General features: G+C 36.7%; 9 protein-coding genes, 1 long non-coding RNA gene and 1 pseudogene across 23 annotated transcripts; 4 read left to right on the top strand and 7 right to left on the bottom strand.

Annotated features, from left to right (window-relative positions):
* Positions 1-453: 453 nt before the first annotated feature.
* On the bottom strand, positions 454-4,198 carry LOC137726292 (G-type lectin S-receptor-like serine/threonine-protein kinase At4g27290; annotated as a pseudogene). The gene is made up of 7 exons (XR_015962522.1): positions 2,796-4,198; positions 2,545-2,673; positions 2,274-2,428; positions 1,986-2,196; positions 1,667-1,904; positions 1,423-1,573; positions 454-881 (listed from the first exon to the last, which is right to left on the bottom strand). The product of XR_015962522.1 is annotated as a G-type lectin S-receptor-like serine/threonine-protein kinase At4g27290 (transcript).
* Positions 4,199-8,121: 3,923 nt separating this feature from the next.
* LOC148696715 (uncharacterized) lies at positions 8,122-8,618 on the top strand. Its single transcript, XR_015962523.1, has 2 exons — positions 8,122-8,202; positions 8,417-8,618. It is a non-coding gene; the product is annotated as an uncharacterized LOC148696715 (long non-coding RNA).
* A 1,094-nt stretch (positions 8,619-9,712) lies between these two features.
* Positions 9,713-13,431, bottom strand: LOC137726291 (G-type lectin S-receptor-like serine/threonine-protein kinase At4g27290). Of its 2 annotated transcripts, none has more exons than XM_068465199.2 (7): positions 11,882-13,431; positions 11,625-11,759; positions 11,354-11,508; positions 11,066-11,276; positions 10,748-10,985; positions 10,504-10,654; positions 9,713-10,339 (listed from the first exon to the last, which is right to left on the bottom strand). In XM_068465199.2, the coding sequence occupies exons 1-7, from the start codon at positions 13,224-13,226 to the stop codon at positions 10,043-10,045; spliced, it is 2,532 nt and encodes an 843-aa protein (XP_068321300.2). In that variant the 5' UTR covers positions 13,227-13,431; the 3' UTR covers positions 9,713-10,042. The 2 variants fall into 2 exon arrangements, with proteins under 2 accessions (XP_068321300.2, XP_068321301.2); XM_068465200.2 differs by having other exon boundaries at positions 9,713-10,260; positions 11,882-13,318.
* Positions 13,432-14,691: 1,260 nt separating this feature from the next.
* On the bottom strand, positions 14,692-23,093 carry LOC137726531 (Chaperone DnaJ-domain superfamily protein). Of its 3 annotated transcripts, none has more exons than XM_068465464.2 (10): positions 22,748-22,981; positions 21,927-22,583; positions 20,115-20,244; positions 18,751-19,238; positions 18,452-18,532; positions 18,225-18,329; positions 16,509-16,622; positions 16,298-16,381; positions 15,745-15,816; positions 14,692-15,367 (listed from the first exon to the last, which is right to left on the bottom strand). In XM_068465464.2, the coding sequence occupies exons 2-10, from the start codon at positions 22,245-22,247 to the stop codon at positions 15,101-15,103; spliced, it is 1,662 nt and encodes a 553-aa protein (XP_068321565.2). In that variant the 5' UTR covers positions 22,248-22,583; positions 22,748-22,981; the 3' UTR covers positions 14,692-15,100. The 3 variants fall into 3 exon arrangements, with proteins under 3 accessions (XP_068321565.2, XP_088550317.1, XP_068321564.2); XM_088694191.1 differs by lacking the exon at positions 22,748-22,981 and adding an exon at positions 20,993-21,112 and having other exon boundaries at positions 21,927-22,467; XM_068465463.2 differs by having other exon boundaries at positions 21,927-23,093.
* Positions 23,094-27,467: 4,374 nt separating this feature from the next.
* On the bottom strand, positions 27,468-31,546 carry LOC137725884 (cold-responsive protein kinase 1). 2 transcript variants are annotated; one of them, XM_068464717.2, is made up of 7 exons: positions 31,173-31,546; positions 30,421-30,563; positions 30,164-30,279; positions 29,825-30,035; positions 29,375-29,609; positions 28,669-28,819; positions 27,468-28,154 (listed from the first exon to the last, which is right to left on the bottom strand). In XM_068464717.2, the coding sequence occupies exons 2-7, from the start codon at positions 30,491-30,493 to the stop codon at positions 27,711-27,713; spliced, it is 1,230 nt and encodes a 409-aa protein (XP_068320818.2). In that variant the 5' UTR covers positions 30,494-30,563; positions 31,173-31,546; the 3' UTR covers positions 27,468-27,710. The 2 variants fall into 2 exon arrangements, with proteins under 2 accessions (XP_068320818.2, XP_068320819.2); XM_068464718.2 differs by having other exon boundaries at positions 30,164-30,276; positions 31,173-31,313.
* A 7,466-nt stretch (positions 31,547-39,012) lies between these two features.
* Positions 39,013-42,888, top strand: LOC137726313 (FAD/NAD(P)-binding oxidoreductase family protein). 2 transcript variants are annotated; one of them, XR_015962520.1, is made up of 10 exons: positions 39,013-39,171; positions 39,291-39,390; positions 39,917-40,097; positions 40,445-40,520; positions 40,624-40,803; positions 41,255-41,352; positions 41,568-41,656; positions 41,756-41,929; positions 42,019-42,101; positions 42,515-42,655. XR_015962520.1 is itself a non-coding variant. In XM_068465225.2 (9 exons), exons 1-9 carry the CDS (start codon positions 39,024-39,026, stop codon positions 42,684-42,686), a joined length of 1,218 nt encoding a protein of 405 aa, XP_068321326.2. In that variant the 5' UTR covers positions 39,013-39,023; the 3' UTR covers positions 42,687-42,888. The 2 variants fall into 2 exon arrangements, 1 of the variants encoding a protein (XP_068321326.2); XM_068465225.2 differs by lacking the exon at positions 42,019-42,101 and having other exon boundaries at positions 42,515-42,888.
* Positions 42,889-44,181: 1,293 nt separating this feature from the next.
* On the top strand, positions 44,182-47,230 carry LOC137723511 (photosystem II 10 kDa polypeptide, chloroplastic). 3 transcript variants are annotated; one of them, XM_068462714.2, is made up of 5 exons: positions 44,182-44,519; positions 44,692-44,750; positions 45,190-45,245; positions 45,811-45,863; positions 46,018-46,308. In XM_068462714.2, the coding sequence occupies exons 1-5, from the start codon at positions 44,360-44,362 to the stop codon at positions 46,107-46,109; spliced, it is 420 nt and encodes a 139-aa protein (XP_068318815.1). In that variant the 5' UTR covers positions 44,182-44,359; the 3' UTR covers positions 46,110-46,308. The 3 variants fall into 3 exon arrangements, with proteins under 3 accessions (XP_068318815.1, XP_088550315.1, XP_088550316.1); XM_088694189.1 differs by lacking the exon at positions 46,018-46,308 and adding an exon at positions 46,912-47,230 and having other exon boundaries at positions 44,289-44,519; XM_088694190.1 differs by lacking the exon at positions 46,018-46,308 and adding an exon at positions 46,924-47,193 and having other exon boundaries at positions 44,290-44,519.
* A 4,629-nt stretch (positions 47,231-51,859) lies between these two features.
* LOC137722237 (NAC domain-containing protein 21/22) lies at positions 51,860-57,362 on the bottom strand. Its single transcript, XM_068461195.2, has 3 exons — positions 56,927-57,362; positions 53,526-53,800; positions 51,860-52,526 (listed from the first exon to the last, which is right to left on the bottom strand). The coding sequence occupies exons 1-3, from the start codon at positions 57,090-57,092 to the stop codon at positions 52,011-52,013; spliced, it is 957 nt and encodes a 318-aa protein (XP_068317296.2). The 5' UTR covers positions 57,093-57,362; the 3' UTR covers positions 51,860-52,010.
* Positions 57,363-76,528: 19,166 nt separating this feature from the next.
* On the bottom strand, positions 76,529-79,492 carry LOC137724713 (uncharacterized). Its single transcript, XM_068463431.2, has one exon. The coding sequence runs from the start codon at positions 79,105-79,107 to the stop codon at positions 76,870-76,872; it is 2,238 nt and encodes a 745-aa protein (XP_068319532.2). The 5' UTR covers positions 79,108-79,492; the 3' UTR covers positions 76,529-76,869.
* Positions 79,493-79,923: 431 nt separating this feature from the next.
* Positions 79,924-86,638, bottom strand: LOC137725795 (S-adenosyl-L-methionine-dependent methyltransferases superfamily protein). Of its 6 annotated transcripts, none has more exons than XM_088694187.1 (13): positions 86,410-86,638; positions 86,187-86,282; positions 86,006-86,089; positions 85,647-85,721; positions 85,357-85,437; positions 84,944-85,083; positions 84,300-84,500; positions 83,309-83,483; positions 82,850-82,933; positions 82,454-82,655; positions 82,125-82,330; positions 81,084-81,295; positions 79,924-80,390 (listed from the first exon to the last, which is right to left on the bottom strand). In XM_088694187.1, the coding sequence occupies exons 1-12, from the start codon at positions 86,536-86,538 to the stop codon at positions 81,101-81,103; spliced, it is 1,668 nt and encodes a 555-aa protein (XP_088550313.1). In that variant the 5' UTR covers positions 86,539-86,638; the 3' UTR covers positions 79,924-80,390; positions 81,084-81,100. The 6 variants fall into 6 exon arrangements, with proteins under 6 accessions (XP_088550313.1, XP_088550310.1, XP_088550311.1 ...); XM_088694184.1 differs by lacking the exon at positions 79,924-80,390 and adding an exon at positions 80,463-80,939; XM_088694185.1 differs by lacking the exon at positions 79,924-80,390 and adding an exon at positions 80,463-80,743.
* Positions 86,639-88,041: 1,403 nt separating this feature from the next.
* LOC137725760 (uncharacterized) lies at positions 88,042-89,922 on the top strand. The gene has a single exon (XM_068464541.2). The coding sequence runs from the start codon at positions 88,359-88,361 to the stop codon at positions 89,637-89,639; it is 1,281 nt and encodes a 426-aa protein (XP_068320642.2). The 5' UTR covers positions 88,042-88,358; the 3' UTR covers positions 89,640-89,922.
* Positions 89,923-112,317: the final 22,395 nt, after the last annotated feature.

The raw sequence follows: 112,317 nt of genomic DNA, 5'->3' as shown, positions 1-112,317 counted from the left end.
AGTATGGATAAATGTGTAGAAGTTTGAATTATACATATGAAAGTTTCATCTATTACACTCCTTCACTAATTTTTGTTACACAATCAATCATTCATAGGTAATGCTATTCATAGAGTGGTTCAAAGAAATCCAAGAGCTCATTCACCCAATTTATGCGCTTCATGTAAAAATTCTTTCAAAAAACTCAAACATCTTTCAGTGTAGATAACATTAATATTCTGTAACAATATATTATAGCTTTGGAACATATTTTTTCATACAATTTCTAATCTCACAGCAACGCGCGGGCCATATTTTTTGTTAGTACTGTATGATATTAGCCAAATATGGCAATTCTTTAAAATTAATAAATAATAAACACAACTTTAGCTATAACTTCAATTTCCTTCAACAACCTAACAACCCCAAATCAATTCTTTGTTATGATTTAGGAACTACTAAACTTGTAATCATAAATATTTTTCATGCATAGTTATAATTGCATGTCTAATTGTTTGCCAGCAAAGACTATAAGCTTCATGTCAACCTTCTGAACACGTTTTGTGACGGTAGATTGAAGGACTAACAAGCACTTCAATGATGATCTACCGAGCTTCTATCATCGTAGTGCTGAAAGTATTCTCTGAACATGGAAGCGTCCTTGTTGGTGATTCATGGATGCTTCGTTCAGTGTAAAAACCAGGCTGCTTTGGAGGCGGCAAGACATCACCACTGCTTAACATCAGAACCACAGATGACATGCTTGGTCTATCCTCAGGTACTCTTTGCACACATAATAGCCCCACGTGAAGACACCTTACCGCTTCAGACATGTTGCACGAATCACAAAACGTTTTATCGATCAGTTCTAGTGGTTTATCTTGAATCCATAGTATCCATGCCTTCAAACAAATTGAAACATGTATGATATGTTAGTGGGGGGGGGGGGGGGGGGGGCGCTTTGCTGCAGACCTTCGATACGGTTAAATGCATGTCATTAGAAGACCGTGCTTCGAAGAGCACCGTCTAAGGGCTGGTTTGGTATTGTTGTGCTTTGAAAAAAAGCTGATTCTGCTGTGCTGTGAAAATAAGCAGCTGTGGAATAAAGCAGCAGAGTGTTTGGTAAACTTTTTTGTAAAAGTTCTTTTGGAAAAAAAAAAAAAAAAAAAAAAAAACAGAATTATAGTGTTTGGTAAACTTTTATGTAAAACAGATGTGAAAAAAAACCAGTTTTTCAAAGCTGGGTTTTGCAGCTTCTTGTTTTTGGCTTTTTTTCCACCCAAAACTGTGAAAAAAAGATGAAGCTGAATGTTTACCAAACACAAAAACAACTCCCAGCTTTTTTTTATACCAGTTTTTTTCAGAATCACCTCAGTACCAAACCAGGCCTAATTCACTCTTCTTTTTAAAGTAAAATACCATCACCTCGTTTGTTATACTTACATGTCCAAGAAGGTTGTGGTCATGATCTGGATGACGAAATCCCCTGTTCTTCTTCCTACTCAACATCTCGAGCAATATGACTCCAAAGCTAAACACATCAGATTTCATCGAGAAGATTCCATCTGCTACATATTCTGGAGACATATAACCACTGCCAGATAAATATGCAGTGACCAATCAGAAAGAATTTCAAAAACAAAACAATGAAAATTATAAACCACAAAACAAATCTAAGCATTCTTACTAGGTTCCAACCACTCTGTTTGTGTTGGCTTGACTTTGATCACCACCAAATGTTTTAGCCAGGCCAAAGTCTGAAATCTTCGGGTTCATATTATCATCTAGCAGAATATTGCTAGGTTTCAGATCTCGATGTATAATCCTTAATCTAGAGTCTTGGTGAAGATAAAGAAGCCCTCGGGCAACTCCACCGATAATGTGGAAGCACTTAGGCCAATCGAGCAATTTTTGTCCCTCCTGATCTGAAAAAAAAAACTTTAAGCCTGTTATTTCAATGGCACATTGAATCCTAGGTAAATAAGGTTGAAAATGAAGGATCATACCAAAAATCTAAAAGTCCAAGCTTTTGCTGGGCATGAATTCATATATTAGAATTTTTTCGTCCTTTTGAATGCAACAACCGAGAAGCTTAACAAGATTGCGATGCTGAAGCCTGGCTATGAGTATAACTTCAGTTCTGAACTCTCTCATTCCTTGTCCGGAATTCTTTGAAAGCCTCTTTACTGCAATTTCTTTTCCTCCTAGTAGTGTACCCTATGGACCATCATTTCGAAAAGACATAAATTTTGTACAGCAATTTAGCTAATTTTGATTGCATGAATTTATGTTACCTTGTACACAGGTCCAAAGCCACCTTCTCCCAGCTTGTTGCAGCTTGAAAAGTTTTCAGTGGCTTTAGCTATGGTGGTCAAGTCAAACAGTGGTAACTCCATCTCTTCCCCGTCTTCTCCGAGGTACTCATCTCTGCAATCCTTTCTTCTGTATCCTGAAATAGTAGGAGATCTCTTCAGCATGGATAAAAAGATGCGAACAGTTAGCTACACTATCGAAATTAAATACCACCTTATCTGATGCATTTTTAATGAGTCTGAAAATGGTTACCTTCATTTTTGAGTTTCTTCTTCTGTATGTACAATATTACTCCAACTGTTAGCAGTCCCATGAGAAAAACTGCAGAGCTGATTCCAGGTAGCTGTCTCTTGTTGAAATTGCTCTTTTTCTTAACATGATCTGAAATATCCGTATAAAACAAACTTTTCATGTGATTTCGTAGTGTTGCAGTAACCGTGGTTCTAACACTAACTTATATAAACCCTACTTTGCATAATTGCAGATAAAGGTCTAAGACGTACCTAGTTCCGAAGCTGCCACCCGTATATAGAGGTCTTGACCACCGCCGAGAGTGAATTCTCTTATGTCGGTGAGGTTATCAAACCAAAGCACGCAGCCACTTCCTCCATCCCTGATGTCTAGATTTGCACACGCAGTACATGAGCAGTTTCCCAAACATAATCCCTTGCATTCCTTAAGACTCATGCTTTTATCAAACCACGAGGTTGATGTGTCTGGCAGTTTAATCCCACTGTACGGTATGAAGTCATCTCCATCGCTGCAGGCCAACGGAGTCCTTCGAACACATCCATCAGACCAATATCCCGAATTCCAATCTTTCGAAGATTTTGGTACAAATCCCTTCAAGCATGCACATTTTGGAGAGTTACCATTGCTACTGCAACTAGAAAATGGACCACACAAGGCATAACTTTCACACCGATCAGCTAGGAATGTAGAGGCAAGTTCCCAACTCCGTGTTTGATACACCCATGGGAACCGCTCTCCGACCCCTAATGGGTTCAATACAAATCTCGAGAACACTGACATGTTTCGGAGGCTGTACTCAAAATAGACCTCTTCCTTGTTCAACACAAATTCAGTCCCAGATATTGGATTTGGTTCTCTGACACCATATCCTAGTCCTGTCAAATAAAGGCCATTCCATGACCCTGCTCTAGCCTGTATCTTAGCTCCTTTCATAAGAAGAAGTTGTGGTAAGCCACGATAATCCATTCGTATTGAAAACTCTCCTGGAGCAGGATCTTCTGTGCTCTTCCAAGACGAGAGATACCTATCTAAACCAGTAACCAAGTCCCAACCAATCTTCATTTTCGGTAGAAATGTGTGACAAGGATAATCAAAACTCTGCCACAAGAAGTTATCCGGGTTAGTTTCGTTTCCGTCTAGCACCACAAGATTTCCAGAATCCAAGAGTTGCGACATTGGATTCCCCGCGATTCTTGAAGAATTCGATGACCACACAATGCTGTTTGAGCTATTGAGAAGGAGGACCAGAACTCCTTGCTCGGTGAGCTTCAAAAGTCCCGAAGAATCACCAAGTGGTGTTTCTCTGTTGGCTACCCACACAACTGCATCAGTAGAATCAGTGTACCATATTCCCACGTACCGGCTTTTCGATTTACCTGGGCTGAAGAATCCCAGTTCATAGCTTCCACCTACAGAAACCAGAGTTTCGCCATCTCTTATACATTGACTCGGAGTGATTGTGCTCAGTGCAGTTGCAGCTGAGATTCTTAGAAGGGAGAATAAGAAGAGCAAGCACGTAAAAAAGCTTCTCAAGGCTTGCATCGTTATTCTGAGATTGCATACTTTATCCAAAGAAATTTATACAAAAATTATGCAGAGAAGATGGACCATTGGCCCAATGAAAAATCAAAGTAAATTAAAAGACTTCGAAAAAAAAATTAAAATACTTAGGTTTCTTAGTTGACCCGATAACTTTGGTTTGGAAAGAAAGATGGACCGTTGACAATTCAGGGACAGCTGATATAATAAGATCACATCTTCAATGGTGGATTGCCAAAGAAATTCATATGACAATTGCCTCTCTCCCAGCTGTCATGAAACAATAATTCACTTATTATACATCTGCGGAAATCATAAAATGGACATGCTAATAAATTCTCATGATTGTTGTTACAATGTATTTGTACACACGTCAAATTTTTTCATGTCAAAATGAAATGACATCCATGGTGAATTGTTGAATTTCAAACCATAGGGTTATGCAAACGATCATTTGATAGCATCTTGTTTTCAGTCTATTTGGGGAGGTTACGTGTTCAAATCTTTAAAAATGAATGCTAGCAATCTTCTTATTTGAGTTTTTATTCTACATTACTGACTCTCTTTTTTATCATGCAACGTTGCACCATGATTCAAAGAGTAAATTTTTTAAGTCACTTTTTAATTCTCATGCCAACATTATATAACATTGTGCCAAAAATATGAGATGTTAGAGAGTCAATAGAGAGTTCCAATTTTGAGAGTCTCCTTCACATTTATCATATGCAAGAACTCAACAAACTCTAAGATCGTTTAGTCATTTAACAATTATCCAATAAATAAACAAACTATAATATTTATTAAATACTAAAATTTTAACAACGTAATAGAAAATTCAAACTATTTTTTATTTGGCAATTACAAAGTCTTACAAAAAGGAAAAAGAATAAACAAAACAAAATAAAATGCAATCTAGTGGAATGTTGTTCCATGCTTAAAAAAAATGGAGTTTTAACGAAAAACCCACAGTACTATTCATTTTAACGAAAAACCATATTTTTACACTAAAAAGTCAATTCTGGTACTATTCACTTTACCCTTTATTTTGTCCTTATCATTAAAACTAAAATTTTCAAACATTTTTCATTAGTTTTTTTTAAAATAAAGCTAATTAACGCACGGAGCGTGTCGTTTCCCCTAGTTACAGTCATTGTCGTTTATTACCTGTCTTGGCGCGAAGAAACGGCACTTCTCAACTGCTTTTCAAAAGCACTTGAAAAATGAAGCTTCTCCCCGCACATTACAAGATGCAAAAGCCATTAAAACAATAATATTACATGCTTTCAAAGCTACCCACCCACGTCCCGCCTCACCTGAGCCTTAGGTTCTTGAAAATCTACCGTAATTCCGGCGATTAACAACGTGCACGCCGCCTGTTCAATCAAATTCCCAAACCTGCGTGCGTGGACCGTGCACATATCAGGCTACACGCGACATGGGTTCCTCAACGAATCCATAAATCTTTATGCTTGGCTCAGAGCTCGGCGAATTGTGCCTGATAATCTTCTGCTTCTGTCAGTTGCTAAGGCGTGTGCTGCTCTTGGTGATGTTAGAAATGCTAAGGAGCTTCACGATGATGCATTTCAATTTGGGTTTCATTCGGATGTCTCTTTGGGCAATGCAATGGTCGATATGTTTGGAAAATGTAAATACGTTGATGGGGCAAGACGGGTTTTCGATGCCATGGGGGTGAAAGATGTGGTGTCTTGGACCACTTTGTGTTCCTGTCATGTTAACTGCGGGGTGCCTAGACAAGGTTTGGACACGTTTCGCGAGATGGGGTTGAATGTAGTAAAAGTTTCTTCAAACACTTGAAAGCTGGATCTCATCCCTGAAAGTCACGAGAGCACTTCTGAACTTCTAACTCTCAAATTCCTACCTTTATTTATATGGTCATTTCTGCAGTTCTGACATGCAACTCACACTTCAGTGAAAAATTTATTTGTTGTTTTACACATTGATAAATGCATGTGAGGACAGCAGAACTATTTGCATACCTTATGTGGCCTATTAAAGACTAGAGTTCCTTTGTACTCAACCCATCCATCTCCATCCTTTGCTTGGTGATATTGACAGCAATCCTAATTGCACAACGGATCCGATACATCAGATGCATACAGCAATGATGAGAAAAAAAAGGAGAAAAGTAACATATTTGACACTGAAATTAGTTAAAAAGAACAGTAAAAAATAGAGAATAATGTCAGACCTCACACCATCTAGCCTTGGCCTTGCTTCTGTTTGTGCATACCCATATATACGTCTCGACTCTTCAGAAAAATAATCTCGCCCATCCTGCTTATCCACAATTAAATAGGGGTTAAACAAAAAAGCAGTAAATTGACTCAGAAAAATAACCCTGTGAAATACAGATTTATCATCGGGAAATAAGAAGCGGAAGTACAATGCAGACTGCTATTAAAAAAAGATAGCTTCTTCTACATTGCATAATAATTGATATAAATTGGAAATTATGCACCATACAAAATTTAATTAATATATCTGGAATACCGGTATTTCTTGTTGCATTTTTGTCCAAGACCTTTATGCGCGCATATAGTGAAGTTTATTGTAACTAATCTAATAAGCGGCCTATCCTGTTTCGGGTCAGAATTAAATAGGTTGGGTGGTTGTTACTAATTAGGCATGGATTTTTTCTTCTTGTTTATTTGCGTACTTGTATGTTATGTGCCTCTTATGAGGGAGAAACTTTTCGGTGTGCTGGGAACTTGGTCCAGTGCATCAAGTGTCATGATACAAAACTATATAAAAATTGAGCTTAATGCTAATGGCATGTTGAATCAAAGTAAAATGTTGAATCCTGGTTACGAATTGTTCATGGCTTACTAATCATAGAGGAATTAAAACCCAAAATTTGTTGTAAAAATTGTGGAAATGTATGCTCATATGTTTTAGTTAATAGTGAGGAAGACTTGAGAATAGTTGTGTTGTTGTTGATATATATGTGAGGTTTTTCAAAAGACAATCACTTCATTTTGTAAACCTTCACGGATGCGGCTCTATATAAAGAGCATTCCGTGTGTAATCACAATACACATAAAAGAAAAAAGGTGAAAGTAATAATATCAGTATCCCTCCCTTCCTCTCTTTACCTGCAATTCTTTTGTGTTGTAGTTACGAAACTAAATAGTGTGATATTTTGCACCAGCTTCACTCCTGTCTCTATCAAAGGTTATCTCTCTAACTTTTACCTATTGATTTTGGAGGAATTTTACTTTTGAAGTGAGGTGGTATTTTGATTTATGGAGAAGCTTGCCATCGGGAATTCATTATTTTACTAGCACTCTTTAAAACAGAAAATTAGATTCCTCCACATCTCTTTCACAGGTTTTAGACTTCACTCGTTTTAAAGATTTGACCAAAGTGTTTTGCCCACTAGACATGGCAGTATTTTTTAATTTATATAAATTACATGTTATTTTTGTCTTTTTCTGAAATAAAAATAGTATAAATCTAAAATTATCTTTTCAGTTGCCGGGTAATTGTATGTATCCTTGCGTGGTGGTTTTTTTTATTAATTATTCGCAATAATTGAATTCAAATAATCACCAAAATATATATGTTTAAACAAGTCAGTCAAAACTAAAATTCTTTTATTTTTAATAATGATGGATGTTACAAACCGTCTATAATTTATTATATTTTATTTTTGAAGCATATGAAATGATCAAATTGCCCCTAGAGGGTGTGTGTCGACTTTTATTGACTTAGTAGTTAGGATACATGTGACATATTAATTAGTATATTCTTATAGTACTCGTCATTATGAACGACTAAGCACATGCATAGCGAAAATTGAAACCAGAAAAATTTTACAAAACATGTATAAATTATTTTATTCAAAGTAGAGGGAAAATATAATATTACTAGATATAAAATATTAATGATAGAATACAATAATAATAAAATAAGAAAGAGTGGAAGGGTGGAGAACCACCGGGGGTGGGGGTGCGGGTGGGGGGTTGGGGGTGGGGGGGGGTGGCGGGGTGGGGGGGTAAGGGGAGGAATGGAGAAGGGGGAAGGCGGTGGAGAAGGAAAAAAAAAGAAAGAAGGGGGATCTCTGGGATCTCAGCGTCTCTTTCTCTTCAAACTCAGGAGGTAGGCAATTCTTCCATTCCCCTTTACTTTTCTCTTAAATTAATTGATAAATTTTATTATTTCGTTTAGATTTTTAGCATGACGATAATTTGTTTGCATAATTCACTTGATACTGATAATTTCAACTATCTGGGTTGGTGATCATTCTATTTTTCCTTTCGTTGTTTTCTTTCTTGGATGCGAGTATCTGGAAATTAATTGTTTGATTTTGCAGTTGTTCGTTCCATTTATGCTCAGTAAGTTGGAGAGTCTTTTACCATTTACATGAAGGAGATATATATCATATTTGATCATCCTGTGTAAGCCCAATACTTGATCGATTTCTCTGACAAAATAATGTAATGTCAAGAAAAATATGGTGAAGTGCATTCAGTTTTTGCATGCTTCATTAATAATTAATATGCATGATACCTCCATGACTAGCAAAAATTTATTAGAGTTAGAATTTAATGATATTGCAGCTTGGCGGCATGACTTTTGATAACTCGAAGAAAACCACCAAAAGAAAAGGAAAAGATTAGTAACCTGACAAAAAATCATAATCAAGGAAAAGATTAGTAGTTTGATTAAAAGTAGTGTGTTTAGCACTTTGAAAATGTCTTTTGCACTCCAACCTAGCGTATAAAATAAAAATATGTGCGGCAGTGAATGTGGGTTTCGGACATCGAATTTGGAAATTCAAGTCCCGTTTTGAGTAATTTTAGTAGAAATCGATTAGGTTGCTAATTAAAGGTAATGGAATTTTGGCTGTGTTTGAATAGATTTGGTTGGTGGATATTGGTAATTGTGGTTTCTTCTTGGAAAGACAAAATTAAATTAAAAAGTGAATTACGAATGGTTTGATCCCGTCTTTGGGTACGTAGGTAGTTTAACACAAAAGTTAGATGCAGCCATGAAATAAAAGAAAAAGTTATTGCGTTGTTGAACCTTTCATTTGTGTTTTCGGTCATGTCTCAGAGGCAAGGCATGATAGATGTACAAGTACCAGTCACGTCACGATCCTAGATGTATCTTGGGATCGGGGCGTGACAATGGACGTCTTTATATTTTTTTTATCAAACTATTTTTTTTCATTTTTAATCTATATCTTGGTCTGGTAATATGTATGATTTAGTAAATAACTTTTTTTTCTAAAGATTTCGTAAATAACATGGATTGTTGCATTTCTGTTGGGTTGTGGTACATTTGATTTTATACATATTCATTAAAGCAATTTTATATGTATTGTTGATTGGTACATATATATTATGTCAATCATATTTTTATTGTGTATTGATAAAAAAATATCGATTACCAAATGAAGCATACCATTGCCAAATGAAAGCTATCGAAGACAAACTAAATCATATCAACGCTAAATTAAAACATATTGATGCTAAATGAAGAAGTACCAATGCGAAATGAAACAGCCCAAGTGTAACCCGAATTGTGAGTTTAGGCTACCTCGAAGTGCTCCGTTTGGTTCACAAGAAAACGTGGGAAAATATTCACTCTTTGATTGTCCCAAGAGTGAAAAATCCAATGCACAACTAGATTTCTCTTGATTCAACGCACCATAAGAATCCATTGCTAACATTGTTCTAAGGAACAATTTTAAAATTAATAAATAATAAACACAACATTAGCTATAACTTCAATTTTCTTCAACAACCAAACAACCCCAAATCAATTCTTTGTTATGATTTAGGAATCGCTAAACTTGTAATCATAAATATTTTTCTTGCAGAGTTATAATTGTATGTCTCATTGTTTGCCAGCAAAGACTTTAAGCTTCATGTCAACCTTCCGAACACGTTTTGTGATGGTAGATTGAAGGACTAACAAGCACTTCAATGATGATCTACCGAGCTTCTATCATCATAGTGCTGAAAGTAGTCTCTGAACATGGAAGCGTCCTTGTTGGTGATTCATGCTTGCTTCGTTCAGTGTAAAAACCAGGCTGCTTTGGAGGCGGCAAGACATCACAACTGCTTAACATCAGAACCACAGATGACATGCTTGGTCTATCCTCAGGTACACTTTGCACACATAATAGCCCGACGTGAAGACACCTTACCACTTCAGACATGTTGCACGAATCACAAAACGTTTTATCGATCAGTTCTAGTGGTTTATCTTGAATCCATAGTATCCATGCCTTCAAACAAATTGAAACATGTATGATATGTTAGTGGCGGGGCTTTGCTGCAGACCTTCTATACTGTTAAATGCATGTCATTAGAAGACCGTACTTCGAAGAGCACCGTCTAATTCACTCTTCTTTTTAAAGTAAAATACCATCACCTCGTTTGTTATACTTACATGTCCAAGAAGGTTGTGGTCATGATTTGGATGACGAAATCCCCTGTTCTTCTTCCTACTCAACATCTCGAGCAGTATGACTCCAAAGCTAAACACATCAGATTTCATCGAGAAGATTCCATCTACTACATATTCTGGAGACATATAACCACTGCCAAATAAATATGCAGTGATCAGTCAGAAAGAATTTCAAAAACAGAACAATGAAAATTATAAATCACAAAACAAATCTAAGCATGCTTACTAGGTTCCAACCACTATGTTTGTGTTGGCTTGACTTTGATCACCACCAAATGTTTTAGCCAGGCCGAAGTCTGAAATCTTCGGGTTCATATTATCATCTAGCAGAATATTGCTAGGTTTCAGATCTCGATGTATAATCCTTAATCTAGAGTCTTGGTGAAGATAAAGAAGCCCTCGGGCAACTCCACCGATAATGTGGAAGCACTTAGGCCAGACGAGCAATTTTTGTCCCTCTTGATCTGAAAAAAAAACTTTAAGCTTGTTATTTCAATGGCACATTGAATCCTAGGTAAATAAGGTTGAAAATGAAGGATCATACCAAAAATATAAAAGTCCAAGCTTTTGCTGGGCATGAATTCATATATTAGAATTTTTTCGTCCCTTTGAATGCAACAACCGAGAAGCTTAACAAGATTGCGATGCTGAAGTCTGGCTATGAGTATAACTTCAGTTTTGAACTCTGTCATTCCTTGTCCGGAATTCTTTGAAAGCCTCTTTACTGCAATTTCTTTTCCTCCTAGCAGTGTACCCTATGGACCATCATTTCGAAAAGACATAAAATTTGTACAGTAATTTAGCTAATTTTGATTGCATGAATTTATGTTACCTTGTACACAGGTCCAAAGCCACCTTCTCCCAGCTTGTTGCAGCTTGAAAAGTTGTCAGTGGCTTTAGCTATGGTGGTCAAGTCAAACAGTGGTAACTCCATCTCTTCCCCGTCTTCTCTGAGGTACTCGTCTCTGCAATCCTGTCTTCTGTGTCCTGAAATAGTAGGAGATCTCTTCAGCGTGGACAAAAAGATGCGAACAGTTAGCTACACTATCGAAATTAAATACTACCTTGTCTAATGCATTTTTAATGTGTCTGAAAATGGTTACCTTCACATCTGAGTTTCTTCTTCCGTATGTACAATATTATTCCAACTATTAGCAGTCCCATGAGAAAAACTGCAGAGCTGAGGAGAATTGCAAGTAGCTGTCTCTTGTTGAAATTGCTCTTTTTCTTAACATGATCTGAAATATCCGTATAAAACAAACTTTTCATGTGATCTCGTAGTGTTGTAGTAACTGTGGTTCTAACACTAACTTATTTAAACCCTACTTTGCATAATTGCAGATAAAGGTTGAAGACGTACCTAGTTCTGAAGCTGCCATCCGTATATAGAGGTCTTGACCACCGCCAAGAGTGAATTCTCTTATGTCGGTGAGGTTACCAAACCAAAGCACGCAGCCACTTCCTCCATCCCTGATGTCTAGATTTGCACACGCAGTACATGAGCAGTTTCGCCAACATAATCCCCTGCATTCCGCCAGGCTCATGCTTTTATCAAACCATGAGGAAGATGTGTCTGGCAATTTAATCCCACTATACTTTACGAAGCCATCTCCATCGCCGCAGGCCAACGGAGTCCTTCGAACACATCCATCAGACCAATATCCCGAATTCCAATCTTTCAAAGATTTTGGTACAAATCCCTTCAAGCATGCACATATTGCAGAGTTACTGTTGATAGTGCAACTAGAAAATGGACCGCACAAGGCATAACTTTCACACCGATCTGTTAGGAATGTAAAGGCAAGTTCCCAACTGTGTGTTTGGTACAACCATGTGAACCGCTCTATCACCCCTGATGTGTTCAATACATATCTCGAGAACGTTGACATGTTCTTGAGCCTGTACTCATAATAGACCTCATCCTTGTTCATCACAAATTCAGACCCAGATATTAGATTTGGTTCTCTGACACCATATCCGTATCCTGTCAAATATTCAGACCCAGAGATTGGATTTGGTTCTCTGACACCGTATCCGTATCCCGTAAAATAAAGGCCATTCCATGACCCTCCTCTGGCTTGTATCTTAGCTCCTTTCATAACAAAAAATTGTGGTAAGCCACGCTGATCCATTCGTGCCAAAAACTCTCCCGGAGCAGGATCTTCTGTGCTATTCCAAGACGAAAAAGACCTCTCAAAACCGGTAACCAAGTCCCAACCAAGCTTCATTTCCGGTAGGAATGTGTCGCAAGGATAGTCAAAACTCTGCCACAAGAAGTTATCGGGGTTAGTTTCTTTCCCATCTTGTACCACAAGATTTCCAGAATCCAATAGTTGCGATATAGGATTCCCCGCAATTCTTGATGAATTCGATGACCACACAATGCTGTTTGAGCTATTCAGGAGGACTAGAACTCCTTGCTCAGTGAGCTTCAAAAGTCCTGAAGAATCACCAAGTGGTGTTCCTCTGTTGGCTACCCACACAACTGCATCAGTAGAAAAAGTGTACCATATTCCCAAGTACCGACTTTTCGATTTACCAGGGCTAAAGAATCCCAGTTCATAGCTTCCACCTACTGAAACCAGAGTTTCGCCATCTGTTATATATCCACTCGGAGTGATCCTGACAAGTGCAGTTGCAGCTGAGATTCTTAGGAGGGAGAATAAGAAGAACAAGCACATAAAAAAACTTGTCAAGGCTTGCATCGTTGTTCTGAGATTGCATGCTTTATCCAAAGAAATTAATACAAAAAATTATGCAGAGAAGATGGAAATATCAAAGTAAATTGAAAGATCTGGGTTTCGTGATTGACCCAACCCCTTTGGTTAGGAAAGTAAGTAATGGACTATTGACAATTTACACTCAATTGAGTTGACAGCTGATAATAACACTGATCACATCTCCAATGGTGGATAATCAAAGAAATTCATATGACAAATACCTCTCTCTCGTCTAACATGAAACTATTATTCGGTTATTATCAATTAACGGAAATTATATAATGGACCGGCTCATAAAATCTCATGACCTTTAAATCTTTAATCGTCGAATCTAAAAAGGACAAACGTAACCGTATCATTGGGGTAAAGGGAACCAACTTTTTTGTACCAAGTTTAGTCATTAAATATGTTTGTATTTGAGAAAATAAATAATGTATTTGTATACATGTCAAAGTTCTACATGTTAAAAATAAATGACATCCATGGTGAATTGTTGAAATTCAAACCATAGGGTTATGCAAACCATCATTTGATAGCATCTTGTCTTTAGTTTATTTGAAGAGGTTACGAGTTCAAATTTCAAAAGAGAAACGTGTTCAAATTTTAAACAGGAATGTCAACAATCTTCTTATTTGAAATTTTTTTATTCTACATTACTGACTCTCTTTTTCATCGTGCAATGTTACACAATGGTTCATCCTGTAGATTTTTTAAGTCATTCTTCAAAGGTCAAATCTACTAAAAATCAACCAATTTTAAGATCATTTAGTCATTTAACAATTATCAAATAAATAAACAAATTGTGATTCTATTAAACATTAAAATTTTGAGAACGTAAATCGAAAGATCGAACTATCTTTTATTTGACTATTACAAAGTCTTACAAAAAGGAAAAAGAACAAACAAAGCATAAAATGCAATCGGGTGGAATGTCGTTCCATGCCTAAAATAAAGCTAACAAACCTACGGGGCATGTCGTTTCTTGCCTAGAAAGTCATCGTCCGCTTATTAATGTGTATTTTATGCTCATAGATATAAACAAGAAATAATCAAATTTGTTTATGAGTAAGATTGAGATTAGGCGGAAGTGTTATGTCTATACGCTAGTTTTCTAGTACTACAGATCATTAATTTTTTAAGTTCTAAGTTTCCTACATTGCTAGCACAATCTCCTATTTGTTTGACAATGATATAGATTGTTTTTCTTCTTTGGTGGAGAATAGCAAATAAAATGATAACATGTTGACGTATTTAGAATAGGAAAAGTCATGTTTACTTAATTGGACGGAAAAAATCGCGTATTGAACAAGTTGGGGATAGGAAAGTCAAAAATCGGAAAAACTCCATCATGCATGGTAACGTAGAGCCCACATACTTTCATTTCCGAATGTGTTATCAAACACAATGAAAGTAAAGAATAACTCCATTACGCATTCCATGAAAGTAACACTAAACTAAACGGAGTAAAATTTTTATTGACAAGAAATATGTACAAAAAGGGGAACAGTTGGTGGTGGTGGCTTTTCATCCGTAGAACACTTTAAGATTAACATATGTCAGATGTGATTGGAAGTATGGGGTTAAACTAAACGTGCAACAAGAGCAACAAAAACCTGAGCTCTTATGCCGGAAATCGGGCACTAACCCTTTGGGTCGAGATACAAAGCGTGTCAATCTTTGGTCTTAATTTTCAAGACACTAAACCATTCCCCTTCTTTGTTGAGCACCAACCTTCGTTTGGTGACACTAGCAACAAACCTATTAATCAGTATCTTGACAAATCCTCACTACATCCTGAAAAATCATTTGCTCTTTCTTGAGATGGGAACATCTTCCGGCATAGCCCTCTTAAGCTGGGCTCAGCATGACGTTCTTCGCGATTGCCTCTTCACTCTCTGGGGCAACTTGAATGGACTCCAGCTCTTTCGGCGTTTAGAGGACTCACAAAAGAGGCCAGAGGCCAGAGCTTGCTGAAGCCACTCCTCAAATTCTTGTTCATCTTCATCCATCTTTTCAGCATCCAAATCCCATGGGAATCTACTTGAGTTGGATCTTTGAGTTTTCTCCAAACCAACCATGTTAACGTGGAAGCTAGGCCTATGAGTGTTGGGCCTGCACGCCATTCCCTGCATGGAACAAGTTGAAGCGATAAGATATCAATCTCGTTTCTCCCTGGCACAAAGTAGAGATGCACACCAAAAACATAATAATGGATCAAGGGTACTTGTTCTCTTAGTCCAAGGAACAATTAAAAGTTCTTCCAATATAGTGTCTTCTGTGCTACAAGGTTCAGCAGGATGTCTGCCAGGTAACTGGATCCGCTCGCTCACTGTTCTACTCAAATTTGAATACTTTCAAGATCAAGTTTTAAAAAAGAATGATGCTTTTCAGGCAATTTGCCTGATTCATGTAATTTTGCAGTTCCACCGCTGTATAGGGTACAAAACATGCAGACAGTAGAACAAGGACAAGCTTGCAGAACTTAGATATTATATACCATTACCTGACAAATAGCCCATTCAGACACATCAAAGATTTTGCTCTCAGCACAGACAAAGGCCCGCGGTATTTCCACCTAAATGAAAAGAGAAAAAATAAATGAAAAATTAAAAAACAACAAAGACAACAAAAATCACAAGGGATGCTTAAATGTACATGTCTGCAACGAGGGAAATGATTCAGCTTAACAAATCATGCAAATCAGTGTTATGAAGATATTAACATGCATTATAGAAACAGGGAAACCACGTGAAAGTCACAAGAGCCCTTGAAAGATGGATCTCATCCCTGAAAGTCACGAGAGCACCATTTAAGCATTTGAATTCTGAACTTCTAACTCTCAAATTCCTACCTTTATTTATATAGTCATTTCTGCAGTTCTGACATGCAACTCACACTTCAGTGAAAAATTGTTTTGTTGTTTAACACATTGATAAATGCATGTGAGGACAGCAGAACCATTTGCATAGGGTGAGAAAAAGGTGTTCAGGTAAAAACTCTCAAGGTATACACAATTAAGCTTGGAAAAATAACACGAAAAGTACTGTGTAAAATACCTTATGTGGCCTATTAAATACTAGAGTTCCCTTGTACTCAACCCATCCATCTCCATCCTTTGCTTGGTGATATTGACAGCAATCCTAATTGCACAATGGATCCAATACATCAGATGCATACAGCAATGATGTGAAAAAAATGAGAAAAGTAACATATTTGACACTGAAATTAGTTAAAAAGAACAGCAACAAATAGAGAATAATGTCAGACCTGACACCATCTAGCCTTGGCTTTGCTTCTGTTTGTGCATACCCATATATGCGAATTTCCACACTTAGTGCACTGTATACGTCTCGACTCTTCAGAAAAATAATCTGGACCATCCTGCTTATAAACAATTAAATAGGGGTTATATACCAAAAGCAGTAAATTGACTCAGAAAAATGACCCAGTGAAATACAGATTTATCATCGGGCAATAAGATGCGGCAGTACAATTCAGACTGCTACAAAAAAAGATAGCTTCTTCTACATTGCATAATTGATATAAATTGGAAATTATGCACCATAGAAAATTTAATTAATATATTTTCAATTCGCAATTACTAAGACAATATAGAAATATGGGTTAATCTCAATTTACTACCCTTGGTTTTCAACATTTGGTACATCAAAATTTTTTTTTTTTTAAATTCCAGAGTGATACCTGAAGTCATAAATTTGGGAAACTTTCATACATCCGTTAAGGTTGCTGATAAATCAGTCAGTGATGTGGCACCCATATGGACACTGATTGGACGCCACATGTCAATATGGACCCATGTAAATATTTTTTAAAAAAGGGTTAAAATATCTGGGCAGCCCAACCCTCCCTCCATTCCCTCCTGCACCCACCCAACCCTCCCTTCTCTCCTCTGCGCCCACCCAACCCTCTTTGATCCCCCGAACATCCAACCTTCCCCCTCCCTCTTTGACTCCACTCTTCTCTCCCCTGATCCTTCCATACTCAAACCACCTCTCCCTCACCACCATACCCCAGCCCCACCCATTTGACGGCCAGTGGTCAACAAAACCCAGATTTACGGCCGGAGAGTCACACCTACCAGATTTGACGGCGGTGAAGAACAAAACCCAGCAGCCGGAGAAGACGGTGGTGGGGAGCACAAACCCATCAGCCAAACCGATTTTTTAATCTTTTCAAATTTTCTTTCGATTTTTGTGTTTAACATGGCCTCCATTCTGCCATCTGTTATGCAAGATTTGATCTGATTTGGATTTTTTTTTTTTTTTCTGCATTTGTTGTGGATTTGGATCCCAGGTGCCAAATAGGGACAAATAAAGTGAAAGGGGTTGGGTGGATATAAAAGGGGAGTTCAGCGCTGCCCAGATTTTTTTTTTTTAAAAAAAATTATTTATTTTTTTTAATTTTTTAATTTTTAATAGCTACATGCGCCCAAATTGACACATGGTATCCAGTCATTGTCCACATGGGCGCCACATCACCAAATGTATGAAAGTGTCCCAAAATTATGACTTTAGGTACCGCTCTGGGATGAAAAAAAACTTGATGTCCTAAATGTTGAAAACCATGAAACTTCAGGGGTAGTAAACAGAGATTAACCCTAGAAATATTATAACTGCTCTCGTATCTATAGTTATTAATGACCTCCATCAAAATGACAATCAGATAAATCTCAGGAAAGTGCATGACACTAAACAACTAAGGGCTCGTTTGGATGTGCTTTTAAAATAACTAAAAGCGTTTTTCGAGAAAATATTTTTGGGTTCCAAAAGCAATTAAAATTGCTTTCTGTAAGAAGCATTAGTTATGTGCTTCTTCCAAGAAGCACTTTAAGTAATTTTTGGAGATTTACTTGCATCTTTACCAAAGATTAGTTCTAAAAATAATTTTACCAAATGCACTTTCAGTCATTTTAAAAGCACATCCAAACAAGCTCTAAATCTACAATCAAATAACATAGCTCACCTGATGTGAAGTACTATAGGACTTCTGGCACACACTCTTAGTCTTGGATTCTTCCTTCCGCAACTGCTCATCATAGTCTCTTTTCTTTGTGGAATCAGAGAGAACCTAAAAATGCGTCATTGTGACAGGCACATACAGAATCACAAGGAAGACATTATTTAGTTCTTATAAATCTCATTTCAGACATGCAATGATTACTATACAACTCGAATAACAAGTATAATTACCTCATATGCACATTGAACTCTCTTAAACGCTTCACTTGCTAATGCACTTCCCATATTTTTATCAGGATGCACAAGCATGGCCTATACAAGAGATAATCACACACAATATAACTCAATTGCACATCAGATTCTTCAAAATTGTATTCAGACACTAATGCTACCACTTCTTAATCAAATAGTAAAAATAAAGTACTTCCTCTACTTCACATAAACAATTTCACAATTCATACTTAGAATAAGAGGGAAAAAGAGAGCTCCCATTGATGAAACAGAAGAAAGAAAGGAAAGGTAATATCCACCTTCTTCCGGTATTCTTTTTTCAATATTGCTGCATCAATTTTTTTGTGGCGAGGAAATCCTAGTGCTTCATAATGATCAATACTGTCCAAAATCTTTTTCATTTCATCAGCTGAACTTTTTTCCTCTTTGACCACCTTAATAGGGAAAGATTCTATTCGGTCATTTATAATAGTTGAAGTAGCTGGTGTGCTAGATGAGTTACATGAGTGCAGCTTTTCAGGTTCATCAGTAGGAACAGAGTATTCACATTCCCCAGAAAAATCATCCTCCATAATTGTTTCTGATTGCTTTTGCTCATCAAAGTGTGTGCTTTCGCTCACTTTATCACACCATTGGAGCATATAATTTAATGCATCATTAGAGAAAAATGCAAGGTTTATTGAGAGAACTACACCATGCCATCCAACTTGAACTTTGACACAATAAATAGCATAAACAGTTGCCATCAAGACCAGCAACCGTGCATGATTTAGGGAGAACAAATAACCTGCATTTGTAATAGAGTTTTTAGTATTTTCAAAATCAATAGAAAAGCCACTATATATCAGAATGCTGATCCACTTATATGACCTCTAAATGCTTAAGTCTTGGAACTATTACCCAAGATTGTTTAGTACAAAACTGCCCACACATGAGGACACTTATTAAATGAAGGAAATAGCAAAAGCACGAGACACATGTTCTAAAACAAGAACACAAGAGCTTTAAAGTTTTGACTTCTTTGTTCAGGCCTGGTGCCTCCCCTCTGCTATATTACCTTCCCCACTATGACAATCACAAGTATCTATTTCTATATCATTAGCCACCTACTCAGCAACATGAGAACATCAAGGGACAAATCTTATCAGCATTATGAATCTCTCACTATGTTAAAAGAGAGTTAATTCTCAAAATTCTATACAATTCACATATCCTCTATTTCAAATTGAAATATTAATAAGAGTTCGTCGACAGTTTTTCTAATAAAATAAATAATTGAACTTAAAAACTTTTTCTATTATAATCTGTTTTGGTAGGATGATTTCTAAGATAAATTACAATCTTCTAGGTTGATGCGGTCAGAAGGCTAAGGATATCTCCTCAGTTCTTGCGTTATTCCTAGATACATATTGAATGGGAAATCATCCAACAGATTGCAGCATGGCTGCTAAACTCAACTATGGATGCCAGAACTGTTTTTGTTCATGTTTTTCTTTTAGGTACATATTCATTTATGTGTGGTACATATGCACCCTGGCATATTTCATAGAGCACAAATAACGGCAACATGGGTACAGTGAGAACAATGATAGCCACATAGAAGTCAAAAGAATATTGTATTGCATCATGTTATAATTCAGATTTCACAAAAAAATTAGCATACCTCCAACTATAAATAAGATTCCGGTTATCCAAAAGTTAGCGTACATCCATAAAATCAGAATAGCGAAGATCCCTACAATAAAAAGTCCTGGAGTGTAACCCAAGTACTGGATGGCAGCTCCAGCAACTCCCTGAAATATTGGACCCAACTGTAAGTCACAGTTTGTTCTGTAGCAATGTAAATAATTTAAGTAAATATACCTTTTTTTTTGTCAAATAAGTAAATATACCATAATTATGTATGTTTGAGTTACAAAAAAAACCATTACTGTCATCTCATAGCTATCCATTATTCCAAATTATGTCACCCTGCATTAAGTAATTCTAAGAAAAGAACACTATGATGGTTCCACAAACTTAACGAAAAAATTCACTACTGTCATCTCATGGCTATCCATTATTCTAAGTTATGTCACTCTGCATTCAGTAGTTCTAGGAAAAAACACTATGCATGTTCCACAAAGTTACAAACCTAATCCAATGCACAAGTACTATATATTGGTATCTAAAGTATGAAAATTTTCTGGATTATTCGTTAGATTTTTGATAAGGGTAGCGCTATTCACACGCCCATTTTTACTTCTCACACACCCTTGTTAATTTTCATCAATTGATCTTCTTCAATTCATTTGATCTGACGGCCGGCAATTGAGATGGTTGTGTGAGAGGTAAAAATGGGCGTGTGGATAGCACCACCCTTTGATAAATACTTTATTTTGTCTATTTTTTTTTTTTTTTTTTTTCATTTAAGAACCTATTCTGGCAACCTTAAGTATTTTCCGCTAAGTCTTCGATAAGACAGCGTCAAACTTGAAATATTCAGTTCACAATACACCTGGAACCTGAATTCTTAAACCAAGCTTCTGTAATTCTACATACCCTACAACCTTGATATTTACGTGTCCTGGTTGACCTCATGAGCAAACATCCACCAGTGTTGCAGCCTATCCTTTCATCATTTTTTGCACTCCTAAAATCTTCTCCAGAAACACCTAAGCACTAAAGTCGCACATCATAAACTGTCCATGAAAAACATTACTTCTACACTGCACATCATAAACACCTAAGCATTAAAGTATGAAAATTTTCTAGATTATTCGTTAGATTTTTGATAAGGGTAGCGCTATTCACACGCCCATTTTTACTTCTCACACACCCTTGTTAATTTTCATCAATTGATCTTCTTCAATTCATTTGATCTGACGGCCGGCAATTGAGATGGGTGTGTGAGAGGTAAAAATGGGCGTGTGGATAGCACCACCCTTTGATAAATACTTTCTTTTGTGTATTTTTTTTTTTTTTTTTTCCATTTAAGACCCTATTCTGGCAACCTTAAGTATTTTCTGCTAAGTCTTCGATAAGACAGCGTCAAACTTGAAATATTCAGTTCACAATACACCTGGAACCTGAATTCTTAAACCTAGCTTCTGTAATTCTACATACCCTACAACCTTGATATTTACGTGTCCTTGGTTGACCTCATGAGCAAACATCCACCAGTGTTGCAGCCTATCCTTTCATCATTTTTGCACTCCTAAAATCTTCTCCAGAAACACCTAAGCACTAAAGTTGCACATCATAAACTGTCCATGAAAAACATTACTTCTACACTACCCTTATAAGAAAACATCTGTCAGACTTTATAACCAGTTATAACTTTAAAGGATCCATAATTCTTTTATGGGTCTGATATTGCTGCATATCTTTCCCATCTAATAATCAAATTAAACGGCTGTAATAGAAGACTAAGCATTGAATAAAAAACAACAATTAAATGCTCAAGAGTAAAAAAGGAAATACCAAGGAAACATACCATACTAAGAAGTACATAGACCAGGCAAGAAATTGAAGTCAAACTGAGAAAGCAACTCCACATAATAAGGAGCAAAGTTGCAGAACCCAACCCAATAAAGGATTGAAAACCTCTTATGATGCAGTCCCACCAATAAATCAACAACAGGATCAACAACCTCCCTGTCCTGGCGCACCCACTGCACACCAACGGCCAATGCCGCTCTACAAACATCCCGATTTTATCTCCACACCCACCGATCGCAGTTCCGGATCGTGAATAAATGTGTTTCTGTGACTGCAGCCATTTCCAAGCTTGTCTAAACAACCCTATATCCTCCATCACTACAAATTATGAACTTATGGGTTCACCAGAGAGGCAGATTATCGTTGAATACAGACCCTGATATCTATAACCATAGATTCGAAACTGGAAACCGAAATTGGTAACAACTCAAACTCTGAGATCCTAAATCATCAATGAAGTCCATAGAACCCAGAGCAACCCAAATCCTGATCCGCTAAAATATCAAGCTGGAAAGCGGTAAAATCAGCTGAAATTCACGGGTTTGGAGCAAGATCTAGAATCCCCAACCTCCCGAACCAAAACCAACAAGTAAATTCAATCTCGTTCTTCTTTCAGTGAGTGAGTCAGCTCCCGCATTGCTTCACATGCAAGCTTCCAATAAATAAAGCAACCAAAAACCAGACATTCAAAAGCTAAAAAGCACGGATAGAAAATTCGCAAATATTCCGCTTTATTGAAATAATGTCTCACTAGCTTTTCAGACGCGAATATCTGTGTCTATGAAAACCCACAGCAAGTAGTCCCAATTCACATACCAAAAATAGAAGCTTTTGCTGCTGCTGCTGCTGCATCAGTCGCTTCCGGAACAAATTGAAATGGGGGAGATGGAGATTGAGCTGCAGAGCTGGCTATGGCGGAAACCCAGAGAGAGGGAGTTGATTGAACCACCGACAGGGGAGAAAAGGGGGTTGGAGCCTTAAAGGCGGATGCTTTAGGGGATTCGGTGAGAGAGGGGTGGAGGGAGAGGGAGAGAGGGAGAGATAAACCCTATCTTTTTGCAGGCATTGCTCGTGAAAAGGAAATAGTTTGAAGGGCTGTGACACACTTTTTTTACTTTTTCACGTCTTTTTAATTTTTAATCTGAAAAAAATCAACAAATAAAAATTAATAAAAAAATATATAAAAGGTAAAAAGGGTATGAAAAGGTAAAGAGGGGTGAAGGAGGGTGCACAGGAAGAAGGGGAAGACACTCTCCTACTTGAACTTGTCTTGTGTCACTTTTGTCACTTTGTGACCTCTTTTTTTATCATAATTATTATGACCCACTGGAATTTCGAACCCACTTGACGCCACTGTTTTTTATTCCTCAAAGGAAAAAAAATGTTTTGTAGAAGATATCAAATCTTTTGATGGAATGGAACGCAGTAGAAAAAAGTTTTAACTGATATATAGGGATGGTAATGGTTCGATTTAGGGAAGAAAATACTATATTCATCCACATAATCATGAAAATTAACCATATTCACAACCGCAAATTAACCATCGGTGATTATCCATAACCATATACATCGGGTAATGGATTTTCAATCGGTTATCGGTTATATCCATCTTCGTCAAAAATTAAAAAAAAATAAAAAAATTATATTTATCCAATTGACACGTTATAAATTTTAGTAGATACTAATTCCGTCATTAAATAGCAACATCTAATTACAAAAAACTAACAATATATTTAAAGTTGTTCATGATAAACTTGTAATATTTAATAATTGATATATAACATGATTCAATAAATTAATTTGATTGAGTATAACTATAAGTGTATTGAATTGATGAGGTTGTTGGTATGCCACATGCATGATGTTTGGTGCATAATAAAGATAGTATAGGGTTTGATGCATATATAATGAATTAGTATAGGAGGGTTCGGTAAATTGAATAAAATTATATTATATATCAAATATATATATATATATATATATATATATATTCAGAGACGGATACGGATTGGGGGCCCCTATAATCATATCCAATACCCTAACTGAATAACGTTCACGGTTTTTCCCCATATCCATACCATACCTGAATTTTCATGTCCAAATTCAATCCATTCGGGTGGTTATCTACGGTTATCGGGTTTAACGGTTAGAATTGTCAGCCCTACTGATATGCGAAGGTTCAATTTCTTTTCATCACTATGATAAAAAATCACTTGCAACAAATGAATTTTTTGATGTTTATTTTTTTTTAACAAACGATATTATCGACACTAAGGGGTAAGAGAGTGAGCTAAGCTTCATAATGAGCTAGCAATAATGTGGTTTAAATTCATCTTTGGCCAGAGTTGAACCTAAAATCTCTCACTTACAAATGAAGATGAATACCATTAGACCGTAGTACTAAGTGAGGGTGTCGACTTTAACATATGAGATTGAGTAATGTGCTGTTAAATAAATTTTTTAATTATTTTATAGTATGTGTCTCATTGATGTATCAATTATAAATTTTAAACTATAGAAAATTTAGAATGTAAAATGAGAATTTTAGAGTGCCAATAACAATTCCTTTTATTTTAATTAATTATTTTTTAAAATGAATGCTACAAATATTATTTATAATAAATAACATATAAGTTGGAATAAGATAAAATTTGATATTATCACGTCAGCCATCAAATTAACAATTCCATTGAAGATATTCTAATTTTTATTTTGAGTATTTTTATTGTTATGTAGTGTATGTTTTAGATATTACTTTAATTAGTTTAAAAATTGAAAATTTTTATTTCTTATCGTTTTATCCAATTTTTTCCTCAAAATATTGGTTCTATAGTTGCTTTCAACAAGAGAAGAAAAAAGAAACCCTTAAATTTTCTTAGTTAAAAAATTTAGTATATTTACCATGAAATCAATATTTAGGTCTTTAAATGTCACATCCCCGTCTGGGGCGGATCACTTTCCTGGTCCGCTCCACCACCGTAGCATGATATTGTCCGCTTTGGGCTTACCATTCCCTCACGGTTTTGTTTTTGGGAACTCACGAGCAACTTCCCAGTGGGTCACCCATCATGGGATTGCTCTAGCCCTCTTCTCGCTTAACTTCGGAGTTCCTACGGAACCCGAAGCCAGTGAGCTCCCAAAAGGCCTCGTGCTAGGTAGGGATTGGAATATACATTTAAGGATCGCTCCCCTGGACGATGTGGGATGTCACAATCCACCCCCCTTAGGGGCCCGACGTCCTCGTCGGCACACCACAGCCAGGGTTAGGCTCTGATACCAAATTTGTCACATCCCGGCCCAGGCGGGACGACTTCCCGGGCCCGCTCCACCACCGTAGCACGATATTGTCCGCTTTGGGCTTACCATTCCCTCACGGTTTTGTTTTGGGAACTCACGAGCAACTTCCCAGTGGGTCACCCATCATGGGATTGCTCTAGCCCTCTTCTCGCTTAACTTCGGAGTTCCTACGGAACCCGAAGCCAGTGAGCTCCCAAAAGGTCTCGTGCTAGGTAGGGATTGGAATATACATTTAAGGATCGCTCCCCTGGACGATGTGGGATGTCACATTAAAATTTGGTGGCAACTGAAAATAATCAAAACACACACTTGTTTTTGGCTAAACAATTGAATTACAAGGTAAAACTAAATCTTGTTGGACTGCAGTTCTGACTGTAGTCACTTTATTTAATATTTATTTTCTTATGAAAAATAATAAAGTGCAACATAGGCCTCTATATTCAGTAGGAAGTTAGGAACCAACCGAAAATTGTACCGTATTCAATTGCTAACAAACAGCTGGTGATGGATTGTATTGGGGTGGTATTGATACGATTACCGTACCAAAACTCATATACCAATTATCATACCAAATTGTTAGTATGACAAAATTTATTATCATTACCATATCAAACTTTTGGTATACCAAATTTCGGCATGCCAAATAGTTCGATTGGAATGGTATGATAATGGTAATTACCACTTTGTTTTGGACCATTCTTTTAGGCCAAAATTTTTTTTTTTTTTTTTTTTTCAACCCAATTCAAAGGCCCAAACTTGTTTCGGGCACTCACTTTGGGTTTCTAAAAATTTTTAATTTAATTATGAGAATTTTATAAAAATTCATTTAAGAAACAAGAAGTAAATAGATGGAAGAATTGCTGAAAGGACCCAACATCCTTAAAAAAAATAGTACAAAGATTCCTAAATTTCATCTCTACATTCTTGAAAATTGTACAAAAATTAACTTGATAGACAAAGCCAGGGAGAAAAACATCCCAATTTGATAAAGGAGAAGATGATATGGATTGCGAAGAGAGAGAGAGTTGCCAGAACGGGAGCAACATAATGAAACCGATGGCTAGATGAGTGAAAAGATGAAAAGTCGCAGCACAAAAAAGCTTAGGTTTGTTTATTGGAAAAGTAGAGGTTAGAGATTGAGATGATTAGATAAATGACTAAAAAATATATATAAAGTGCATATATAATGATAATAATACTTAATTATATATATAAATGAATAAATAAATGGTATAATATTACTAATAGTGGTACGGTATAGTATACCACTGGTAATGGTTTTGAATACTATTATCGTACCGAAAATGTATGGTACGGTACAAATAACGTACCATGACCAATGGTACAAATTTTTTGGCACAACTTTAGTATGGTACGGTTGGTATGGTAATTTGGCAAAAAATTACACCTCTTATATTGATGGTTAGGGTATTTATCTTCAACTCACTGTGTATAAGGTTCAAACCACCTCCCTTCTCTTTAGTATAAAATAGATTAACAATATCTCTTGTACTGAAAAAATGGCTAACAAGCAAATATTGAACGCGTATTCAGTAGCTAACAACAAAAAATCATTGACATTTTGTATTGTTTTATGTCAAACACAAGTTCACAGCTAACACTACCAATGTTGTAAGTCGTCGCCATCTCCAGCGTCATTGTTGTTCGCCATGGGAGATTTGAGTGTTGAAATCTATTTTACAATGGTGGGTTGATACTTACAAAGGATGTTTAGGTAAGTTAGGCATGTGATTTTAGTTCATGCATATATTTATAAGTACATGAGGGTGCTTTGAGTGAAAGAAATTTCGATAAAATTGTCTTAGTAGGCATGCCTTACAAGTACGACTAACATGAAATTAGGTAAGATTAATATACTGGGAGTTTCGTATCTCATGGTCGGAATGTTTTTACACAAGCTGTTTCGCTTTCAGTAACCACCTATTATTTTTGGTGAACCTCGTCTAGTATTCAATCTTCTTCCATTTGTTTGGTTGGGTTTTCATTCTTCCAACCACTTCATGTTTCTTTACAATCTGCATTCAATAATTTTATTGTCTTACCTACCGTCTCCTTATTAATTTAATTTTTTTGTCAGCTTTAGAACAACGTCATGTGAAGGGTATTTTGAGAATTATTGGGCTAGAGAGCAATATTAGCTCGTGTGATACTATTAGACTGTGAATTAAAACCGCACATTTGGACGTGATTCGATAAATGTAACGTTAAGACAATCTAATAAAGAGAGAGCACTTGCGTATACTCTATTACCGAGTCAAAATACGACACACGAAACTAAAATAATCAACATTTCAAGAACAAATTACAAAACTTTTTGGCTTACCAAGCCATGATCACATTTACAAAGGAGTATCTCCAGCTCGAAGGGTCTAGCTGAAAAAGAAGAGAGAAACACAATACAGCCGGCTGTAAAAAACTGCATAGGATAAAAATCCATGAAATCAAATTTTGTGTGGATGTGTCATATGGTGCGGAAGCTGAAGTTCTTGGTATTAGCGGCTGAGGTTTCCGATGACAAGTTCAAAATGAAGGTGGTAGTGGTGGTAGCAGCAGCTGAGGATGCTAATGAGAAGGTTGAATTGTACTGGTTGTCTGAGCCTGAGCCAGCGGACGCATTATAGGAAGATGTTGTCGTCTCTGCGCTAGGCTTGGTGTCATGAGGGCCTCGTACTCTGAGATCCATGAAATCGGATATTAAGCCTGGCTTTGTTATCTTGTCGTCCACAACCTTCTCGCCTTTTAGCATCTTGACCACATTTGACATGGATGGCCTGAGCTTCGGAGTGTCTTGGGTGCAGAGGAGACCGATCTTTAGAAACCTACAAGCCTCCTCAGCGTCAAAATCACCGTCGAGTGATGTGTCTACTAGCCCAACAAGCTCCCTCTGTTCGTAGAGTTTCCATGTCTGCAACACAAGAAGGCACTTGTCATTAATAGTGTGTAAGGTAATAGACTGGTTATCTGCACTGCATAACTCAATACAAACAAGAATTCCAGCATATTTTTAGGCAGAAATCGATATGATATAATTGAATCAACGAGTGAAACAAGTAAAACAATGAGTTATTACAAAGCATTTTATTAAAAAAATCAGCTTTTTCCCTCATCACAAACCATTGCAGTACCCTTGGTAATACAAAGCCAACATGGCTATGATTGTATGAAATGAAGATGTTATAACACGCAACTCAAAGACACACAGAACTTGTAGAACAACTTCATTTCATACAATCATACAACATTGTCCACCAACACTGTCAACAAACAACTTGCTTCAGAAGCCTTCTTGGACAAACAAAAATGTCCAGAAACATTACCAAAAATCACATATGACACATGCAGTTTTCATTAAATGCGTTTTACTTAAACAAGATTGAAAGCAAAAGCTTGTAAGGACTGAATATATCTGAAATTTATACCCTTTCAAGCAGATACTGTTCGCCAATTGGTAGTCGTGTATTTGTATTACATCTGCCACTGACTATTTCCATTAGGAGCACTCCGAAGCTATAAATATCTGCTTTCCTTGTCAATTGCCCACGTATTGCATATTCTGGTGCCAAATAACCTCTGAAACCAGAAACATAGATTTGATTACAAGACAGAAAATCTTTTTTATTATAATAGATCAACAAAGAGATAGGTAGACATCCAAAGGAAGATTTAAACACCTAATCCAATAGTACGAGTAGTTTGTAGGGACATTGAAGCGAATGACTAAACCTACTCAGGTATAGATAAATTGAAGCCTATTTTTACTTATTATGGTATCGTCTGCTTCTTGTACCAACAAAAGGAAGGTCATACAAGTAGAATCTGCTACAAAACTAGCAAGGAAATGATATAGCATGACTATTATTCAAAAGTTATTTTCTTTCCAGAACGGTAAAAATCCAAAAAGTAGAATAAACAAGTTGTTGTAAACTTGTAAACAAGATGATATTCTGTTTATCACATTTCGTGGAGGACAAAAGATCTATTGATTTCCTAACTGGCCACTGTTTTATGCGATTCACAATTGCAAACACAAAGGAAGGCAAAATTTGTAGTTATGCTTATAGAACAGATGTTAGGTTTGAATTTCAATTGCTCAATTCTAAAAGGAAGAGAGACATCACAGCTTACATTGTTCCTGCAACACGTGTGCTAACATGGGTCATGTTGGGAGGGATAAGTTTTGCAAGACCAAAATCTGAAATTTTAGGCATTAGGTCTTTATTGAGGAGAATATTGCTTGCTTTGATATCTCTATGAATAATATGTGGACGTACTTCCTCATGAAGGAAGGCAAGCCCACATGCAATCCCAATGCATATTTCACGCCTAGTTCGCCAACTAAACTGGAGATTACTGCTTCCACCTGGAATGAAAAGTTTAACAACCTAAGTTTCAAGAATAAATTGATCTCAGGAAAGGACTGATTCAATACTGATGGAAATACACCTCTGGATGTAAGATACAGAAATTGCAGAACTGATCCTTTATCGTACCCAAGCACATTAACTACACATTCACGCATTCACATGCACAAATGTAAATGCCAATTTCAGCTCAAGAACAAAGCTAATAACTTACCAATAAGATTTTGTGCAAGGCTATTATTCTCAAGGTAGTTGTAGACCAGAATTCTTTGGTTTCCTTCAACACAACAGCCATAGAGCTCAACTAGATTTTCATGCTTTATTTTTGAGATCACGTCAATCTCAGTCAAAAACTCCTTCACCCCTTGTCTTGATTCAGCTGAAAGAACTTTTATAGCAGCAAATTTTCTGTCTTTAAGTTGGCCCTGATTATTCACAATAACAATTCAAATGGACGTCACCCACAATGTCGAGGAGAAAGAATGTTTCAATTATGTACCAAATGCAAAATTTGTATACAAAACATATATTAAAACAATAAATCCGAGTTTACCTTATAGACAGAACCAAAACCACCTTCGCCGATTTTATTGGCTGGACTAAAATCTTCAGTTGCGATTCTCAACTCTTTGTAAGTGAATAGTTTAACATTGTGAATGCCAGAAACTTCTGTTACAAAAAACCTTATTCAGGAACTTAAGGCAGGCATATAAGAAAAGTACTTTGGGACATTTGATTCTGATAACCATGCAAATGAACAATAATCTCATAAGAGTAATGCTACCTAAAATTATCAAGCTTTCAGCTTACCTTCATCAATATCAAAACCGGGTTTTCTTGATTTGTTCACAATTCTACCGCTTAAGAAGGAAAAACAACCCATAACTGTAAGAGACGCCAATTACCAAAAGGTCAACCGTTAACAGATGCTTCAAACAAAACGACTTCAGGACCTGCCACATTGAACCGGTGTAAGAACACATGTTATACAGAGCACAATTGGATCGAAATGAAATATCAAAGGCTTTGAGTAGGATATAAACTTTCAAACAACATTACTTATTGCTCCAAATCCAAAAACTTTAACATTGAACTAATAATCTCGACAAATAAAGAGTTGTCCTTGTCTCGATCGAACTAGATAAAGTATGGCTTCACATAACACCATAACAGTAAGAAATGCAAAAACAAGATAAAAATGAAACACACACAATCTACAACCAATGTTTCGAATTCGAAAAGCCATGGAGTTGACAGGAACAGAATGAAACAAGCATATAAGAAAGAACCAAGAATGCATCCACACTGAAATCATTTTTCCCTTTCGGATCAATCAAAACTACGACAAAGATGTTCAGTCAATCTGGATGTTTGATGGACTGAAAAGGTTTCAACTTTAAGCAAAACCAAAACTTAACAAAAATGCAACAGCAAAATAAACACCTCAAATAGTTAAAACAGATAGAACCCAGAAAACAAATGATCAACATCTACCCAAATAATTAATCCAGAAGAAAAAAAAAAAGATCGAAAATTTAAAAGAACCCAGGAGAGAAGATCACCTGAGGAGCTCAGAGAAAGAAGGACAGAGAGGATCTTGGCTGCTTGTTAGTCGTTGGCGTTGGAAGAGAGAATTGTGGGGTTTGGAGAAGATGAAATAGAAGAAAGCAAATGTTTGGATTTTTTTGTACGGTGAATGAATGTGAGAGGGTGAGGACACAGAAAGTCTCGGCAGAGTCCAGTTTGGTTTGCCTACGCCTTTGAATTTTCAATTTTGTAAAAAAATATGAACCAAATGGCATTCGCCATGTAAGTGGCGCGTATGCTATTGCTGGTGCCGTTTACTTGTAATTTTATATGGGAACAACCGAACAAGTACAAGAGAAGAAGATTGGAAATTGTCAGAAAGTCAAGCTTCAAGCGCTGATCCTCTTCCATCTTATCCTCTTACATCCCTTATTTTATCTTTTTTTTTATAAAAAAAATTAATATAAAATATTAACGTGATTTGATCGTGATCGTTCAAATAAGAGAGATAAGAGAGGGAAAAAAAAAGAGGGAAGAGACGTCTCTTTATTTTGGTGCCTAAGACTTGAAATTGGCATAACCCTGAGTTGTTTACCATCAATTATTTTAACATTTTCATGAAAAATTTTGTTAAATAAGGACAACAATAACAAAAACACACAATTTAATAAACAATAGACCAAAATAATTTGACAAAAATTAAGGACATTTTTGCCGTTTAATTAATGGAGAATTTTCACATAATGACTAAAATGATTGATAGTGAACAAATTCAGAGACTACTTGTATTTATTTCAAATCTTAATGACTAAAGTGAATAGTTATGTCAACGTCAGAGATTATTTTAACTAAAAAACTTTATTTGTCACTTGTATTGCAGTTTAATGGTTTTTCTCTTCATTTGTAGATGAGAGGTCTATCGTTGGATTCTTGCCAAAGATGAATTTGAACCACATTATTAGAGCTAGCCTAGTGTGAAGCTTAGTCCACTTCCCAACCCACTTAGTATTGATAATATCGTGTGTGAACAAAAATAATAATATTAAATTATTTTTATTTTTATTTACTAAAAGCGATATTTTATTAAACTGTACAGAAAGAATGGTTTAAAATCTGAGAAGAAGACATAATATTGTAATTTTGTCTAGCATTTCATGGGTGCGCCTCCTTTACACCGACTGAACGTGCAAAGAGAACTTACATAAGCAAGCCTATCTTTTCAACCCATGCCCCAACCTGAACGAGTTGGCTCCAAATCCAACCTCCTCATTCTAATGACCTTCAGAACAAGTAGTTAAGAATATGAGCAAAATTAATCCCAATATAATTGACATTGAATCAGAGGGGGCGTTGAGGGGAAGCGAAATGTGTAATCGCACAGTGCTCCAAATTTAAAGAGGTCCCTAAAATTTTTGTCACCTGATATTTATATGTAATAATGTTTTATATTTAAAAATTATTTTTGTTAGCACTTTAAATTCTCATCGTGCATTCCTTATAAGCTTTAATTTTTTTTCCTTTCTAAATATAAAAATTTGGAATACAATGAGATACTTTTAATGGCAATAATAACACCTTAAAAACAGTATTTTTCAATTTATTATATAATAATGTTATATATCCAAGTGAAACTTTAAAGTTAAAGTTTTTGAAGTTTTTTTTTCTTGTTTGGTTATTTAAGATTGAACTGCTTTTGATTATTTAGTGAACGTTATGTTTGTAACTCTTTTTATTTATTATTAATGATATTTTTTAACTTGCAATTAGTGAGTGCTAAACTATTTTTTTTTATTTAAGTGATTACTTTCTAGCGTTAATACATTGTTTTACCTTTTTTTTTAAACTATCTTAAATAGGGGCCCTTTTATTAATTTCGCACAGAGTCTTCAAAATCTTAGAGACGGCCCTGGATTGAATCAAGTGGTCCAAAACCCTTTGAGCTCTTTATTATAGGCTTCTACTTTTAACGTGTGCGAAAGCGCACAAAGACGGTGATGTTTTCATCGGCTATATACTATTCTGCATCTTATATTTGATGAGTAACCTTTAAATTTTACTATTATTAGAGGAGGGGGGAGGATTCAAAACTATTACAATAATTTAGAAGAGGAGGGAGTTTTGAATTCAGGACACATGCGTAGAAACACAACACCCTATCCAGTAGAATATTGGACCACATGCAAACGTTGAAGATGAAATCCTACCTAATATAAATAGTTTCATTCATTTTTAATTAGTTTTGAATCGAATGCTCACATCCTCTCATATCGTCAAGGTTTCCTAAAAGAAAATAAAATAAAATAAAACATAATATCAGAGATAGCCACCTAAAATAAATATATGGTTTCATTATGGTTAAATTGTCAAAGATATAATAAGGAGAGAATTTGTTGAACCAACCGTGTTTAAGTGGACTTTATTGTATAGGGTCATGCTCCCCTAAGGTCTTCGTTTTGCGAACATGTGAAATGCATATTAGCTACAAAATTATATTAGTTTAGATTCAAAGGCTTAACATATTTGACAACTTAATAAAACAAAACCAACTTAAAATATTTCAAACCTTTGAATCTCTACTAATTAATAAAGCACTCATTATTAACCAAAATTTTATAAAATTACCAGTTTAACCCTCTAATTAAAACAAAACATGAATAAGAAATATAGGGCAGAAATGTAACTTTATACAACCAAATTTTGCTTTTTCTTTTTTCAAAACCTCACCTACATGTGATCCTAACATATCTCTAATTATAAATTGAAAAAAAAAAAAAAAACACTTCTCACTCCCACATTTTCTATCATTCCCTTCCTCTCTCCTTCTATTTCAAAAACAAATATAAAAAATTTTCTTACACACTTTATATGTATTCATATTCTAGTGTAAACTAATATAATTTTATAATTAATTTACATTTGTTCTTTATAAATCCTCAAAATAACGAGATGGGACCTGTATTGAGTGTCATGGAGTCTGCATAATGACATTTTGTATTGTCCGACCAAGTACCGGGTCCCAGTCCCACCTAAAAGCTGTACAAAATCTGATCAAGTGGGTTTAGCGGAGACTTTTTCTTTATATCGAAGGGTTTTTTATACGAAGACTTTGAATTCTATTTCTTGAAGGCTTCATCGTTCACATTTCAGCCGTATAGGAAGTGTCTTTAAATGACGTAAAAGCTACTAACGAAAATGTTTTGAAATCAATTTTTAATAAAAATACAACTACCATTAATTTTAGGAATCGAACACAAGATATACCCGTGTAAAATATGTATTTGAAATTTGTTTTCAAACTACTGAATCACCATGTGATGATTATATATGTACACACGATTTCGAAGTTTGAACAGGAGCATGGTGTTCATGTTTTGTTGGGTGGTGGTGGTGGTGGGGGGAGAAGAATGATGAATGTCAAAAACCTTTGTTTATTTTCTTGACAAAGGAATACACAAGATATTGACGAATGAAAAACCCAAAAAAGGAATCTGAAAACTTTATATTTGGAAAAGTAGTCTCATGACTTTGAATAGCATCCACGTTGATGGAGAAGAATGATACATGTCAAAAGTTAAAACTTTGATTTATTCGAATATTTTTAGTTAAATTAGTTGCTATGTACAACCTACGATGTATTTGAGCCGTTTTCTAGCAGTAATTTTGCCGCTTAAAGACAAGTCGTAGTAAGTGGTCATCTCAGTTTATACAATGTATTTAAGAGCATCTTTAAAAGAGTTGTTAAATTCACATTTTAATTAAATATGTAGAGCCACAGAGTGGCTAATTTATGAAAAATTATTCGAATGGTCACATGTAAAAGTTTACAAACTTTTCTTAGACATATAATAACCTTAACAACTAAACCATAGTTCCATCATTCATAACCTATAGAACAAATAACAATACAAATTACAATTGCCCGCGATGCGTTTTCATATTTTGAAAACATTGCTTTACAGCTTCATTATCAATGAAAAAAAATATTGCTCTCAATATAAACTACCATGCTATCACCCAACCATTAATCTCTCATTCAGTTACGCAATAGACTATTCATAGTATTCATGCGGAAAATGCTCTCTCCACTGACACAGTAGCAACCAGTAGAAGTAAAGCCAATGTAATTAACAAATACATATGATTATATACTTTATTCCTCCCTGTCTCCACCATTTTATTTTATTTTTTATTTTTGGCAAGACTACAAATTCCTTTCAATTGAGAAAATTCAACACTCAAATGCATATAAAAAAAATATAATGCCCAAGTTGATCTTGAAGTGCCAAGGGTTGACAAGTAGAAAATTCATTAAGATAAAATTATCAAAACGAATTAGCTTTTGTTCATCAAAAGCCGAGAGAATCATCCGGACCAAACATGCCAAACAAAGAAGCAATTATGTATTTACTTCATCAAAGCAACTATTTAATTCCACAAGTTGCTTGTCAACGATAGCCATAAAGAGCTCTACATGATAATGATGGAAGTTTGTGATTCTTTGAGCTCCATGTCTGATCTCCCTCAAGTAACTTATCCATCATCCATGCTAGAAATCTCAATATCATGATTTGTCACAAAATGAAGACACTTGATCAAGCAAAAGATAAAATCCATTATCTCTCATGTTTTATAGTTGTTGCTTGCATACCTTGACTAAAGCCATTGGATTCATAATCTTTTGATCTCTCTTCTGTAATGTTTGTAACAAATCTTTTGTAGCCCCAAATATAGATTTCATTAAGAATAGGTGAAACACAAACTCGAAAGATTGTGTATCTCCCAATGACCTATTTGTTTCTCCTGTTTACCCATGGAATCATCATCAAGAATCATTTCAAACACTTTCACCACGGAACCAAACGTGGAAATGATACTAATCAAGGTACCATAATGTGAGTTCTAACGTGTGAGACCAATATGCTTAAGACTAGTTTCTTGATTTAAGCGTCGCTCTGTTATAAGACAATCGTCTTCAAGAACTTCTGTAAGATCCTTTTGTAGTTGACCCCTAACTGGATCACGATGCTTACAAGACGCTCCAACAATAGTAACCACACTATTTGTCAATGTGAAAAAGTGGCAATATCAACATTTCCATTTGCCACTGCAACAAAAGCTAGTTAAAGTTGATATGCAAAACATGAACATAAAAAGCACAAGGATTTTCTCTTGACATCCTTGATTTAAGACCACTGAACTCATTATTTATTATACTAGCTCCACCGTATCCTTGCTCTCATAGTATGGAAATACTCAATTTGTTTCTTGAAAGCAATTGATCTATGGACTTCTTTAACTCAATTGAGGTAGTCTCAGTAACATGTTGAACACTCACAAACCTTCCGATTACTTCTCCTCTTTTATCTACATAGCGAAACATCACCACCATTTGCTCTTTAGTTCAAACATCACGTAATTCATCAACCATTCTAGAAAGAAAAAAAATGCACCATTCATATCACAAAAGGATAAACATCAATTGTTTTAGTGGCATACCCATTAACAAGGTCCTTTTGAATTGAAGGAGCAACTAACTTTCTCGGGAGCATTTTATAAGACAACAACCTTAATTTTCTCATCATGATGCTAGAGAAATTGCAAGAGCTCTATATAGTTCTTCCTATTATCCGAAACTTCTTTTTCATCAAGCCCACGAAAAGGAAGATCTCGCAATAAATATCTAGTGCAATCAATTGCCGCATTCAACATAATGCGATAGTCAATATGGCTTTGGTAGGTGTGCTTGATCAAAACTGTTTCAATATGTCGCTTTTGATTTATTAGATCCAAACATTTTTGCTAGCTTTATTGTGAATACTAGAAACACATCCTTCATGTCCCCTAGGTAATTCTAATCATTTCTTCCAATTTTGAAACCCTTTCCTAACAAAGACATCATTACTTCTTTGTTGAAAATTGCAACTAAATAGATAGCAACATATACAATATGCTGCATCCTTTTTTTATATTACACTCTAGCCAATGGAACTCATCACACTATTCAAAATTAAAGCGTCGAGGAACCCCAAAAAAAAAGTCTATTGATGTCACGCTCTAACCCGTGAATAAGGAGTATTCACGAGTTAGAGTGTGAGTTATATCTTAGCTATAGACAAATTCTATAACCAAGACATGATAGGAAAAAAATTTCAAATATTTGTAATTGAAACACAATACATCATATAACAAAATTTTACATAAAATTCCTCGAAAAAAGGTGAGAATAAAATCAAGTCGTAAGGACCATAACAAAAAATAAGAAAAAAAAAATCTATACTTTCTAGGGGTGAGCACTTGGGACCGAAACTGAAACACGAATCGAATTGAACCGCAACTAACAGTTTGGTTATGCGATTTTGAAATGGTTTCGGTTTCAAAACCAAACCGCAACAAAGAAAACAGTTTGGTTTCGGTTTTGGGTTTTCAAAACCACACCGAAACCGAAACAGAAACCGCATGTTATGTTTTAAACTTTTAATTAGTTCAACTAGGTTACTGGACTATCATCCAATTTTTCACTTCAAGTCCTGAAGGCTGAAACTCATCTTCATCTTTTCCTTAAAACTCATCTTCATCTCTCTCTCAAAAGTCAAAACCCATATTCATCTCTTCCACAGTCGACATCAGTGCCTTGAACTCACTACGTGCGACCTGGCTACTTGCATCTCTGCGACCTCACTGCTTGCATCCCTAGATCACCTTCATCTGCAAATCAAAAGCTTTGCAAAACAGACTTGGCAAATCATTCACCTGCTCTTCGTTCCAGCTAATATGGTAAAAACTTGGAACTTGTATTAATTAGTTTAGTTAATAATTTGTAATTAAATTAATTTTACAATTAAGGTTCGTTTGAATCAAAGATTCAAAAGGGGAATTGGGTTAGGGTTTGTTTGAATCAAAGATTCAAATGCCTCCTAAACCTTCAAAGAATAAGTGTCCAAAAGGAAAAGGAAAGGCAAAGGTTTGAAACTTGAACGATGCAATGTAAGTTGAAACCAAGACTTTGTTGAATTCCATGAACCATTTATTTTTTTTGTTGTACTAATGCCATAAGGCATTTTGACATTGAACTTTGTTTGAAACTTTGAAGTTTGAACTTTAGTTGTATTATGGCAAACTTAACTTTTCAAATGGGTTGTAGTAAAATATTGTGATTGGTGATCAAGTTGAATTTTAGTAGATGTGATGCGTAAGGATTTAAAGTTTAAACCCATTGATGCATTGGATGTTGTCTCAATTTAGTAGTTGTCATTTGTTGCAGTTTTGGTACATGTTAGCTATTGTTTTTTGCTGCAGTATTAGACGATATGAGGTGACTGATGCTGCATATGGATATTAGACGATATGGCGTGACTGATGCTGCTAGATTTTATGTTTCCTCTTTCCATGGGATTCTCTATTAAGTTTAATCCCTTAATTTGAGGAAGATTGACATCTAGATGCTGCCAGATTTTATGTTTCCTCTTTTTTTGCAGTTTTGCCACTGTTTGTTGCTGCAGTTTTGCTGCATTGTTGTTGCTATTTTTGGCTTTGCTGCATATTCATTAATTAATATATGAGGAAAATAAGACCATGTTATGCATAAATATGTGTATATTTTAAATTGTACAGTTTTTTTTTCTCAAAAACCAAACCGAAGCCGTTTGAAACCGCATCGAACCGAACCAAACGGTCTGGTTTCATTTCTGTTTTGGCTTCAAAACCGCACCGAACCGTACCACAAAAATTTTTGGTTTCGATTGCGGTTTCACTCGAAACCACACCAAACCACACCGCGCCCATCCCAAATACTTTCATTTTTGTAGAACCGTGGGCCGATTATTGAGGCCCGTTAAGAGCAAGCTTGAATCTTTAATGGTCCAACAATAATGCTGAAAGCTGAGTTAATGGTAGAGATCCAACTACCAACTGCCTTTCAGTTTGTGCCGGGAAGTGAAGCAACGAACGGTGGGAAGGAAGGAAAGAGAGCAGAGCAGACTTTGAGCAGGAGTGAAGCAATGAATACCACTAAAGTTGCGGTGGTGGGAAGTGGAAGTAAAAACATCAAAATTCAGAACCCATTTTTTACTTTCCTTTTTCCTTTTGATTTGTAATTTGTTTGTTTAATCTCGTGATTAAATCATATTATCTGATCACTGATTTGATTATTGCAGTTTCAGGAGCAGTGTGTGCATCAACTCTCGCCAGAAATGGAGTGTCTGTAACTTTGTTCGAGTCTGCCAGAGGCCCCGGCGGCCGCATGTCTCAAAGAAGGTACCTTTTCTACTCTTGTTTTACAAATTTACGTCCACTTTCTTTTTAAAATTTTTTTATTTAGTTTGGGGATTAAATGTGCAATTGGTTATCAGAAATTGGTTTTTTTTCTTTATTATGCTCTGTTTGGTTAGTGGGAAAATTTTGGCACACTGCATAAGATTATATTTTGAATTCTCATTATTTGATTGACCCTTTGTTGATTGGAAGAAGTCCAAAAGACAAAGACTGAGGTTTTAATGTATGCGATTAGGGAAATGTTAGAGGATTTTGCTAAATTATTCAAGTTGTTTTCAAACTGATACGACTGCTATTTTGAAATGCCGTATCGGTTGGTTTATCGCTGTTGTACAAACTGATGTGACCACGTAGTACATTTACCATTTTATTAAGAAAGAAAGCCCTTTGATTTCAATGCTATTTGGAAATTCAAATAACTTGGGAAGCAGTTGTTACAAATGAGTTTCTTTTCTCTTCCGGTTCTTACCACAAATTCACTGATTGTATCCTTTTCAAATTCATATAGAGAAGTTGTTGAAGATGAGAAGGAGCTATTGTTTGACCATGGTGCTCCATTTTTCAATGCCAACAAAACCGAGGTTCTCGGTCTTGTTCATGAATGGGAATCAAAGGGTCTTGTTGCTTGCTGGAAAGAGAAATTTGGCTTCTTTGATCGCATTTCCAACAAATTTTTTGACCTCGACCAGGTTTGCAAGTACTGCTTTAATCAGCAAGCGTGTTTTGTAATGACTGGAAACATGTCATTTGTGAAATATGTTGGGTCATGAGTACCTATGCTTCATCTTGATTACATCATTTATGTGTTTATCTAGTATTGTCGTGTTAAGTTGGCTCCAAATTATAATCGTAAGGATTTCTGGATATGTTTTATCCTCTATGTCGCTCTTTTCTGTTATCATTAGTCTTATAATAAAAATTTCAATTTCTTATTGTTGTTTCTGCTGAGTTTTGTTAAACAAATGTCCCATCTGTCTCATCTATTTTATTGTCAAGAAATGTCATTTCAGCCAATCTGAATATCAATTTCATTTAGGAAGGATTAATAAGTAAGAGATATGTGGGTATCCCAGGCATGAATTCTATATGCAGAGCATTAAGCCAGGAGCCCGGTATGTACTAAACTACTGATTTTGTTGGAATGATTTCCATTCAAGGTTGAATATCTACTTCCATTATCCCTAATTGCTTACTTTGCGTTATAATTTTCTTTAGGAGTGGAAAGTAAGTTTGGGGCGAGTGTTGGGAAATTGGAGTGGCTAGAGGATGAAAATTTGTGGTCATTGATAGGTTCAGATGGGCAAAATCTTGGCCAGTTTAAGGGAGTGGTTGCAACAGACAAAAACCTAGTTTCGCCCAGGTTTACAAGTGTTACGGGAAGACAACCACCTCTTGGTATTGAACTCACTCCTTCAAGTTCTTTTTATTTGAAGTATGTCTAGAAAATTGTCTGCAATATTTAGTCCTTTTATTAAGTGGCAGTTCTTGGTGAGCTTGCCAGTGTTAGTGGTTTATGTTATGCATACTTTGTCCTATTGGTGGGTCAAATTGACGATCTTGTCCTGTTTGGTTAATATTTACATGGATACTACAACCATGACATAGCAGCAAATACTTGTTTTTACTACATATCCCTTCCTCCTTCTGACCATTTGGACTCTAGCTATGGAGGAAATGAAACTTGAGTAGGATGCATCACATTGAACAACAGTTGGAATGCTTACAAAGTATCATTGCATTGAATAAAGCCTCCTATTTTCTGACCTCTTAATTGGAACTTGACCGCGTTGTTTTCTGAAGAATAGCATAATAGCATTGTGGATCTAACCATTTGCGATGTGTGCAGATTTAAATTTAATTCCAGAGTTGGCGGTTAAGTTAAATGATATTCCTGTCCATCCATGCTTTGCTCTCATGATAGCATTTTCAGAGCCTGTGTCATCAGTAAGATATTTATTACGCCTCCTTAAAGTTATATGGTCATCTGTAGACTGTGCATTCATCAAATTCTACATGGTTCAACTTTTCCTTTTTCTCGGGATGCTAGGTTTGGCTTCATGTATTCCTGCAACCTTTTGTATCACATTTTTAGTTTGAACTCTCTTTTCTTGTATTTGATGTTGATCTGGGCTGACCCTGGTGCCTAATTTCTGACTCAGATACCCTTCAAAGGTTTCTCAATAAAAGGTTCTGAAGTCTTAAGCTGGGCTCATTGTGACAGCAGCAAGCCTGGCCGTTCTACCTCTAGGTATTCATGGAATATAACAATCCACCTCGTCTTTTTTATTTGGTGTTGGCGTTATCCTTATCATTTTGCCATCTTCCGTTTATTTGTTTCTTTTTTAAGCGAGCGATGGGTTTTGCATTCAACAATGGAGTATGCTCAGAGTGTAATTGCTCAAACTGGACTTCAGAAACTTTCGAATGCAACATTGACAAAAGTGGCTGAAGAACTATTCCAAGAATTTCAAAGCATGGGACTTAATATTCCACACCCCTTTTTCAAGAAAGCTCATAGATGGTCAGTATATTCTAGAACTCAATATTTAGTGCTAGTTGTCTAATACTAATCATATCACAAACATAAATAAAAGGACCTTTTTTGGCCAGCAATACAAGGACTGTTTGAACTCGGGCCATTCGGTACAGTATGGGGACCAAGCTTTATTAGTAAGCCAGAAAAGACAGTCCAGGTCAATTACCTCGATTTTCAGGCTGAATCAGCCTGAACAATCTTTTCTCTTGTGCATTCTTGTACTTGGTTTTAATCGCACAGATAAATGTCTTTTATAATGTAGCTGTCTTTTCACACAATGAGGATCCCTTTGAATGTTGTCCAAGCCTAAGCCAATCTGTGAAATGCACGGTTAGAGATTTAGAAAAATCTTTGCATCAAAGTTTCCATAAATTTCTTTTTTTTCTTTCTGTTATATTAGTTTAAAGTCCACAACAGGAACGAAAATACTTGTGAGTTTGGGGATCTGAAATAATTAGGTGAAGGTGTAATCTCAAAATGCAGTCTAAAATCATTTATATATATTTGAGTTCATTCTTGATACTCTGCAATGCTTTAAAGCTGTGTGATACCATTGGATTTTGTTTGTAGGGGAAGTGCTTTTCCAGCCGCAAGTGTAGCCAGAGACGAGAAATGCCTTTGGGATAAAAACAAGAGGCTTGCCATCTGTGGAGATTTCTGTGTTAGTCCTAATGTTGAAGGTGCTATAGCTAGCGGAATAGCTGCTGCTTCAAAACTCACAGAGATCCTCAGCTGCTTATGATAATTATCATTAGTGTTATTATTTTAACCAGTAATTTGCTTTCTTTTCCTCTGTATTTGGTTCTTAGTACTGAAGTCTGTAACAACTTGGTTCGACTCTACTAAGAAAATAATCTCAAATTTATAAGCAAATGTGTTGTTCATTATTCACTATGAATTATGATGTTATAAACCATATATGAAGAAATTCCATTTCATTTCAAGTTCTTTGTTCTGAGCTCAATGTAGCACTACTTTATTATATTTTTTTTGATTTGGTGGTAATTCATTTGCACTTCTTTAGTGTAATTTCTCGCTTGATTTTCGATTACCACTAAAATGTAGCATGAAATTGAAAACATGTAATAGGGAAGTAAGGAATCAAAGTAGCTAGGTATAGAGGAAGTAGAGAAAGTGAATCAGAGCATGTAGTCTCCTCTAGTTGATTTGATTCTTGATTTTAAAATCGTAGATTACGAATTTTAAGGATAAACATTACACTTTTGTTTTTATTTTTTTTATTTCATGTGTTAGTAAACATATATAAAGAAATATAAATTGAAATGATTTCACTACCTCATATTTTAACAAACACAAGCAATTCAATAGTCAAAATGGTTCTAATTCACGTTCTACGTAAACGAGCATGTTGCCACACACATGCGTGTGTCAATTGGCTCTATATATATTTTTTTCTTTTTTGTGAATTTCTTATTTTATTTGAAAATTTAATGGGAGAAACAATTTTAAAATTATGAATGTTTCACCGATTTTGCCTTTTGACATTATATATACATATAATTTACCCTATATATATATATATATATAGTGAATTAGATACAGATAAAAGTAGAGAAGTGTTATTGGCACTCTAAAATTCTTATTTTACACTTCTTACAAATGTATTTTTTTTCCCAATATAGAAAGTTTGAAGTGTGGAATGATATTTTTGGAGTGCTAATAAAAATTCCCTAAAAGTAAACATGTCATTAGTATAACTGTAATTAAGGGAAAAGATCCTCATCGGATTCTTTTTCTGGGAATCCTAGCGATCCAGTGATTGTGACCGTTCATCGTACATTATTCGGTCAGAAATCGTTAAATACTATTTATATTTAATTTAAAATTTAAAATTTTCCAACTGTACGTTATACGATAAATAATCAAAATCATTACATCCCTAGGATCCCTTGGAAAAGGATCCGGCGGATCCTTTTCCGTAATTAAGAGGAGTCGAGGTTCAATCCCGAAAGTTCCAAACCACAAATCTCTTTCCCATTTGGCCCTAGTCCACGTGTCAGATTCAAAGACGGGGTCTTGGATTTGCATATATCCAAAGAGGAGAAAATTCAGAGCAAAAACGGATCCTTTTCCGTAATTAAGAGGAGTCTAGGTTCAATCCCGAAAGTTCCAAACCACAAATCTCTTTCCCATTTGGCCCTAGTCCACGTGTCAGATTCAAAGACGGGGTCTTGGATTTGCATATATCCAAAGAGGAGAAAATTCAGAGCAAAAATATTCCCATTTGGATAATGTTTTGCAATATCATATCCACAACCACCCAATGAACCATTGCCACGTGTCCACTCTCCTCCATGGTTAGTGTTTTTATTATCAGGGACTTCGATGCCGCACAACACACGATCAGCAAAAGAAAAAGCAGCAGGAGTCCAGAGAAGAGAAGCTTAAGCAAAAATGGCAGCCTCAGTCATGACTTCTTCAGTGAGCCTAAAACCATCTCCTTTCACTGTTGACAAGCCAGCAGTGAGAGGCCTTCCCTCTCTTTCCAGGTCTTCTGCTTCATTCAAGGTGCAAGCAAGTGGCGGCAAGAAGATCAGGACTGCCACCCCCTATGGTAGCACTATGTGCATGATAATCTAGTTTTTCTGAATTCAAATCTCATGGAAGAAAACGAACTATATCTCAATTAAAATATAAAAACAAAAAGTTCGATAGAACTACATAGACGGGCCTTTTTCTTAGCTAGGATTGATTTTGATAATACATAAAATAAAAATGTGTTGCAGGAATTAATGGCGGCATGGACTTGAGGGATGGTGCCGATGCCTCCGGGAGGAAGGGTAAGGTAATTAATTTGTCTTTCTTACTTTTCATTTTTGTTACCATTTACGAAATAGCTAAACTACTGTGCTTCACATCAAACAAAGAAAATCATTAAAATTGTGTTTCACATCGGTTCATGTACTAGGTCAATATGAACTATATAAGCGCTTGCATGAGAGACTTATTAGTGAGTAGTTTTTTCTTTTGTTTTTGTTAGTAAGTTGAACCTTTGATCTATTACTCTAATCCTAACTCATTACTCCCTTCGTTCGCTACGCATGCGCACTTGGACTAACCTAAGGGCTTTACATGCCCTTTATAGAAATCTATATATAAGTATCTATGCATGTTCATTTCAATCTGCAGAAGTATATAGATTCCTTCTTGTTGTTCTTTGATCAGCGTCATGCATATTCAATCGATCTGCTTTGTAATTTTTGAACCCTTAAACTTTGATTCAGGGAAAGGGTGTCTACCAGTTTGTAGACAAGTACGGTGCTAATGTTGATGGATACAGGTACAACTCTCAAACTTCATTCGTGCCATATATATATGTGTGAATATTCTCACTGCTCTATTTAGTTTACTTTTGGATTTAGATTATCTACTTCTCGTGGTACTGAGTTTTTTATATGAGTCCTTTTTGACCAATTTAATTAAGGGTTAAACTTAAATGTGTAAATTATATTTGCTAAAATTATCATTGATTGACTTGATAACCTATCTCTTATTTCAATGTTTTTGAAGCATCCATAATATTACCTATGGTATGAAAGAGTATTATATATGGATGCTTCTAAACCCTAGCATCCCAGACTATGGTTTTAAGATTCAAAAGTTGTTTTCGATTTAGTTATCAAACATTTCGGATTTTGTAATAACATGAGATCGTTAATTAGACTATTAATAACAGCTCCCTATTAGAAGAAACTAGCTCTCTTTTTTGTTATATTTTCTATTTTTGTTTGACAAGGAGTATCCTTTTAGTTGCTTGATGCCCTCTAACGGTCTACGCATTCTCAAAATGAATAAATTTTCAAATTAATTAGGCTGTTAAGTTATTTCTGATAATTGATATGCAGCCCCATCTACAACAAAGATGACTGGTCTCCAAGTGGTGATGTCTATGCTGGGGGTAAGCAACTTCAACTTCATAAGAATATTGTTTAATATGCTTAAATTTAAGAATTCAGAAGGCACAGTTGCATTATCTTCTTGCTTGACCTGATGTAGTAATTAAGTAATGCTTATGAAAGCGAATTAATAAATTAATATGCATGAAAGTGCAGGTGTTACTGGATTGGCCATCTGGGCAGTTACCCTAATTGGCATTCTTGCAGGGGGTGCTCTTCTTGTCTACAACACAAGTGCTTTGTCATAGTAAATTTATTAATTATTCATCTTTGGTTGTAATTTATGTGTTTGTAATTACTATAGCCTGTCCCAACTAGCTGCTCTAAACAAGAACATTAAAGAAATACTCTGTGTAAACCTTAATTGTAATGTTTTGGCATGGATCCAGTTTGATGCCTGTAGTATATTGTGCTGGACTTCATTATTTATTGTTCGAATTTTATTTAGTTCTGAGCTGGGTTGGATGTGGATTGTATTTGGCGGGTGAGTACATTGTCGTGCATATAAGGTTTATTTTCCGTTGTCCCTGATCTCGAGGAAGAGGGGAATTGAACTTGAAAACTCCTTTAACAAAATTGTGTTGAGAGTATGAATTCGACATCAAAGAAAGAAGCATGCATGTTATAAGTAATTAGGCTATTCTCCATATTATTAATTAGTTTTATGGTAGAACTTTAACTTTCTTCAAGTTGAAACAAGTATTACTAACCAATAGTTATGTACGTATCAGTCGATTGTGTAAATGTCAGAGGTGTTGGGTATGCATGTTAGAAGAAGAAAGAAACTTAAGCTTCCCAAAAGAAACTTGGAGTTCTAGTTATTTTGACTCATAATTAATCTACTTTATGATAAAAGCATGAGCATCTCAAATAGGATAAAGTTTTTAGTAGGTTAGCCTTATCAAGTTGATTATATGCACGACAAATCTCACAGAAGCATAAAACTTATATTTTGGTTCACCCAAATCCACGATAGTCTCATCCTTTATTAAGAACTGCTCTATCAAAATTTATCTCATTAACAGAAGCTTACTTTTAGTTTTCACCTAGAATTTTCTATAGGCAATAAAGCAAAAGGAAAATGATTTCCTGACATAAATAGGAGAAGAAGAAAGGAATGGAAAAACCCAACTGCAACATAGCAAGGGGAATGGATACAAGGAGAAAAGGAGGACTATAAATTTTCTCCATCTGTCAGTTGACTGGTTATGTAGTCATAAATGTTTCTTGCTATTGTAAGATGTATGAAAATTAACATACACATACTAACTTTGTATTTATAACGTGGATTTTTCCCCTGAACTTGTAAGAACTTGCTAATTTTCTCCTGAACTTTAATCTTAGCCGATTATCCTCTGAACTTTTAGAATTGATCAGTTTCCTCCCTAAACTTTAATTTTAGTTGATTACCCCGTGAACATTTATAATTGACCAGTTTCTAGGAATGATTCTGTTGAGATGAGTAATTACTTTTCTTATTTGAATTTGGATCTTGAATTGAAATATGTAAACCAAGAGCTCATGTGAATCCAGTCACAAGGAAGGATAACGAAATGCACAACATTTTGCTAAAAAAACAAGACAATGGAGAAGATTCATAGTTGCCTACATTAGAGATAAAATTGAAACAAAGTGCATAGAGTGAACTAGAGGAAGAGAAGAAGAATAAAAAAAACAAGATATTGTCCACATTAACCATAAAATTACCTTTTGGTCCCTAGACAATTGCCACATGTCGTGCACCTGACCAAGATAGATGGAAAATTGAATGAAAAATTCCAAAATCTGACGCTAGTGGGAAAGTGGGGAAATTGGCTAACTATAAAAGTTTTTTTTTTTTTTTGGTGGGGGGTGGGTGGGGAGTAATTGGTTAAAATTAAATTTTAAGTAGAGAAAGATTATGCGAGATTAGCTCTTCGGCAATTATCGCGTGCAAGACACCTATCCTTTAGCTGAGGGGAAGAGGACTACTACACCCCGAAGCCCCCACCCATCTCTCCTCAACGCTTATACAATTTTATTAATAGAAAAGAAGAAATAATAAAAGAAAAGATACAAGTGGGGGGACTAAGCCAAAACCCACAAAGAGAAGTATCAACAAAAACGATATTAAGAACAAAACGAAATGTCACGAGTATGAGTAGAAGCAACAAATGACGAAACTGTAGACCACCAATGACAAGCATAACTCTTCACCCCGAATGAAGCTAAAGCATTTGCGACTTGATTGCCTTCTTATATATGTGTGTACAAATAAATCATATATGGTGAAGTTGCCAAAGATGATTTGTTCTAATCCATCATAAGAAGCCAAACAATTGCATTAGGAGCCTTAAAAAAGTAATGAAGAACCAACGTGGAGTCTGTTTCAATTCATATATACTTCCAGTCTCTAACCCAAGCTATACGAACATTATATATAGACACATACAAAAGTTTTACTATCATGAGCTGAACTCGTATGCATATTGTAAGAAGGAAGTTGTATAATTATTCATATTGAGAAATTCATTGATTTTTTTTTGGTCGAAAATGAAGCTTCATTAATGAAAGGAAGATACAATTTGTGCTAGAAAGGTCTAAACCTAAACAAAGTACAAGCCCAAACAATGAGAGCTACAACTTCAGCTACAAAGAGAGGCCCACACTGATTTAGCCTGTTGGCTACAAAAGAAACAATAAACAGTAAAAACCCTAAAATCCCGAAGCCAAAAACGGGTCACCACTGCCACATCCGCTGTTACCTCCCCGAAGAAAGACATCGCACCAAACAGAAAAATGCAAACGAACCAAACCCACATCTGAAAGTATTGCACAAAATCAATCCACCAAGAGCCAAAGCCACCATAGCCACACCTACAAGAAAAGTCATCAAATGTAACAGGGGGAGGGCGAAGGGGGTGTGTAAAACACCCTTGTTCCGACGTGAATCGTTCCACATTTCACCCAATTTTTTAGGTAAACCGAATCGACAGTGGGCTGTGTGGGTTAGGCCTTGATTCAAGATAGAGCCCAATACTTATAGATCTAAATCATGGTTCAGAGTTGAGAAAGATGAAGGGACCTTATAAAATAGTGTGCTGACTTTTCCTCGTATTAATGAAGATATTTTTTTTTTCCCAAAGTATTAGTGAAGATAATGGATTTGATTTTTTTAGAGGATCCCGATTTAAAGGGTGCATACGTGTGGTATGTATTAAATCTTCGAAATTTTTTTATTATATAAAAAGTAAATGATTACGTCATACGAATCTAGTCGCTTAATGTAAAAATGTACATGCATGAGATGGTATTTTTCAGATATTAATTTTCATTTTAGTATTTTTAAATAATTAAGAAAATGCTTTATGCATCTGACCACAACATATTCTAATAAGGAGAAGATGGTGGGTTTAGCCTCATAATAGATTTCAATGGTATAGTTCAATTTCGTCTTTGTCGAGAATCGAATCTAAGACTTCTTACTTATAAGTGAAGAGGAATACCACCATACCGTAGTACTAAGTAGCAACATATTAGAATTTAGTTGATATTGATCTTTCTACTTTCAAGGATGCCAACGCTTGCGGTCCTCGCGAAGCTGCGACCCACACGACTTCAGTGGCTTCTGATGCTAACATGACGATTTTATGAAGGTTGCTTTGGTTTCGTGGTGGTCGACGGCCGCAACGACAGGGGTTCTGGCTTGGGCCACCCACGCATATGCTGTCCTTGTCAAAATTGTGGACGTTTATCGGCTTTAATCTTTTATTTGTAATTTGTTATTATGTTTTGTTTGTAGCTGGTAGAGTGGATTAGGCTAGTAGATTAAGTGTCGCTTGGTCGATTTGTTTGTGTTGCTTCGGCAATTTGTGTGGCCTCGTTGTTTGCAGTGGCTTTATGTGAGGCACTTGTTCTAGGTTTGTTGCATCTGCCGTTTTTGAGGCAGATTTATGTTGAAACTCCTCTTAGTTCTAGTGGTCTTTCATGGTGGCCATATAGGAGTTTAAAATGTTTTGTTTTCTTGTGTGAATCATCTCTAGATCAAAAAATTGATCATTGAAAAAATGTACACATTTGACAAATCTTATAGTTGATTGTTACTCGTAATAAAATACTCTCGCTTTTGTTAAAAAAAAAAAGTACTCCAATATGGAGAACTAATATTATAATTAATTTATGAAAAAATATACCCATCTAACAAATCTTATAGTTGATTGTTACTTGTAATAAAATACTCTCGCTTCTGTTAAAAAAAAAAAGTACTCCAATATGGAGAACTAATATTATAATTAGTTTTATGCCCTACATACCAAACCCAACGACCACATTGTGTAAGAAATTGTTTTTATAATAATTAGATTTGTCAATCTGTGTTTGTTTTTCTGTTCTTCTTTGGTTTACAATGCAAATTTGTGTTAAAGTTGTTTAGCTCGATACACAGTACTTCATTTGACCAAGAACAAATAGATAGTACAAATCTTTTTGGAAGCTAATTAACCTTCAAAGTTGAACAATTTGTGTTAAGTTGTTTAGCTTTTAGTTTATCATGCATATTTTTGCTTTGAACTTTAATTATACTTCTGAAAATACAATGTAAATACCCAAAATTATTTAGTCATGTTGTACATAAACTTCCGGTCATTAAATTATCAATGCGAGCCAAGAGTCCAATCTTTTTGGTCATTTAACGATTAGAGATTCATAGTGATCACCAGTCCATTCTTAAATTTGATATCAAGGGTTGAAATTAATTATAAACATCTTTTTAAAGGACGAAATAGGTCTTTGACAATAACAACATACATGCATATTAAGTTAATTATAAAAAATAAAACAAAAAACTAATAAGTAATGGTACATGCATCGTGCATAACTCAACACAAAGCTAGTGTTTTTATATGTATCATCATCTTCCTCGCTCAGATTCCTGACGTTTTTATTACCAGAGCCCACAGTCAGTCATAATCTTCCTCGCGAGGAGAAAAATATCCAACGCTGCCTTAAGAATTTTTGTCAGCGAATCCTTGTGCGGAGCTCGCAAGGATTTTTCTCTCTCTCTCTCTCTCTCTCTCTCTCTCTCACACACACACACGCACACGCACACGAACTGTTTTTAATCCTCATTGGTTTTACATATAGGAAAGAGACAGTAATAAAATCTAAAATAAGACCGAATCTTTTGGTTGTTAACTGTTATGCTATGTTTGTCAACACACTTAGCTAAGCTAAAGAGGCAATTCTTTCTTGTAAAAGATGACAAAAATATAACAAAAAAAAAAGAAAAATCCAAAGGAAGATTAAAGTGTTCCAAGTGTACATTTCATCTTTTAAAAAAATTAATTTTTAGTTTAAGAAAATTTAAATCTCTTAAGATGATGACGACTATTTTGTCATAGAGTAGATGGAAAGCCCAATTCACAATTACTGGGTACCATCATTACATACTAATTAAGACAAGAAGATGCTAGCTAGGGAGGTCATATTTATAGACTATATTTTGTAAATTACACCATGTGACAGTTGATAATTGAATTCTTTATTTAAATCTAATTACCATCAATTGTCACACTATTTGGTCTACAAAATTGGTTTAAGTAGGTAATCTCTTTAGCATTACTCATTAAAACAACAATGTTGATTGCAAAGCTTTTATATATAAATGATAAATTTAAATACGAACCACTAGAAACAAAATGACGACAATCCAAAATTCGTTATTAAAATCTAACCCTGAAAAGAAAAACACATTCAAATTCCTAACTAGCTTTCAAACCAAAGATGCATCTTTCGTCCCTGGTTTTCATACTTGAATTTTGGATGGACAGTTATGAAATGTCATTGGTGTGATCTCATGATGTTTGAATAAATTCAATCATCTTATCCAGCAACAAGAAGCTAGCTTCCAATCCCATCCATGGTTTTATGATCTAATTAACCTTAAGATTCCGCAATGGAGGCAAGGGTTACACGTACAATGAAAATGTTAAACTACAATTGGCAACAAAAAAAAGCAGTATACTTAACCAGATGCGAGATTTAATTACTATAGCATGGAGGAAAATACAAGCACGTGCATATATTATTTTCTATATAATTTTTAATTTTTGACAACAATCGCTCATCCTTTTTTTCTTCTTTCTGTTTGAATTCTACATGAAATGATGAGATCAGTAGTGGCTCCAAATATTGTTGGGCATACCGACATCAGATAGGTAGTTTTCTGAGCTACTTCCTTCGCCAAAGCTTGGTGATGAGCCATTCAAAGTAGGATAAGTAGTACTTTCCATCTTGGTAAGGTGACTCAAAACAGTATTTAGCACAATTTTGTCACATGAAAAAGGATCAAGAAAATTGGTCATATTTGGCAACCCTCCAAATGTAGTTGTGTCATTGTTATTATTGTGCTTGGTGGGTATGTTTGGTTGAGAACTAGTGATGTCAGTGTGTGTGAAAAATGGGCTTTGGTTCTGGGAGAACATGGAGAAGCAGGGCACTTGCTCAGACTCTTGGGGCTGAGTCTGAGTTTGTGTCTGAGATTGAGTTCGGCCATCAAAACTGATGTAAGAGTCCATCAAGGCAGGCAGAGTTGAAGTGCTTGTGTCATCGTAACAGCTAATTCCCATGCTGGGTTTGGCGGCTATCTCTCGGTTTTTATGAAACACTCTGCACAAAGCCCAATCTTCCTGCATAGGAAATTATTTTGTTAGTATATGTGAAGCATAAAAAAAAAAAAAAAAAAAAAAAAACCCGAAGTAGGAGCAACTTTTCTATCTGTGGCCGGATAATGTTATATATTCAACTCGAATTATAATACGAATAATTGTAAGTAGGACATATATATCACAATTGTCGCTCACCAACCCTAATATAGAAAATAATACACCATACAACTTGTGTTTCGGTATCATAAAATTTCTTTAGAATAGATGACAAAGGCATGATTAATACTTGTCAATTAACAATCTGTAGCAGCCACAGTTACAATACTTTAGGCGAAGGGACAAATTAGTCCTTGGACTTTAAATTGCATGAAAGTTGAACATAGATGAAATTAGAATGCATTACAGCTGATGTGAATTAACTATATAAATTGACTTTCCTAAGATGTAAGAAGCCTACATATAATATATGAAGAAGGATCTGCTTAGGTCAGCTACCATCAAGATTAAATCTTGCATCTAATTTTCGAGTCGTGACAAGTGGAGAAATATGGGTTTTGGTTGTATATATGAAGAGGAAAAACAAATATTTTCAAAAAAGTCAAAGATCTTATTACAAATAATGGAAATTGTTTTGTAAGATCCCACTTGCTAGTTGCCACCCAATTACCTTTTAAAATTCTAGCAGAATGCTGTTTGGAAATATATATATATATATATATATATATATATATATATATATATATATGTAAAGACTACATTCTCTGATTATATTAGCTGACCTACTATTGGAGTTGATATGCATTTAATTCTTGTAATATTAGGGTTTTCGTAATATGATTGAAAATGACGCATATGAAGTATAAGAAAGTTGTTATTAGCACTAATTGTTTATAAAAACACAAGGCAAAAATTCAAGAAGTGTACGATGACTCCTAAAATGCCAATAACATCTCAGAGTATTTTGATTATAATGGTCAAAATTTGAGAAGGAAAATGAAATGACGGATCGATGTAGTATACCTTGAGCGAAGAGATTTTAGGAGGACCTAGGGGACCTTCAACCCGAAACTCATGCATGACCCAATCGGATTTTCTGCCTTTGGGAGCTCGACCCTGGTAGAAGACCAAGGTTTTTCTCATCCCCACAAGGCTTCCTCTGCGAAGGATCGGTCTATCTTTTCCTGTGGCCTTCCAATACCCCGTTGCAGTTGCACGGTTTGTTCGAAGCCCTGTTGCATATTTACGATCACGCTGACTGTAAAAGTACCATTCTTTTCCTCCCACACAAGCACTTTCTGCAAAAATTGTCGCTTAGTGAGTCACCAACATTGTTATTTGAACCATATTTGCAAATTACTTTGCTAACCACATTTCTAAGAGAGATCGACGTAACGGATCACATAGGTGAGAATCCCCTTTATTAGATAAGTTATATATGATTGTAAATGTGATAGAACGCACAAGCGGTAAAACAACCTCAAAATCCTAAGCTCTGAGACAAACGACATCATGCAACAAAGAGACCATAACCCTAAACGCAGAACTCTGAGACAAACAACAACATGCCACATGTATTATTTTATTAATGGGTTAAAACTTAAAGAGTATAATAGTTGAGGGAACAATTATAAAACATAGCTAGAGGGTTTTCATAATGGGTAACGTTATGTAAACCAAAATTTGAAATTAAATGATGTATTATCAGTAGGAAATAAGCAACACATTAATTAACACTTAAATAATAATCCAATCATCAACAACTACATAATATATTTTAAAAAAATTAGTTTAAAAACTTGGTATACCTAATATTACCAATTTAAACATGCACTTAATTTTTCCTTGCCATGCATCAATAAATTTTCAAATAATATATATGATATTTATTTATATCTGTATGTATTTTTGTATGTATACATTCTTACCATATATTGGTATATTTTTCAGATCAAATCTGGTTTATTCCAGTTTCAATTAAATTAATATGCATTATATGCAGTGATGTCAACCGAAGACTTCTTGATAGCCAGCACATGGCGACAAAAAAGAAAATGGTGGTGACTCATCATCATCCATGGCCAAAATAGCTGAACTACATCCAACTATTATGCAGTTGATGAGGGGTCGGTATCCAAGTGTTAAGAGAAAATTATTGAACATAAAGTGGCAATTGACCAAGTCACCGCAATGTTTTTTCTTTTTCTCTTTTGTGTAATTCACAAAAGGTTTCTTTGCTTTAAAGTGTGAGTTAAGTGTTAGTTGATCGTGAATCATGCATGGGTAAGAATTATAATTCTTTTTTTTTATATATGTATTGGCGTCTTGTCCTTGAGAACTTAAAATAAAAACCACCTTTACATATATGAGCGAATATGTGTACAGTAAATTTTTACATATATATAAGCAATGGTTAATTGTTGATGCATGTATATAAAGTGGAACGACCAATAATTATGGATTGAAAACTGTTACTAAGAGAACTTCTATCACATAACTGTTTTGTTATAATTAAAGTTATAAAATAAATAGAAGTTTGAAGAAGAATATGTTTGAAAAATAAAAGGAGATATGACTAGAGGAAGATGGTGAGCCTTAAGCCTTCAAATGGTTTCGGTGAGGATGAGAAAACGAAAGTTTAATTCCTTCCAACCTGGTTGAATACACGTGTGTGGATACAACGGGATAAAAACTAGACTTTGGGGTTTGCTTTGTTATATATCACAATCACTATCATAACTTTTGGTTAGGAAATACCAAGAACGTCCATTTCTTCAAAAGAAATGATTAAGAAATTTTTGTATTATACACAAAATAAGTAAAGATAGGACCATGGGAAATGAATTTGCCTATACATTTGGGAGCTTCCGGCCGATCCAAACCAGCCTATTTGGGAGCTTCCGGACGATTCAAATCAGCCTATTCTGTAACTTGCGAGAGAGAGAGAGAGAGAGAGAGAGAGAGATGTTAAAAATGTTTGTTGTATACGCACGTAGACGGCTGACAGATGTCGATAAGTGTGAATTCGAAAAGTGGGCCATACATCTCAAGCATGGTTCAAATTAAGTTGTCTGCCCACATTTGAATGACCAAAGTGTGCTAAAGTTTGACAGATGAACCATACATCGTAAGTCTTCGTGAAAGATAGGACTCAGTTCTACAAAACCTCGTTACTAAAGTAATTATTCAAATGTTTTTCATTAATCATCACTTTCTCTAATGTTTTCACTAATCATCATTTTATATAATTTTTCCTGAAAATAAAATCATTTCTACAATTGTAGAAATTTTTTTTTGTAGTGGTACAAAAGAAGATCAAATTGTTAAACTTGGTGAATTAGCTTCAATGACGAGGATGGATATTGAAATGAGTTAGGATTAGGCTATGTCAAAATTTGATTTCCTCCATTATACTTAACAAAAAAAAAAAAAAAAAAAAAAAAAGATAGTCAAATTATTGCCATAATTAACGAAAGCATAGTTTATAATGATTCACTACAAATGTGATTTGCTACCTAACTAGATCATACTACGAAAACGAGTGATACCTTAGCACACATAAGGTTTATTATCAGGACATCTTTTTAAATTTTTTTTTTTTTAATCTTAAATCTATTGTTCTATCCGAAGATTAAAAGCGGCTTACATAGCATGAACGATAACTAATCATATAAATCTAAAATTAATGTTTTCTTAATCCAGCAAACCCTAAAAGAAAATGGAAAGCTAAAAGTCAATAATTATATATAAGACTAAGGAAAAAAAAGAAAAGAATAGGAAAATAATGCCTAGAATTCGCTAAGCAACTTGTAGTATTAATTGTAAGCTAATTAATCACAATAATTGCGAGAACATGCTATATATCAGCATCACTTTCCAATCCGTCACATATCATTGGTCCACTCCTATATCACTATATTGGTAGAGGCCATGACACAAAAATCAACCATTTTTTACTGACTAAACACAAGTCGCATTTGGTTTTATCAATTACAAAATTGTGGCAGACCAGCTGCAAGAACACAACACTTTGAACAATTCTAGCCAGTCCGGTTGCTATCACTACCTCACCCACAAATTTGGGCACAAACACAGCAAAGAAAATAGTATTTTTGAGTTGCCAAATAGCTATAAGTATAGATATTTTCTAGAAAAACATTTTCAAACAGAAAGAGAGCTGAAAACAGCAATACACATGTATAATCCATTTTAGCTCTCCTTTTCCTGGTTATTAACAATTATAAACTTATAATGAGGTTGTTAATATTTATGCATATGGGAATTACTGAACTTAAAAACTTAAATGGCAATTGAAGTTTTGCATGATCGCTATGTATATATAACTTCACGCAGAAGAAATGAACATAACATGTGATCATATATGTATATATGTATATATGTGTATAAGTGACAATCAAACTTACCAGGAATATCCCAAGGCTCACACTTGTTGAGGTCAACTTCAATCATAAGGGTTGAATCAGACTGAGTCACCTTCTTCATCAAATAGTCACACACAAGCTCTTCATCTCTTGGATGGAACCTGAACCCTGGTGGCAAATTTGCCTCCACCATGCTTATGTTGCTCATTTTCTCCACAGAGAGAGAGAGAGAGAGAGAGAGAGAGAGAGAGAGAGAGAGGGGAGGACAAAGCAGGGAGAATATTTTGTTGGGAGAGATCCCAATTCTCAGACGAAGAAGGCCAAGTGGGAGGTGTATATATATGAAAACTAATAAGAGGGGAAGGCAAAGCGCGGGTTAAGTCAAATAGTAATTCCGTGTAAAAATTAAAATTATTAGGGTTTGAATAGCACAATCCATCCTTTAGGGGTAGAGGGGACTAATTTAATATTGCCTACGTACATATCAGTGCCAACCTGCTGATGTGCACATTTATAATGGGGGTGGGGTTGGGGGAAATTCAGTAGAGTAGTTTTTGGTCTTCTCCCCTTTCCATCTTCTATGGAATTACTTTATTATTATTATTTTGTTTATTTTCAGAATTGTGATTGATATTTTAAAATTTTAATTGTGCACTTTAAACTCTCTCAATTAAGAAAAAAAAAAGGGTAAATTACACAAAACTACTTCAACTATTGATCTTACGACACTATCATACCTCATATTTTAAAATTGACAATGTCATACCTCATCTTTAGATTTTGGTCCAATGTTATACCTTCCGTTAGCTTGGCCGTGAATTTCTCAGTTAAATGCTGACATGGCTTGATCCGGGGTCCACTTTCTATTAAAAATTTAATAAAATATTAAAAAAAATAATAATAAAAAATAAAAAAGCAAAACACCCATCTTCCCTAACCCTTTTCCTTTCCCTCTAACCCAAATCCAAAACCCAGATCCCTTCCTTTTCCCTTTCCCTGCAACCCCCAACCCCTTCCCCACCCACGCCAACATCCCCCCCCCCCAAAATCAATAATCAAAACTACTGCCTTTACTCATCAGAGTTGATTGATCCGAGGCAGCGGTGATCGAGTGGTAGTTCCTGGAGACGAAATGAGGGAAGGTGCGATGGTCAGAGGAGGCTCCGAATTTCCTGCGAGTCTGCTTTGATTTACCGTACAAGCTGACGAAATCGACGACGAAGAGTCTGTTTTGGAGCAGCCGGGTGGCGAAGGAGCGGCCATTGCTGGAGCAATGAAGGAGCTGAGCAATCGGCGTGAGCCATTGCAGGAAACAGGCGCAAAGAGAGAAAGCGATGAGTGAGAGAGAGGAGTAGGGGGGATGAGTTTAGAGAGAGAAAGTGTGATGAGAAAGAAGGAGGAGTTTTTGGAGAGTGAGAAATGTGGTGGTGGAGTGGATGAGATAAATGGATGAGCGAGAAATGTGTGATGAAAAAGAAGGCAGTAGTTTTGATTATCGACTGGCGGGGGGAGATGTTGGCGTGGGTAGGGAAGGGGTTGGAGGTTGGAGGGAAAGGGATCTATGTTTTGGATGCAGGGAAGGGGAAGATGGGCGTTTAGTTTTTTTTTTTTTTTTTTTTTTAAGGGTAATTTTTTTTTTTAATATTGTATTAATTTTTTAATAGAAAGTGGGCTCCGAATCAAGTCATGTCAGTATTTAATTGAGAAATTCACAGATAAGCTAACAGAGGTATAATATTGGACCAAATTCTAAAGATAAGGTATGACATTGTCAATTTTAAAAATGCGGTATGAAAGTATTGTGAGACCAATAGTTGAGGTAGTTTTTTGTTATTTACCCAAAAAAAAAAAAATCTTCATATAAGAAGTGCACAATTAGGCTTTAAGAGTACCAATACATGTTTGCTTCATTTTTTATGATTTTTTATATATTCAATATATATTATCTTTACTAAAGGGAATATTTTTGCTCACAACCCTCAAGTGATGATGATGCTCACCACCCTATTAGTCACAGTTAAATGAGTCTAAATTTTGAGATCTATGTAGTGGATAAACACAAATTTCAAAATTTAAACTCATTCAAGTGTGATAAATAGAATGGTGTGGTGAGCATTACCACTATTTGAGGGGGTGAGCAAAAAGGCATCCCGCTAAAGGGTGGGAGAATGTGCAAAACCTCACAATAGGATTCAATTTGGTATATTACATGACTAGCTTTAGTTAAGTTTTGGGGATGATCAGAGCTTGGAAAGCTCTAGCTTTCTTATTTGTGGAGTCCGGCCAATCCACGATCTGAAATTAGGTCGACTCGACCCACAACCCAAAACCCGGCCCAAACCTTTGGGCCATGTAATTCATTAACCCAGGCCCAACCCAACAACCCAAAGCCCATATTCGACCCGACCCGGACCTAATCCCAGTTCCCTGGGGCGGCATATTGGTGTGCATCATGGCAGGTGTGTAGAGCCCTTGAGCCTCTGCCGGAGGTATTATGCTTCGCCGCCGTCCACAGCTGCACCAGCGAATTTTCTGACAACCCATCTCGGCGCGTGAAGGAACCCGAGGTCCCTCCTTAGGTTTTCCAACGTGCCGAATCCAAATCCGCTATTCGTTTTCTCAAATTCAATCGTTTTAGTAGAGTTTTACTAAATGGTCTCAAATTGTATTTAGGTGCGTCGATAGAAGCGATCCATCCTTGTTAGTTTATATGGCTCCTGGGTAATGGAAAATCTATGAGTGGACCCCTTCTTAACTTTCATGTTTTTATAAAATATTACGCTTGCATTCACGAAAAGCATGATTTCATGATTTAACGTTTTATGCATTATTTATGATATATCGAATTTACGTTTTACAAAAGGTTATGAATTATTGGATTTTCGTATATGAAATTCTACGGATTTACGAATATGTTTCATTATGGATTAATGAGATGATGCTTTGAGCTTTTGAGCTCTGGTGATTTGATATGAGATTTTGAAATATGTTTTCGGTGCTTATCTAGTGGCTTATCATACAACACATACACACAACCGAGTATGTAGATGTCTATGGCCATAGAACACAGTTGATGAGATCTATGACATACTCCCAGCTTCACTAGCCCAGGGCTAGTGTCGGTGCGTTATGTGTTTGTGTGTGTGTATATATATATGTATGTATGTGTATGTATATTTCTTCTTTGGCGTAACCCAGAGTCATATAGTTTCACCTTCGGGTGATAGACCCTTATTTTCTTCACTAGCGTAACCTGGTGTCGTACAACTTCACCTTTGGTGATGGTTATGCCTTCGAGCCACTATGATACCCCTAGTTAAGTACATCATGAATGTGATTTACGGATGTTTATGGATTTGCCTTCGGGTGACGATATTGCCATTATTGAGCATCGATTTACACGTACATGTTTTATGAATGCTTTTTTGTGGCATGCTAGAGTTTTCAGAAAACCTACTATGTCGTACTATATATGTGTTTTCAAAACAAGGGGTTAGTATTTTCAGAAAGAAAATGGTTTTTTTATTATTAGTATTATTATTGTAAACTTTGGTCCACTCACCCTTTGTTTTGCGCCCCCTTCAGGAGTTAGAATCGAGGCACACTATCCCGGCGTCAGGACACCTCTGCATAGGTATCTTCAAGTCTTCTCAATGTAGGACCCACTTTCTTTGTAATCTCAGTTATTTCATAATAATCCTTTCACATATTTTGATTAGTTGTATGCTCTGAATACGTTTCCACATTAGCATAATTCTTTCTAATTACTTATTTTGTCTGCATGCATGTTTAAAATGGCTTCATCACCTTCGGGCGTTGGCCAGCATGTGTCTACCCTGATATTTGAGATATCAGGGTCGAGGCATGTCAATCATTCTCTCTCTAAAATTGATATTTATGGGCTGTTTTAGATTAGTGAAAGATTTATTTGGAGATTGTTTGCTTTTGTTGATTGGCCCTTTTGGGAAATGAATAGATTTCTGTGCTTGTAGATTGCAGATTAGGGATTTCTTCCTCAAATCATCATCTTCTTCCCTAAATTTGAAATCCCATTCAAAACCCATATGGGTCAAAACCAATTTGCAGTCCAATTTTTTTTCAAATGTCGAAGAAAATCCATTATGAAAAACTAAAGACACCTTTTTTTTTTGTTGCAATCTCTCTCTCCTCCGCCGATGCATGCCTGCTCTCTTTAAGTTAAAAAAAAACATCCCAAATTTGTTATCTGTAACAATACGTGCAATGATGTTGGTTTTGTTGTGGACGTGCATCGTGTAATTAACGGGAATATATGGGGCCTAGATTATGGAAATCCCTTGAAGATCTTTAGTTTACAAATCTTTGACCAAAACCTAGATTTTGGAAATCCCATTAAAAATCATCTATTTCTAGTGACATGCACATGATTTGCTCACATATCTGAGCCAACCCAAAAATCCAGAGCTCACAAACTCTATCTTCGGAATCAGAAAAAATGATGTCATCACCTGTGACGTCACCACCATATACACTATATGCACTCCACATGCACATCATATGTACAATACATGCACATCATATGCACAGAATTGAAGATCGAGCAACAAGCTGTTTTTCGCATTAATAAGAAACTTTAACGGGGACCTATTGGTATAGTGGATACAATTAAAACATAATTGTTACGTATAAAAGGTTACTGTGGCAGTTTGAAAAGTCTTGTTAAGTATATCAACCACCGCTTAACCATGCACGTGGAAAACATGATACTCGTTGTCATTATCTCATGGACACGCATGACCCTTAACGTCCTCTAAGTTTTTCCTCAATTTTGTTTTTCGTCGAGACCAACTAGGTTGTCGTCATACTCGCTAAATTTCGGGGCCCAACAGACGTGCATTATAACTAGTGAACATTCCTACTTCTCATATTAAATTATAGCCATGCACACCATATGTACACCACATGCACATTATGGAAAAAAATTCACAAATTTTTGTAGTTGAACACTTGAACCAGAAATTGTTCCATTCCAGTTTTGTAGTACGTCAAAAAGTAAAGTTTATTCCACAATCCATAGGCCCCAACATGAAACACAAACCCTAATTTAACTTCTAAGTATTAATTCATCTTACAAGCAACCCATTTATTTCATAAATCATTGATGTAGAAACTTGGAACTAAAATAACAAAACCCACAAACAAATGAAAATTTCCAGAACACATTATGAGCCCTCTATTCCCTATCCCTCTTTTCTTCGACTTCCCATCTCTACAAATCAAAAAACCAATTTGTTAAAATTGTGGACGTTTATCGGCTGTAATCTTTTATTTGTAATTTGTTATTATGTTTTGTTTGTAGCTGTTAGAGTGGATTAGGCTAGTAGATTAAGTGTCGCTTGGTCGATTTGTTTGTGTTGCTTCGGCAATTTGTGTGGCCTCGTTGTTTGCAGTGGCTTTATGTGAGGCACTTGTTCTAGGTTTGTTGCATCTGCCGTTTTTGAGGCAGATTTATGTTGAAACTCCTCTTAGTTCTAGTGGTCTTTCATGGTGGCCATATAGGAGTTTAAAATGTTTTGTTTTCTTGTGTGAATCATCTCTAGATCAAAAAATTGATCATTGAAATAATGTATACATTTGACAAATCTTATAGTTGATTGTTACTCGTAATAAAATACTCTCGCTTTTGTTAAAAAAAAAAAAAAGTACTCCAATATGGAGAACTAATATCATAATTAATTTATGAAAAAATATACCCATCTAACAAATCTTATAGTTGATTGTTACTTGTAATAAAATACTCTCGCTTCTGTTAGAAAAAAAAGTACTCCAATATGGAGAACTAATATTATAATTAGTTTTATGCCCTACCTACCAAACCCAACGACCACATTGTGTAAGAAATTGTTTTTATAATAATTAGATTTGTCAATCTGTGTTTGTTTTTCTGTTCTTCTTTGGTTTACAATGCAAATTTGTGTTAAAGTTGTTTAGCTCGATACACAGTACTTCATTTGACCAAGAACAAATAGATAGTACAAATCTTTTTGGAAGCTAATTAACCTTCAAAGTTGAACAATTTGTGTTAAGTTGTTTAGCTTTTAGTTTATCATGCATATTTTTGCTTTGAACTTTAATTATACTTCTGAAAATACAATGTAAATACCCAAAATTATTTAGTCATGTTGTACATAAACTTCCGGTCATTAAATTATCAATGCGAGCCAAGAGTCCAATCTTTTTGGTCATTTAACGATTAGAGATTCATAGTGATCACCAGTCCATTCTTAAATTTGATATCAAGGGTTGAAATTAATTATAAACATCTTTTTAAAGGACGAAATAGGTCTTTGACAATAACAACATACATGCATATTAAGTTAATTATAAAAAATAAAACAAAAAACAAATAAGTAATGGTACATGCATCGTGCATGTATCTCTTATAACTCAACACAAAGCTAGTGTTTTTATATGTATCATCATCTGAGCCAACCCAAAAATCCAGAGCTCACAAACTCTATCTTCGGAATCAGAAAAAATGATGTCATCACTTGTGACGTCACCACCATATACACTATATGCACTCCACATGCACATCATATGTACAATACATGCACATCATATGCACAGAATTGAAGATCGAGCAACAAGCTGTTTTTCGCATTAATAAGAAACTTTAACGGGGACCTATTGGTATAGTGGATACAATTAAAACATAATTGTTACGTATAAAAGGTTACTGTGGCAGTTTGAAAAGTCTTATTAAGTATATCAACCACCGCTTAACCATGCATGTGGAAAACATGATACTCGTTGTCATTATCTCATCGACATGCATGACCCTTAACGTCCTCTAAGTTTTTCCTCAATTTTGTTTTTCGTCGAGACCAACTAGGTTGTCGTCATACTCGCTAAATTTCGGGGCCCAACATACGTGCATTATAACTAGTGAACATTCCTACTTCTCATATTAAATTATAGCCATGCACACCATATGTACACCACATGCACATTATGGAAAAAAATTCACAAATTTTTGTAGTTGAACACTTGAACCAGAAATTGTTCCATTCCAGTTTTGTAGTACGTCAAAAAGTAAAGTTTATTCCACAATCCATAGGCCCCAACATGAAACACAAACCCTAATTTAACTTCTAAGTATTAATTCATCTTACAAGCAACCCATTTATTCCATAAATCATTGATGTAGAAACTTGGAACTAAAATAACAAAACCCACAAACAAATGAAAATTTCCAGAACACATTATGAGCCCTCTATTCCCTATCCCTCTTTTCTTCGACTTCCCATCTCTACAAATCAAAAAACCAATTGAAAAAACAAGTAATTAGATGCAGAAATGGAGACGATGACCGAGTTAGAGAGAGAGGGAGAGAGACAGACTAGATGGTTGTGGAAATATGGCTGCCAAAGCTTCACTCACCAGAAAAATCTAGTGCAAAGGTCATATCTTTAAGAATCAAACACTGATGCAAACTAGAAACCTTCACTTTGAAGCTTCACTATCGACTTCCCTCACTTCAAAATCTGAGCTCAACTCAGAAACTCAGAGCTCACAAAGCTCTCACGACATCCATCTCTTCCAAATGAGAAAAATGATGCAATGAGCTGAGGGTTTTTAGTATTTATATGTGGGTATTTTAGTAATTTCGGTTTTGTGCATGGTGTGCATGGCCGGTTTGTCCTATTTTTGTCCCAATTAAGAAAACGGGTCATTTTTATTTATTTCCCATGAATCTATGGTGGAAGAATTTTTCACTTTTCCTTTTTTTAACCCAATACCAAACCTAGCCATATAGTTGACATATTTGAGAAACCAAATAAAACCTAAAATAAATTGGTAATAAGGTAAATAGTCTAATTTCTTATAAGTATATGTAAAGTCTTTTAACATTTTATTTGGAACGTCATTCTATGTCTTCATACATTTTCCTCATGTGTGGTGAAACTAAAGTCAAACGCATGAACAACACATATCAAATATGGTGACAAATCCAACAGACCTAATCCCATTGGGTTTGACAAAACCATCAAAATTTAATTTTTGTACCAATTTGGACGAGGAGGAATCCTACCAATTTGACGGGTATCCTTTTGCTTCATCTTTCGAGTTTGAATATTTGTTAGCTTTTCAGAAAGCGGTTAAAATTTTCTTAGGATTAGGTGCTAGTGTTATTTCAAATTGGTTTGAACATTTTTAAACATTCCAAACGAGTATCTAACTTATTAAAAATGTCACATTCGTTAAAATCCACTTAATTCTGCATTAAATGTACATGTGGTAACCATGGGTCTCACCTTTTAACTTACATGGATACTAAATAATAATAAAACTAACTTAAAAAAAGACATAAAGATAAAATCAAAATAAATAAAAAAATTCAAATCAAATGGAAAACAAAAATGAAGATCAGAAAATATCAAAGCCCCGCCACCTCCAAGCTCAACCTATGACCACCGATACCCCATCCCAATCTTTATATTCAAAACCCACCAAGTCGGTATATCATGGTCAACATTAATATAGTTGCCTCAAAATCTAAATTTCAAACATAGAATATATAATATGGAACCCAATGATCAAACATGTGTTAAATTGAATCGAAAATGGACACACCAAATTGAAATTACATCAGAAAAGCAATCTCTAATAAAGAAGAGGGTTAAGAATTCAGATAGCCTAAGAAGGAGCTTGTTTTTGCTCATGTGATTTCCCCTTTCGCCGATTCTTGGCTCGTAGAACTTCCTCTTTTTGTGTGTGTGTGTGTGTGTGCAATGAAGATGGCGGTGACTACATCATGACATTCCATAGCATTTTAGCAACCTCCATGACCTTCTTCTTGATGTTGGTGGCTTGAGTTGTAGGGTGGAGTTAGTGGTTGTGCGTTGGGTTTGGAGGTGATGGTCTGGTGGGGGTGGTGGTGACCATTAGTTGGTGGAGGTCATGCTTCTATGCCCTTCTATTGATTTTATACACAAAGTGAGCTTGGTTAATTTAAGAGAAATTTAACAGGGACTTAACGAATATGACATTTTCAATAGGTTGGGTACTTGTTTAAAATGTTTAAAAAGGTTGAAACTAATTTGGAATGACACTAAAAAGTTAGGAGAGTTTAGGTACTTAACCTATTTCTTAATATGTAAGAATGCTTCTAGTGTATTATGTATTTTTTGTTCAGAGAAAGCTTTATTTCCTTTTTTTTTTTAAGACATTCGATATTTATCCATCTTGAGGGGTGGTGGAGTGGGGTAAACCTCAAAATGAGCTACCATGATAAATTAGTTCAAATTCGTTTTGCCTAGAATCGAACATGAAATATCTCACTTACAAATGAAAAAAAATATCATTAGATTGGAATACTAAACTTTGTTTCTTTTTTATATTTTTTAACAGGTAATGAAGATATTTTCTATGAAGAATTTTCTCAAGTACTTGCCAAATTGATTAAGTAACAAGGTTTAAATATGGATGAGGAATGTCATCGCTAAATTGATTAAGTAATTGCCAAACTTTACGAGTGCGATTACATTTACGAAATAGGTGATTCAATTTTTTTTTTTTTAAAACCAAAATGGAAAAAGAGTCATTAATAAAACTTCATGAGTCGTCAAAGATGTGATATGTATAAAGATAAAAATCTCAGCATGACTGTAAAAACAACAACCTCAAATGCTAAATTAAATTGGAAAACATTCGTATACATAGCCAAACTTGAACCAACGAACCCCAAAAAGAGCCAAAACGCTAAATAAACCTTAACCCTAACTCATAATTTCCACCGCTTTCTTGAGCACCCACATGCCCAATATTATGTTGTAAATTGAATTAGCTCTACAGTTTCCAGGTTTGACATGTACAACTGTTGAAATACACATTTAATTGGTCACGACTCATTGCCCACTAAATGGGCCCTTGGTCAAACACTTTATCAGGATGTCCATTTAGCAACTCTTGCACATATTCATGCCCCGATGAAATTGAATTATGGCATGGAGTCTTTGGATTGGCGCCAAAATAAAATGTCACTCCTTTTGGAGTAGTGCAACTTTCTTTGGGGTGAAAATAACATCAATGGACAAAATGCCCAGTTCGTCGACCATTTTCTTTAGCAAAACAGCAGATTTGAATGACCAATTCAAGGCTAATAAAGGTAGCATAAAGCATTTTATGGTGGGTTTCCGTAGATCAACTGTTGACCACAACATAACTCTCTACAAAGGCAAAAATGTTTCTTTTCTTTTTCATTTTATTTGTTGTCAAAAAGAAAAAAAATGCTAAAAGCCATGAAAGAGACTGACGTTATAAAATTTGGACAAGACATTGATATTCTACCAGTTGGCTCCTTTAGAGAACAGACCGACGTGCATTTTGACATTTTAGCCGTCTGATTTTATTCAAACGCAGCCTACAACTCCTTGGAAAACCCGGCCGGGCCGGCCCCTCATGTTAGAAGCTCCCTCATTTTTAAAGAAGAAAAACATTACAAGAGCCCTAGGTCACCCAATGTAGAATTTTTCAAGTCGACGGGCCAATGGTCCACTTCAACAATACCAATACTGTCCCCACTTTACCACATGCTCAATCCTCAAGTGTGAGATTTTATCACAAAAAATTTCGATGTTAGTTAGAGTGAGATAATTCTATTTAAATTGCTTTCTCTTTGGCCCTCTGGCCGATGTGGGACAACTCGAGATTCCAACACCCAACTGCAACCCGGCCGTTCGGTAGAACCAGGAAGAGAATGAAACCAAACTTTCACCCAAATGTAATGACCTTGAGAAGCCAAGGCATCCACAGTACACTACAAAAACTAGCTTTCAGAAAGACGTGATTAAAGGAGACGTGATAAAAAATTTGGCTACGGCTTTTGATGGGAAAAGCTGACTTGGTATTCTTTGTTTGCTGATAATATATTGTGCATAACAGAAGAAAACATACTTTTAAACATGGATTTAATCTTCCTGGAAGGCTAGAACAAACTCTAAACCTAACTAAGACGATGCCGTTTTGAAGATGAGAACATCTTCCTGGATAAGAAGGAAGCAGAAAACATCCTTTTCAGTTCCAAAAGAGTTGTGAATAGTTAACTTTCGACAACCACATTAGAGCTAGTTATTGTGCATGTCTATCCGAAGGTATATAGATTACTTTGACCGATTAGTTCCGCTGATGTCTACTTCTTTTGTTGTTTTACCTGCAACAAAAGGAAGGAAGCATCATACAGTGCCGTTTTCAGATAAGGAAAACCCCATACCGTTATGAGTGGTGTTGTGGGCTGTGACGATCCGGTCTAAGGAACGTAAACGAGGAAAACCAGTCAAACGTGAACTTACAGATGTCCTCTCTCAAGACCATCCAAGTGTTACGACACAAACAGTTGTACCTGAATAGACAAATTAACCAAGGCAAGCCAAGCTTGCTTATTCCATTAAAACTAAGCCTGCCTTAAATGAGATGAGAGGCTCTCCACTTTCCACACAGGCTTCAGATCTTTATTTTTCCCATGCAATGCTGCCGAAAAAGCTTCTTCAAAGAATATGCGTAGTGTTGTTTCTTAGTGTTATAGATCTTTTAAGAGAACTAATCATTTGGGAGGGAAAGGTGGCATAATGAAAGCCGACAAATAATCCGTCTTTCTCAATTCCCGCATCCGCATGCTTAGCTAACAGTGATTCGATGAGGCCACTGTATTCAGTGGGTGCCTTCCTATTGTTAAAGTTTTTAGAGAGACGTCTATGACCCAACACCAATATTTGTTTTAAACTTATCCACCTACTAGCCAAGTAGGACTGCAGGAGTCATGTTTTATCCTAAAATGTTTCGGTATGATCACAAATGAAACCATGTAATTATAATTTGTAAATTGTTTTGTCAAACTCCCAACGTGGGGTTTCCAACACCTATGTTGCTACAGAATATTACGTACACATGTAGTTTCAAAGTATTCTCAAATTAGCTCAGAATGTGCAATCGTCCATTTTGTACCAAATAAGTTTATGAATCTTAATTTAGTCTGTCTTAAAAAGAACAAATAAGATACTATACTGTCCAATAGCTTTAAGTTGTACTAAGAGATTAAACGGACTAGAAGAAGACGAAAAAGAATCGAATTTCTTCACGAAACTTGGAGCACCGTCAGTTCTCCGCTACCGTCTTCGGTCATGTTTTGCAACGCCGTTAACGATATCACCACCTCTTTCGTTCTGAAATTTTCTCGTCGACATCACCATCGCTTTAAATTATTTATCTTAAATTCATAGTTTTTAGGAAATCTTCTGGTCGACATCATCATCTCTTTTGTTCAAAGCTTTGGGATTGTTCAACCAAGAAGAAGCTCGGAGGGGGTTGCTAGAAATGAGGGGAATGGGTTTGTAGGTCGAGTGCATATAGTGGAAAACCCAACATAAATCAGATGTTTGGATTCCAATGGGATTTATCTTTTTTTTTTTCATGTTTTGTGTAAATTTAATTTGATTTCGTACTTTCATTTGCTCTCTTTCACGATTTCTCGTTTGAATTTTACAAGGTATTGTAACTCTCTTTTTCATTCATTTCACATAAACCAATTATACATTTAAAATAGGGCTTCAATAAAAACAGGGTACAACTTCAATCACAATTACTTTAATACATTTGGATACAAAGGAAAATTGAATTTATTCAATTTTGATATAAAGAAAATTAACTAATCCAGGAAGAACATTTGTGCCTCAATGGCGTAAGAAGTACTCAAAACAAACATTGTGATGTGCAAAAACAGAAAATGATCATGCTCTCCAACCTAATGCAGGAAGAACATTTGAATTCTTGTATGATATCCATGTTTTGCACATTTAAATATTTATATACCGAGAATAACAATTTAAAGCCCCCACCCACCCCTTCTCCCCAACTTGAAAAATTAACCTAAAAACTACATTAACCACCAGAGTTTAAAAATCCAGACATAGCCCAAACTAACAACACTCACATCACACACATTGAGAGACATATTTTTTAGAGAAACTAACTAAAAATTTCGAAGAAACCAAGTAAAATTTTCAGAGTTTAAAAACAGAAAACCATTAGAATCTTCAGAAACCAACTAAAATTGCAATTTGAAAACAAATCCGCTGAATTTTAGCAGCCCTGCTGCATATATTGGCTTTTTGGCCATGAAACTACATAAACGAAGAAAATATAATATAGTTGTAAACCTTAGACTCCAATCAGGTCAAGTGCGAGCTGCAATTTGATCCCAATCACAAAATGCAGAAGAAAAAAAAAATCCTAATCTAACCATCGCTTTACTAACAGTTTGGAGAAGGATCAGAACTTCTCCTCCAAGTTTTTGTTCATTTTATTTCAATTGTCCATCGGAATTTCATTCAAAGAATGATTAAATAAAGACAATGGCATGCCAAAGATTAAATACCCTAATTTCAAACTTCGGTAATGCATAGCTTTGTTTTGTTTTGTTTTTTTTCTTTCGAAAGAGCATACTAAGAGAACGGTCAACACCAACATCCTATTCGAGTAGCTATTAGCACTTGACCTGCTACTTTGGCGAGCCACCAACCCGCCACACCATCATGTCCCATCCGCTCTCTACCACTCACTATTTCTCTCACATTTATCTCTGGACGCTGCGCTCGGTGCACAGAAACACCAAGGCAACTATTGCCGGCCTTTTTCACGGCGATCCATGTGACAACGAAACGGCAACATTTAATCTCGGCACCTAGGCGAATTTCAACATCCCTGAACCCACCTCTTGCAAACTGCCCTCAACCCTCCTAATTTCAATTCTTGTATTTCTTGTATGATATCCATGTTCTGCACATTTAAATATTTAGGGTAAAATACAAAAAATTATCTCAATTATTGATGTCACGACATTAATTTTCATACCTCATCTTTTAAAATTGACAATGTCATACCTCATCTTTAGAATTTGGTCCAATGTTATACATTCCGTTACTTAGCCGTTTACTTTTCAGTTAAATGCTGATGTGGCTTGATCCAGGTTCCACTCTCTATCAAAAAACTAATAAATATTAGTAAAAACTAAAAAAAAAACTCATTTAATAATTTTTAAATATTAAAATAATAAAGAAAAGTTATTAAAAAAATAAAAAAAAACCTTCTGTTCGCACCCTTCCCCCCTGGCCCATCTTCTCTCTCTTCTCCCCCATCTTCATCTCCCTTCCAGTCCCCTTCTTGCAACCCAGAAAAAAAGGAGGAAGAAGAAGAAGAAAAAAAAAAAAAAAAAACCGAATCTGCAACCCAGAAGAAAGAAGAAGAAGAAAAAAATCCAAATCTGCAACCCAGAAGAAGAGGAAAAAGGAGGAAGAAGGAGGAAGAAGGAGGAAGAAGGAGGAGGAAGAGGAGGAAGGAGGAGGAAGAATAAGAAGAAGAAAAAAAAAAAAAAAAAAAAAAAAAAACCCCCGAATATGCAAAAGAAGGAGGAGGTAAAAAAAAAAAAAAAAAAAAAAAAAAACCTAGATCCCATTAAGGTGGAATCGGGAAACCTTCGTGACCTCCTCCTTCTTCCTCTTCTTCTTATTCGGGTTGGGGGGGGGGGGTTGTTATTGAGGGTTTTTTTTTTTTATTACTTTTCTTTTAATATTTAAAAATATTAAATAAATTTTTTTTAGTTTTTAATAATATTTTATTAATTTTTTAACAGAAAGTGGGCCCCGAATCAAGCCACGTCAGCATTTATTTGAAAAGTAAACGATCAAGTAACGAAAGGTATAACATTGGACCAAATTCTAAAGATGAGGTATGACATTGTCAATTTTAAAATATGAGGTATGAAAGTGTCGTAACATCAATAGTTGAAGTAGTTTTTTGTACTTTACCCAAATATTTATATACCAATTGAGAATAACAATTTTAAAGCCACCACCCACCCATTCTCCCTCACTTGAAAAATTCACCTAAAAACCACATTAACCACCACAGTTTAAGAATCCAGACATAACTCTAAACCATTCATAAAGATTCACCAAACCATTCATAATCATTCACTGTTGTATCAACAAAAAAATAGAAGAAAAAAAATTCTCATGGTTGAAAGAGATGATAGTAAAAGCGTTAGGATGAACCTGCTGTTATCAATTACACATTCCAGTGGATGAAACTCTTTGTTTCTCAAAAACATGCATATGGTTGAGCTGTAAGGATACATCACATAGCAAAAAATTGAGTTTGTATTCAAACATAGTAAAGAGATTTGTATTAGAAATTACTTTGTCTGGCATCTAACAAAATTAAGAATGGATAGACAAATACCTCAGTTATGGTCTCTTTGGTGCCTACTCTGTGAATGCATGCTTTGATCTGTATGCTTGTGTTTGATCTACATGCATGTCAAGAATCAAATAAAAAAGTGCATCACAGAAATACAGAAGCAACCAAGAAATGGAAAAACAATCTAGCAACAGAAGGATATTCAAATGATGTGAAGTGGAAAAGGAACCTTAATGTGATTTGTTGAGAAGCAAACAGCAGGAAAGTATGAAGAAACACATAAATGAGCACAGTGTAACCCCCTAATTTATAAAGACAAAAACCTCACCGTAACAATGAACTAAACAGCCTAAACTCCCTAATTTAAAAACAATAAACTTAAAAAGGGGTCTAAATTTGGTTCTCATAAGCAAAGGACCAAAAAAAAAAAACCAAAAAACATAAATATCAACACAGTGCAACCCCATATTTTACAAAGACTAAGAGCAAACCCTAATAGCTAATTAAACAATATAAAAATATATATATGACAACTTTAATGAAGGTAATAATATCAATGACAGTTTTAATAAATGGAATGGCAAATCAAACGGTGAACAACAAATTAAAAACAATAAATTGAAAAAGAAGACTGAATTCGGTTTTCTTAGGAGCAAGGGACAAAAAACAACCAAGAAACAAAGCAATTAACATAGCACAACCCCCTAATTTACAATAACATACAGCTAACCCTAGAGGTGAACTAAACAACCTACAAAGATCTATGACAATTTTAATGAAGGAACAAAATATCTATAACAATTTTAAAAAAGCAAATGATCTATAAAACAGTAAAGAATGAACCAAAAACAATAAACTCAAAAACAAAGCTGAATTTGGCTTTCTCATAAGCAAAGGACAAAAACTAATCAAGAAACAAGTAAATTAAATAAGTGCAACCCCCTAATTTAAAAAACAGAGACTTCCTCAGCCATCATCTCCTCACCGACTCTATGCGGTAACCCATTAACCCCAAAAAATGCACACAGCCCTGCTTTCTCCTCTTTCTCTCTCTCCCCCTATCCATCTCTCTATCTAAAATTGGAGAAAATCCCATAGGTCCTGGCAGAGGACCTAGCTAAATCTCTCTCTTACTCAGTTGAAACCAGTAGCTCCCATCTTTCTCCAATATGTCAGTCCCTCTGTCTCCCTCCTCTCCTCCCCCCAACGATCCTCCAACCAATGTAACAGCCAAAGCCACACCCACCTATCTCTGAGTCAAGAATCGTAGCGCCCCTCTCTCTCCAATCTATCAGCCCTTTTGTCCCCTTTCCTTCTCTCTCCCCGAGTCAAAGCTCAGATGCAGCCCACAGACCAGTTCTTAAGCCTAGTGGCAAATTTGTAAAATAAGGCTAGTAGCAATCTTGTAAATAAATTGAAATTCATCCCAAATCACTATTCATTTGTATAGTGCAATTTCTCCCTTTTTTTTTTTTTTTTTTTTTTTTGAGAAGATACGGTAGTAGATTCATTTACTTCAAAAAGGTGCGGTACAAGAAAATTACATCCAGAGCCAATTATGGCAGTACATTGTCCTCCACAAGTAAGTCGGTGACAATACTTGGGGGAGTAACATCTCATATACAATCTTGTTGCACCAAGAGACCAACCTATGTAAGGCGATGAGCAACCGAGTTTGCTTGGCGACAAGTGTGGGTAATTTCACCTTCAGTGATTGAATGGAGGAGCACCTTGATATGTTCCACAATCTGAAGTGAATCGCTTTCGAAAGAAATATGTTGAAAACCCCTGTGAACCGCCCAAGACAAACCTACCCTCAAGGCCACTGCTTCTGCTTGGAGAGGAGAAAATACATCCTCCTCCCTGCCACATTTTGCTGACACAAAGTTTCCTGTTTCATCGCGGACAATAGCACCAAAACCACCCACATTACGTTCCCCGTTCTAGGCCTCATCTATATTCATTTTGAGACCCCCCGATGGTGGCGCAACCCATTTGGAGGGGATTTGTACCCGAGGACCTTGCCCTAGCACCGAGGTTCGAGTGAATTCCTGCCACCACATTATAGCCCGGTTGACACAAACATCAGGAGGGTCTGTCCTATCATTCCATTGCTTGCCATTTCTTTCACTCCACAACGACCAGCAGATCATAGGGAAAATCTCAAAGTTTTGCTTTGAAATTAAACTAGCCACATCATCTATCCATGACAGAAAATTTTGGTGATGTACATTTCTCAGCAATGGTCCAAGACTTGAAGCTGTCCAAGCACACTTTGCAAATGGACATTCCTTCATAAGGTGGATGATGGTCTCTCCGTGGGCGTTGCATCAGACACAAGCTAAATCCGTAGCTATATGTCATTTTGCCAAGAGTACCCGGGCAGGTATGAAGTCAGTGGTAACCCTCCATAAACACACCTTCACTTTTGGTGGAACATTTGCATTCCACAGCCTGGACCATAGCTTGTTTGCACTCTACTGTGTTGATGAAGAGGCCTCATGGGTAGGTGGTTGTAGCCATCGCCAAGCAAGATGGTACGCACTACGTACTGTAAACCTCCCACTTTTCTCGTAATGCCACATTAATTTATCCGGTGGTGAGCGGATACTTAACGGGATGGAACAAATTGAGGTTTCTTCTTCCTTTGAAAACAGCGATGGTAACAAATCAATCTTCCACCGATGTGTGAGGGGATTGATGAGTTCATTTACTGTCCTCAAAGTACATCCCGGTGGCTTGGGGGAGAAGGGTCGAAACGATGAAGGGAACGGCAGCCAAGGGTCCTCCCAAATACGGATGGTGGTGCCATTTCCCACCTACCAACGTGATCCCATTTTAAGTACAATTCCTGCTGCACATATGCTCTTCCAAACATATGAAGAGCTAGGATGTAAAGGTGCTTCCAAAAACTGCTCATGTGGGAAGTATTTGGCCTTTAGTATTGTTGCAACCAACGAGTGGGGGTTACAAATCAACCTCCACCCTTGCTTTGCTAGCATTCCAAGGTTGAATGCATAAAGATTTCGAAACCCGAGTCCTCCCTCCGCCTTTGGTATGCACAATCTCTCCCACGAGCACCAATGCATTTTCCGTTCCCCTTCATCTCCATTCCACCAAAAAGACGCTAGCATCCTATTTAGATCTTCACAGAAGAACTTTGGGAGAAGGAAGCAGCTCATGGTATAGTTTGGGATTGCCTGGGCCACCGTCTTGGCCAATATCTCTTTTCCTGCTGCACTTAGTAATTTTCCTTTCCACCCTTGTAGTCTTTTCTATATTCGTTCCTTCAAGTACCCAAAACATTGGCTTTTGTTTCTTCCAATCAGCTATGGCAAACCCAAATATTTTTCATGTCGCTCCACCCACTTTCTCAAGATTGATCTTTTGCCCCGATGCATTTTCATACAACTCAAGAATTTTCATGATATGGCAGCACTCTATCTCAGTAGCACGACAGAACAAAAGACTATCATCGGCAAAAAGTAAGTAATGTGTAGAGTTGAATAGTGCTATTCACGTACTTTTTTTACCTACTACACATTCTTGTTAACTTTTTTGTCATTGATCTTCTTCAATTCATTTGATTCGACGGCTGAAAATTGAGATAAGTATGTGAAATGAAAATAGGAGTGTGGATAGAATTACCCTTTAGCGTTTTGTAGTTGTGAGTTGGCTGCATTGGCTGTGGTGGCTGTTGGTGGAAACTCGAAGGATATTGAATAACAGAGCATAAAATTCAAGGATTTCAGAGATTAAAACGATCACTTTTGGAGAGTTGGTGTTTTGTGAATCTGAAGGACCCAATTGCTGAGCCAGAGGTGTTTAATAGCCCAGTGGTGAAGAATCAGAAGGGGGGATGATTATTATTGGGTTTTCCAACAATCTGCTCAGCCTTTTCTTCAAAGGCGAGGCGGATTCGACATCATATGCAGCTCAGTTTCAACCAGTTTATGGTATTGACGTGCCGCCTCTGATGAAACTTGCTCCAAAGGCAGATGACATGATAAAATGGGCGGTCGAATTAGAAGAGTTCAAGAGCCTGCTTGCAATGGATTGAATTATGATCATGAATGTATATAATGTAATAAAGGATGAACCTCTATTATTTTCATTGTCAATTTCAATCAAGGACTTTATTGATTTTCTGTACAAATTGTTTCACATCGTTGAAGAAACATACGGAGAGGGGAGTAGAAGGGAACTAACATATATTGCAACTTCGTTAAATAGGAGTCGTGCTTGTTGAAACGAACTTTTTACCGAAAAATTCAGACTTGTATAACTAGTTAGTCATTCTTGTCTGAGTAAGAGAGATCGATTCAGAATCCAAATGAGAAATGCTTGCAACAGTAAGGATTTAAAAAGTACATAATCGAGGAATTTATGCATTTCGATCAGAATAACATCTATTCAGAAAGACATAAGTTTCCTTTATCTTTTGAATGTGGTTTGGTTTCCATAACAATTGCGTTCTTCTAGACAAGAAGATTCAAGTTAGGATGGAAAAAGAATTTCTTTCTCTGAGCACAAAAGAGTGAAAAGCAATTTCTATCCAACACAAGTTAGGTCGAAGGTGCTTAATTGTAGTTTCAACATGTATGCACTTAAAGTTACCGCCATTGAAGCTCTTCTATTTCAAGACCAGATCATCTGTTCCTCATGACAGAGCTATGATTGAACAAAATTTATAACAAGGTCTCCTCATTGTGCATCCCAACAAAATGCACCTTATAAAGTTGTAGTTTTCATCAATCTAATACGAGCAAGTTATCGAGTTCTTCTCTTGAAACTACACATTTCATCATATCCTCAGCTTTAGGAATGAAATCCGGTACATCAATACCGTAAGGTGCTTGGAACTGAGCTGCATATGTTCTTGAATCCGACTCTCCATTGAAGAACATGTTGAGCAGATTGTCTGAAAACCCACTTATAATTAACCCCACTTTATGGTTCTCCTTCACTGGGCTATAAATGACCTCTGGCTCAGCAATCTCTCCCTTAAGATTCCAAAACACCATATCTGGCACAGTCAGATTATACCCTTTTCTTCTGTAACGACTCGAGGCCTCCTTATAGTCATCCCACCAATCATATTTGAAGGCCTCATTGAAATCCCTACAGGTGAACACAAAAATCCGCCGGGGCATCTTGTCATGGCTTAGCTTTTGTGGGACTGCAATGTCCAAAACTCTGTTGTAAATCTCTAAGAAATCCAATTTCTCAGCACATTCTATCTGCCTCATTAACTCGCATTTGGACCAAAGATTGTCTCCTTCAATCTTATGAAGCTTGGGAGTATCACTGAATGAGAAAACCATTCCTTTCCATGGATTTTCACTCAGTTCTGAAATTAATAAGCCCATTGCAATGCACTCCATTTCCTTGCTTGTCCCTTTCATGCCTGTGACGTCACATGTTGCAATACAGTTCCTGAGCTTCCCTTTGCTTGACAACTCTTGGACTAGTTGCCGCCATTGAAGCTCAGCAATTTCATCACTACCCTTTTCCTTATCTAAGTAAGCTGTGACTTGGTGAGGAAGTTTTAGCCAGTTTCCAATGCTTATCCCAAAAATTGTATCTATCTTCATGTGAAGCTCAAAGGGTATTTTGCTTTCCCTTTCTTTCTTAAGGATCTTCCAGTACCCTTGCATGGAAATCAGGGCCTCAAGATTTGGGGAAGACAAGCACTTCTTTGTTTCGGTATCAGCATTCTCGTTCTTTCGCACAACAGCTGCAGTTGTCATCACTGACAATGACTTTAAGGCTTTGCGCAGAGGAACAAGCACTTGTTTGTGCAAACGATAACGAACACTGTAAGTGTAATGAGCTTCTTCAACATATTTGTACTCCTCATAGCTGTGGCGTGGGAAAACTCTCTTTGCTATGTTTTCACATAGCAGGGTTGCTCTATCGAATTTAGAAAAAATTGAAGGACATAATTTAGAAGCAAAACTGATCTTTCCAATCTCACCAGCGTCCATAAACACGAGATCTGATATCAATAGCTCAGCAAACATACCTGATATTCGATCGTGCAAGTTTCGAAAATCACGGTCATTTTGGTACCTCTCAACCGCGATTTTGGCGCTGTCAATTTGAATATCTATTCCATCTATCTCTTTTCTATTCTCTTCCTCATAGACACATTCTTCCTCCCCTAACCAATAATAGCCATATGGGTCATAAACATAGTATCCACGGTATCCATAGCCATAGAATGCGTCCCTGCCATAGCGATAGCATCCGTTGCAGCCATAGCCATAGCGTCCGTTGTAGCCATAGCCACAGTATCCCTCATATCCACAGCCATAGAATCCATCGTAGCCATAGTATAATCCATTGTATTCACAAGAATAGTATCCATCGTATAATTCATAGCCATAGTATGGCATAGCGTCCATTTTATTCATAGCCATAGCACCCATCGTATTCGTAACCACAGTGTTCACCGTATTCAACGGTTGGTTTTCTTTTGTTATGGAGTCGTTCAAAACCATATAAAGGATCCCCAAAAGATCTTTGATTAACCCTAATTCCACAAAAACCATGACATTCAAAGAAAGGGTTAAAGGGTGGTTTTCGTGCACCCACAACATGGATTTGTAAAACCCTTCTTTGTCGAGCTTCCCCGCCATTCTTAGGGTAAAAGTAAGTCTCAGAGTGGTGAGAGGGTCAAAATTCCATGCCCTCTCTACATAGTGGATCAGATCCTTCCGCCCCTGCTCGTGCCCGCCATAGTCGCTGTAACTGGAAGGGGTCGTGGCTGGCGTTGGGGTGTCACTATTAATCTTCGTGCCGGCATTGAAGAATAATTTTAGGCATGGGTTCAAGGAGCGTGGGAATGTGGAAGAATGCTTAGACCGTTTTTGACCCAGTTGAGGGCCTTGTTTGAAGGTTGTGATGGTGGGTGTTTCGCGGCGGTCTATGGTGGAATTAGGCCGGTAGAGCTCCGGTGGACCCAGTAATGTTTCTGGAGAAGTCATGTTTGAGTTGTGATGAGGGTTTGCAGAATTAGTTTTTAAGAGATAAGAGTCGGAAGATGAGGACCCGTTGGGTGAGAGATTTTGGCTTTGTTTGTGGCTGGATTATAGGATCAGATTTCTTGGGCAACAAGTCTTTAACTTTTATTATCAACTTTTTTTTGTGTATCGGTTTCTGTTTTTTATTTTTCTATGATTAATTATTTCACAAAGGGAGATGCAGAGTAACAGAAAATATTTTTTTACTTGGAAGACTAGAAAATTTGTTTAGACGTTAATACACTGTTAATAGATTTGTTTAAATTATTGATTTTTATTTTTATTCTTAAAGAGGCGTAGTTAGTGACTTTGATATGACAGTTCATTCTTTCGGGGGTCGGAAAAATTCACAGAGGCTCCCATAGTGTGATTCACTAGCATGAGCTAGAAAGACTCACAAAAGCATAATCTCCCTCTGACCATCATCGTGTGATTCACCAATCGAACTCATAACGTGTCATAGAATTTGTCCCCAACCACTAGTCCACTCCCACAGTGATTGTTTGAATTACCGATGAAAAAGTAGAAAAATTGTGTAAACGTTGATACTCTAGACCCTGGAGGAGGAGCCATGTTTGGGTATGGACTATAGAGACAATACCAGGGTTAGGTTTTGAATATTTGGGCATATGCAATTACAGGGTGAAATTACTCTCTCTCTGTTTTTTGAACATATTCAATTTTTTTCCCAAATTATTTAACATTTTTTTTTCCAAATTAACTTAGGATTAAAGAAAAAAAAGGCCGTAACGGAATATTGTGACCTTGGTAAGTCTTGAATTAATGAATAAAGTTTTTTTTTTTTTTTCTTTGCTTGGTTTTTTCATTGCCCTCTAGGTATTTTACATCTTAAAACTTTTCTCTCCCCTTCTCTCTGGGATTAAGCTATATTCCTGTTATGGTTAGGAAGCTTTAGTTTTAAACTTGTCTCATCCTAGTTAGGATTTCCTTTGGTTTTGGGAAACGAAACAAAACCTACAACGCAGTATAAATACATGCCTTAGTATTCTTAACAATCACACACCTTTGATTTACTTGAGTTTGAACGTTTGCAATACGTCTTGTGTTTGTTTGTTGGAGTAGTGTACGCACGTTTTAGCAAATTTCGGTGAACCGAGATTTCAGGAGCAAACTCAACAACCCCAACAGGTAAAGGAACCAAATGATGCGACCAGAAGATGTACCGTGCCCGCCAGCTCCAAAAAGGCCCGGACCTCTTAGTAATGGAGATGGCTCTAAAGCATCCTCTGCGACAAAACGTGATTTGATCAAATACTTCTAAAAGGGATACAAAGTGGAGTTAGGAGGCAATAGAACACTACCAAGAAAAGGATCAAGTTTAAATTGAGATTAATTAGGATTTGGGAGTTTAGTTTTTCTTCAATTTTGTGAAATGGGCTTAATACATCTATTAGATCAAAGTTTTAACTCATTTAATCAATTTGATTACATCCATCCAGTACAAGCAAGTCCTTGAGTTCTTCTCCCGAGACTGCACATTTCAACACATCTTCTGCCTTTGGCAATAATTTCAGTACTGATGATGCATCGACACGTTCTTGCAACTGCGTTGCATAAGTTGTCGGATCTGGATCTCCCCCTGAAAACAAACTTAGAAGATTGTCGGTAGAACCAGTAATGATCAAACCCACGGCATCACCAGCGTCGTTCACCACGGGGCTCTTAATGACCTCTGGCTCATCACATGAAAGGTTCAGATTCATAAACACAATCTGTGGCACTGAAAGCCTCTCTTTTTTGTATTTAAACCAAATATCCGTACGAGATATGGAGAACTACATTCACAAGAAGCTATCAGTTTTTGACTACTTTTAACAGGTACAATATGGCATTCTTGACGCAAACATGCATGATGCGCACACAGAGCCACAGCGGCAGGGGAGGACGGATTGAAAAAGACTTGATGTTTGATGACTTACCGTATTTCATGCCACAGTCACATCTGTGTCGTCGACTTTTTAGCAATAATGGCCACATTCCTTGGGGACAATGCAGGATTAAAAATTGGTTGCATTTCTGCTTCAATTGAACTCCCTTGCTCTTGGAGGAACAACAATCTATCAAGCAAAAGGAAAGTTTCTAAAAGAGGGCCGAAAGCAGCTCGAAGAGACCAATAAGGTCCAATAAGTTCCTGGTCATACAAATAATTGGTCAGCAAGTATAACGCGTATGGTAAACTTATATATTCTTTCACCAACTAAAGAGGAACCAGCAAAGAAATTAGCAGGATGAGCGAACCTAATGCAAATTTCAACTACGCAGTCCTGCAATGTGTCAACATAATAAATTATTCAGATGGCATTTACTAATTACTATACACTTAATCCAAACAACGAAATACAGGACTTGGCATATGTAATTTATTTTATGCACATTTCTCCCAAAATTTCACTTTCTTTTGAATCTTCAATGATAAGAACCAACATTATTTTCTTTCATCATTTTGAATACTAACCTAACAGAGGCATAGAACAAAATCTCTATAAAATTTCCATCCCTATACAATGATGTGGATGGAAATTCTGCAGCTTAAAATATGATTCTCCTTCCCACAACTAAAACTTATCCTAAAGCCAATTGGTCCTTCCTATTGCTATACAACCTTACAGCCGAAAGCCCTTCAGACCCTGCTAAGACAATATTAACTGGCTCTCTTGGAGCCTAGCCCTCCACATTTAATCAGAAGCCCCAGTAATATCTGCATCAGAGCTATCCTAATTTTACGTCATCAGAAAAAATAAATGCTACATTAATCTTGATTCTTGCATCATCCATATAAAATACAAAATAATTGCATCCGCATCTGTTTAACTTTATAAACAGAAGGGATGTCACATTGGTTCAGAAACAGAGACTCAAAAACTAGTTGGAGAAAGCAGTTTAGGTGATATGTTATATGGGATGTGAATAAGCAAGCTAAGTATGAGTACAGCGTATTATATGGGTGAAAGTAAACATACAGCAGATGATTCAACGTCCTTCCATATTCCATGAACATCCATTTCCTTCAGAGGCTCAAGACCAAGGCGAGATAAACCAGATAAGCAATATTTCTGGAAAAGTGGATACTTGCCAATGAACTTGCTCTTCCCACATTGGGTGGCCTTGTTGAAGGAATTTTCGTTAGTTATGGTCGTTGTCTCTAACACCGTGTCAAAACTGCCATCTGTGTCATATGTTTATCTAGTTATGTGTTTCACTCTAATTAGTTCAAAAGATTGCTGCAGCAAAACAATAATAATTAAGTAGAATAGAAAGTTCCATTCAGATTACAATAATGTTTTGTTACCTGCTTCTTGTACTGTGGGTTTTATGTGAGACCAGCTTCCTTTCATATCAGAGTTTATTTGGGACAAGGATGAAAATGTGCTTTCTTTGTGATGCAGCGAGGAGTCTGGAGTGACCCTCTGATGTCGGCGACGCAAAGCCTTTCCTTGACGCCCAATTGATGGACTTGTAGTCATCACTTTGGGATAATATACGCTGAGAACCTGCAGAAGTCAAGAGTATGTTATTTATACCATGCAGGACTTTAAGGGTAACATCAAACAAGGAGGTTGAGCGGAACTCAGAATCAGAGAGAGATGAAAGCAGCATAGGAATGATTGAAATAAATTTTACAAATGTCCATGCATTTAAAAAACTTAAATTGCTGGCTAACTGCAATGGTGTAAGTAATGCATACCATCTGAAAAGCAGCACGGAAAGCATGCAGCTCAAAGTTATGGACGCCAGCATCATTTTCCAAGCATCTCCACCTCTCCGCACTCTAGGAAAGTAAAGCAAGAACACAAGATAAAGCACTCTAGAATAAATATCCTCGGAAAAAATTAACTTAACGCCTCTCCCCAGCATACAGAATGATCTACAATCCTTCTAGTTAACCTCACCCCACTTTGTTGTCATCAGTCCCAGACTCCCACGGACTTTAGATCTATACCATGGATTAATTGAAGAATAAACTTGCATATCCTCTTGGGTAAACTTTCTAGATTTTCGAAGAACCCTCAGATAACCTGATGTCCCCTTAACAATTAGTCATTATCTGCATGTTTTTAACCATAAGAAAAACTTTTAAAACTCGTTTTACCCTCATACTTTTCTATTTCCTGTACTTTTCTCTTTCGAGAGAAGCAAGACTTACCTGACATGCAAGGTCACGCGAACTTTTTCCAAGTGACAAACCTGCAGATTTAACACCATGACTCATTGGAAAACCACATTGAGAACCCACATGGTTGGAACCCTCTTCAGATAATAGGTTGTAACAGCAGCCAACGCTAACAACTGCTTTAACTTCTTTGCACTCCATAAAGGTCCTGATTCATAAAGTTGAGCATCACTTTCATAGAAATACTGACAGATAAGAACATATGACGCTGTAAAATACATATAACCAAACAAATACATTCTTTTGTTGGCTCTGTAGACTACTGAAAACAGTAAGACCAATTTATGGATCATGTAGAACCCCAAGCAAGTGCCAATCAAACTTAGTATAATTAAACTCTGGAAAGATGGTTAACTGATGGTAAAAAAACATTTGCAGGTGATCATTATGGAAATCTTGAATCAGTTATTTAAAAGGATGAGTGGGTGGTAATGAAAAAAGATACGACTAAAGATAAAAAAATGGTCAATGAAGGATAGGGATGGCACCCATTTAAAATATGCAGACTGCATCAAAGAATCTACTGATGCAATAGAGTTATTTGACAAAAAGAGAAAAAGATGAGTAAAGGGCCAATTGTAATATAGAACTGATTGAAACTTATGAAATATCAAATACCATGGATAACCTGGTTATGAAACCATTGTACACAACCATTTTGTATCCCCCTTTAATCTTATCAGCTATTCATTTTTTCGCTTCAATCAAATTCTTGTATGGTATGAAAGCAACTTGGACACTGCTTCATATACATCACCACTACATCACCAATATGACACGACTCGCAACTCTTCTTATTGGTGGAATACATAAAAGACTTATACAGGCTAGAGATTTCAATCAATCATAAGGAACTTCTATCAGGGTTTATGGGTATAAATCACTCTATCCTCAAGATTATATGGAAGGAACCTCATTTCTGAAAGACAGAAATATAAGGTGTAAAGCAAACTGAAGAACTCACTTGAGCATTGTTACTGAAAGATCTCCGCAAGCATGAAGGCCAGCAAGAACCAGTGAAGTTCCACTGTCTCCCTTGGAGGAAGTTTGTAATGAAGAGACATTATCTTTATCCAGTGGTATGTCAGCCAAAGCTTTCAACATGTCAATAGACATCACATTGCATGTGATTGTCTTAGGCACAGTCAAACTCCTGTTTCCTGATCTAACCCCAGAACAAAAGTAAACTATAAGTCCAGTGTGTGCAAAAAGTGACTCAAAAATAACTACTCAATCCAAGTCAGCAATGAAATTGCTTAAATGTGCTAATTAGATCATAGGATGTGCGACAATAACGCAAAAAAAACAACAGCAAGTAATCAATAAGTCTAACTTAGGCTTTTCAAAAGAAATAAATATCTGACTTAGGCCTTCCAAACTAAAAATGTCTACCTTGGGCTTTTCAAAGAAAAATAGTCTACATATGGGAAATGGAGCTGAGAAATGGATAATTCCAACAAAATAATATGCCTTATTCATTTCTCTCTGAGGTTTGAGATGGAAATTTTAGGTCAACTGATAAAATTACCAAAATCGCAAGTGAAAACATCAAATAATGTTCAAGAAGGAACTACTGCAACAACAAAACAAAACAAGAAGGAATCGTACACAGATTTACGGATTTGAGAAGCATAATATTTCTTGATTTGTTCTGCACGTGCATCAGTAACCCTTCCATGATGAGAACATGCATCAATTGCAAATACTGCATGTTGGTAGTGAAAGGAAAGTACTTGTGCAAGATATCCCTGAAAAAGTAGTTTTTAAGAGAACGGAAAACTGAAAAAAAAGTAATCTTTAAGACTAATTGCTACCATCATACTACAAGAGAAAAAAGAAAAGAAACGAAAAGTCATTGCCTTCCATTATTTTCTGAATAATGCAATTTTAATCTAGGCAAAAGGAAATAATTTAGCAATTTGGTTATAAGTGAAAGAAAGTGAATGTGAATCAAACAAAACAATAGACAAAAGAGCAGATACTGTGGACCAATGAATGCAGACAGAAGATTGCAGGACTACCTGACCAGAGCCAACATCAATTATTGCATTAGCCCTGACACTGCTAGCAATCGAATTAACAACCGCAGAAAGGACTTCTACCTGCAGATACAAGATCATGTTTTTAATAGAATAACGATATGCATTCATTGTTCAAATATGCAAAAAGGAAGTTTGGAATCAGAAACTCCCATCTAGAAATCAAAGACCATACAGACACATCTCTCTGACCCCCAATGTTTCACAACAGGAAGACAGTCAAACCAACAGAGTCATCGCTATCCAATTCTTTAAACAAGTCAACAACTTACTTCATGTTTTTTCTTCGCATTCATGCCTGTGGAGAGAACGCTATTGAGCGAAGTCATGTCCATGCTAGGTAATACCTGCAATGACAGAGATGAAAGTACCATAAGGAAATAGTATCTTGTACTGATACAAATTTGCTCTTCTGACTTTCAATTATTCCGATGATTCAGTTTTATTTCGACTATACCACAATAGTTTATTAGTTTGTCATCATCTTAATCCATGACTTCCTATCCCACATTTTCACATGATTGTTATTATGAGATGTTGAATTTTTCAGGTTTTCTTACCACAACATCTGATTATCGAACTTCAAATTTGAATGCAAATGCAAAACCGAAACTGAGAAATGAATGCATACCGTCTGCAAGTCTGCTTGTTGTCGAGGAAGCACAAGAGAGCTCAAAGTAACAATAAAATTCTTAAGCGAAGCAGGCCAATGATCCTAACAACACAAGCACAAACACAAATAATCCGCATCAAGCTACAAACAATGGCCAACGATTCAATTCAATCCACACAGAAAACAAGAAAAAGAGTACCTGGACCACTCCACAAGGAATCTGCAGGAGATTCTCCACTGCTTCTTTGCGCAAGCAATCCATCCATTCCTCGTCGACAGCTTCCCACAGCCGGTCCTGAAAAGCAATATACTTTTTATCCGGGGATATGAATTTTGATTTTCCGGTCTGGTATTTTCTCAGCATCCAAACAGATTATTGAGGGGACTGAGGAGGAGGCATAGGGAGATTTAGAAGAACGAACCTTGAAGAAATTGACAACGTGGGCGTTGGTTAGGAAAGTATAGGGTCTTACGAAGTCGACGATGGCGTTGATCCATTCCAGGGTCTGGCTCGCCGTTTCGCACGAGTACTTGCGGCCATTGCTGGACATTCTCCTCAACGTCTAAAGCGGACTCGACTCTCTCTCTCCCTCTATCGGCCAACAAGATTTTTGGGCGTTAATAATAATTTTTTAATTTTAAATAAAATTATTTCTAATCACACGATATACGATGAACGAACACGATTTAAAGATTTCTAGAATCCTCATAAAAAGGATCCAGCGAGGATCCAGACTCCTCTATCAGTATCTGAATAACTAATTAAACCGGAAAAAGATTCATTTTTGTAGGGCTTTTTGTTTAAACATTTTGTATTTTATTTTTGGTTTTCACTTCAGTTACAGTGTGAAAATACCTAGGGAAAATGATGAATTAAAAGTGAAAACTAAAAATTAAAAATAAATAATTATTGAATAGGCGTTTAGGTGTAAATGTACATGTTCCGTCCATTAAGAATTTTGTCAAAACACGCTACGTACTTGGTGCATAACTCCTCTCAAAAGCAATTCGTCATTCATAATCTAAACGACTTGGCAATAAAAATTATGTTTACTAAGCTTGAGAGCAATAATGAAATGCTAAACAAACTAAACTCAATTTGACTCTGTGGTTGAGCATTAGTACATATGGTGAGCTACAACAATGGTTAAAAATCCTAACATAGTTAGATTAATAGATAATTAAGTATGTCATGACGTTGTTAGGATCTCATATAACCTTACGGCCCTGGCCAATATATGAGCTTTTATGGACCTCTAAAATATCTTTTATACCATGACTAATGCGCCAGTTGGTCAAATTCTTTTTCCAAGTAATTTATAGGGCGTAAAGTGACAAAAACATTATCAGAAATGCCTCACGTGGAAAGCAAATTTGTAAAAGGGGTTAAGTTCGTCCGAGCCCAAATAGAGGTGAAATTGCTGGGCTTGAAGGTTTAATTGTGTCCAACCCCTAAAAACATGATCTCTTTGTTTGGTGTGCTCTACAATAGTGACGTGAAATGGCACTTGAAAATGGTGACCGCCAATTACTCTCTTAAGTGTAAGTCATATATTTACTCAATTGCTATTAAGCGTATAAATACTTGTGATGTTACCCTGACGCCAACCCAAGTTGGGTGAGTCTAGTGGCATAGTGAAAAAGTACGAGTAACAGTTTTTTAAAGAAAATAATGATCGTGATCACATATAAAATACCCTTCTCAAATTGCTTTCTCTAGATTCGGAAGAGATAAATACCAATAGTTCACCACCAATTTTGACCAAATTGAAATAAAAATTGGTTACATCTCACTCCAAAAGCAAATCTATGACCAAATCTCTCCTCTTTAACTTCAAGAAATTGGAAGTATGATTCTCTCCCTTTTTTCTCTCCTCTTTCATCCTCTCCTATTTATATTGTTGTGATTACGTCACGTTTACATCTTATTTTGAAATTTTTATATAGAAAATAAAACAAAAAGAAAAATAAGAGGAGAAGATGGTAACAGAAAAGAAGAGAATCCGACTCCCAATAAATTAACACCACTAAAAAGCAAAAGCACAAAAATGGAGCAAGATTTGATCATTAATTAGAGATGAAGGAAAAACACCAAAAAACAAGACAGGTACAGCAAAAGATGAAATGATAGAGAGCGACGTGGCCTCAAATAAAATGGAGCGTTTCCACTTGTGCTATATATATATATGCACACATCTTTTGCATGCTCCGTATTCAAGTACACCGAGCAACTCTCCCCTTATCTCACTTGTAACTCCCAAACCCTAAACCGCCAACTCACACCTCCCTAGATCTCTCCTCCCACCACAACCCATTTTCCCCGGCAATGTGATTCCGACCCCAAGCGCACAACCGCATTGTCGTTTTTGAGATGGCCTCCGCTTGCGTCAACAACATCGGGGTGTCGCCGGAGAAGTTCCCTCCAGCGACTTTCCCGTCGTACGGATGGCTGAGTCCTAGAATCTCCTTCAGCCACGAGTTTCCCAACGAAGACAACGCTTCGAAGCTGGGAGCCGGGGCCAAAGCCTCGTCTCCGGCGAAGAACCAGCCGGACGGTCCAGATCCGGAGGTCTCCTGCGCCGAGTTTGAGTTCCGGTTGGAAGATCCGGTGGCGATGCTTCCCGCCGACGAGCTCTTTTCAGGCGGGAAGCTCATGCCGCTTCAGTTCTCCTCGGTCAAAGCTACGGTCAACGATCCGACTTCGACGGAGATCAGATCGCCGGACACGCCCAAGTACCGCCGGAGAACCGAAATAATCGGTGCGGACCCGTACCTGTTCTCTCCCAAGGCCCCGAGGTGTACGAGTCGGTGGAGGGAGCTCTTAGGCCTAAAGAAGCTCTACCAGAGCAGCACCGCCACCACCACCAACGGTAACTCGAAGAGCGAGAGCCACAAAACGGCAGCGACTGTAAGCACAAACGCGCCTAAATCTCTGAAGCATTTCCTTCACCGGAGCTCGAAATCTCTGTCCTCCTCCCCCTCCGCCTCCGACGCTTCCCTGAGCTTGCCGTTGCTTAGAGACTTGGACTACGAATCGGTCTCGATTTCGTCGCGCCTCTCGCTCTCCTCCTCGTCTTCCGGCCACGAGCACGAGGACCTTCCAAGGCTCTCGCTCGATTCGGACAAGCCAAACCCGAACCCGACCATTTCTATCCACCGGACCAACCCGAGACAAGCGCGGGTACGGACGGTGAAGCCTCGGGAGGCGACGAAGCAGAGATCGGCGGCGGATCAGGCGAGGGTGGGACGGAGCCCGATGCGGAGGGCTACGGAGGAATCGGGTACAGTGGCGAGCAGAGGAGTATCAGTGGACTCGCCGAGAATGAACTCGTCGGGGAAAATAATCTTCCAGAGCTTGGAGCGTAGCTCGAGTAGTCCAAGCAGCTTCAACGGTGGGCCCAGGTTGAAGCACAGAGGAATGGAGCGGTCCTACTCGGCCAACGTCAGAGTGACTCCGGTTCTCAACGTTCCGGTTTGCTCTCTCCGCGGTTCTTCAAAGTCCGGGTCTGTTTTCGGGTTCGGGCAGCTATTTTCCGGTTCGGTCCCGCAGAAGAAGGAAGGAAACGGCACCGTTTCCGGCCACAACCGCGGCCAGCACGGCCATTATGGCCATCATAGTCAAAGTAAGAACCGCACCGACCGAACCGCCTGAATCCCAATTGGGGGAACCCGTTTTGAAGGCGTCGTTTGATTCATCGTGTTTTGTTGTATGTAAATACGAGGCAGATTCTGATATTCCGATCCCAGATGTTAGCTATGTCGTTAGAGTTTTAGATGGTGTCGTTTAATCCATCAAACCGACCATCTTCGTTAGTGTAAGACTATTTCTGACTGTGACTGTGGTGCGTGAAGATCACGCGTGTCGGATGTACGTAGGACTTGCCAATAGGCAGTGCGGACTGGTGCTGCTAGAATCAACATGTTGAGCTTATCCATGCATTATTTTTCATTTTCTTTTTGGGCTTTTAATTAATCTAATTTTCATTAAAAGTGCTATATATATATATATATATTATTTGCGGAATTTGGGAAATGATGCCAAATATTCAAAAGAGGCGCCAGCTCCTTTTTGTTTTTTTAGGCTTTTATAATGTGCTATGTTAATGTTGGGGATTTAATTAGTTTTATGGCAGTGTTTTAATGGGTCGGTGGAGACCCACATGTGACATCTAAGATTTCGTATAATTAGAGGATTTTAAGGCCTTAAACAATTGAAGATACCGCATGTAACATGAAATTAGGCAAGAGGTTGAGGTTAGGCACGTCTTAAATGGGCACTTTATGCTTTATTAGAAGCTAAACTGAAATTAAAAACCATATTATTTAGACTCCGGTTTACACGGGGACCCCAACGGATCAAAAATGGTACAATTCTCTTTTTATTTTGTGGGAGGCTTCAACATGGAAAAAAAAAAAAAAAAATACTATTAAGCAATGTTTCTAATTCTTTCGAGCCTTCCTTTATAAAGTGTTTTTCTCTTAAACGTGAGGTAATCGAGGCTTTTCATCTTCTGAAGTTGTAACTCTTAATCCCTCAACCTGTTTGTTGCCATAATTTGACACATTATAAAAGTTTATTTAGAGGATGCATTCAATTAAGAATTTGATGAATTCTTATAGACTTGCAGGGAGTCTATGAATTTTAATAGATTCATATAAACTCCACATGAATTTTAATGGATTTAGATAGACTTCACGTGGATTTAAAAGGAATTTTATACGAATTTTTTTATGGAGTTTAATGAATATTAATGGAGCTTTTATAACATTTACAAAAGATGTCAAAGGTCACAACGAGGATGCCAAAAGAAAAGTAGAAAAGAAAGGAAGATTTCTACGGTGACGAAAGGGAGTGGTGTTGGCAAGTACAACGTGTGACATCCCACATCACCCAGGAGAGTGATCCTTAAATGTATATTCTCATCCCTACCTAGCACGAGGCATTTTGGGAGCTCACTGGCTTCAGGTTCCGTAGGAACTCCGAAGTTAAGCGAGAAGAGGGCTAGAGCAATCCCATGATGGGTGACCCACTGGGAAGTTGCTCGTGAGTTCCCAAAAACAAAACCGGGAGGGAATGGTAAGCCCAAAGCGGACAATATCGTGCTACGGTAGTGGAGTCGGGCCTGAGAAGTAGTCCCGCCCGGGCCGGGATGTGACAATTTGGTATCAGAGCCTAACCCTGGCCGTGGTGTGCCGACGAGGACGTTGGGGCCCTAAGGGGGGTGGATTGTGACATCCCACATCACCCAGGGGAGTGATCCTTAAATGTATATTCTCATCCCTACCTAGCATGAGGCCTTTTGGGAAGTTGCTAGAGCAATCCCATGATGGGTGACCCACTGGGAAGTTGCTCGTGAGTTCCCAAAAAGCCTCGTGCTAGGTAGGGATGAGAATATACATTTAAGGATCACTCCCTTGGGTGATGTGGAATGTCACAATCCACCCCCCTTAGGGGCCCGACGTCCTCGTTAGCACACCACAGCCAGGGTTAGGCTCTGATACCAAATTGTCACATCCCGTGACATCCCACATTACCCAGGGGAGTGATCCTTAAATGTATATTCTTATCCCTACCTAGCACGAGGCCTTTTGGGAGCTCACTGGCTTCGGGTTCTGTAGGTAAGCGAGAAGAGGGCTAGAGCAATCCCATGATGGATGACCCACTGGGAAGTTGCTCGTGAGTTCCCAAAAACAAAACCGTGAGGGAATGGTAAGCCCAAAGCGGACAATATCGTGCTACGGTAGTGGAGTCGGGCCCGGGAAGTAGTCCCGCCCGGGCCGGGATGTGACACAACGTACATTGGGTGATTATGAGATACCAATTAGGCAAGGAAATTGAACAAATACCAATTAGGCAAGGAAATTGAACAAATAAAAAAAGGATCATGCAAGGAAATTGATGCTTAGAATTCGATCGAGTTGAATCAAGATTTAAGGTTCTCTAAAACAAATAATAAACAAAATTGGTCATAAGGAGAAGACAAGAACATTGTTGATTACAAGTTGTCTTCCTTGAAGAGAAACGAGATAAAGATTTGGCCATACAGAGAAGACAAAAAAAATCGAAAAAGAAGTTTGTAGATTTCTTTGCATGTTACCTTTACATGTTTGCTTAGAATAAGAGTTCGTTCATATCCAGATCTGCTCATATTTTGTAGATTGAGGAATCACGATGAAATCTTACACCATGTTTGGATAAGGGAAATAAACTTAGAATTTGGATAAAAGACAGAATCTGTATCTGTAATTTGACATACACCAATTCGCTTGTTTGAATTCATAAACATAGGAATTTAGAATTTTTGTGTGGAAAAAAACTTGGAATTTGGGACCTCCAATTCCCAAGTTTTAATTTTATGTAAATAAGTGTAATTTCCTAATTTCTATGATTGAGAGCTTAAAAATAACAAAATTCATATCAATTCTATTGTTCTTTTAGGTTAACCAAACAAGAAATTTCACAAATTCTAGAAAATAAAATCCCTTCAATTCAATTTCTGTCATTTTAAAATTCCTTAGTAATCTTAAATTTCTTCATCCAAACATAGTGTTAGGGGTAGAGGCATGATTTGTGAGGGGTTTTTGGTATTGATATTTTCCGCTCTAGAATCCACCAAAATCCTTCAACTCATAAATTCCTACAAATTCATTGAATTTTGAATACATCCATATTTTGCAACATTTTTAAAAACTCAAGATTGAATACTATCAGATTTTGATACTCTTCAAAAATCAAGATTGAATACCACTAGAATTTAACAGATTCATTTAAAATTTGAATTGAATACACCTAGATTTATGAATTCTTTCAAAATTCATCAAAATCTTAATTGGATACACCCTCCTTAATTTTTTTTTTTTTTTTTGAACAAACAATATCATTTACACTAAAGGATAAGGGATGGGCTTAACCTCACAATTGACTAATAATAATGTGGTTCAAATTCACCTTTGGTGAGAATCGAATATAAAACCACTCACTTATAAGTAAAGAGGAATATCATTATACCGTAGTACTAAGTGACAAAGTTTAGATGTTAATTTGGGATCAAGTAAAAAAAGTTTTAACATGTAGGGCAACCAAAGTATTAGTCACACTTGTCAAGAGGGTTAGTTCAGTTGGTAAGAGCATGCTTGTCTCTAATTCTCAAGCAAAGTTTAATTCATGTTGTCAGCAATTCTCGCTGGTGTGAGATTTGTAAATTCTTACGTAAATCCATACCAGTAATATCAGCTAACAGTTAGATGTCATGCATAAGCCAATCTCTACTTAAACTTTTTGTTACGCAAAAATTAAAAATGTATTAGTCACACTTTTGTGCTATAACAAAATTCTAACAACCAAATGGTGCAAGCAAGAAGCCTAAGAAACGAGAGCCTAAATTGTAATTCTAGTCCAGAGGGCTTGTATATGGAATTATGGAGGCAGTGGTAGAGAAGACTAGGGAGAAAGAAAGTGGTAGCGTGGAGGAGGAGAGGTTTTGGTTTCCACGTCTCTTTTGTTAGGCAGTCACGTCTCATAAAAACTCATCATAGCTCGCCTCCCACGGCAGGGCGGCGCAGAGGACGTTGAAGGCGGTCATAGGCCTGCTCGGAATCTTTTTTGGGTTCAGATCAGAGGCTGGTTTTTGTCTCGGCACTTTGGATCTCCACCCACCCACCAACGCCAACACCCCTACGGCCTAAACCCTATTCAAAAGTACCTAGCTAAGATTTCATAGTATTTTATATTATTTTCTTGGATTTTATTGTTATACTTTATTTGGTGCCGTTCCCGGAATTTTAGATTTCGAATGATGTGGGTGTTTGACCAGGATTCGCCGGCCTTCTTGGGACCTATCTTTTCTGTCCTGTCTGGGTCGACTACCTTCCTGCTTCCTTCCTCCCTCCCCTCTTCCTCCGGTGACAAAACCCACTTGCATTTTATTATTCGACATCTCCTTGGAAATAAAAAAATTTCTACTTCATTTTTACGAGAAATTATAAAAAAATTCTTTTTATTTCAACTTAATTAAAGTAATGATTCATCAACTAAAAATTCACAACTATTAGTTTCTTAACTCATTCAGGCGTGCAACTATAGTTCTTTTCGTTAATTCCATCAAAATTCAATTAAAATGAGTCATATTGGAAGGGCTATTTCTACAATTAGACTAGAGATGAGGGATCATTGCATTAATTAGGTTAAAGTTGAGAGACAGTTGCTATAGTTTTTCTCATTTGGTCTTTCATATTTGCCCCTTGATTCAGCCTCACATGTGTGGCACACGACTCGTTTTGAAGGAAGCTCTGACAGAGTGGACGAAAATGACCATAACTGCACGTTTTGATGAGTTAAGGGACCAATGATCACATATTTTTAGTCGATGGATCATTACTCCAATTCAGTTAAAGTTAAAGGATCATTGCTACAATTTCCTCAAATTTTCATTTCAAGCAATTGTAGCAACTTTTTATTGGAGCTTTGAGAAATCCTAAGTGTACTATCTCAAAGTGGGACTCTCTGTCACTTCATAATTTAACGTCAGTTCTGATGACAATATTATAAACATTGTGCCAACAACATGAAGTGGTAGAAATTTATGGAGAGTCCCAATTTTGAGAGAGTCTCATTAGCATTTCTCTTGGACGTTTTACTTCAACTTCTTCTTTTCTCGTTACCATTGTATAACACTGCTATAACGATTCAAATCATATATTGAGCTTTATTAATACTCATTACAAACAATTAATTAAATATAAATCGTACAATCACTTAACAATTATCCAACGAATGAAAATTGAACAAATCAAACGAAATTGAGTTGGTTGGTTTTTGTAAAGTCGATCTTTAAAGAGTGTATTTTTACCACCCCCTTTTAAATCTACTTGACTCTCTATTCTAACTAAATAGATATCGAGTTCGATTATGAATGATGAGTTTGATAATGATTATGACTAGTATATTGTATAGGTGATACAAATCTACCTTAAAGTACAATATAATTGCATAAAAAAAATAAAATAATGTTATGCAATTCAAATTTGTAGTTATTTTTTTTTCTTCCAAAATTTGTAGTTATTTATAAGCTTTTTTTTTTTTTTTTATCACATCCCTTATAATTTTATTTCAGTCTCATTTTGTCTATGAAATTAAAATTGTGCCACTTCGCTCTTAAAACTCAATTTTTGCATCGTTCAAACAAACTTAATGATGTGGCATGATTTGGACCCACTTATCTCTGATGAGATTAGAAGTGTACAAAATAATATTGAAAATATTTAATATTTTGAAACTAAAAGAAAAAAAAAAAAAAAAATCAAAATCCTCCTTCCTTCTTCCCCTTCACCTCCGCACCTCCTTACCTAAACTTGCCATGATCCAAACGACCCACCCACTCACCGAAATCAAACTTCTTTCTAACAACTTCCTGAAAAATTCGTTCTCTGTTAAACCCATTTGAAAATTTGAATCAAGAAACCAAAGTTTCATAGGATCGTAAAGAGCCACCAAACCAGACTTTGTTTTATTGTTTCCTTGTTTCCAGTACAATGACCTTGGAGTGCCTGGGTGGAATTGAAAGTTCCTCATCCTCGCTTTCGCGGCGAAAAGGCGATAGCATCCGACATGCACAGAACTCAGGCTCCAGCATTCTTCCCAGTTGTGAACACAAACTATTACTTGTACTAAACTCAATCAAACAACCCAAATAAAACCACTTCACAAAAGTATTTTAGGCCCAAAACATCAGAGTACTTTTTAATATTATTTTTGCACACATGGCAGTGTAATTGTAAATATGGCAAACTACGGTTATCTACCATTTTTGGGTTTGGAGAGGCTTTGAGGAATTCTACCCTGCCCCCTGACCACAGTCAAGCAAACTCATCATCTTGGAGCATCGAATCCGGAACCTCTCACATTTTCTTTGTCTTTTTGGGAATCTGCAGTCTGCGCCCTTAACGTAAGGCTACTTGTTGTGGTCAATTGTAATTATAAATAGATGGGACTTAATCATGTCATGTTAGTGGACATAATAGACGTTGTGACGGAACAGGGGAATGTGGCAAAGTGATGCAAAAACTAAGTTTTAGGGGGAAAGTGGCTTAATTTAATTTTAGAGGTCAAAGTAAGATTGAAGTGGAATTCAGGAGGCATGGATAAAAAATAAGTCTTATTTATGTTCAATAGATAATTAGAAAGATAAAATTGCATATTTTTAAGAATATACAAAATTGACGTAGAAAATGATAGATTATTCCAGTGTCGATATTTTGCACCTATCTTTGTAGAGTGCAGACTAATGCTATTCATATGTGCAACTAGGGGTGGGCCCAAATCGATTAGGTTCGACAAGAACTTTCTCAAATCATGACCAACCAAATAAATTCGTTTAGTAGACTCAGCTAATATATTTTTCTTTTTAATGTTGAAATGATTTAAATCTTCCATTTTCCAATGATAAAAAAAAAAAAAAGAGAATACGAGATTTTGTTTCATTTTAACGATCTAATAACCACATTAATGACATGTATTCATAATGTCGTAGGGTTTTGCAGCAAAATTTGAATTGACTAAATCTTGACGGTTGGACAACTCCTTCACTCTTGCCCATTTAACTCAGACAATGTCAATGGAGAAATTTTTTGTGTATCGGAATACACTGGATACTTAAAAAAAAACTTTGAACCAATTATTTTGTTACAATTTGTGAGCCGAGCTATATTACTGGTATATTGAAAAAATTTCCCAGGATGGGATATATAGGTTAATTTGATGAAACCCATGGAATGGAAATTGCATTTGCCAAGTGATGGTTTACTGCTAAAATTTACTTTCACTATTCTTATCATTCACCTTTTTACTCTTTAGTGAAAAAATGTCCCAAAATTTTTCTTTAAATTCTTAAGATTGACAAATATCCCAAAGTTAAAGTTGTGCGGGATAAGAAAGTGAATAATAAAAAGAACGTGCCATTGGAAAATGAAGAAAAAAGGCTGGAAATGGAGAATCAAAGAAAGAGCGTGCTAATGGACAGTCATACCTCTGAATAGATTCCCCATCTCCCAGTCCAATTCACCCTCTTCTGTTTCGCATGCTGCTGAGCTGCTCTCTCGTAAAATAGAACAATTTACGTACAACGGGTTGCTAGTACATGAATATTTCAAACAAATAATGTAATATCATATAACGTAAAACTCGTAACGAACTCGTTCCATGTGAATCGTTGGGACGAGAGATGAGAAAGAGAGGATGAGAGAACGCAAAGTGTGTACAAATGTATAGGGTAGGGCTGGGGAAAGTGTAGGGTAGGGTTTGGGGATGGAGGGCCAACATTTGCTGTTCGGTGACTTGGATATATTCCTGCCCTTATCGTTAAGCTTGACAACCATATATATTTTAAGTTGATCACACAAGTTGGTACACAGTGTGCTAAGTTGATCACACAAGTTGGTACACAGTGTGGGGGCATGTGAACTACTTGAGGTCACATCATCGTATCTATCTTAGCTACTCCACTTCACTTTAGACTTTAGATGGATGGATGGAATGAGCACCATTTCCGGATCATTTTTGTGAGAATTTCGGAGATTCTTTAATTACGTCCGTTTATTATATATCTTGTAGTCAGAAATTATTATAAACTTTTTTATTTAAAATTGAATATAAACAATACCTAATGAAAATTGATCGCACGATGTACGATGAACGGACGTGATTGGAGGATCCCTAGAATCCTCACAAAGAGGATTTGGAAGGGATCCTCATTTGGATGGATGGATGGTTTGTTATCATATTTTAGGGTTAATGTCAATTTACTACTCTAAATTTTTGTGATTTTCAACATTTGGTACATGAAGTTTTTTTTGTCCTAGTTTGGTATATAAAGTCATAATTCTAAGACATTTTCATACATCTGTTAAGTTTTCTGTCAAAATCTTTGTTAACTGATGACGCGGTGCTCGACAATGATTGAGCATCACGTGTCAATTTGGGCCCACTTGGATATTTAAAATTTAAAAATTTAAAAAAAAAAAAAAAAAATTATCTTCGTCTTCTTGATGCTGATTTCTGATCCCTCCCCCTCCCTCTTCACCTCCCCGACCCATCTCCTCTCTCTCCTCCACCATCTTCACCTCATTTCCCTTCTCTCTCCCTACATCAACCTACACCCAACCCTAATCCCCAAAATTTTGTTCCCCACAAATTTTATCCTTATTTTTGGGCATTTCTTGGATCGAATTGTTGCGAAAGGACTTGATTTCGGGCGGTCAGAGTTTGGAATCGAAGGCGGGGCAGGGGGATTTGAAAAGGGTGTTAAGCCAAGTGTCAAGGATCTTGACGACGGAGTCGGTAAGGACGTTGGAGTTGTTGGTGGAGCAGGACTTTTGGGTGTCGAAGGGGGTGAAATAAGTGGCGGCGAATTTGCAAGGGAATTTGTTGGCAAACATGCCAACTCTTAGGCCAGTGCAGCAGGTCTTGACAAAATCGGAAGAGGAAGAGGAGACAAGATGTGAAGTCTAGATTATTGTTTGGCTTCCCTTGTCAAGTGTTGCAAATTGTACCATCATGCTCTAGTTAGATTTATGGTTAAAATGCTACTTTGGGATATGGCTGCTGGAAATATCATATTAAGAGCTTAACTTCTCTCGTCAAAAGTTTATTCATTCATATGCATTTCATGCCATTATTTCCAATACATTATGTTTAGTGGTTCTATCATGTCAAAACTTCTCACTGCTTTCACATGAGTTGGGCACACACTTTTAAGATAACCCACATGGGCCATCTGACAGCTTTTTCCCAAAAATACGTTTTCAACCCTAGATCTTTCCAGATTGCTTTTGCACATGACATGTGGCTTTTCTTGTCCCATTTCTTATCTGAAACTCAACCCTCTTTATAAAGACCAATCTAGGGTCCATTTGGTTTTTGGGGGTTTGAGATTGGAAAATTTTTGAAAGCTTTATTTTTCATCTTCATCTCAAATCTCCTAGGGGGCGTTTGTTTGACCGGATTAGGGGGAACTGGATTAGACTAGATTGTAATTCCTTGTTTGGTCTGGACAAAGATTAGGTTTAATGGGACTAAAGAGGACTTGCCCCGACTAAACGTTTCGCTAAACATTCTTAAGAAGACCCCTTGATTTCAAGTGGATTGCTAGTCCCGTTCTCTCCCCCGCCGCTGATCCCTCGTCGTCACCCTTCTCCTTCCCCCTGTCCCTTCTGATTTGCACCTTCGCTCACTCCCTTGGGCCTTCATTATCCCACCCAAAAACCTAAACCCAGACCTCAAACAAAAACTGAAAAACAATCCACTTATTCCCTTCCTTTCTTCTTCGTTCAATTCACTCTCTTTCTCAGCAAAATCGTCATGGTTGCAATCACCAGACGACCATCACCAGAAGCTCGCCATCGATCTCCGCATTCGTACGCGACCCAGACGCAAGTCGGGACCGAAAGCATACCAAATGCCTAAGTACCAATTGGGGTTTTCGTCGATGGTAGGGAATAAGCTGAGTAACTTATGAAATTTGGTATTTGAATTTTGTGATCTGTGAGAAACTTGTAAAATTTGGGCCTTATGTTTTGTGATTCATGAGAAGCGGAGTTGGGGTTTGACGAGAAAAAAGGTAGAGGGAGAAGGAAGAGAGGTTTGATGGGATGGAGAGGTGGGGTGAAAAATGGTTACAGAGATTGTAGAAGTAAGAAGAATAGGATTCTAAAAAAAAAAGGAAAAAGATAAAGTAATAGTAAAATATTAATTATATATATTAATTTAATATAAAAAGTAATATAATATTGCAGTCCTGCTTCTTAGTCTGACGCTGCACCAAACACTTCACTAAATCAGTCCAGCTTAGTTTAGTCTAAGCCAGTCTAACTTAGTCCCTGAAGTTAGTCTAGTCCGAGATAGTCTGATGCAACAAACGCACCCTAGGAGTATTAAGCATATTTTATGGGTAATGTTCTTCATCAAATATTTCTACATCTATCTTTGAAGTTGCTTGCTTATATTCGTTTTATATGCTCATTTGTTTTGGCTATGAGTTTTACATTTTCAGAAAAGAGTTGATTTAGTTTTGAGCTACCTATTGTGTTCTTCATTGAAACCCTAGCCACAAAACCATGTTCATGCATCAAACACCCAATTACTGCATATTAGGTTGTCTTCATGGTTTTGTTTTAATTTGGTGGTCAAGTTCTTCAAGTTTCAAATATTTAAACTGACCCCATTTTCGGATTCTTGTCAATTTCTTCTTTCAACTGTTTGACTGAAGAAATTGACTAGTCATTGAATCTAGATTGCACACTATCATCATTTCCATATCATGTGCATTTGTTGGTGGTGGTCTCGGTGCCACAAGGTGAAGAGTTCAGGAGGAGCTGCCATCTTGTGAAGACTAGAGACAACACCTTTTTTAGTGCCATAAGGTGAAGAGCTCAGGAGAAGCTGCCACTTCATGAAGACTGAAGGAATCCGTCTCGTGTAAGGCAATGTTGCACAGAGGTAAAGCTACTCTATAGACTAGGTCTAGGAATTGAGCTTTGTGTGGTGCTGTGTAAGAATCTTGTTTACACTTATGGATTGGACTAAGTGGTGAGTCCCCCAATTTTTAACCCAGAGGTGGGTTTTTCCGGCCAAATACTTCTTGCATTCTTTGTCTCTTAAACTTGTCCACATATTTTATTTACTTGCACATGCATTATGCATCCTATGAATTGTTATTTGATACGTGCTAGAGACTACACTACATATTATAAGCAATGAATTGAATTGTTGTTGACTATGATAACTTGTAGTGAACCAAGTTTGATTTGTAGGTTTACATTTAATTAACTGACAAATCTGTACTTAGTTGATTTGTGAGCTTGATTAGTCAATCCAGCATAATTTAATTCACAATTGCTTTGTCATTGCTATTTGCATAATTAACCGATATGTAAACATGTTCAAAATTAGGAATTATTGTTGTAACTAATTTGGGCAAACTCTGAATAGTTGAACATATTGGTCAATTAGGATTTGTTCTTGCAACTGCACTTTATATCACTAACTAACTTATAACTAGTTGACTAACTCATTTGACTAGTCTAATGTGTAAAGTTAAATTTTTATTTGCAGGATATTTCGCCTAGTACCCAATTTCACATGAGCTGCGAACGACGGCGAGGGAGATGTTGTAGACAGGAAGAGAACTGTGAGTTGCGAGTGGGTTTCGAAGGAAGTTTGAGATCAGGTTTTATTGGGACGTGCGTGTGAGCTGGTTAACGCAGGGGGAGATGCTGCAAACGGGAGGAAAGGAAGAGGCGATGCACTGTATATGGCATTCACCTTCGTCCCCAGAAACGGCCGCATATTTGTTCATTTTTTAATTTTTTTAATTTCCATGTGAACCCTTAATGACACGTGGCACCCAATCATTGTTTACATAGGCACCACGTTACCAGTTAATGACTGACTTAACAACCAGCTTAACAGATGTAGGAAACTGAGAAGAAGTGTGCTATTTCATTACTTGAATCATATTTTTTAGCCCACATGATATGACAGTTGATGGTTAAATATAAGAAATTCAATCATCAACTGTCACATCATGTGGTTTACAAAACATGATAAAAAAATATGGTCTATCTAGCATATTTTCCATATTTTATTTATCAATCAACAATATCATTCATGAGATTGAACTCATATGATAACATACTTTTGAGAAAAAATAAAACTTTTTGGAACCAAAAACACGTACGTAGCTAGCTAATTAAATACATGGTGGAGAGATCATACAAATTGAACAATGATTGGGTGATGTTGGATATATAGCAAAGTTTGCACACATTTGTTAATACTCATCCTCGCCTACATATCAGTGAACCACATGGTTTCCGTTAAGTATCTCTATTTCTCTCAAGAGGTGTGTATCTATAGGTTAGGTATTCCCCGATTGATGACTATGGGCGACAGTGGTAGGACTACGTATATGTTTCAGCTTTGAGACGGTACCAAGGACTGCTGCTCGACCCAAAGGGTTTGTAGGGATCATCCTCCAGCTGGGGGACGACTCCTAGGTAAGTAAGCACTAGCAGTAGCAGGTGCACTTGCAGCCCTTGGCTTGGTTTGGCTTGGATCGGGAGTATTTCTACTTGTATAATAATGTTTAAAATCCAACGCGCATGGGACCCGATTTAATTTCATGCACTAGGATATATAGAAGGAGGCAGATTGTCTGCCCTCCTGTTATGGTGCCCTCTCCATACCCTCCTATTCGTGCGGTCACGGTTACGCCACGTCAATATTTTATATTCCTATTGTTTTTTGTCTTATTATCTCTATAAAAAAATAAATATAAAACGTTGACGTGGCTTAACTATGACCGCACAAAATAGAAAGGCATGAGAAGGGCGCCATATTAGGAGGGCAGACAATCTGCCTCCTATATAGAAACAACAAAAATGACATCACCCTTGTTAAGTTGTGTTGTCCTGTCGTTTGAGTGCTCGAGGCTTCGAGCCAGCGCAAATTTAAATTCCAATAAGAGTTTGGTGTAGTGGCGTTTCTTTTCTAATGTGACAATGAGGTTCAAAGATTGTCTTATATCTCATAATATATAATCCTTGTTAGATTTACGTACATGGAATTGAAATAAGAAGAAATTGGACTGAGCAATTAACAGGGTTATGAAGGAATTAGAGTGCGCATGAAACAAAAAAACGTACTCCTATAAGTTGAATCACAATAAAATTGTTATTAATTGTCAAATATCGAATGAAGAACGAGTTTGGTTAACTTTTACAATATGAACTTTATTTTTCATTGGAAATGTTCATTCCTTTTATCATCATGAGAAATGCTAAGGAACACTCTTAAAAGTGATTCTCGCTGCCACTCATGTTTTTACCACAATATTTTATGAGAAATGCTAAAGAGATTCTCTTAAAAGTGAGACTCTCCATCACCTCATATTTTTGGCACAATTTCCGTGCCAACATTATACAACATTGTGCCAAAAAGATGAGGTGGCGGAGAGTCCATGCAGAGTCCGCTCTGAGAGAGACTTAATGAATCGATTTTATATTATGTATTTGACCCTATTCTTAGTTATAATTTATTGTTTATTTTGGTGAATTTTGATACTTTGAATTATATTTCTAATGTAAGAGATTCGACTTCCTCTTGAGCATAAAGTAATCAAACGAACGAATTTTGGAGCAATTCCAATTGGAGGATGTTCGTGAGTCTTTCAAGATGATTGTATCAAAGTTTCAGATTTTTCTACTGAGCCGTTTGACCATGGCAATGAAATAAAGGCTCAACATGCATCTTTTACAGATTGATGTTTCTGGACATTTTGGGTATTTTGGAGGTCAATATGGCTATTTTGAGGAAGATTCATTTTGAAGATTTGTAGGGGATGAGTTAAGCTTTCAAAAGAGACCTTTTAGGACCAAATCAGAGTTGATTTGGTCAGTCAAAAGTCTGATTTTCTGAGAAGTCCAAATTTCAGTTCAAATTGGAAACCTTTTATTTGCTGTTTTAATATTTTATTATGTTTCCTAACTTTATTCTAAGACATTTTCTAGGTAGGGTTTTATTTTGTAGTACTATAAATAAGGCTGTTTAGCCATTAGGGTTTTAGAAAGAAAGGAGGAGAACACGCGCACTACTTTAGAGAGCTTTTGAAGTTTATTTTTAAGGTGTTTTCTTTCCATGTTCTTAATAATATTATGTTTTATGATTGTTTGTAACTAATTTCTTTTGTTAGGGAGAAACCTTAGTAAGAATATGTAGTTTCTTTTCAATTTATAGTTTTAAACTATCTAAGTATCTAAGTGATTTGCGACCATTAGGATATTTAGAAAAGTAATTTGATGCAATTTTGGTTGGAAAGTTCCTAAAATTGGCGCTGGTTTCTTATGGTTAATAATTGTAATTTCACTTAGAATGAACACTACGTCTTAAGGGTTGCATTGTTTTTTAAAGGGTTTTGCATAAAACTTAATGAGTTTCTCATGTTTATATTTGATCTGAACGTCCGAACAGGTTGTATGTTAGATATATATTAGTTAAATCTAACATTCAAAATATGCATGGGTAATTAATAAGTAATTGGAAGAACTACGTAGGATTGTTAAGGTGATGGCGGAACCCTAGTGCTTTTACAAATAGTGTCTCTTTGAATTGATTTTCTTTAAAATGATTTTTTTTTATTAAATTCGTTTTTATTATTTTAAATTCTAAAATCAACATTTTTCGAACTTTGTTTTAAATAATTGATTAAGAGTTGGTTTTAAATACAAATTTTTCATTCAATCCATGTGAAAAAGATATTGCTTGAACCGTTTGTACTACAATTACCTTGTTCTCTTACAAGTATTTTTATCTTTATTTATGCAAACGGTAAAAATCCTATCAAGACTCTTTAGTATTTCTCATGTTTTATAATGATGACAAGGAAATTAACGTTAAATTGTGAGGTGACAAAAAATCTATAAAAAACTCTACTTTAAGAGAGTCTCCTAGCATTTCTATTTATCTCATCATCAAAAGATCACATCCAAAAAATTCATTTTTGAAGACTGAACCATGATTGTGTTTGATTCATATGAATTTCTAAACCATTTCCAAAATCCTAAATAATGCGATGTGGGTCATTGAAATAGCTACCAACCAGTGTGCTTGACGAGGTTTTGACTTGTTGAGACACTCGATTGAAAACTCAAATAGGTTGGCTAATTGGTCTCAGAAACAAACCAAAGAAAAAGAAAGAAAGGATCAAATTCTAACTGCCTTTCATATATTTTATATATTCACCAACTCCTCCTTTGATTTATGCTCTCTGCTTTTTATGTTCGATACTTTGTTAACCATTCTGTCAAGCTTGTCTGGTACACAAAAAATGTCACATGCTCTATAACTGAAATATACTTTTCATCATGTTGTGTAGAAAATTCACATAAAGATGGCGGCATTCAAAAGAACAAAGAAATCTATAAAATATTGTTATTTGTAATTAATTATGCATTAAACTTTTTTGGTGTTCATATTCTTGAAACATGATTTGCAGTAATGATTTGTACTTGTGCGTCTGATCACACTCCGAAGGGGGCAGGAACCTTACACACTCTAACAAAAGGTGTGCCTCAAAGTGTTGTTTTATAATTTATTTTCTCCAAAAACAAAAAGCCGCCTTATTAATTTTTTATTTTTTGGTTTTTATTTTCTCTGGTATTAAAAATGGGTTCACAGAGTGCTGTGCAGATAAAGTGAACAGAGTAGAGAGAGAGGGAGAGAGGAGGAGGAGCGTGCGAACTCAGAGATCACCCTTGTAGTTAAGTTGCTGTTGAGACATTGCAAAAGCTGTTAAAAGGACCAAAGCGGGATGAGAAACTTACGATTAGTTTAAAATTGCGGTATATTAAGCTACTACTAGACGTTACGTGTTTTAACTTGCCCGCGCGCCATAATGGTGAAGATACAGATATCCTGACGTCCTGTCGAATACAAGTTTTCTTCAAAACAGAGGGCTACGGGTGCTTTTCCTCGCATGATGCCTCTGAAGGCAGAGATTTCAGAGTTTCCAGATTTCCTGATCAAAGTTCATCACGGATTATGGAGAACTTTTTAATATTTTAGTTTATCATATCTTGGAAGAAGCCCTCAATTGCGGCAGTCCCATAAATTTTTCTGAAAAACAAAGAAGATAATAATAAGCTCCATTTTTTTAGATCATGATGCTGTCCACCCTATGAATGTGCTACACTGAAATGTTGGGTGAAGACCGGAAGAGGATCAAAACTTTATGGTTTAGGCGCGCACAGTCCTCAATTATTTTCGGACAAATAAAAGGTCCCATTGTATTATTTAGAGAGTACGATTCTTTTCCTTTCTAATTTCTTTTTCTTTCCATTTATTTTTATTTAAATGGTTACAACTATACCGCGTTTACGTCTTATTTTAATTTTTTTATATAAAGAATAAAACAAAAACAAAAAAAATGTGAGAGCGGTAATGGAAGAAAAGAGAATTCTATTCCATTATTTAGGGCAATTCATTTGCTGATGCCCCAAAAATTTGTAACAATTCCAAAGCCTATAAGGCTAAACTCCATTAAATTTGTTTGACCAAAGCCCGCAGGACTAGATTTAAGTTTTTATTTTATTTTTATTTTTTTTGTTATACGATAGATTTGTTATATTAGAGAGACAACAGAATTCGCATTCACATCGTGATACAAGAGCATACTATTCCTCTTCACTATTGTGATAGAGGGTCACTTGCAGAGACTGGATCTAAAGTTAGAGTATCAATGTACTGGGAATACAGTCTGGTACATCAAGTGTCATACTACATGTCATTGAGTTTCTTTTTGTTAAATATTCAAACACTTATATTATGACACTTGATATACACTGAATTTTTTTTTCACCGACCCTCTCCCTAGCCTCATGGTTCGTCGCGCTTGCATGACACATCATGGCCTTGGGTTCGGCAAGAGAAATTTTTCATGGTGATCCGAACACTAGTGGTGCATCACGTGTTTTTATATAAGTGATAAAAACTTTTTATTTTTTAAGTTATTAGCTTTTGAACACATATATTCTACTATTTGTATAATGAAACATGATGTATCATTTTTCGACGGTTTGTGCTCTGCTGCTGACCCTAAACAACTGAAATTTTTTTCCTAGGGCACCGACTTGTTAGGGGGTGCACTGTTTAGTACTTGAAGCTCACCTCATTGACCTCTATACCCAATTAGCAATTATGGTTTCTCGCGTTTTGTTTTCATCAGGCGATGTGGTTTAATGACGATATGAAAAACTGTCTAATTACGCTAGAAATCATCTTACTTTTTAAAGACTAATTTAATATTTGATACGAACGATAATGGGAAATGATGAATCGTATGATCTCAATCCTTTGATTAAACCCTAATATCACACTAGGTATTCCCCCGAACTGTCTAAAGCGTATGTAGTTGCTATGCATGAGGAGGAGGAGGAAAGGGGGGGGGGGGGGGGGGGGGGTTTGTAGTGGAGAGTGATGGGTGATGAGCTGATGGCATTGTTGCATTCCATTTAGTTATATGTGTTGGATTTTTCTGTTTTTGTAATCTGGACAAATGAGTAGGGAAAGCTGCAGTAGCTGTTTTGACTGTATTGGGGGGAAAGATTGAGAACAGTAACACACAGGAGAGAGGGGTTTCTGGCCTCACAGATGCCTCCGGGTAAAGGTAGGGCCTCTTGCGGCTTCCTGAGAGAAGATTGATTTGAAATCCCTTTTTTTCGAGTCTGGTTATGGTGAGACTGTTAACTGTTGAGAGAGAGAGAGAGAGAACATCGATCGTCAGCTCAGCCCACTGTATTTTCACTGTTTGATGTTGTCGTTTTCCTCTGAGTTATCACGTGATTCTTTTACCATTGCATTGCATGATTGAATCTCTCCCTCTCTCTCTCACGCCCTCCATTTTTGTTCTCAAGTAAAAATTGGGGAACAAGTTATTCTTTTGCCATATAAGGCAAACTCCGGTCCTACTTTGGCAAGAGATTTGAACTTTATTTGAAGGGTATTTTTTGGTCGAAGGGTTAAAGAGATTTTGAGTGGTAAAAAAAAGGTTATTGAACATTAGTCCTTGTAAAAGATTAATATTACATATTTAATTTAATTCTTTGAAGTGTACTTTTATTAAAATTTATATTCAATTTTTGTTATTTAATGTGTATTTTTATTTAATCTCTCCATATTAAATTTTAATTTTATTAATATGCACATATCTAGTTCTTGAATTATGAATGAACATAAATGAGAAAATCTTAAAAGAAATTTGTGATAGAAAGATATATAAATACATAAGTGTACAGAAACGACTATACCGAAATATATAAAATTGACTTTTTTGTACCGAAATATTTGTACCTACATGATTGTACCGAAATACATTATAATAAACCTAAATGTATGTATCGAAATGTATTATATTGAATTTCTATACCTAAATGTATGTACCAAAATGTACGCACCGAAATGTATATACAAAAATATAGTATATTGAATTAATGTATCTAAAAGTCAATACTCAATTGAGAGGTATTAGGTTAAAATCCCGTGGATGGCGAATTCGATACCAAATTAAGTTGTTTATTGTGTGGTTTAGCCGAACCCCCCTCGCCTTAGTGTAAAATATATCGTTGTACTAAAAAAAAAAAAAAAAACTCAAATGTGTGTACAAAAATGTACGTACCGAAATGCATGTATATGTTTATATCGATGAATTAATGTGACATCCCACATCGCCCAGGGGAGTGATCCTTAAATGTATATTCCCATCCCTACTTAGCACGAGGCCTTTTGGGAGCTCACTGGCTTCGGGTTCCGTAGGAACTCCGAAGTTAAGCGAGAAGGGGGCTAGAGCACTCCCAGGATGGGTGACCCACTGGGAAATTGCTCGTGAGTTCCCAAAAACAAAACCGTGAGGGAATGGTAAGCCCAAAGCGGACAATATCGTGCTACGGTGGTGGAGCGGGCCCGGGAAGTGATCCGTCCCAGGCCGGGATGGGGCCGGGATGCGACAAATTGGTATCAGAGCCAATCCCTGGCCGGAAATGTGCCGACGAGGACGTTGGACCCCTAAGGGGGGTGGATTGTGACATCCCACATCGCCCAGGGGAGTGATCCTTAAATGTATATTCCCATCCCTACTTAGCACGAGGCCTTTTGGGAGCTCACTGGCTTCGGGTTCCGTAGGAACTCCGAAGTTAAGCGAGAAGGGGGCTAGAGCACTCCCAGGATGGGTGACCCACTGGGAAGTTGCTCGTGAGTTCCCAAAAACAAAACCGTGAGGGAATGGTAAGCCCAAAGCGGACAATATCGTGCTACGGTGGTGGAGCGGGCCCGGGAAGTGATCCGCCCCAGGCCGGGATGGGGCCGGGATGTGACAATTAATGTACCTATAGGTTTGTATTGATGGATATACCGAAATATTTAAATGTATTAATGTACCTAAATGAAGAACATACAAAATTGTTATGGGACTATATATTATAAAAAAAATTAGTTGCCTAAATGTAGATATTAAAATATATTATGATAAATGAAATGAAAATTAAATTTAAATGTAATGAATACATAAAAATAGGAATAAAAAGATAAATATAACGTTAAAATATAACTAATAAATGAGATGATTAAATGTACTAGGGACTAAAATTGGATTTTAATCTTACAGAAAGTTATAGTCTAAAACTCATCTTTTTTAAGGATTAAAATGAAGTTTTCTATAAAAAGAAAAATGGAACATTTGTTTTTAGTATTATATAATGTTAGACGACTACACTTAACATATATTGTATCATCTTTGTAATAAAGGTATGGTCCACCAACACATGTAAGTCTCATATCTACTAAAGACATAATATAAATGATAGTATAAATAGATGGTAAGAATAAATTTTTTGATGTCGATATCAAAGGCTTACTGTCTTCGAATATACGGTAAGACGTGCACATGCAATGGTGTTTGAACATATTTCTTTGGCTCCTTTTTGCTCCAAATAGAGACAAATTCGAGCCGGATATTTCTGTTTAGTATTTTCATCACTTCTTGTTTTTGCAATGATATCTTTTTTTTTTTAATATAGAAGCTATCTCGCCGGACATTAATGACAGATTAATTCAGACTAATTCCGCTGTCAATGTAGCTTCGGAATCACGTGAAGTGCCATCGTACAATTGGACCAAATTAGAGCTGTTGGCCTCGGAGGCTTGGGCCAGAAAGTTAGGCTCCTACTATCGTTTCCGGATGAATAGTGTTAATACGTGTTTATGGAATTGCTGATTTCCGGCAAGACGGCAGGTGTATCGAAAGTCAATAACTTTATATTGAGAGAGTACTGCAGATGTATTACTGTGTCCGGAGATGGTAATCGAAATTCCAAGGCCAACGGAGGAAAATGGCTGCAAGCAGTTGCAAGGCAAGTGTGAAGTTAAAAATAATCAAGAAAATTATAAAGGCGATACGTGAATTTTTGGGTAAAAAGAACAAAATTATCCTTGAGGCACATCGGGATTCCCACGCACAAGCAGCGGACAATATCGGCCCAATTAAGGTCAAAGGTGATCAAAATAGATATTTATTCAAAACTTATTTCATCAATCCTTATCAAATCCTCCTCACAAAGTAACCCTCAATTATTCTTTCAAATTAGTATTGATTACCAAAATTAATTGATTAATTTTCTAATTAATTGCAAGATTAGAGCCAAAAACCACCATAAGTGGCCCGTCCCCATTTTCTCTATATAGGACCGGCCACACCCCTATAAATAGCCCTCATTTCTAAAAAAAACCTAAGTTCATTCTTCTCCTAGAATTCCCTAAACACTTTCTTTCTCAAATTTTAACTTTAGCATCAGAGGTTCTCGGTCAAAGCCCCCCCATTCATCATGGGCGCGTGAGGCTCTTGGCCTCGACCTTAGGTGTTAATTGTTTTGCAGGTGCATTTTCGTCCAAGAAGGAGAAGGAGGAAATTTGCATCCACAAATTTTCGTAGATTTTTCGTTTCTTGTTCATTCGTAGATTTTTCGTACGTTCTTGTTCCTAGAAAAATTCTTTGAATAAACGTAAAAGAAAAGTACGATGACTAGAAATTCGAAACCCACGATGAACGAAACTTCCAACGTTCAAGGATTTGGACCACAACGGTCCATGAGACTCAACGCGACGACGAGTGGAGCGACACCACTGTGGCAGCCACCATGGTAGTAACCCTCGACGAACCCACTGCCCATGGTGAGCAGGCCACCTTGCAAAAGCAGGCCCAGGCTCATACCACAAGGCAACCAGCCCAACGCAAGGCAGCCCACATTCAAGCCCACGAAGCTGCAATGGCAGCTGAAGCCTAAGCAGCTGCAGCAAGCCCAAACCTCGCAGGCCCAAGGCCAGTGCGAGCCTAGTGCGCTCCAAGGTCGAGCCCATGACCAGCGGATTTAAGCTGCGTCATTTTAGCCCTCAATGGCCCAAGCCCAAGGCGAGCCGGCCCAAGCCGCGATCCAGCGCGCTCCTGAGCCGAGCCTAGGCCTAACGCCCACGCGCACTGCACGAGGAGCAACCCATGCATGTGGCCCAGTACACTCTAGTGACCCGACCCGCTCCAAAGACCCGATCAGCTTTCGCTGTCCAATCCGAGATCCAGCCTACTCCCATGGCCCTCAAAGCAATCCCAACTAGTCCAAGACCGGTTTAACCATCCCAACTTTAGATTTCTGGACCGATGATTGAACCAAGGGCATTTTCACTCAATTTCTCTACAGATTTAACATTTCTCAACTCAAATTTCACGCCCGGAGTCCACTATACTTCTACCACCTATGGAAAAACTGACCATCCAAGCCCTTCCATCCCACATGGCGAACTTCACATGTCCCGACAATCATAGAGTTGACAAATGCCCTCGTGCAATAGATGACTTTGGTGAATCAACTCTTGCAACGAACCGAGATGTAGCGTGCCTCAGACGAGGTGTCCCGAAGAAGGACAAGGGCAGACAATGAACCTCTCCATTAGCGTCCCGGTAAGTAGCCACTCAACCAGCCACGAACAAGCGTTCTGGCAGTGTACACTTTTGACTAGGTCCCCGAGATAGTGTATACTATTGTTTTAGTGCATGGAGAAGAGTGCATTCTTGGCTAGGCCCACAAACAAGCATATGTTCATGGTTGGGACCACACTTCGATAATTAACGTGAGCAACCTTCCAGGTGAAGTGGTCATTCGCGGTTAGACCCGCAAAGAGCATCATTCACCTCACATTGGAGTACGCAGCACGATCCGGCTCAAGTTCAACCAGCAGTCTGCGAGAAATTCACTCGCTTGCTACAAACATACCACATGCACCGCAGTTGCGACATAGACGAGCCAAGCACATGGAAGAGAAGCCTAGACCAACAGGTCACGATTGAGGGCAGTCGGAAGCTCAGCTGCCCCACTAGAAGAAAAGTCATGAAGAAGTTAGAAACTTCCAACCAAACAATTGCACGATTTCAAGCACAACGAAGCTACTGACGAGACATGACCAACATAAGCGGGTCATTTTTCATTGACAAGATCGAGCAGACGGGACTATCCCACATAGATTTTCAAATACAAAGATTACCTATGTTCTGATAAATGCAGCAGCTCAGCCTAATGGCGCGCCGGGGGTAGACGAGTACTAAAAGGACACACCAGCCCAACTCCAGAGAACCGGGGGCAAGCCTTGTTCTCAACACTCCTGACGATTCAATGTTGAAGTAGCACATCACCGGTAGCTGAGCATCACGGACCTAGTGGTCCAATTCCTCCTGCTGCACAAA

Source organism: Pyrus communis, chromosome 5, assembly GCF_041283825.1.
Source record: "Pyrus communis isolate YQ-2024b chromosome 5, ASM4128382v1, whole genome shotgun sequence".
NCBI lineage: Eukaryota > Viridiplantae > Streptophyta > Magnoliopsida > Rosales > Rosaceae > Pyrus > Pyrus communis.
Note: the sequence above shows the minus strand (reverse complement) of the source record. Positions and strands in the feature narration are given on the sequence as shown.

Coding starts and splice junctions, on each gene's coding strand:
- LOC137726291 (XM_068465199.2), bottom strand. CDS start 13,226: ATGCAAGCCTTGACAAGTTTTTTTATGTGCTTGTTCTTCTTATTCTCC. Junction 11,277..11,353: donor GCTTTGGACCTGTGTACAAG/GTAACATAAATT, acceptor GATGGTCCATAG/GGTACACTGCTAGGAGGAAA. Junction 10,340..10,503: donor ACCACAACCTTCTTGGACAT/GTAAGTATAACA, acceptor ATTTGTTTGAAG/GCATGGATACTATGGATTCA.
- LOC137726531 (XM_088694191.1), bottom strand. CDS start 22,247: ATGGAGGATATAGGGTTGTTTAGACAAGCTTGGAAATGGCTGCAGTCA. Junction 21,113..21,926: donor TCTATGTACTTCTTAGTATG/GTATGTTTCCTT, acceptor GTGCGACTTTAG/TGCTTAGGTGTTTCTGGAGA. Junction 15,817..16,297: donor TATTTAATAGGCCACATAAG/GTATTTTACACA, acceptor CTTTTCATTTAG/GTGGAAATACCGCGGGCCTT.
- LOC137725884 (XM_068464717.2), bottom strand. CDS start 30,493: ATGGGTTGTTTTTCCTTCTTAAGCGGTAGAATTGTGAACAAATCAAGA. Junction 30,036..30,163: donor GTTTTGGTTCTGTCTATAAG/GTAAACTCGGAT, acceptor GTGAATAATCAG/GGCCAACTTAAAGACAGAAA. Junction 28,820..29,374: donor ACACGTGTTGCAGGAACAAT/GTAAGCTGTGAT, acceptor TTCTGGTTTCAG/AGGTTATTTGGCACCAGAAT.
- LOC137726313 (XM_068465225.2), top strand. CDS start 39,024: ATGGTAGAGATCCAACTACCAACTGCCTTTCAGTTTGTGCCGGGAAGT. Junction 40,098..40,444: donor AATTTTTTGACCTCGACCAG/GTTTGCAAGTAC, acceptor AATTTCATTTAG/GAAGGATTAATAAGTAAGAG. Junction 40,804..41,254: donor GGGAAGACAACCACCTCTTG/GTATTGAACTCA, acceptor CGATGTGTGCAG/ATTTAAATTTAATTCCAGAG.
- LOC137723511 (XM_068462714.2), top strand. CDS start 44,360: ATGGCAGCCTCAGTCATGACTTCTTCAGTGAGCCTAAAACCATCTCCT. Junction 45,246..45,810: donor GCTAATGTTGATGGATACAG/GTACAACTCTCA, acceptor ATTGATATGCAG/CCCCATCTACAACAAAGATG. Junction 45,864..46,017: donor TGGTGATGTCTATGCTGGGG/GTAAGCAACTTC, acceptor ATGAAAGTGCAG/GTGTTACTGGATTGGCCATC.
- LOC137722237 (XM_068461195.2), bottom strand. CDS start 57,092: ATGAGCAACATAAGCATGGTGGAGGCAAATTTGCCACCAGGGTTCAGG. Junction 53,801..56,926: donor TGAGCCTTGGGATATTCCTG/GTAAGTTTGATT, acceptor CAATTTTTGCAG/AAAGTGCTTGTGTGGGAGGA. Junction 52,527..53,525: donor CTAAAATCTCTTCGCTCAAG/GTATACTACATC, acceptor TTTCCTATGCAG/GAAGATTGGGCTTTGTGCAG.
- LOC137724713 (XM_068463431.2), bottom strand. CDS start 79,107: ATGACTTCTCCAGAAACATTACTGGGTCCACCGGAGCTCTACCGGCCT.
- LOC137725795 (XM_088694187.1), bottom strand. CDS start 86,538: ATGTCCAGCAATGGCCGCAAGTACTCGTGCGAAACGGCGAGCCAGACC. Junction 85,438..85,646: donor ATGCGAAGAAAAAACATGAA/GTAAGTTGTTGA, acceptor TTGTATCTGCAG/GTAGAAGTCCTTTCTGCGGT. Junction 81,296..82,124: donor AGGACGTTGAATCATCTGCT/GTATGTTTACTT, acceptor TTGTATGACCAG/GAACTTATTGGACCTTATTG.
- LOC137725760 (XM_068464541.2), top strand. CDS start 88,359: ATGGCCTCCGCTTGCGTCAACAACATCGGGGTGTCGCCGGAGAAGTTC.